We start from the raw sequence: 143,335 nt of genomic DNA, 5'->3' as shown, positions 1-143,335 counted from the left end.
TACATTTTGTGGGTCAAGAATTTGGAAAGGGCACAGTGGGGACGGCATGTATTTGCTCCACCATGAACCCTCAACAGGGAAGACCAAAGACTGGGGCTGACTTGTTTGCTGGGGGAGAACTGTCCGGAGGTAACTTGACTTGAACATCTGGCCTTTGATGCTGGCTGTTAGCTGGGACTTCAGCTGGGACCGGACTGTCCATGTGGCCTGGGCTTCCTCATAGCATGGCTGCCTCAGATGTCTCATGTGGAAGCTCAGGGCTCCAAGGCTTGCATCCCAAAAGAACGACACCAGAACTTCATGGTCTGTTATGATCCAGCATTGGAAGTCATATAACCTCACTTGCGCCACACTCCTGGGCATCCAGTCACTAAGGTCACTCCAGATTCAATGGGAGAGGACACAGACCCATCTTTTGATGACAAAGGTATCAAAGAATGTATGGACATATTTAATTAATTTATTTTTATGGCCACACCTGGAGCATATGGAAGTTCCCAGGCTAGGGGTCGAATTGGAGGTGCAGCTGAGGCGTGCACCACAGCAACACCAGATTCAAGCCTCGTCTGCCACCTATACCGCATCTTGAGGCAATGCCAGATCCTTAACCCACTGAGCAAGGCCAGGGATCAAACCCGCATGGAGACTACATTGAGTCCTTAACACACCAAGCCACAATGGGAACTTCTATTGACATATTTTAAAACTACCACAATAGTCATGTAAAAAAGGAGACAAAAAGCAACAATGCAACCCTGCCCACTCAGAGAAAATCACAGTCAACAGCCTGGTGTCTCCCTTAACAGATACTTCTTGGGTATTGCTTTTATAACACTTAAGTCGAGACTCTTTTTCTTAAAAATGAGAGAAATCCAATTCAAACTAATGTAAGCAATAAAAGAAATGTATTGGCTCATAGAGTTGAGAATCCCATAGAGCTGACTTCAGGAGTAGGTGGATCCAGAGGCTTGATGAGTGTCACCAGGATCTGTCTTGGTTCTCCTTTCTCTTAGTTGGTTTCATCTCAGGCAAGCTTTCCCACATGGCGGCAAAAGGGACACCACAGCTCTTGGCGTGGGCATGGTCCTCAGTCTTTATGTCTGTAGAAAGAGAATTGCTTCTTTTCTGAGAGGTTTATCATCATCCCGTGGGTGACCTTCATTGCCCCAGCTTGAGTCAGGAGCCCAGGGCTTTCTCTAATAATGGCCTGCCCAAGAGCATCCTGGGGAGATGAAAAGCTCACATCCAGCACAGGGATTATACCACACATGCAGTTTTGTTCCCTGCTTTTTTCTGATTAACTTTATCTCCATGCCTATGAATATGCTTCCAATCACATCATCTAGAATGACTGCTTTGTAGTCCTATGAGTGGATGCACCATTATTGAATTAAGCTCTCTGTTGCTGAACATTTAGATAGCTCCAATTTTTCACTGCAACAATCAGCACTGTGTGCTTTTAACTAAATCTTTGCAAATATCCACTAGATATTATTTCTAGATGTGGAATTGCTAAGGCAAAGGACATGCATGCTTTTAATGCTCTTGAAGCTTTTTCATCAAATCGTCTCCGCAAAATGTTGTAACAACTTATACTCCCACCTGCATGATTTAAGATTGCTGACTGCATTTCCTGGTAGAGAAGCAAAATGCCTCTAGGAGTGGATTGGCTGGGAGCCCACAGCCCCCCGTCACTGAGAGGCAGTGGAGAGTAACAAGAGCAGTGATTGTAATGACAATTGAAATAATAATAGCCACTGTCACAGAGTTTATACAGAGCCTTGTGCCCAACACTCCCCACTCAGAGTTGAGCCTCTTCAGATATCATCTATAACCCCATCAACTAGGGTCTTGTAGACCAGGAGCTTGGCTCAGTATCATGGCTATAAAATCTCCCTCGAGATTTCTGCAAAGGGGTTTCTAGTGCGCCCTCTGCAGGAAAGTCTCGGTTTCACGCCCTACCTACTCAGCCGTCTCTCTTATTTGCCTGAGCGCTCTACTTACACAGAGTGTTTTGTACATCTTGTCAACTCAAATAAAGACTTGGGAGCTAAAGGGAGCAGGCAAGAGGCTTACTGCACGCTGTCTGGATAACCTCACCATTCCTTGTTTTCTTTCTTCCTCTCAGGAGCAAAATACATTCCTCTCCCTGTCTGTACAGCAGCTTAAGAACGGCCTTTGGTAGTTTACACATGCCCTGGAGAGGGTGACTATGTGTCATCCTCCACAGACTTATCAAAGGGTGTATTTCCATTCAAAGAGCAGGCAAAAAAATTGGAAAATAAAATATTCTCCCAGGCTTTTAACATCTAGAAGGTAAGCGACTAAGGCTGCCCCATTTTATAGGTGAGAAAACTGAGGCTAAAAGGAATACCACCATCTAAGAAATTCTAAAAGATGCTGCTCTGGCAACAGGAACTATGGACCCTGAACTTGCAGCGCCTCTTCCTGCCCCCATGCCTTGCCTCCTGCTGCCATTTCCTGTGCTTCTCACAGACTCTACCACATTTGCCCATTATGCCGGTGCCCGCTGCCCAAATCAACCCTAGGCCATCCTTCAGTCTGCAGAGCAGTGCTCAGCCCGCAAAAGCTGGAGAGTTCGACACAAACACACTCGTGTGGGCATGAAAGGTAAGAAAATGTGACCTCGAGACCTATTCTTGCCGCCCTCTCAGCGCCCAGCCTTGAACACAAGGAGATGGGAGCCACTCTGCAGTGCGGCACAGCTCCCCGGGACCCAGGCAGAGTTCAGCCTGTACCAAGGCTGACAACTGACTCATTCACCCAGATCCTTCCCGTTTTCTCAGTGCAGGCAGTTCCTGATGCAGAGCTGAAATTTCTCCTCTGCCTCATTGTGTGCCTGTTCTTGGGGGCGGGGGTTTTGGGTAGATTTCTGAAAAGCAATTATGCTTATTACTGGTTAGGATTTCAGAAACCTTCTCTGTTTGCTGAATGCATTAATTTGCAGCCCTTTCCATCACTCATGCTTCCTGACAGCCCCATTTTGCAGGTGGAAAAAATGTGCAGATGGAGCCCACTGGAGAAAGGTGGTAATGAGAAACCAAAGACAAAAGAGAGATTTAGAGATGAAAAGAGAGCTTCATGATGGCATTACGAGCGCCTGTGGGGGTCCCAGGCCATCATCTTGGACATTTCAGTTACGTAAGCCAAGAAACCCCCTCTTTTACTTAGACCAGTTCTGGCTGAAGTTCTCTCACTTGCAATCACAAGTCTTCTGACTATTATGCCTCATGTATGGGGTGTCATTAAAAAAAAGTGTATGGGAGTTCCCTGGTGGCCCAGTGGGTTAAGGATCTGGTATTGCCACAGGGGCTCAGGTTACTCCTGTGGTAAGAGTTCGATTTCTGGCCCAGGAACTTCTGCATGCCATGGGCCCGGCTAAAAATAAAAATTAGAAATTAAAATTTAAAAGTATATGTATAGATAGAAACATATATGCATACATCTAGAAACTAAATGTTAATATGATATCTATAGCATTTTAGGTTTGCAAACTCATTTCAAAAATTGAAACCACACAGAACTATAGAAGGTACAGACTTGAGGTTAAGCATAACCAATGAAGCACAGGGGCTTTGTCTGCACCTTCCAAATTCTCACTGCAATTAAAGTAGAGATAAAAGAAGTGGCCTGCAGGGTGGGGAGAATAAGGAGAAGACAGCAGCAACACACCACTGAAGCTAAACAGCCAATGGGCAAAGGGCAGCTGACTCAGCCAACCCGAGAGAGCTGGACCCGTGCAAGACAGTGGAGAAGCAGGAAAGCCCATCACATTTATGCTTTGGATTCCCCCACAGGCTCAGGAATTGGAGGTGTCATGTGCCTCTTAAAACAGGGCACAGATAGGGCAGGAAATGCTACGTTTGTTAAAAGTCTATAAAAGAAGTGATTGAGCCTCTGGCTGAGGACCCCTCGCCAGGCCCATTAGAGGGTGTCTTTCTGGCTTGAAGCCAGAGTCTCTGGCCTTGCGGGGGGTGTGCGGGGGGGGGGGTGCTGTTCCATCCAGAAATCAGAAAGAGGCTGAGTTAAGAGAGAGGTAGAACCTGAAAGCAGAAGCCTCATTCTCCTCTCTACTCTGAGAGTCAGGCTTTAACTCCACTGGGCAGGCAACTGGAAGGTTCTACTCAGGGGCAAATGAGCAATCGAAGAAAAAAGGCCCACAGGTGCTCGCAGCTGGGGCTTCCCCCACGTAAAGAGCCGACCCAGCCAATCGGTCCCTTCCCAGTCAACCCCTTTCTCCTATGCATTTATTTACATGTAGAATTGCTTACAAAGGAGAGAAGTTTGTAATTCCCCACACTGCTCTGCCGCTTGCTTCTTAATTTAATAATGCACCACGGACACGGCCCATGTCTGTACATATAGCTCTACATGTGCAATAGGCTTATATGTGCAAAGAACAGGATAGTCACACGGCCTCCAAGTGTCTCGGCACAGGTTACTTATTTGCAGAGGGAGAGGGGTTCCTTTCCACTGAGAAGTCTGATGAACACTGCTTTAACCAAAGGATCAAATTTGGCATCATCAATGCGGGCAACACTGGTACCACATGTCTTTTTATGTGATGCACTAACAGGGACACAGCAATACTTCCAGGATCCAACCAGGAGGAAACAGACAAATCCAGAATGTGAAATGGTCTCACAAACTCTTCCAAAAGGTCAATATTATGGAAGGAGGAAAAAAAGCTGGGAAGTGTTCTAGACTGAGGACAACTAAAGAGATTTGACAACTAAATGTAGGAGGATTCTAGAGTGGAAAGAAAGTAGCTAAAAAGGAACTTTGGGGGACAGCTGCAGAAATTTGAATATAGAATGTAAATTTGAATAAGAATGTATAGAATGTATTCACGAATGTATTTGTATCAGATTTCCTAAGGGGAGCACAAGTAAGGCAAAAGGTTAGCAGTTGGCGAAAGAAATTAGGTCAGGAGTTCCCGTCATGGCTCAGGGATTAATGAATCTGACAGGGAACCATGAGGTTGCAGGTTCAATCCCTAGCCTCACTCGGTAGGTTAAGGATCCAGCATTGCCATGAGCTGTGGTGTAGGTTGCAGACGCGGCTCGGATCCCGTGTTGTGGTGGCTCTGGTGTAGGCCGGTGGCTACAGCTCTGATTCGACCTCTAGTCTGGGAACCTCCATATGCCCCGGGAGCAGCCCTAGAAAAGGCAAAAAGACAAAAAAGAAAAAAGAAAAGAAAAAAAAGAGACTCGGTCAAGGATATAAGGGCGTTGTTTGTACTTTTCTTGCACATCTTCAATAGGCTTGACATTTTTCAAAATAAAAAGCTGGGAGATAAGGGAGTCGGCTCTGGAGTCTGATCTAAAGGATCCATTTGGAAGATGACTCACCTTTTCCAAGTGCCTTCTCCGTCAAAGGGTAATAATAATAGAACCTACCTCGTGAGCCTCTTGGGTTAAATGAGATGATGCCTGCAAAGTGCGTATCAGAGTTCCTGACATAGTAAATGTTAACTGTCATTATCATCTGCCTCGTTCTTTTTAATGGATACATAATGCCGTTGTCGTGAGGTTCTCTCCATTTGGCAGGAAAGTCATCACCCAGCTGAGTGCTGCGATTTTCTTGTCAGCATGAGATGAGGTGGTCTCAGTTTGAGGTGTCTGCTACAAGCTGGGGCAGAAAGGGGTCTTGCCCCAAAACTGTTGAATTTGGGTGCCTGCCTGGTGGGGGGGATGCTTGTGGCTTTAGAGCCCCTTTCCTCATCTCCTTTGATGAACAGAAATCCCTTTGCAGCTGGGAACACATCCAATGTGGGTTTTTGGGTTTTGGTTTCATGTTTGGTCGCCCCACAGCATACAGAGCTCCTGGGCCAGGGATCAGATCCAAACCACAGTCTCGACCTAAGGCACAGCTGCGGTAATGCCCAATCCTTAACCCACTGTGCCAGGCTGGAGATGAAACCCACTTCCCAGTGCTCCCAAGATGCTACCGATCCCATGGTGCCATATCAGGAGCTCTCCAATATGGTTTGAGTTGGGTTACCTCTGCTTCCTCTAAGCCAGCCACCCAGGTTCTGATAAAGCTCTTTCCTCTAGGCCTCGGTGGTCACTTTAAGGATAAGCATCAGTTTACCTAGCGTTCTTCCTGAGAAAGCTTTGCCACCAGGATCTGGGTGGACTACTACAATGAACCAGAAACACTGAGCCAGATAAAGCCCGACCTCGGACCCAGGTGATCCTTGGGTCTAGAAAGGGAGAATGACAAGAGGCAGAGCCAGCTCTCTAGAATCTTCAACCCCCCAAAGATCAATACTTTTCACTTCTCTGTCATTTCCTGAAATGAGGCACCAAAATTGAACTTCTCAGATGCTGACTTTATCTGCAAGGCAGAGATTTAAGCTTCTCTCCAAAAGACATTGAAGGCGCAATTTCCTCCCAATTACCACCAGTTTCTCATCACCACCACTCCCTTGGGAGGCATGAATAGAGGGGAGATGGGACCAGATGATAATGTCAGAGAACCTGACTATTAAATAACTTCTGGAAATCCCCGAGGTTTAATGACAATGCTTTTCCTTTGAACTCCTAACTTTTTTTTAAAAGCACTCTCCAGCTATTTCATTTTACTGTGTTCAGACCATCCTTTGACGTAAGTGGGACAAATATATCCATTCGTCTGATGGCAGAGGGGGTGGTGCATTGCCACAGAGAAAAGATGGGCTCCGGCGTCCAGCTACCTGCGTTCACTCTTGGCTCTGCCAGCTTGTAATCTTGAATCAGGGACTCTGTTTCTTTGAGCCTTGGTTCCCTAATCGATGGGGTTAAAAAAAGTACCTACTTCATAGCATGATGGGAAAGGTCAAATGAAATACTGAGTGCCACAGCAAAACCTGGCATCTAGGAAGGGCTCCATAAATATTAGCTATCATTATTGTTGTTATTATAGGCAGTCCAGGGGTGACAGAGGTAGACAAGCAATCACGGAGAGCTGCAGGCAGAAGCCCCGTGTTAGACAAGGACGTAGAGTCAAAGGGCCAAGAAAATTACCCCTGCTCCCAAGGACCTCGCCCCTCCACTGGGGAAAGGTGGGGGGGGAAATGCAGTGGGAAGCAAAACAATAATGCCAACAATTACAAAGGAGGCCCCAGCAAAAGATGTTCCGAGGTAGTGCTGACACACATATCCCCAGTCCAGGCATTGGAGGAAAAGCCACAGGGTAAGAGTGGAAACGGATTCCTTTCTGGCTGGGAATCAGCATGGAATCAAGGCCAAGCAGATGCTCAGGTGAACATAAGGACATTTGCTACAGACAAGTGTGTTTGGAGAGGCCTCTTGCTAAACTCTCACGGGAAACTCATGTGAGGGGTGGTGGAATTGTCCTGGTCTAGGATTCAGGTCTACCTGATGCCAAAGCTCCTTGCTTTCAATGACATCTCACTGTCTTCATCGAATTCTCTCTCCATTGTCCCAGGTTCTGAAACATAATAGGTGCTCATTCTATATTGGTGGAGAGGAAGACAGGGGTGGGTAGATAGTGTATGGTGGGCGCTTGTGGGGAGATGGGTGGGTGGTGCATGAATGGAAAGTAGAGGAGGGATGGCAGGGAGATGAATGGTTGGATGGTGGCCAGACAGACGTCCAGTGGATGGATGGGTGGATGGGGCGGGGAGAAAGGTCGGTGGAGGAAGAGTTGTGATAGTTGACAGATGAATGGATGGTCAGGAGATGGATGGATGGGAGATAAATGGACAGAGGCACAGGCTTGCTTTGTCCTTAAAAGCTCCTGAGATTAACCTATAGGTTAGGCAATAACCCAGGGTGACTTGTGCAACCAAGTACAGTTAGGTCCTGAGCAGCTCAGTTACTCCTTGTTAAAAACAAACAAAAAAGGAAAAAAAAAAATGGCTACTTAATGGTAGCTGATAAGTACTGTAACTACTGCAGTTCAGTGTTTACTAAGTGGCAGAGCCTGTGCTAAGTCCTTTACAGAGATCACCTTGCAAAAGTCCCAAGGTCATTATTATCATTCCCCTGAGGAACTGGAGCTCAGAGGGGCCTGTGCCAAGGTGTACAGCGAGTAATTGGTAGAATTAGAACTCGGGCTGCTGAAAGCGCCAAACTCTTGTTCTTAACTGCTGTGGTCAGTTTTCTTTCATCACAGAAGGAGCGCATAACATCTAGAAGTCAGGAAATATTTCCCAGGGAAGGAGACACCTGAGCTGAGGCTGAAAGGCCAGGAGAAGAAAGGGTTTTCAAGGCGGAAAGAACAGAGAGCCTTGGGCTCAGATGAAACAGGCCCTTCCCACGTGTGAGTGGGAAGCAGAAAAAAAAGACAAGACAAGCAAGGGAGGCTAGAACCAAATCGTGGAGGGTCTTCAATGCCTTAGATAGAATAATTAATAGTAAGATTAGTAGCAATGAATACTGTGAGTCAAGCTCTCTGCTAAGTACTTTTATTTGTGTTATCTCCTGTCACCCTCGCAAACGTGTGACACAAGTTGCTGCGCTGAGAAAAGCCGAGCATGTGACTGAGTCACTTACTGAAGGTTATACAGCTATTAAGTGGCAACGTCAAGATTTGAATCCAGGTCTCCCTGCCTCTCAAGTCCATGCCCTTAACCACCTTGCGGTACCGCCCTTGTGAACTTGAATTGCATCCATTCCATGCGGGTTTGCCCTTCATCCTGTCCAGAGAGAAGCCACTGAAAGCTTCTAAACAGGGAAATAACCTGAAAAACATTATGTATTAGAAATATCCCTTCTGATGACTATGCAAGTTGGACAGAGTAAGACAAACTGGTCTATTCTCTGCATTTTCTGCATGCCTGCCTTCGCCTGGACCTGCATCGGACCTCCCAGGTCCCCGAGCCCATTTACTGGATGGGAGGCCAAGACGGCTGCTTTGCTGTATGACCTTGAGCAGGACTTGACCTCAGTGGGCCTCAGATTCCTTACCAGATAGGAAGAGGCTGGCGCAGAGATTCTTTGCAAGCTCTCCAGCTCTAATATTAGACTTCCCTCTGATGTTCTCTGGGCCTAGGTGGCTAAATGTGCCACTTTGAGCCACTCATAACAGCCTCAGGAAAGGTGACATCTGCATTTTTTCCCCGCATGATCATGAAGTTCCAATAGCTCTTGTTCCCAATTTAAAAGAGTTATTTTTGGCCACTGTTGAATATAAAGCTTTGTTCTCCTGGCCTTATGGTGTCATCACCAGCTTGTCTTTACAGAATCCTCTTCAAGACACCTTTGCCTTCCAGAGCCACTAACTCCAAGGGGGAAGCTATTTATAAGCCTCTGACAGTGGATAATTGCTGATTGCGTCTGGCTGAGGAGTTGTCAACAAGTAGCACTATACCTATACCGGAGATTGGCTCCCCAGATGCCCGCAGAGGTGTCATCTGTCACTTGCTTGAGAACTGGGGAAAGCTTGCATTCCATTTAAATCCAGTCCAGGAGTTACGCTGGTGGGGTGGGAGGGTGGGGGAGGGTACACCAAATGGTGAACATGGCCTCTGGCTTGTGCCCTGAAGAGTATTTGGGTAGGACCAGCCCCCTCAGTCCTGGTGGAAGGGCAGGTACTAATGAGCATGGGGCTAGGGTGTGGGCTTTGGAGCTAGACTGCGTGGGTTCAAAGCCCCACTCCGGTTCTTACAGTGATTCACCTTTGAGCCTCCGTTTCTCCATGTGGAAAATGTGGATTTAAGTGAGTCATTGTGTGTGAGGTCATAAGAAGAGTATCAGGCACAAAGTCATTGCTCAACAAAATGTTGGATATTATCATCACTAGGATTCCAGGGGGCTGCGAGAGGCCCCTCTAGCCTGAGGAAGCAATCATACCGTAAGGCTGTGGTCCTCAAAGTTTGCTCCCAGCCAAACGTTTCCAGGCAACTTGTTAGAAACACAGATTCTAGGACCCCACCCAGTCCCTCTAAATCAGTCTTTCCAGCGGTGGGGACCATAAATCTGGGCTTTAACAAACCCTCTGGGTGATGGTGATGCACGATGAAGTCTGAGAACCACAGCATCCCTCCTTCCTCCTAAAACATCCCTAATGATGGCTCCTCTAAGAGGGATAACGTGGCAGCGCTGGCTGAGACTTGGGGCAGATCTTTCCCTTTGCCTGAGCCTCACTTTTCCCCATTGTAAAATGGATGGAATGGGTGAAAATGCAGGCTTGTTGTAAGGAGCCAATGGAATTAGGGTCAAGACAAGCCCGTGTGGCCCACCCTTCCTGTTTCATCTTCCCGGAAGACTTAGGAAAACAACCCGGGATGTAAGGCAGACCCCTACTGATTGAACGGTTTGGTTCACTGGCATTGAAATAGAGATCTTGGTGCAACCACTGTGGAAAACAGCATGGAGATTCCTCAGAAAACCAAAAAGAGAACTACCATTTGATCCAGCAATCCCACTCCTGGGTATCTATCCCGAGAAAAGCATGACTCGCAAAGACACATGTACTCCGATGTTCATTGCAGCACTATTTACAATAGCCAAGACATGGAAACAGCCTAAATGTACACTGACAGAGGAGTGGATCAAGAAGATGTCGTACATATACACAATGGAATATTACTCAGCCATTAAAAGGAATGAAATAACGGCAATTGTAGCAACATGGATGGACCTAGAAATTGTCATGCTAAGTGAAGTCAGTTACACAATGAGACACCAACATCAAAAGATATCACTTACACGTGGAATCTAAAAAAAGGACACAATGAACTTCTTTGCTGAGCAGATACTGACTCACAGGCTTTGCAAAACTTATGGTTTCCAAATGAGACAGGTTGGGGGTGGGGGGATGCACTGAGGGTTTGGGATGGAAATGCCTTAAAATTTGTTTGTGATGATTGTTGTATACCTATAAATGTAATAAAATTCATTAAGTAATAAAAAAGAAAAGAAAAGAAAACATATAGATCTTTTCAGTAAAGAGAAATTCAAAAGACAGGTGAGGCTCTGGGTGACTCTCAGCCAGTGGCTCCCTCCTCTCCAGGCTCCAGTGCCTCCCAGCCATTTGTAAACATGGCAGCAGTTAGGCCCTCAGCTCAGATGACTGTGGGAAAGGAGAGCTTTTTTTTTTTTTTTTTTTTTTTCTTTTAGCCTTTTCTAGGGCCGCTCCTGCCACATATGGAGGTTCCCAGCCTAGGGGTCTAATCAGAGCTGACCACAGGCCTGCGCCAGAGCCACAGCAACTCGGGATCCAAGCTTCGTCTGCGACCTACACCACAGCTCACGGCAACGCTGGATCCTTAACCCACCAAGCAAGGCCAGGGATCGAACCCGAAACCTCAAGGTTCCTAGTCAGATTCATTAACCACTGTGCCATGACAGGAACTCCGGGAGAGGAGTGCTTTCAACATGACTAGGACTCAAACCTTAGTTCCAGCTGAGTGACATGGGCAATTTACCATACTTCTCTGAGACTTTATAAAAAATGAAAATCATCATCTTCTTCATTCAAGGTTATTGAGACAACTAAATAAGAGTCTCTTGCTCGAGAGACACTTAGTAAGCACCTACTAGGTGCAGGCTCTGTTCTGGCCCTGCAGATAACAGTAGTGACCAAGACAGTAGTGCCCTCGTGGAGTCAGTATTTTAAAGAGGGAGATAGATATCCCATTAGCTACAAAGTTAATTATCTTTTAACAATTGTGATAGATTCATGATGACCTAAGAGGTGCCCAGGCTGGTGTGTGGGATTAAGGGCAGGTGAGGAAGTAATGTTTGGTCTGAGAGCAGATCTGAACTCAGTGGGCCAATCTGCAGCAAAAGCAGAATCTCAAAAGTCATCTTGAGAAGTTTGAGCAATAAGAAGCAACCAAGGGGGGTTCCCGTCGTGGCGCAGTAGAAATGAATCCAACTAGGAACCACAAGGTTGCGGGATCGATCCCTGGCCTCACTCAGTAGGTTTAGGATCCGGCGTTGCCGTGAGCCCTGGTGTAGGTCACAGACGCAGCTCAGATCTGGCGTTGCTGTGGCTGTGGTGTAGGCTGGCAGCTACAGCTTCAATTCAACCCCTAGCCTGGGAACCTCTGTATGCCGCGGGTGTGGCCCTCAAAAAGCAAAGAAAGAAAAAGGAAAAGAGAGAGAGAGAGGAAGGAAGAAAGAAAGGACGGAAGAGCAGTTTGGCGGTTTTCGTATGAAGTTAAAAATACTCGGTAAGAAATTACTCAGGTGAAATTAAACACATGTTCACACGTACGAAAAAGATAAGGGAGTAAATATTTGCCATGGCTTTATATATAATCACCCCAAACTGGAAATAATCCAGATGCCCACTGACAGGTTAAGGGATAAACAGACTTCTTACCTCCCCTCAATGGCACGCTCTTCAGTATCAAAAAGAAACATCACTGGGGTTCCCGTTGTGGCTCAGTGGTTAACGAATCCAACTAGGAACCATGAGGTTGCGGGTTCCATCCCTGGCCTTGCTCGGTGGGTTAAGGATCCAGCGTTGCCGTGAGCTATGGTGTAGGTCGCAGACGAGGTTCTGATCTGGCGTTGCTGTGGCTGTGGCGTAGGCTAGTGGCTATAGCTCCGATTCAACCCCTAGCCTAGGAACCTGCATATGCCACAGGAGCAGCCCTAGAAAAGGCAAAAAGACAAAAAAAAAAAAAGTAAAGAAAAGAAACATCACTGACACATGCAATGATATGGGTGAATCTCATAAGAATTATTCTGAGTGAAGGCAGATAGACTTAAAAGAGCATCTACGATATTACCCTATTTACATGATATTCTAGAAAAGCCATAACTACATGGATAGAAAATAGATCAGTGGCTGCCAGGGAGTAGGGGGAGTGGGTGAGGCTGACTGCAAACGGTCACTCGGGAACATTTTAGGGTGACAGAACTGTCTCATATCTTGATTATAGTGGTGGTTCCCTGACTGTGAGCGTTTGTCAAAATTCACAGAACTGTATACTATTTAGTCTTTGGTGAATTTTCTTGTTCATGAAAAATACCATTTAAAAACAACAATTTGCTGCAGAGAGGGAATAGACTGGGTCAGAGGACAATTAAAAGGCCTTTGTAAGTAAGAGATGAGAGACAACTGTGCCTGTGCTGGCATGTGCTGGTGAGGATAGAGAAGTAGGGAGATTCGAGAACTAGTTGGGAGGGGAGCATACACACAAAATGCCACCCAGCAGAAGGCTGGCATCATGCAGGCTCCTTCTCGTTGCTCTCTCATATCATTTATATGAGCCATAAGCATACACAGACAACTTTCAAGTGTATACCCGCAGTTCCTACCAGTTAGGGCATGCTCTGGCCCTTGTAGGTTCATAAGGCTAAAGAGACAAAGACAGGTGAATGGGCAGAGGTATCACTGGGGACCCAGGGGAACAGAACTTCACATCGGGATCTCTCTTACATGTGGTACCCAAATGGTGATAACTTTGCAAATGCAATAGTGAATGATTGTGTTGTACACCCGATGTACAATATAAGGTATGTCAATTATACCTCAATAAAAATAATTAACGACAAGCCAGAGTGTGACCAGGGTCCTGAGTGATGGCTGCAGAGGGAAAACCAGCCCCTATCTGTGAACACTACACTATAACACCATGGTGAATAAATTGATGGACAGGACACAGATGAACTTCATAGATTCTCCAGATCTAATGTGTTATCTCATGCCCCCGGAGAGGTCTCTAACTGTTGACTTGGTGATTAACTAAAACTTGGACCCAACAGTGAGGTTCGTTTAATGAGACCAGGATGCCAGAGATTGGATTTATATGCCTGAATTTTGTGGAGGAAGATATTCAATGGCATAGGGACATCAGAAGGTGTGACTGGATTTATTATGTGCAACCGGCACACCCACTCACCATGTTCCATGAAAAAACCCAGAAGACACTGCCTGGTCTAAGGCACTGAGAGGAGAGCACCTGCATCCGTGAGGGCTCTGTGGTTGCTCTTTTTGAGTGATAGGTTCAACGATAGGGAATGTCACCACTGATATGGGCTCCCCAATTTCAGTGAAAATGATGGGATCCTGACGTAGCAGAAGACAAATGGCAGCACTTTAAAGACCAGGTGGGCACATGTATCTTAAAGGGCAGGAGGGATGTCCCAGTAATTAGAATCTCTGCTGAGGTCTCTGGTCATGACTAATTGATCATGGGATCCTAGGAATGAAAGAGGTGGAGACCCTCCTGGAGAAGTGCTTGATTTCTGCAACAGAAAATATTCTAGATTTTGTAGCCCCAGTGAAGAGTCATGGCTCGCACTCAGTTTCAAGGCCTAAGTCAATTCACACCCCAAGTGCCATTCGATTGTAGGGGAGGTGCGGTATTATTAAAAAATGACCCTGCACCATTGTCTCAAGTACACACAGTAAATCTTCCTCGGAGAATCCCCCAGAAGGACCTGCTGCCATTTGCTAGAGGGACCATGTTAGGAGGAAAAATAAATTTTTAGAGATTACTATACACTGGCTCTGAATTGATGCTAATTCCTGGGGACACACAGTGCTACTGTGGCTCCCAAAGGAGGGTTGTAGTGTCAGGTGACAGAGTCTCAGCTCGAAAGACTTGTAGTAGACCCAGTTTTATCCACAAAGCCACCTTGTGTGAGTTATGTTCTCAGTCTCTGGATCTGTGATTTAAATAGACATACTTGACAACTTTGCAGAATCCCTATATCGGCTCTCCGACCAATGGGATGGGATCATTTTGGTAGGAAAGACTAAGCAGAAACCCTTGGAACCTCCCCTCTTATTGCAGTGGTAAACCTGAAGCAATACCACATCCCTGGGAAACTGCAAAGATGAATGCCTTTGAAGTCTTAAAGAAAGCAGGAATACTGTTACTTCTGCCTTCCCTTTAGCTCCAGTTTCCCCCATGCGGAAGTCAAATGGATCTTTAAAAAATGAGCATGAACTATTAAAATCTTAATCAGGTGGTGAGTTCTATTGAAGCTGCTGTTTCAGATGTGGTATTTTTACTGGAACAAATCCAAATGGCCCTTGACCATTCGTAAACAGCTACCGAATTGCCTAATGTCTCCCCAACACTCAATGAATAAGGACACCGGAAGCAGCTTGCTTTTACCTAGCAGGCACAGCAGTCTACCTTCCCGGTCATGCCTCAAGAATACCTGGATTCTCCTATTCTCTGCCACAGTATAACCCACCGAGATCTTGATTGTCTTACATTCTGCAAAACATCATACTGGGCCATTACATTGATGGCACTTGGCTCTCTGAATCTGAGGAGCAGAAAATAGCAAGTACTTTAGATGCCTGAGGAAGACATATATGAGCAAAAACATATGTGAGTAAAGATGTTGGGGATTCAATGGTCTGAAGTCTGTCAATATATGAAAACAGGGTGCTCCACCTTGTACCACTTAACAATGAAAATAGATACAACACTTAGTAGGTCTTTTTTGGATTTTGAAGGCAATATATATCACATTTAAGTGTGAAATTGGACTTGTCTAAAATGCTCGAAGTAAGGCAAGTTTGGATGGCAGTACAAGCCACTCTACCACTTTGGCCTTATGCTCTAACATATCCAATGATAATTCAAGTGTCTATGGCAAATACAGATGTTCTGAGGAACGTTTGAGAAGTACCAACACAAGAATCCCAGCACAGACCCCTAGGGTTTGGGAGCGAATCTATGACCCCTTCCGCAGATAACTCTTCTCCTCTTTAGAAACAGCTTCTGACTGGCCACTGGGCCTTCGTAGAAACTGAACACTTCACATGGACCATGTGGCCTGAGCGTCTCATCATGAACTGGGTGTTGAAGCAATGAGATCCTGCTGTATAGCACTGGGAACTATATCTAGTCACTTGTCATGGAGCATGATGGAGGGTAATGTGAGAAAAAGAATGTATACATGTATGTGTGACTGGGTCACTTTGCTGTACAGTAGAAAATTGACGGAACACTGTAAACTAACTATAATGGGAAAAATAAAAATCATTTAAAAAAAATGAACTGGGTGGTGTTGCCTGACCCATCTAAACATAAGATTGCATGTGTGCAATAGAAATCTATCATAAAATGGAAATGGTGTAAAAGAGGTCAACCCCGGAGTTCCCGCCGTGGTTCAGTGGAAATGAATCCAACTGGGAACCATGAGGTTGCGGGTTCGATCCCTGGCCTCTCTCAGTGGGTTAAGGATCTGGCATTGCCGCGAGCTGTGGTGTAGGTCATAGACACGGCTTGGATCTGGCGTTGCTGTGGCTCTGGCATACGCTGGCAGATTAGACCCCTAACCTGGGAACCGCCACATGCTGCAGGTGCGGCCCAAGAATAATGAATAAATAAAAAAGGTCAGCCTTGTATAAGAGGACAGGTCCAGAAGGTACAAGCAGGTGTATGAACAGATGGCTCCGACTCCTTTGACATCACCTTCTGCTTCATCACCTCCCCTCTCTTAATCAATGCTTTTGGCTTCCTGGGCTGTTCCTTATGACCAGTTGACTAAAGAGAAAAGAATTCAAATCTGTTTTACAGATGAGTTATGCACAAAATTTTGGCACCACCCCAATATGGGCACCTGCAGCACTACAGCCCTACTCATGGGTGACCCTAAAGGGCAATAGTAAAGGAACGTCTTCCCAGGGGGCAAAAGTTCAAGGCATACATCTGGTTGTCCACTATGTCTAGAGTGAGAGAAGGCCAGAAGGATCCATGGTAACCCATGGGTGGTTGTTAATGGTTTGGCCATATGGTCATGAACTTGGAAAGAACATAGTTGGAAGACTGGTGACAAAGTCTGAGGAAGGTACCTATGAATGAAACCTCTCAGAACAGGCACACACCCGAGGGTATTTATGCTCATACAAATGCCTCCACAAAGGGTATCCACTGCAGAGGAGGTTCGGTTTTTTTTGTTTGTTTTTTGGTTTTTTTGTCTTTTGTCTTTTGTCTTTTTAGAGCTACCCTCTCAGCATATGGAGGTTCCCAGGCTAGGGGTCTAATCGGAGCTACAGCTGCCAGCCTACACCAGAGCCACAGCAACACCAGAGCTGAATCACATCTGCGACCTACACCACAGCTCACAGCTATGCCAGATCCTTAACCCACTGAGCAAGGCCTGGGATCGAACCTGCAACCCTCATGGCTCCTATTCGGATTTGTTTCTGCTGTGCCACGATGGGAACTCCAGGTTCTTAATAACCAGGTAGACCAAAGGATGCACTCAGTGAATGTCAGTCATTCACTTTCCCTAGCCATCCAAGCGCATGCTTAATGAGTCCTTGAACAAAGTTGCCATGGTGACAGAAATGAAGGCTATGCCTGGGATCAACAACATGAATTTCCCTGCAAGGTCACGTGGCTAAAGCTACCACAGTGTGCCTCATCTGTCAAAAGAAGAGCTCAACACTGAGCTCCCAATAGACACCATTCCCTGGTGAGACGAGCCAAACACCTGTAGCAGGTTAATCACATTGTATCTCTCCCATGATGGAAGGGGCAGAGATCCATCTTCCCTGGAAAAGATGCAAATTCTGAATGCAGATTTGCCTTCTCTGCCCATAACATGTTTGCCAGAACCATCATCTGCAGACTCCCTGGATGCCTTATCTTCTTAGTATTCCCTGTAGTATTGATTCTGATCAAAGAGCTCATTTCACAGCAAAGAAAGTGCCAAAATGGAATCACATCCATGGAATTAATTGTTCTTGCCACACACCCTATGTTCTGGAAGTGGCCGGACTAATTGGAAGATGGAACAGCTTGCTGAAGACTCAGTTACTGCATCAGTTATGAGACAACCTCCCAAAGGGACAGATTCTGTCTTACAGGATGTTGTATGTGCTTTGAATCAGAGACCACTGATTCCGGTTATGAAGAACCATACCCCAACAAATCCATGGGTCCAGGAATAAAGGGATAGAAGTATAAATGCTTCCTCTCACTCTTATACCCAATAGCCTACTTTCCGTCTCATGAAACTTGAACTGCTGGTTTGGAGGTCTTAGTCTCCAAGATGGGACTTCTTCAACCAGAGGACCCAAGAGTGGCTCCACTGAATTGGAAGGCAAGCGTTGGTGGTATAGTGGTGAGCATGGCCGCCTTCCCATTGAATTGGAAGATGAGCCTGTCAGCCTGCCCATTTGGGGCTCCTTACACCATCGAAGCAATTGGCCGAAAGGGGGTTATTGACAGGATGGAATAATTGATCTTGGTTACCAAGAGGAAATTAGATTGCCGGCTTAAAAAAAAAAAAATGAGAACTGAACTACGTTTGGAGTGTAGTGGGTTTTCTGGGTCATCTCTTAGTGTGTCTAGGCCCAACAGTCAATGTTAAGGTAAAACTATAGCAGAGGAATCAACCAAAAAGTATAATAACTGGGGACTCAGACCCTTCAAGAAGGATGGCTTGGGTCACTCTATCAAAGAATCCTAATTAGCGGAGGTTCCATCTGAGAGTGAGAAAAATACAGAAAGGGTAGCGAAGAAGGCAGCCATAGACATCAACTGTGAGCTCATGACCAAGGACATAGCTGCTCTGCATATGTTCTGTTTGCTTGTTATGTGTATGCACTTATTTTTATATGCTACTTTATTCTTCTCATTTTTGTTTCATACAGTTTTTTGTTTGTTTGTTTGTTTTTGGTCTTTTTGCTTTTTCTAGGGCCGCTCCTACGGCATATGCAGGTTCCCAGGCTAGGGGTCAAATCAGAGCTATTGCCACGGGCCTAGGCCAGAGCCCCAGCAATGCGGGATCCAAGCCGCACCTGTGACCTACACCACAGCTCACAGCAACGCCAGATCCTTAACCCACTGAGAGAGGCCAGGGATCGAACCCGCAACCTCATGGTTCCCAGTCGAATTCGTTAACCACTGCACCACAACGGGAACTCCCATACACAGATTTTTAACCTTAATTTTACAATTTGTTTTTGTTTGTTTGTTTGTTTGTTTTTTGCTTTTTAGAAACATATCTGCGGCCTACGGAAGTTCCCAGGCTAAGGGGTCAAATCAGAGCTGTGGCTGCCAGCCTACACCACAGCCACCGCAACACCAGATCTGAGCCATGTCTGTGACATGCACCGCAGCTTGTGGCAACACTGGATCTTTTAACCCCCTGAGCGAGGCCAGGGATCGAACCTGCGTCCTCATGGATACGATTGGATTCTTTTTTTTTTTTTTTTTTTTAATTATAGTCGGATTCTTAACACACTGAGCTCTTACAGGAATTCCCCCAATTTGGTCTTTAGGTGACAGACTATTCAGTGGGACTGGGGCAGAACTGAAAACCAACTGATACAACTGGCAATGGATAGGACCGGGGGATGGTGTTTCTCTTAATCTGGGGGAAAGAGTGAGAACTTCTGCACTTGGAATAAGGAAATCTATATCTTATTAGATGGAAACTGTAATCCATTGGGGATTTCTAGGAGACAGTGCAGAACGTACGCCTCAGGGTTATCCCCTGAGGGTCAAGGGAGACAGGGTATTTCTGCACAAAGGCCCATCAGTCAGAGGCTGAAAGCTGCCGGGGAGGCGGTTGTTTTTGCTCCAGCACTCCCAGTCTGCCAGTCTTACAGCAGCAGGAAATCCCGGGGCAAAGCAATGCAGGTGTTGGCCATCGGAAGTCACTGAGGTGGTGAGGGCAAAAGGACTCGGGGGAGGCCCCCAAGTGTCTGCCACATCAAAGTTTCCTTCGCTACAAAAGGGGGAGATTTCTCTACAAAAGGGGGAGATTAACACCTCAAGAGTTGTCACTGTGCTGCTGAATCGCAAACTCCAGGGGTTACCATTCCTAACTCGGAGGTCCTGAGTTGCTCTGAAGATGAAAGGAGACAATGTAGAGAAAGCACCTGACCCATAGTAGGCCCTCAGTCTGAGTCCATTCCCTTCCCTGTTTGACTGCAAGAACTGCTTCATCCGATCGAGGATTTGCTCTGTGCCAGGCACTGTGTTCAGTGCTCCCCACAACTATCAACCCCCTGATACAGAAGAGGAAACAAAGACTCAGAGGGCCTCTGTCACTTTGCCCACGTCCCTGAGCATGTTAGCCCCATGTCTGTCTGACTCCGGAGCCCTCACTCTTAACCTCTCCGTCGCCCACACTGCCAAGGGCTGATTCTGACACGCTGCCCAGTGGGCTTATTTCAGGGCTCAGGTGGCAGATGCCTCCATCAGCATCCTCCCTTGTCAGACATGACCCAGATTAGCTTTGGGAGAAGCTGCTGCCAGGAACTGGCCTGTCTTTCGCTGCTGTGCTTCCTCCCTAATTGGTGCCCCCCCCACCACAAGATAGCTCAGGTGGGTGGGAGGAAGTCTTCTCTCTACCTGCCTTGGGCTTTGGCCTCTCCTGCCCACACATGTTCCAGAGGCATGACGAAGCATCCCCTTTTGAGCACCTCCTCGGGGAATCAATTTTGAGTCCAGGCCTTGAGGCTGGCAGAGACAAGTGACATGGCAAGGCTCTCTGTTCTGTCAAACTAGTTCATCTGCGCACAGAAGAAATGGATATTCTGCCCACTTTCTGTCTCTCTGCCTTGGAGGACCCAAACTGCTGCTGCTCGCCGTTTCCTCAGCTCGTGGGGCAGACACAGCATGTGCTTAGGGTACCGGCAGAGCACCAAAAGTGGCAGTGGATAAGTGCAAAGCAAGGCAGTAAGCAGGAAAAGAGACTCTTGTATTTGGGGTGCGTTTCTTTTTCTTTTTTCTTTTCTTTTTAGGGCCACACCCACAGCATTACAGAGGTTCCCAGGCTAGGGGTCAAAATCAGAGCTGTAGCTCCCAGCCTAACCCACAGCCGAAGCAACGTGGGATCCGAGCAGCATCTGCGACCTACACCACAGCTCACGGCAACGCCGGATCCTTGACCCACTGAGCGATGCCAGGGATCAAAGCTGCATCCTCATGGATACTAGTTGGGTTCTTAACCCACTGAGCCACAAAGGGAACTCCTGAGGCGCGTTTCTGACATCACGGGTGGGCTCACTCAGCTCCGTTTGCGCATGCTTTACTGCAGACCGGAAGCTGGCAAACCCAAGTCTACACATTGGCTCTTCGAGACACCTATTTTCCAAAAATGTATGTACTATTTGGAAGCCAGAAGTAAGGTAGAGAATGTATTTGCACCCTCTGCACTGCCAAAGCACATTCAGGGAGGATTTTTTTTTTTTTTTTTTCCAGCAGAGCTCTGGTGACTGGTACCTTGCTCTGTATTACTGGGAGGAAGGTCATGGATAACTCTTCTCTTGCCATCAATCAAGGCAGAGGCAAGGTGGCCTGGAACCAGCAGTGGTAGCAGTCTCCTGATCTGTGCATCTCAGCTGAGGCTGTGTGATCCTGGAGCCAGCAACCAGGACAAGAACTTCCTGAAGCTCCATCCTCGTGAAGCTCCATCCTCCTGATCATAGAGGATTTAGAAGCTCCCTTGGTGTTCCAATCTCTTGTTATATTCTGGGAGGCATTCCTGGAAGTTCTATCCAGAACCTGCTCCTCCAGCACATCCAACAATCCTGCAAGCACCTAACCCCTGTATTAAGCCTCTTTCGGCTTAACCTGGTCTGAGTGTTTCTGTTATTTGCAGCAGAACCTGACCAACCCAGGGCGCCTATAATGTACCAGGACCTGTGTGTGCCATATTCTTTACACTGAATTTTCACAACAGCCTTCTGAGTTCACTCTAGTGAGGTACTTGGTGGCAAGCAACTTGGTAGCCAGGAACCTTGACTAATTTTTTTTTCCATACCTGCTGCATGTGGAAGTTCCCGGGCCAGGGATCAAATCAGCTGCTACTATGCCAAGGCAATAGATCCTTAATCCACTACTCTGGTCCAGGGGTTGAACCTGCACCTCAGCAGCGACCTGAGCTGCTGCAGAAACAACACCAGATCCTTAACCTGCTGCACCACAGCAGGAACTCCCTAACCTTGACTAATTTAAGCAGACAATGAACTTACTGAAAAGATATTAGTTAACCCAGTGAATCATTGGGAAGGGGAAGCCTAGAGAAGCAGGCTTGGCAACTCCGCAACCAAGAGTTACAGTTCAAGCCTGAACTGTAACACAGAACTAGTTTAATAAGAACACTGCTTCGGGAGTTCCCATTGTAGTTCAGCAGAAACCAATCTGACTAGCATCCATGAGGACACAGGTTTGAGCCCTGGCCTCACTCAGTGGGTTAAGATCTGACATTGCTGTGGCTGTGGCGTAGGCCAGTGGCTACAGCTCTGATTCGACGCCTAGCCCGGGAATCTTCATCTGCCATGGGTATGGCTCTAAAAAAAAAAAAAAAAAAAGAAGAACACTGCTTCTGTGTGGCACCAGGTCCTACACATAATGTCCCCAACAGAATGGCTCCAGGACACACTGCAGACTTGGAACACATCACTGTGCCCCGTAAAGAAGGTACTGGAACTATTGCTGCCTCTGCCACCAAAGGTTGGCCACCCCGCCCTCATCTCTGTGTTTCTAGCCTCTGATTTGAAGCACAGGACACATCGTATTGGCTGAGCCAGGTCACAAGTTCAAATCCAGTTTCAAAGCACCTGAGACCCAGACACTAGCCTTTTCAGGTCCATCAAGAGAGGCAGCCTCTGCTTCCACAAGGTAAGCCCAGCTCCCCTTCACTCCCTCCGCTCAACAATACCTCTTGTACCTTCATCCGATGAAGCCTGTTGGTCCCGCTCTGAATTAAGCATTGCCCTTGCCCGGTGGTTCTTTGGAAATGAAAATAGACAAGATTTCCTGTTGGCAACTCAGCACCATTCCCACCCTTCTTCTCTCTCCCCCATAATGGGGACTGGAAGCTCAGAAGGGACATTTCCGGGAATCCCTTGCCAACAGGTTTCTAGGTTGGATCTGCCAGTGGAAGTCTCTCACATCAGATTTGGGAAGTGGCAGAGAAGCAGAAGGCACACTGTTCCCTCTGCACAAGTGAGCAGACACCTGGGCTCCACTAATGGCCACATAGGATCCTGCAGCAGCCTCTAGACATCTGCCCCCAGTGTGAGAGGTGCCAGCATCTGTGGAGCTACAGGCACCAAAGCCTAGACTGAAAGGAGTGCTGGTAAACACACGCACTACTTCATTCATTCTCACAACAACCCCGTTATTCAAAGTCCCATTTTACAGGTAAGTAAGTAGAGGGCAGAGAGGTTAAAGAGTTGCCCTAGGTCACACTTCTGGGGACATAAGAATTTATGCTCACTTTCTCCTAACCCTGACATACTGCTTGGTTCACCCCCTCCTTCATCTGCAAAGCAGACAGGGAAGGAGGAGCAGGAGAGGGCAGAGACCAGCAGGAGGGCGAGTGGTCTGGAGCCAGGCAGTGCTCAAAGCATGAACTATCCTTGGAATGTTGGAAAGTTCTGTTGGAAAGTCCTCCTGTGCCCGAAGCACATTCTTCTAAAGAACTTTCTTGATTAGAAAAATCCTGTGCTTTGAGGATGGAATTGAATGCGTGGGAACAGCCAAAGGTCACTGGGTACCACAGCTGCAGAGTAAAGAAGCATCTTAAGCTAAAGGACACCATTGGAGATGGAGAGCAAGCGAAGGCTCACACAGAGGGAAGCCCCAAAGGGCAGTCGATGCCATCAGGGCCATGGCAGCTTCATGGAGGAACCCAAAGGATGAGTGGTCCAAAGTCACCTGTTTGCTGTACTTCTTGGGGAAGTCACCTCACCTCTCTGAGACTCAGTCTTCTCATCAACCCTCTGCTGAGAGGCAGAAAACTAGAGTGGTTAGGATTGCTGGCTTTCAAATCAGACAAGTACCTCTGTGGCTCTGCCACCTCCTGCATGATTTGGGGCAAGTTCTCCCATTTCTCTGTGCCTATTTCCACATCCATAAAATGAGGATAAGGGTACCTATGAAACAGGATTATTGGAGCAATTAAATGAATTGGCATGGGAAAGGGGTTTTGAACTGCAGTAGGCACATAGCAAGTATGCAGTAAATGGTAGCTATTGTTTTTCTTACCTTAGAGGGAAGTATGAGGAATAATGGAGATAGCATATGTGAAAGATTTCACATATAATTCAGCTTAATAGATCAGCTCAGAAAACAGTGCCATTCTGATTCTCTAACACTGACTGCATAATAAACCATTCCACAATGCAGTGACTTAGTCAGTTACTCTATTCACAACTCTTCAGTCTGGGCAGGGATGAGCAGAGTTGGCTCATCTCTGTTCCATGAAACACAAGCTGCAGAGGTTAAAGAAGGGCTGAAGGATTCATTTGCAAGATGGTTTGCTCCCATGGGCAGCAGATTGGTGTTAGCTGATGGCTAGGAGTTCAACTGGGGCCAGAGACCAGTGGCCTGCCTTGCCTCCACACAGGCCTCACCACAGGGCTGCTTGGGCTTCCTCACAGTATGGCAGCTGGATCCTAAGAGCAGGTGCAAAAGACAGAATGTGGAACTTCCATTCTCTTCAGGTCTTGGCCTGAAAATAGGCACAATTTCACTTCTACTGTGTTCTACTAGTCAAGTGATCACTGAACCTCCCCAGACTCAAGGGGAAGCACAAAGATCTCTCCTCTTGAATGAAAAGAAGGTCAAAATACAAATTAATTAATTAATTAATTAATTAATTAAAAGGTGAGACAATAAGCTCCTTGAAGGTCAGGGTCAAGTCTACAAAGTCCCTCTAGTGCCTGGGACACTAGCAGGCACATGAATACTGAGGGAATTAGAGAAAGAATTAAAGAAATATGTTGGAGCTACTGTAAAAAAAGAGAGGAAATGTCAAAGAATTAAAAGAATTTGCAGCCGTCTCTAATCTACTACAGGTACCAGAGACAGTTTGTATTTTCACTCCAAGTACTGGCCCCAGATACACATCCACAGACATAAATGGGTAAGCGCTTCTTCTCTAAGCCATGCCCCAACTGAGAAGTAAATGATCAAAATGGGAAAGAGAGAGCACCCCCTCCAAACCGGATAAATCCTACTTGCTGTTTAAGATTTCGCAGAAGAGAGTCGGTGAGTCTCCCATCTCCCAGGATCCTCAGGCGAAATGCCTGCTCTGCAGCCCCCGTATCCCTGCCTCCCCCTCCTGGGAGCTGGTCCGGGAGCTGATCATTGTATTTGGGGCTGTGAGTCAGAGAGGTGAAGGGCACAGTCCATGGAACCTCTGAGTGGCTTCCTGCACTCCCTCAGCCTTGGGTATCTCATCTGGAAAATGGACAGATAAGCTCTACATGATAAACTCATCCTGTGGATTGATTGAAGTCACCAGTAGGTAGGGTGGCGTCAATTAACAAGCCACCAATTAGGCTCATTTTTTAAAATGTGGCATATTGATCATTTCACAAACAGATCTCTTACTCTCCAGGTTCTCACCTTACTAGGTCGTGGAGAGTGATCAGGGGTCAGGAGATCTTTTTTTTTTTTTTTTTTTTTTTTGGTTGTTGTTGTTGTTGTTGTTGCTATTTCTTGGGCCGCTCCCGCGGCATATGGAGGTTCCCAGGCTAGGGGTTGAATCGGAGCTATAGCCACCAGCCTACGCCAGAGCCACAGCAACGCAGGATCCAACCTACACCACAGCTCACGGCAACGCCGGATCGTTAACCCACTGAGCAAGGGCAGGGACCGAACCCGCAACCTCATGGTTCCTAGTCGGATTCGTTAACCACTGCGCCACGACGGGAACTCCAGGAGATCTTAAATAACCAGTTCAGAGTATGGCTTTCTAAGACAAACGCCATATGATCTCACTTATATGTGGAATCTAAAATATGACATAATGAACCTATGTACGAAACAGAAACACACGCACAGACATAGAGAACAGACTTGTGGTTGCCAAGGGGAGGGGATCAGGGGAGGGGAGGGCTGGGAGTTTAGGGGTAACAGATGTAAGCTATTCTATATAGAATGGATACACAACGAGGTCCTACTGTATAGCACAGGGAACTGCATTCATATGCTACGATAAACCATAGGGGAAAAGAATATTTTTTTAAAAAAGAATTTATTTCCATGTGTAACTGAATCGCTTTGCTGTACCACGGAAATTAACACAACATTCTACATCAACTATACTTCACTAAAATAAGAATAAAAAATAAATCACAGGAAAAAACCCACAAAGCATGGCTTTTTTAGACAGAAACCGAATATGTATGCACATAATATGATCTCCACTCAATGCAAGGATAGGGACCAGAAGGCAATAAGGCAAAGTGGTCACACCACCCACACTGGGTGGGTGGAATTATAGGTGATTTTTTTTTCCTGCTGTTTCTTTATAACTCTTTTGTTTTTCTTTATCTTATCAGTTTACGTGTGACTTTTACAATGAAGACATACGTGTTAAATGAATAAATATAGGATAACACCTTTTCCACCTGCCCTCCGCCCCACCCCCACTCCCACACAAGGGTGTCTTTCTATGGAGCAGGCTTATCACAAGACGACGCTGTCAGAGCTTTAGGCCAGACAATTCGAACCGGAGCTGAAGTGACCCTCGTGCTGCCCCTCACCCACGTAACTGCCAGGAGCAGCCCCCCCCCACCAAGTGTCCTCCAAGAACACCCCCCACATTGTGTAGAAAAAAAATGTTCTTATTTTTCAGAGATGGAGTTGGGGTGAAATGTCAGACTGTTTGTAATTTACTTTAAACTACTCCAGAAAAAAATAGGTAAAATGACTACGGCAAAAAAATGTATATATAACAATTGAGAGATCTAAGTGATGGATGGATGTGTATTTGTTGTTATTCTTTTTACTTTTCTGTTTGAAAATGTTTATGATAAAAGAGTCAGGAAAATGTCCCACCAATTTTCAAACATCCCCTATTGCTGTGCTACCATCCCTGGTTGAAAACCTCTATCTTCATTTTGTATCAGCTTTGTTTTCATAAATATTGTGTCTGATTTTCAATTAAAACCCCCACAGGGCTGCCATTTTTTTCCTTCAAATGTTTCCTTCTGGGCTTCTTTCTCCTGAAGATGATATTTGGATGTAGGGAAATGTCTTCATGGCAATAGGAAGAGGTGGCCCTCCTCTTGTTTTTTGGGTCTTTGCTGGTTTCATGAGGTACCCCTTGCTCTGCCTGGTCAGCAGGGGACCAGTGACATCAATTATTAAAGTCCACAGCCACTGAAACTCATGATCCATCCTCACTGGCCCTGACTCAATGCCACTGCCTCTCTCCTGGGCACTGCGCCTCTCTGAGTCTCAGCGGCATCTTCCTTCCAGCCACTCCTCAACTCACTGTTTTTCCGGCCTCTCAGCAGTCTCCCCCATTCCTTGCCATGAGCAAAGAAGGACTTCCAGACATTCTCATGCTGTGTGCATTCTGAGATGACTCCTAACACAAGTGACAAAATTTGGGATGCAGTATGGGGGAGTCCAACATCCATCCTCACCTTACACTTTATATGGCCTTTTACAGATTTCAGGTACACTCTCTTTCCAATAACCAACCCTTTCTGAGTGCCGACTCTGTGCCAAACTCTGTTTTAAGGGTCTGAGTCCCCCCACGCCACTACATGTACACACCAAGTGTCTGTTGATACATGAAAGGGCAAACAAATCATGACGAAGCAATGCAAATGAATAGCAAGTTGATGTTAAAAAGAATAGAATTAATTGATTCAAAAAGATACACGCGCCCCATATGTTCATAGCAGCACTAGTCGCAATAGCCAAGACACGGAAACAACCTAAATGTCCATCCACGGATGAATGGATTAAGAAGATGTAGCACATATATGCAATGGGATACTATTTGGCCATTAAAAAAGAATGAAATAGAGTTCCCATCGTGGTGCAGCAGAAACGAATCCGACTAGAAACCGTGAGGTTGCGGGTTCAATCCCTGTCAGTGGGTTAAGGACCTGGAGTTGCCGTGAGCTGTGGTGTAGGTTGCAGATGCAGCTCAGATCCAGTGTTGCCGTGACTGTGGCGTAGGCTGGCAGCTATAGCTCCAATTAGACCCCCAGCCTGAGAACCTCCATATGCCGTGGGTGCAGCCCTAAAAAAGACAAAAGACAAAAAAAAAAAAAAAAAAAAGAATGAAATAATGCCATTTGGAGCAACATGGATGCAACCAGAGATTACCGTACTAAGTGAGGTAAGTCAGAAAGAGAAAGACAAATACCATATGATATCTCTTATATGTGGAATCTAAAATATGGCACAAATGCAGAAACAGAACTATAGGATTCCAAAACAGAAACAGACTCAAAGACATAGAGAACAGACTTGTGGTTGCCAAGAGGGAGGTGGGAGGGAGTGGAATGGACTGAAAATTTGAGGTTAGTGGATGCAAACTATTACACTTATAATGGATAAGCCATGAGGTCCTACTGTACAGCATAGGGAACTATATCCGGTTTCTTGGGATAGACCGTGACAGAAGATAGTGTAAGAAGGGGAATGAATATATATATATATGTATGCCTGGGTCACTCTGCTGTACAGCAGAATTGATACAACAGTGTAAATCAATTATACTTTAACCTAAAACATGTAACGGGAAAAAAAAGAATGGAATTAACTGATATGTTCTGAGAAGGAAAGATACCCAAGATATATTGTTCAATGAAAAGGCAAGTTTCAGTATAATAGGTAGGCAGGCTATGAGCCCCTTTCCATGAAAAATAAATTATAGTAATGAAAACTGAAAACAACACACTTTTCCATCCCTGTCTTTAAGGCTAGGGCTGAGTAGTGGTTCAGCGGCTTGCTCCAGGAATTATCATTCTTTGAAAAGGCAGATAAAAACTACACACCTTGCTTATCAAAAGAGAAAACTTGGAGTACCCATCATGGTGCAGCAGAAACGAATCTGACTAGGAACCATGAGATTGTGGGTTCAATTCCTGGCTTCACTCAGTGGGTTAAGGATCCAATGTTGCTGTGAGCTGTGGTGTAGGTCATAGACACAGCTCGGATCTGGCATTGCTGTGGCTGGCAGCTGTAGCTCCAATTAGGTCCGGGAACCTCCATATGCCACCAGTGTGGTCCTAAAAAGCAAAAAAAAAAAAAAAACCAAAACCAAAAACAAAAAAACCAAAATCAAAATAGAAAACTTGCTCATTTAGACTCATTTCAAGGCCCTTGCCCCTCTGCATTCACCAGTCCAAAGCTCTTACATCACAGGGAGTTCCTGTCATGGCTCAGTGGTTAACGAATCCAACTAGGAACGATGAGGTTGTGGGTTTGATCCCTGGCCTCACTCAGTGGGTTAAGGATCCGGTGTTGCCGTGAGCTGTGGTGTAGTTCGCAGACACGGCTCGGATCCTGAGTTGCTGTGGCTGTGGCATAGGCTGGCAGCTACAGCTCTGATTAGATCCCTAGCCTGGGAACCTCCATATGCCGTGGGTGTGGCCCTAGAAAAGACAAAAACAAAGGTCTTACATCATAAATTCTGCCCAATCCCAACCAGTTGCCTGCCTTATATGACCCATTTTAAAACGATCCCGTGCAGCCTTTATTTTTTATTTTTTTGCTTTTTGTTTTTAGGGCTGCATCTGCAGCATACGGAGGATCCCAGACAAGGGGTTGAATTGGAGCTGCAGCTGCCAGCCTACACCACAGCCACAGCAACACCAGATCCAAGCCGAATCTGTGACATCACAGCTCATGGCAACGCTGGATCCTTAATCCACTGAGAGAGGCCAGGGATCACACCTGCATCCTCATGAGTACTGGTTGGGCTCATTACTGCTGAGCCACAGCGGGAACTCCCCGGTGCAGCCTGTAAAACCCTGTAAGCATCCTTCCTTTATGTCTCCCCTTGGAGATACTACCAAGACATTTTCCAAGGGGTTGTAGTCTCCCTTTCCACAGAACATTTGACATAGCGTTGCTTGATCGTCAAGTTTTCTGGCAGTCTTCGAGGGAATCCGTTATTATAGTTATTACTATAATAATTTAACCAGCACTAAGAACCATGCTGATTGTTTTATACACCAGTCCTGCTCTGAGAGATTTTTAAAATCACTATTTCCAATTTCCAGATGAAGAAATTGAGGATTTGAACTTGAGCAACTTGCCAAATAAAGTCACAGGGAAGACATGATAGATAATCACCTCGAGAAACCAAGAAATCTGGTTCCGGAGCCTGAGAGCATAACCCCCTAATGACTGCCTCTATTCTAGTTATAACTATAGAAAAATTACTCAGACAAACACAATATTTGATGTGCTCACAAACCTTCCACCTGGGCGGGGCTCGGCGGGGCCCTGTGCCTTGGCTCCGTCCCCTGTGTCCGCTGAGGTGGCTCTGAGCCTGGAAGCTGGGATCAGCTGGAGGCTCATTCTTTCACTTTCCCGGTGATTCATGCGGATGGTCAGCTGGGACCTCAAGCTGGCAATCAGCCAGAACACACGCACGTGGCCTCTTCATGTGCCCTGGGCTTCCGCACACTGGGGTGGCGGGGTTCCCATGGTGAGCAGGGAAAGAGATTCCTGGGTGAATCCATCTTGCCTTTTATGACCTGGCCTTGGAGGCCCGGCAGCACCGCTTCTGCCGCATCCCCTCCGTCAAGGCAATCACAAGGCCCTCCCGGGTTCAAAGGGAGGGCATGTAGATTAACCTTGTGATGAGGAGTGTCAATATCAGAAAACTATCATGCAAGACCAGAAATACCGCGGGTGGTCATTTTTGGAAATACAATCGTTCACAGACCCACATATTCAGCGCACCTGTGTATAAAATCTGCAGTAGTATATAACAAAAAAGCTATCACTATTCCTGGGGATCACAGGGAGTCTTTAATATTCTGTGGGGTTTGGATTTTTGTAATACGTGTGTAAAAAAAGTTATGGCAACAGGAGTTCCCACTGTGACTCAGCGGTAATGAACCCGACTAGTATCCATGAGGACGCAGGTTCGATCCCTGGCCTCGCTCAGCGGGTTAAGGATCTGACGTTGCCCCAAGCTGCAGTGTAGATCACAGATGAGGTATGGATCTGGTGTTGCTGTGGCTGTGGTGTAGGCTGGCAGCCGTATCTCCAATTTGACCCCTAGCCTGGGAAACTCCATAGGCCACAGGTGCGGCTCTAAAAGGACACACACACCAAAAAACTATGGCAACATTATTTTTCGGAGCCTTAATCTCCATTCTCAGGAGACTTATGCTGAAAGTGAGTATACAGAGCGTTATCTATTTCTTCTTCTATATCCATTTTCTGCCTCTTACTGCTCTGTGTCGTGCTCAGGAGGCAGACCTCCACAGACTGCATCACCTGGACTCCTTTGCCTTCCATCTTCTGGTTGAGCTGATCCAATGGGAGCTGAAGATCCTCAGAGGGTGGGGGATTTATTCTCCCCTCCCCACTTGCTCATGGTTCTCCTGATGGCCATGTTCCCCTATAGCCATAGCATCTGTTGGACAGCCCCCTCCTCCACAGCCACAAGTCCAGTGTTCCAGTAAGTGTTCCTTCACCTTGACCCTTCAGACCTAAGACTGGCAAAGCCTGTCTCTGAGGCTAGTCCCTGGGGTGCCTCATCATCCCTTATGGATTTCCTTAATCCTGTCCATCCTTTGTAATTGCCTCTTCATTAAAATCTCTTCAACTAAGCCCTTGAGTGCACCCTCTGTTCCCTGATTAGTAAGGCACCCCATGGAGACAAACATGCAAACAGAGACACTACAGTGTAATAATTGCTTTGAAAGGCATGCGTAGGAAAAAAAAAAATGTCTAGGTTTGACTGGAAGAATCTGAGAAGACTTCCCAAAGAAAGTGATACTTAAATTCAGTCCAAAACGATGAGTCGGTATTCATTTGTTTGTGAAAAAGAGAAGAACCACCCAACCCTTTCCAAGGATAAAGAAATAAGCCTAGAGAGGTTAGGTGACTTAGTGGCCACAGGGAGTGGCATAGATTCAGGCCTTCCTGCTTAATCCATCACACTGCAGGGCAAGTTTGCTCTATCAGTTGAGATGATTTTAGCTGCAAGTAACGGAAAATCAATGCCTGAAGCAATAAGGGAAGGTACAATCTTGTTACATAATAAGATCAGGGTAAGATAATTCCAGGGTGGATTAAATAAAATCAGATATTCAACAATCCATCAGAAGACCCAAATAAATGGATTAGAAGACTCAATATTGTTAAGTCAATCTTCCTTACATTGATTAATCCTTATGGATTTAATAAAAATCACAATCAAATTCCTATGAAGTTTTTTCCTTTTTTATCTTTTAAAAAATTTTATTATAGTTGATTTACAAAGTTCTGTCAATTTCTGCTGTACACCAAAGTGACCCAGTTTTATATATATATATATATATATATATATATATATATACACACACACACATGCTTTTTTTCACATTATCCTCCACCATGTTCCATCACAAGTGATCCAGTACAGTTCCTTGGGCTATACAGCAGAATCTCATTGCTTATCCATCCCAAATGCAATAGTTTGCATCTACTAACCTCAGACTGCCAGTTCCTCCCTCTCCCTCCCCTCCTTCAAATTCCTATGAAGTTTATGTGTAGAAATTATCAAGTCAATTCTAAAGTTTATATGGAAATACAAAGGACCTAGAGCAACCTAGACAATCTGGAGGAAGAATATACGATCTCAATACTTAATATCAAGCTACAGTAATTAAGGTAAGGTGGTATTGATACCAGGATAGATAAATGGAACAAAATTGGGAGGAATGGACTGAAACATATGTGTTCATTTGATTTACAAGGGTGCTGCTGTGCTTCCATGGTGCTGGAGAAATTGGATGTCCATACGGAAAATGAATCTTACCTCACACCATACCTAAAAAAGTAATGTGGCATGAATCACAGACCTAAATGTATGGGAAAAATGAATCTTACCTCACACCATACCTAAAAAAGTAATGTGGCATGAATCACAGACCTAAATGTAAATGGTGAAAGAGAATCGGGTTTATAAAGGAAAAGATAGCTCCATGATCTTGAGGGTAAGCAAATATCTCTGAAACTGAACACACACACAAAAAAACACCATACTGAAAACACTGATAAACTGGACTTCATTAAATATAAGCTCTTATGCTCATCAGAGACATTATTATGCTAGTGAAGATGAAATCTACAAACTGGGAGAAGATATTTGCATTTCATGTATCTGGTCAAGGACTTAAATCCAGAACATAAATAAACTCCTACAAATCAATAAGCAAGACAAAACAGCCCACTTTAAAGAAGGAAAAAAGAATTGAACAAGCACTTCTTAGAAGAGGTAATGGCCCAAAAGCACACGAAAAGGTCTTCAGAGAAATGCAAACTAAAACAACAGTAAGATACCACACCTCACCCACCAGAATGGACAAAATATAAAATATAAAGACTGATAATACCAAGTGCTGGTGAGAAGGTGGAACAACTGAAAATCTCACACTTCTGATAGGAGTGTAAATTGGTTAAACCACTTTGGAGAACAATTTCGCAGTATCTACTAAAGCTAAAGAAATAGCTATTCGCCCTAGGACCTAGCAATTTCAGTCCTAGGTACATGCACAGAGAAAGGAAGACACATATCCTCCCAAAGACAGGTGTATAGAATGTTCATATCACCTTTAAGGAAAAAATGGCCCCAAACTGGAAATAACTCAAATGTTTATCAACAGGAAATGGATAAATAAATTGTGGTATCAATGAAACACTACACAGTGGTTTGATAAACTATTGATATTCATAAAAACACGAATGAATCTCAAAGAAAACATGCTGAGCAAAAAAGCCCAATTCAGAACAGTATGTACTGTATGAATACATTCATATGAAGTTCAAGATCAGTTAAATAATTTATGGAGATAGGAATCAGAACAGTGGATATGGGCTCTTGACAGGGAAGGGCCGTGAGAGTGCCCTCTGGAGGGCTGGAAATGCTCTGTACCCTGATCCAGTCGTGGTTACTTGAGTGGGTACATACATTAAAAATTTGCCAAGTGGAGTTCCCGTTGTGGCACAGCTGAAACAAATCCAACTATGAACCATGAGGTTGCAGGTTCGATCCCTGGCCTCGCTCAGTGGGTTAAGGATCCAGCGTTGCCATGAGCTGTGGTATAGGTCACAGACATGGCTCAGATCCTGCATTGTGGCTGTGGTGTAGGCTGACAGCTACAGCTCTGATTTGACCCCGAGCCTAGAAACCTCCATATGTCATGGGTGCAGCTCTAAAAAGAAAAAGAAAAAAAAGAAAAGAAAAAGAAAAAAATTGCCAAGCTATAAACTTAAGATTTTTGTACTTTATTGTATGGAAATTATACTTCAGATTGGAAAACATGTTACCCAAGGATTTTCACTCTGCCACCCTCAGCGTGCAGACTCTTTTCCCATATCATCATTAGATGACAGCTATAATATTCAGGTAGCGTGTATAGTCAAGACTATATCTGAGGGAAGAGGAGACTGTTTCCTGAGTCTCCTTGGAAAGTAAAAACAAACAAATAAAAAGAGAAAAGTAAAGAAGCATTTCCCAGAAACACACACTATACTCCCAGCAGATGCCTCTTGACAGTTTATTGGCCACAATTAGATCACATGTCCTGGCTTAACCCAATCACTGGCAAGGGAAATGGGACTGTCTGGGTCCGAGTTTCCCTTTTCCTGGTCAGATGGGAAATCGAGGAACACTTGCTGAGTCAATAATAAATTCTAAGCTCATAGCAACAAATTCCTGAACAAGGAACTGGGCTTGCCCCACAGGGGTTGTCCGCCAGGGGTAAAGCAGTTTTTTTATCCCTTACGACTTCTTTTTTAAAAATCTTTTTTCCCCAAAATGCATCTATCTCCATTGCTTTTCGGATTATGTGATTAATATTCATTAATATTCATTGTAAACATTCAACTAATAAGTGAAAATCAGCTGTAATGAATTCTTCCCCTCCCTACACCGTGATAGCCACTATTAAAAGTTTGATGCATGGCCTTGCAGAATTTTTTTCTTGGTATATACGTTAGTTAATTTCTATATTTATATAACTGTTAGCCTAATGAAATAGGAGTGCACCGTATACATCAAAACACTATCATTTGCCTGCACAACAAACACTTTCCATCATTTTCTCTGCTAACAAACTCCATATTCTTCAGGTGTCTGGCATCCAAGTGCTTCAGGGAGAATAGCCCCTTCTTAGCTCCAGGAGATTAATCACGATTGGTATTAAAGAGTGGTTCTGACCCCCTGCTGCCCATCAAAAATACCTATGGAATCAAAAATATATACAAAGCCCACCCCCAGAGATGTTGCTCACAACTGGTCTGCTCTGAGCTCCAGCATCAAGACTGAAGGTATTGGGAGTTCCCTGGTGGTCTAGTGGTTAGGATTTGGTGCTCTCACTGCAGCCGCCAGGATTTAATCCTTGGTATCGGAACTGAGACTCAACACCAGGCCACTGCACTCAGTGGCAAAAAAAAAAAAAAAAAAAAAAAAGACTGCAGATTTTGTTAATAGGCAGAAGGGGTTGAGAACTACTGGTCTGAACTCCTTTTTTTTTTTTTTTTTTTTTTTTTTGGCTTTTTGCCTTTTTGCCTTTTTGCCTTTTCTAGGGCTGCTCCTGCAGCATATGGAGGTTCCCAGGCTAGGGGTCAAATCAGAGCTGTAGCCACAGCAACACAAGATCCGAGCCACGCCTGCAACCTACACCACAGCTCATGGCAACGCCGGATCCTTAACCCACCGAGCAAGGCCAGGGATCGAACCCACAACCTCATGGTTCCTAGTCGGATTCGTTAACCACTGCACCACAATGGGAACTCCATGGTCTGAACTCTTGATGATGCTCCCACTCCTCTCGCCACTTACTGGCTTAAGAATGGGGAACACAGAGGAGTTCCCATTGTGGCTCAGCAGTAACAAACCTGACTAATACCCATGAGGACTCAGGTTTGATCCCTGACCTCCCTCAGAGGGTTAAGGATCCGGCATTGCTGTGAGCTGTGGTGTAGGCCAGCAGCTGCAGCTCTGATTCAGTCCCTAGGCTGGGAGCTTCCAGGAGTATCTCTGAAAAGTGGAAAAAAAAAAAAAAAAAAGAATGGGGCACTTGGGGGTTCCCATTGTAGCTCAGTGGGTTAAAGACCTGATGTTGTCTCTGTGAGGATGCAGGTTCAATCTCTGGACTCACTCAGTGAGTTAAGGATCTGGCGTTGCCACAAACTGTAGTGTAGGTGAAAGACGCCACTTGGAAACGGTGTTGCCATGGCCGTGGCATAGGTTGCAGCTGCACCTCTGATTCGACCCCTATCCTGGGAACTTCCGTATACCACAGGTGCAGCTATACAAAAAAAAAAAAAAGAATGGGGCACACAACCCAGCTCTTGCCAGGAGCAATGAGGGGAAATCTGACAGAGGTTCTGGGAAAGTTTTCCTCGGTCACACACATGGACATGCTTCCTGTCTTTTCTGCCTCCACACAGTGACAGCAGCGTGTCATCCCTGGAACTGACATCCACGGTCATCTTGGGACCCTGAGGGGGATGAGACTGAGGGGATGAGCCGAAGAACTAGAGATGGCAGAGCAGGAATATGGAAAGGAATTGAGTTCCTTCCAAGTCAGGAAATCGAAGTAGCCAACTCGGAAAATCCTCTACTTCTCAACTTCTTGAGTGAAATAATAAGATTTCATTAATGTTTTCAGCACTTTGAGTTATGTTCAGCCATAAGTTTCCTAACAGTATAAAAATTGTTTATACTCTGCTTTTTAATTAACCTCTTTTTTGAAACTTTTATTGCAGGTTTGCATTTCTTGCTCATTTGCTTCCAGCCCCCCATTCTGGGGATTCCCTGTTATTTATTTATTTATTTTGTCTTTTCTAGGGCTGCACCCACGGCATATGGAGGTTCCCAGGCTAAAGTCTAAGTGGAGCTGTAGCTGCCAGCCTACACCACAGCCACAACAACGCTGGATCCGAGCCACGTCTGTGACCTACACCACCGCACCTGGCAACACTGGATCCTTAACCCATTGGCAAGGCCAGGGGTCGAACCCACAACCTCATGGATGCTAGTTGAGTTTGTTAAGCGCTGAGCCACGATAGGAACTCCGGGATCCTCTGTTAGAAAGGAGGATTCAGAACTGGTCAGGCAGTTGCAGGGCTCCAGCTAGGATTCTGGAGAGCAGCTAATCTCCCCAGATTGGGAGTGTTGGGGCGCAGAAGGGAAGAGTCTAGAAGAGGGAAGGCCCAGCTCAGCTGTAGGAACAAGGGGGTCCAGGGGTTGGGCCAGATGTGGTCAGGGTCTAGAGCCCCTGCAAAGGTCAGCAGGTAGTCAGGTCCTGGGCCTTGGGGGAGGGAAAGTGTCAAATGGAAGTGGGGACCAGAGAGCCCATGGAGATAGGAACTGGCTTTTGGGCAGCAGGGTCCTCTTGCAGTCCTGGCATATCTCACTTAGTATCAGTAACGGGTGTTCTTAATGAAAATGCCAAAAGGAAACCTACTCCCATTATATTAAATGGGGAAAATCATGCACACATTAGGGCAAAACCTTCAACCAATTCCCCGAAATTTTACTAATGTTCAGGAAAATGTGTACATACACAAACCACATATGTGTTCATATATGTGTGTGTGTATTTTTTAAAAATTCTATTTGTCAGGATGTAAGATGCTTAGCCTCACTTCCAGAGCATCATCAATTGAATGAACTGCTAAACATCCGCTTAGGGTAAAGTGACATGACCTCCCTCTCTCTGCTGACAAGAGCCGAGGTGCAGGAAGCTCTTGTTATCACTCAGTTGATTTTTTAAACTATATATTCTTTTATTTGATTCATCCAGGTGTATTTATTGGTGTGTAATTTTTATCACTTGCTTTTAGAAAAAGGAAAATGAAAACACTGTATCAGGATTGTATTTGGAAGCTTAGAGCAGAAGACATGAGAAAAGAGGCACGAACAACTAAAAGGCTCTTACGTCTCATGTAACAAGGAGCCCTGGGTATGCCTCCTCTCCCCTTCCTTTCTCTCTGTCAGAGTGCAAAGACTTTCATCTTCAGCTTTGCAAGCCTCAGAACTGTCTGATGTTTGCTGTACCTCTAGGCAACACATCGATGTTTCAGGCAGAAAACATGGACTAGGGGTAAAAAGGCCAGAGAGGCCAAGTGAGTGAGGTCTGTTCATCTATGAAAGCCTTCCTGGGAGCCTCACCCAGTGACCTCGTCAGCCAGCATCCCTTGGTCCTAGAGGGTCTGGGTCACTTGGTTGCTTTTTCAATATTTCTACATGTAACTCCGATTTATCTATTTCATGTGAGTTAAAATGTGAAACTTTTTTTAGTCCCAAGTAATTTGGTTTAAAATAGTCTATTGAGGGAGTTCCCACTTGGCTCAGGGGGTTAAGGATTCAATGTTGTCTCTGCGAAGATGCAAGTTCCATCCCTGGCCTCGCTCAGTGGGTTGAGGATCCAGCATTGCCGCAAGCTGTGGTGTAGGTGGCAGATGTGGCTCGGATCTGGTGTTGTTGTGGCTGTGGCATGGGCTAGCAGCTGCAGCTCTGTTTTGACCCCGAGCCCAAGAATGTACATATGGTGCAGGTGCAGGGGTTAGAAAAAAGAAAAACTCTCTCTATATAGATAGATAGATACATAGATACATAGAGAGGTACTTAGATATAGATATTTTCTATTGAGGTTTAGGGGTGTATTTTTATATGCTTTCCTATATAAACATTTGCGCAAAAAAAAAAAAAACATTGCTATTAAGAGACATATGTATATACCATTAAGTTTTCACATTGTAAATGAACAGTCATTTTAACTGGGGCAACATTAACTAGAGAAACATCCTGCAGGATGTGCCTTAATACTGGGGAGGTTTTCCTACATACAGTTCTACTTCATCTTTGGCAAGAGCTACCTAATAAAGAAGCTGTTGTGTGTGCCATATTTGATGTAAACTGCCCTCTATTTTTGGACATTTAGAGTATCTCCAATTTTTCACAGTTATAAACAAAGCTGTATTGAACATCTTTGTACAAACATCCTTACCCATTTGTCCAATTGCTTTTGAGATAAATCAAATCCTTGAAATGAAATGGCTGGGCTGAAGTTTCTACAAATTAGAAATTTTGGTACCTATGGCCAAATTGCCCTCCAGAAAGGTTGTACCAATTCCACTACGTCGCCATTACTGGAGCAATGAACATGCATCACGGTGGTACGCTGGCCCACCTAGAGGGAGAGAAGGATGGATGCCTCGCTTAACACAGCCTTTGGAAGCAGAGAGCTTCATAATTCAGGCACTAATTACATTTGGAAATGAGGTTAGCACATGGAACCGACCCACTCATCTCTCTGGAGTTTCAAGGTTCCATTCCTGGGCAGATGAGACAATAAAACAAAACTGGTGAAACGAAGTTAATGTGGATCCAGGACACTTACACTGATGAATGATTCCATTTAGGACAGACTTTCAGGGCAGTTGCTCAGCTCTGACTTGACGGAGCATCAGCATCACGCTCAGTCCCAATGTTCCCAGGCCCCAAAGTCTCCTTCCTGAAACACACACACTGATCCCATCAGCTCCCTTCTTAAAAGTATGTTATGATGCCCGACCCCAAACATGGTCTTGAGAATAATGTCTACCATCCTAATAGAACAACTGCAGTTATTCAGTACCTAATAATAACAGCATCAATAATAATAATATAAAAGTTAGCCCTTTTTTATATTAGTTAGTAAAAAGTTAGGAATGGAGAGTTTAATGAAAACAGTTTCAGTTTGAGATGATGAGAAAGTTCTGAAGGTTAGTGGGGATGGTTGCACAACCATGTGACTGTACTTAAGGCCTCTGAATTGGGGAGAGTTAAAATGATCATTTTATTTATGCATATTTTACTACAGTGAAAAAAATGTAAAAAAAACCAAAAAAACAGAAAAAACCACACACTGACTTCCAGTTTCCAGGCCAGCATGTAGGAACTTAGAAATTGTCAGTCAAACAAATAAAAAGCTGAGAAAAATCAACTAAAAACAACTCTTCTTAGATCTATAAGAGAACTGAGGTCACAGAGCAAACTTCAGTCCCCTGAACAGGAGAGACGGGCAGATACAGAGAATCAGACTTACTGGAGCAGAAACCTCCACAGAACCAGGGCCAGGGTACGAAAACCTGAACCGTAATCAGGGGATTCCAGGTAAGAGAGATAAAAATTCTAGGGGAACCTAGTCATTAGGAGCATCCATGCTTTTGTGAGTCTCACCCCTGGGAGGTCGACCAGGTTCTCGCAGTGCATATTGGAATTTCAATGAATATAAGAGAGCAATCCCTTCATGCTTTGGACAGGAAGAGAGGAAATATACTGTATTTTATTTATGTATTTATTTATTTATTTTTGTCTTTTTGCCATTTCTTGGGCCACTCCCACGGCATATGGAGGTTCCCAGGCTGGGGGTCGAATCGGAGCCATAGCCGCTGGACTATGCCAGAGCCACAGCAACGCCAGATCTGAGCCACATCTGCGACCTACACCGTAGCACACAGCAACGCTGGATCCTTAACCCACTGAGCGAGGCCAGGGATCAAACCCGCAACCTCATGGTTCCTAGTCAGATTCGTTAACCACTGCGCCACGATGGGAACTCCTATACCATATTTTAAAATATGCCAGGAGTTCCTATCATAGCTCAGCAGAAATCTGACTAGTATCTATGAGGACGCAGGTTTGATCCCTGGCCTCACTCAGTGGGTTAAGGATCTCGTGCTGCTGTGAGCGGTGGTGTAGGTCTCAGAGGCGGCTCAGATCTGACATTGCTATGGCTGTGGCTAGGCTGACAGTTGTAACTCCGATTCGAACCCTAGCCTGGGAACCTCCATATGCCATGGGTGAGCCCCTAAAAAGACAAAAATAAGATAAGAAAATAAAATAAAATAAAATAAATAAACAAGACCCCCCCCCCCTTCAGGAAAAACTATTTTACCAGAGCCCAACCTATTAGGGTTTTCTCAGAGCCTACTTGCCCTGGGGTAAGTGAAATACAGAACTCAAGCCTTCTCAACCCATTCCACCCCATCTAGGGGAGGGAAAAACCTGAAGTGTCCTTGTGAAGGTCACAGCCCAGAGAAACAGGCTCACTAAAGACTGAAACCTAATCATGGGGCTGTATTGCTTTCCCTCCCCTCCCCTCCACCATCACATCATTAAAAATCTGTCTACCAGAGTTCCTTTCATCCAGCCTGGCTTTCAACAAAAAGTTACAAGGCATACTAAAAGGCAAAAACACGGTTTGATGAGACAGACAAAACATCTGAACCAGACCCAGAAGGAGCAGGGATGTTGGAATGACCAGATTGAGAATATAAAAAACCTTGATTAATGAGCTAAGGGCTCTAGTAGAAACAGTAGACAACAAGGAAGAACAGATGGGCAATGTAAGCCAAAAGATAGAAATCCTAAGAAAGAATGAAAAAGAAATGTTAGGGATTAAAAACTGTCACAGACGTGGAGAACGTGGTTGCCAAGGGGGAGGAAGGAGGGAGTGGGATGGACGGGGAGTTTGGGGTCAGTAGATGCAAACTCTTGTATTTAGAATGGAGAAGCATGAGGTCCTGCTGTATAGCACTGGGAACTACATATAATCTCCTGCAATAGGGCATGATGGAAAATAATATTTTTTTACAAAAAGAGGCACTCCCCATGTGGGTCAGCAGGTTAAGAACCCAACTTAGTATCTGTGAGGATGTGGGTTCAATCCCTGGCCTTGCACAGTGGGTTAAAGATCCAGTGTTCTGACACGCCGGGGTGTAGGATGAACGGTTAAAGATCCAGTGTTCTGGAGTTCCCGTCGTGGTGCAGTGGTTAAGGAATCTGACTAGGAACCATGAGGTTGCGGGTTTGATCCCTGGCCTCTCTCAGTGGGTTAAGGATCTGGCGTTGCCGTGAGCTGTGGTGTAGGTTGCAGACACGGCTTGGATCCTGTGTTGCTGTGGCTCTGGCATAGGCCTGCAGCTACAGCTCCGATTCGACCCCTAGCCTGGGAACCTCCATATGCCACGGGAGTGGCCCAAGAAATGGCAAAAAAGACAAAAAAAAAAAAAAAAAGATCCAGTGTTCCGACAAGCCGGGGCATAGGTTGAACACGTGGTTCGGATACAGTGTTGCCATAGCTGCAGTGTAGGCCTCAGCTGCAGCTCCAGTTTGGTCCCTAGCCCAGAACTTCCATAAGTCATGCAGGTGCACCCATTAAAAAAATAATAAATAAATAAATAAATAAATAAAACATATATGTATGTATAACTGAGTCACTTGGCTGTACAGCAGAAGTTGGCATAACATGGCAAATGAACTATACTTCAATAAAAAAAATTTTTAGGCAGTTCCTGTTGTGGCTCAGTGGTAATGAACCCAACTAGGATCCATGAGGATGCAGGCTCGATCCCTGGCCTGGCTCAGTGGGTTGGGGACCTTGAGCTGTGGTGTCGGTCACAGACATGACTTGGATCCTGCATTGCTGTGGTATAGGACAGAATTGGTAGCTCTGATTCTACCCCTAGCTGGGAACTTCCATATGCTGCAGGTGCAGCCCTAAAAAGAAAAAAAAAAAATTTTTTTTTAAAACTCAGGCAGCTCTTCAGAAATGAAGTGCTCCCAGACTTCCATGAAGACTCATAATGTGAACAATTCTCCAAATACAGCAAAAATGTTCAGATGTAGGGAGGCCTCCAAGTAAAATGTCTCTTCCACATTTCACGTGGGTTGGGGCTGGACCGACTCAGACACTTGATACCATTCTCCTGACAGATGCTATCATCTGGTGCTGAATCAGAGGATTGGAGGTGTTGCCTTGACCTCAACTTCCCTTTTCCAACTTTAAGTTCATGTTCACAGTATTCCCAAGAGCCTCAGTAAGCCCAGCCCTAGGAAGGTAACCTAAGGACAGAGGCGAAAAGAGTTTTAATAATTGCCCTGTCTTATCCTGTTTCTTTCTCCAGTCAGCTCACTCTGCTGTCTGCTGAGCTTTGAAGTGTAACTCAAAGGCCTGAGCTGATTGACTCCTGAGCACCGATCCAGTCCAGCTCTCAGCCCAATTAGCAAGTGCTTTATCCTGAGACGGGGCAAGCGGGTTGCTGCCAGGATATTATCACTCAGCTCTCCAGCCAAGCTGTTGGGAGAGGAGGGGCTTTTGCACCCAGAGGCAGCAGGCATATCCTTCCGCAGGAGGCTGAGTGAAGTGTACAGAGGGCTGAGGAAGCACCGAGCAGTCACCCAACCCGAAGAGAGGCTGGGGGTCAGGGAAAACTTCCTAGAAAATCCGATAGTTCGGATCAGTCTGGAAGGAAGTGTAGGAATTAACTCTACTACACAGGAGAAGGTGCTGCAGTCAAAATATCTGCGCAGGCAGAGTTCCCAAGGTGTGAGAGTTCAAAAGACACTCAGGGAACAAGCCCAGGAAGAGAGCTTAGAAATTAGTCAATAAGTGGCTCATCATTGCTCAGGGCATCAGACCCCCGGGGGATCTGATAGGTTCTACTGCAGACTCCAGCCCATAAGCACACAAGCAGAAACGGACACCTGCTGTCCAGGGACCCCTGGATAAGGGTCCTTCACAGAAGTCAATTCTTCATTCACAGGTGCCCAAACAGGCCAAGAGAATGTCAAAGGGGCATTGGCAGCAAAGCATGGCCTCTGGAGCAATATTTGCTTTGGTCTCTCTTGTGCAGACTGGAAATTTACCTCCAGTGACTAATGGTCTTTATTTCAAAGTGAAGCAAGTGAACGCTGACTGAAAGCTTTGCAAGTGTGGAGAAGGCTTGACAACTGATGTGTTTCACTGTAGGGCAACTGAGTGCCCAGCCAGATTTTTCTGAGAAGTCCCAAATGTCACAACAGCCCATCTTTTCTTTTCCCTGGGGCAGCTGGGTTTCTTCATAAAGGGAGCTTCAATCTGCTGCTCGCAGCGGGGAAGGGGTGGCAGAGGATGGGTGGAGGGTGGGCAGGGGCTGTTGCTTAAAGAGCCTCGGTGTAAATATTCTGGAGCTCTGCTGGGAACAGACTGGGGTGTCATCCTTCAGGGGGCAGCTTTTTAGTCAACCTCTATGTCTAGTCCAGCGCCCCCCTAATACACACACACCCTTTTCCCTATGCTGGACTGTGACCACTAAACCTGGAACCACTCAAGTTCGAAGTCTCCAGAGATCTGATCCCAGGTATTCTCCGAGGGGTGAATGCCTGACTGCAAGGAGTCAACATGCCCCACGACAGAGACTTTGACTCAGTCCTTCTGCTTCACCTCCACTTGCTGTGCTACCTGGTTCTCCCAGCTCCTGAACCTTCTGGGATTCCGGGGTGAATGGGCTGCTCCTTCATACACGTCCCTCCTTAGACGGGAGGATTGACTCCCCTCCATTTTGCAAAATCATTTGCCACACCTTAATCTAGATCCCATCTTCACTTCCGATGTTTCAGGGTTGGAGATGTCTCCTGGTTTCATAAAGGCAGAGCAGGTGTTTGCATGTTCTCCTTGCTGTCTGGACTGGCTTTTTTGAGAAGAGAACAGGAGAGAAACAAGGCTCAGCGACTTCTGAATAAGCTTAACAATATCGAACTGCAGGAGTTCCCGTGGTGGCTCAGCAGGTTAAGAACCCGAGGATGCGGGTTTGATCCCTGGCCTTGCTCAGTGGGTTACGGATCCAGGATTACCACAAGCTGAGGCGTAGGTCTCAGAGATGCAGTTTGGATCTGTTGTTGCTATGGCTGCTGCGTAGGCATTAGGCTACAGCTCCAATTTGACCCCTAGCCTGGGAACTTCCATATGCCAAGGGTGCAGCCCTAAAATAACAAACAAGCAAAAATATCGAATTGCACACTTCAGAATGGGGAAGATGCTAAATTTAATGTTATTTTTGTCTAAATTAAAACACAAAACAAAACTCAGCCATCTTGAAACCAGAAATACCCCGATTGAGTTTTCTGTGAATTTTGCACAGCAAATACAAGCCATTTCCTTGAAAATCTGTTTACTGGTAGAATGTGGATATTTGATTCCTCCTATACAATTTATTGAGACAATTATTGGGAATATCTGAAACAGTGGTTCTGGGAGTTCCCTGGTGGCCTAGTGGTTAAGGAGTTGGCATTTTTATTGCTGTGGCTCAAGTTGCCCCTGTGGCCTAGAACTTCTGCATGCTGCAGGCTTGGCCAAAAACATACAAAACAGCGATTCTCAAAATGCGGTCTTCACACCAACAGCATCAACATCACCTGGAAACTTGTTAGAAAAGCAAACTCCTGGGTCCTACCTTAGACCTACTAAATCAGAAGTTTTGCAATCTAAGTTTTAAAAGGCTCTCCACAACTAAATGTTGAGTATCAGCTTTGTGATGGTTGATTCGTAGCTAAAATTTAAGAATCACTCATCTGGAGCAATAAGGGGGTGTGCAGAGAATGAAATCAAGCATAGGCTGAACATCAAAGGGAGGCTCCAACTCCATCCCAAGGAGAAAAGGTAAAGGGAACCAGGAAGGGGGAGGGGAGGTAATTCATCGACTGACCACCATGTGGCAGGTGCCGTGCTTGCCTGTCTACACACTTATGTCATTTAAATCCTCAGTCTCATCGAAAAATAAAGACTTTTTCCCCCATTTTACAGATAAGAAAACTGAGACTTAGGGAAGGTGACTTATCTGGTTAAGGATTTCAGTCAAGGAATTCGTAGGTCCTTCTCTTTATTTTCCACACCTCCCTCTTTTAAAATTAACCCCAGAGTTCCCATCGTGGCTCAGTGGTTAACGAATCCGACTAGGAACCATGAGGTTGCGGGTTCGATCCCTGGCCTTGCTCAGTGGGTTCAGGATCCAGTGTTGCCGTGAGCTGTGGTGTAGGTCACAGACACGGCTCAGATCCCGCATTGCTGTGGCTCTGGCGTAGGCCGGTAGCTACAGCTCCGATTGGACCCCCAGCCTGGGAACCTCCATATGCCGCAGGAGCGGCTCAAGAAATGGCAAAAAGACAAAAAATAAATAAATAAATTAAATTAAATTAACCCCATCACTGAGAATATCTCTGGCTATGGGGGACAGAGAAAAGCAACAAGACTTCTCCACTGCTTGGTAAAATCCTAGCCATCCTCCAAAGCAGAACACAAATGTCACCCCTTCTGGGAAGTCTTCCAGAACTTCCCTGCTCAGAGTTAATCTTCCCATAGCACTTTGCACAAGCCAGTCTTGGAGTACCTCATGCACCTTATTGCAAAGGTTCTCAAACCTTTGGTCCTAAGATCTTTTAGCAATCATTGATATTCGCAAGCAAATGAACCTTGACCTAAACCTTACAACTTATGCAACAATTAACTCAAAATGGATTAAAGATTGGAGGTAGGGAGTTCCTGTTGTGGATCTGCAGCAGTGAATCCCATCTAGCAGCCACAAGGACATGGGTTGGATCCCTGGCCTCGCTCAGTGGGTTAAGGATCCAGCACTGCCATGAGCTGTGGTGTATGTCACAGATGCTGCTCAGATCCGGCATTGCTGTGGCTGTGGCGTAGGCCGGCGGCTACAGTTCTGATTCGACCTCTAGCCTGGGAACTTCCATATATGTCACGGCTGCGGCCCTAAAAAGACAAAAAGCAAAAAATAAAAAAAAAATTGGATGTAAAATGTTACAATACAAAATTTTAGAGAAAAATAGGAGAGTTCTTAGACATAAGAACAAAAGCATGATGCATAAAGCGGAAAAAAAAGATAAACTGGATCCCTCAAAATGAAAATCTTTGGCTCTGAGAAAGAGCCTGTGCAAAAGACAAAAACACTAAGAGAAAATATTTGTGAACCACGTACATGACAAGGGTCTGTTATCCAGAATACATAAAGAACCCTCAAAACTCAAGAGGGAAAAAAAATCTCATCAATTGGAAAAGGGCAAAAGACATCAACAGACATTGCACTGAAAAGGATACTGTCAGCAAACAAGCATGTGAAAATATTTTCAACATCATTATCCCGAGACATCACTACACAACTATTAGAAGGACTAAAATAGAATATACTAACACCAAATGCTGGTGAGGATGCAGAGAAACCAGAGATCATCCATAAATTTCTGGTAGAAATGTAAATGGTAGAGCCACTCGGGAAAAGGTATGCTGACTTTAAGCACGTGCTCACTATACTAACCAGCAATTGCTTTGGGGCATTTATCCCAGAGACGTGAAAACTTAGATTCACACAAAAACATGTATGAATGTTCATAGCAACTTTATTCATGATAGCCAGGAATCAGAAACAATCCTAATGTCCTTTCCCAGGAGAACATTAAACAAATGCTGGGGCATCCATTCCAGGAATATCCCTCAGCCCCAGCACGAAACACACACGCAACAACGTGGATGGATCTCAAGGGAATTATGCTGAGAAAGCCAACCTCATAAGTTTACATCTATTCCATTTATATAATAATATGTAATGACAAAATTACAGAGCAGGAGAACAGAGGTTAGGGAAAGGAAGTGAAAGGAGGTGGCTGTGGCTTCAAAAGTTGTTGCACGAGGGATCCCTGGGGTGGATCTTGATGCTGAGGGTGGTCACACAAGTCGACACGTGTGATGGAGTTGCACAGAATTAAACACACATGCATGCATGCAAATACATGTAAAATTGCTGAAATCCAGTTAAGACGGGCAGGTTGTATCACTGCCACTTTCCTGTTTGTGATATTGTACTGAAGTTATGCAAGATGTTACCACTGGGTAAAACCACGGGAAGGGCACTCAGATTGCTCCATATTATTTCTTATAACTTCATGTGAATCAACAATGATCTCAAAGTGAAATATTTAAAAAAGAATTGAGGACCACAAAGAGATTTTTTGTTAATGTGGGCTGTATCAACTGGTATTTACCATATTCAAAACCAAAGTGGAAATTTTTTTTCATTTTTGAAAGATTTATTGAAGTAGAAGTGATTTACAAGGTTGTGATAATTTCTTCTGTACAACAAAGTAATTCAGTTATACATGTACACACATCTAAAATGGAGACTTTTTAAAGTATTTATTTATTGACTTATCTTTAAGACAATAATAAACAAATGTGTTAATATAAACAAAACTCTTTTATGACAAATAAGCATGTTTTCAAAAAACAGTGAGAAGTAGGACAATGTTTTACAAATGTACAAATTTCTTGAATGGCTGGCTTCACAATGGGATTCTCATGCCTGCTTCTGTGCTAACATATTGTGATATCACGCGTTGTGCAGCTTCTGGAAAATTCCACTGTACGCCTGTGTAAAATTGAGAGTAAAAGATGCAAATAATGTCCATATTCTTATGAAAAGACCATTATAAAATGGTCTCAGGGACCTGGCCCCAGAAGTCCCGGGACCACCCTTCGGAAACTCCCGCACCGAGATCATTTGTCCGCGCATGTGCTCCCGCACTGAGTCAGGACAGGGACACCTGCGTATCCAAGTGCCCTGTACAGTGCCGGGCAGGAAGCTGACACTGAAGAAATATTTGATGAACCAATGGAATATTAAAAATGTGTTAGCCCTGCGGGGGAGGGGGTAGTGAAACAGAGAGAGAAGGAGGAGGGAGGGAAGGGCAAGGAGAATGGGGAGGGAGGGAGGGAGGGAGGGAGGGAGAGATCGCCAGCCTGGCCGACAGTCCATTACTGTAGACTTTCAGTTGAGTCACGAAAGGTCAGTGTGTTCTGGCGTAGCTTGGCCTGTGGAACAAACATTGCTCTGAGAAGCCAGGCGGCTCCCGGAGCATGAAACATGGGTCGCTCAATGACCAAGTGGCCTTTTGAGAAAGGTCTCGCTGTGTCCATCTCTTGCAAGCTTGACCTTGAGGTCTTTCCACCCCATTCAGTCCAAACGCAGGAAGGAGGGGCTTAGTGGGCTGGGCAGACACCTCATCAGCTTTCTCTCCTGACCTCTTATCCTCATGCCCCTAACTCCCTAGGTCACCCCCAGCACCCTCCGTGGCCCGTGTCGGTAGCTGCTCTGGGAAGAGGCAACAGCTTCTAGCGATCAGTCCAGACTACGAATTTCTTCTCAGCTTTCACCCAAGGTATTCAGCAAAGCACAGTTTAGTAGGGAGCACAGAAAAATGCAGAGGCTGGCTTAAAATTGCCACTGAAAAATGTTGGTCTCCACTTCGCATTAGACACTGAATCAGATGGGAGAAGATTCCGGGACAATGACACTTGGCCCCGAATCTCAAGGAGCCCCAGGTCCCCTGGGAAAATGACTGGACCCCACGGTGGCTGGCAACGGGGATGCTGGAGTGAAACGCGTGCCCAGTGAGGAGAAATCACCTTTCCCTGGATCAGGGACAGAGGTGCATTTGATTGTGTCCTTGAGAGGAAGAAGGCTGTTGCCAGGCAAGCGGAAGAACAGCACACCTGAAGGCACCCCGGATTAGGGAAGTGATCATGCAGACCCCAGGTAACAGTGGAAGTTTATTTCTATTAGCACAGTCTAGGCTGAAGTGGTCTTCTGGCTCCTATGGTGACCCCACACCTGTCCTTCCTGATGCTCCCCCACACCTGAGGCCCTGCTGTCATCTGTCTTCATGGTTCAGAACCATCCCACCTGCCTTCCAGCCAGGGGGAGCCAGCAAGCAGAAGACTAGACATGCTCCTTCCTCGTGAGGGCACAGTCCGGAAGTTGCACACTTTGCTTCCGCTCACATCCCATTTGCCAGAACAGAGTTGCCAAGGAGGCTGGGAAATGCAATGTTGTTTAATATTTTTACAGTATTATCATTTTTATAAAAATCAAAAACAGAAAATAATAATTTTAGGAATATAGATATGTAGTAAAACTAATGTCTTTTCCTCTCAACTCATTTTTTTATTGAAGTATTACAGTTTTATGAGAAATGCAATTTTAAAGGGTGAGCGTCTACTGCTTTATAAGAAACTGGGGAACAACTAGAGGTTTCTGACCCCGCAGAGAGATGAGAAAGTGAAGGCAGCTTCGAGAAGCTGGAAGCTAGGTATGTTTAGAAGTTATGGGATGGAGAAGGAAATATAATAGGAAAGGTGGGTTGGAGCCACATGGTGAAAAGGGGCCACTTCATTTCGTAAGTCAGTGGTGTCAAACTTGAGCACACAGTACCTTCCCACGAGGATCTGTGAAAGCCCCATTGCCGAGCTCCCACCCCCGTGTCTGATTCAGTAGGTCTGAAAATGTACATTTCCAACCAGTTTGAGGGGATGCCGGTGCTCCTGGCCCAGGAACTTTGAGAAATGTGGAGCCATAGAACGTTTTAGAGAGAGCAAGATGACAAGGTCTGTATGTATCTCAGAAAGCCGATTCTATTACAGCAAAGGGGAACGAGCTGTCCTCCAGCTGCCCAGCGCACTAGAGCTTCTCACCCTCTTGAACCTTAATGTTCCTAAGAAATTTCACTCAAGAAAAACAGGGATGATAAAGAGCTTACGAAGCAGAGTTCATGGAAGCCCACTGCCTGAGGGCCACTCTCACACCTGAGTTTTTCCATCAGTAGTAATAATGAGGACTATTTACCCACCGAGGGAGCCAAGGATGATCAGATGAAAAAGTCGGACACAAGGCGGTGGGGACTCATGCACTCACCTACACCACGGCTTGGAGAGAAAATCAGTGCAACCCCTAGAAGGCAATGTGACCGGCAAACCAGAATTTTAAATGTCCATACCCTTTGACCCAGTGGTTCCATTTCTAGGAATTGAAACTACAGATACACTCATGTTTATGTGCAGAAGACAGGTTATTCAATGCTCATTGTACTGGCAAGAGATGGGAAACAACTTAAATATCACCCGCAGTGAGCTGGTTAAATAATCATGCTGCATCTGAAAATGGAATAATGAGCAGCTCTTAAAAACAACAAGTTAGATATGAGCCAGTTTAGAATAATCATAGATAGATATATAGATGTCTCTCTCTCTTTCTCTCGAGTGTGTGTGTGTGTGTGTGTGTGTGTGTCAAGAGGCAGAACTCTGTTGTTGCTGCCATTTAAAAAATATACATTTTTGGAGTTCCCGTTGTGGCTCAGTGGAAACGAATCTGACCAGCATCCCTGAGGACGCAGGTTGGATCCCTGGCCTCACTCAGTGGGTCAAGGATCCAGTGTTTCCATGAGCTGTGGTGTAGGTCACAGATGTGGCTCAGATCTGGCATTACTATGGCTATGGCGTAGGCCCAAAACTACTGTTCCGATTAGACCCCTAGCCTGGGAACTTCCAGATGCTGTGGGTGCGGCCCTAGAAAGACAAAAGACAAATATATATATATATATATATATATATATATGTTTATAAATGCAGAGCATATCTCTGAAAGGATTCAGAAAAACAATCTGCCTTTTGGAATAGGAGTTAGAATGGAGGTCCAGGTTGAGGAGGAAACTTACTTTTCACTGTAACCCTTTTGGTTTGCTTTTTTCCAACCCTGCAGATGCATTACTTATCTAAATAAGTAAACATAGAAGCAGTGCCGTGTGCTTTACATGCTTTATCTTACTAAATCTTCAGAATAACCTACAGGGAAGTACTCTTACTATTCACAAGGCACAGGGACATCAAGTCATTTGGGGCAGGGGCAGAAGGGGGTGGAAGGAGCCTCGATCCCTAGGGTTTGCCAATTTCCATGGTGTAAATATTCCCTTCCTGGCTGATTTCAAGCTGCCACTGCGATGTCGTTGAGCGGAGGTGGGGAGAGGTGGGCACAAAAAGCTCTCATGAGCCCAGGGGAAGTAACTCCAGCACAGCCACGGAGAGAACCTTGCACCCCCAGCCAAGGTACCATTGATTCCTCCCACCTTGGACTGAAAGGGTTGTTTATCAAGAACAAAACAAATGTAAGCAAATATACCACTTCAGGACTCAAGAACAGCTTCTGGGGATCTTTATAGATGCTGGGGCATTTATTTATGGTATAAACAACCTGCCTGGCTTTATAATAAATTTGAAACAGAAACCCAGAAATTAAAATTAAGCATCTGGGTTTTACATTTGCAAATTACTTTGCCATTCTCTTTATGAAATACTGCACACAGCTATATAACCATAAGGCAGTAAAAGAACAATAAATTAATCAAAGTTAGCATTCTGTCAGCACAGCCCCACGTTCTTACCCCGGGCCGGCTATCTAAATAGGAAAGCGGTTTAGAAATTTTCCCAGTGCTTTACTGGGAGAGGTGGGGTGAGAGGATCAAAAGACTTGGATCGGGGTTGTGGTCTAGTTCTGCCATTTGTGAGGTAGTCAAGAGTTCCCGCTGTGGCTCTGAGGGTTAATGACCTGACATCTCTGTGAGGATGCGGGTTCAATCCCTGGCCAGGCTCAGTGGGTTAAGGATCTGGCATTGCCGTGGCATAGGCTGCAGCTGCAGCTCTGATTCAACCCCTGGCCTGGGAACTTCATGTTGCAGGTGTCGCCATGAAAAGAAAAAAAATAAATAAATAAAGAGGGAGAGAGAGACAGGATAGTGCCCTCTACATAGATTTGTACAGGCAGGTTTGCCAAGTTTAACAGATGAGGTAAACATGTGGTCTACACCTGGATATAAAGCTGGATGGTTTTCCTCCAAAACTATCCCTCAGAAAGAAGTAAGCAGGAGTTGCCATATATTCAAGTTCTTACAAAGCCTCAGAGTCATTCTTATTCCCCAGACTCTCTCAGTTAAAAACTATTGTTTGCAGTTTATAGATGTCACCTGAAGGAAGGGATTTCAAAAAAAAAGTTTTGGACACAGATGTAGTCATTACACTGGGAGTTGACCTCATATCCCTTGCAAAGATGTAATCCAGGGAGTTCCCGTTGTGGCTCAGCGGAAACCAATCTGACCAAGAACCATGAGGCTGTGGGTTTTATCTCTGGCCTTGCTCAGTGGGTTAAGGATCTGGCGTTGCCCTGAGCTGTGGTGTAGGTCACAGATGTGGCTCCAACCCTGTGTTGCTGTGGCTGTGGTATAGACCGGCAGCTGTAGCTCCAATTCAGCCCCTAGTCTGGGAACCTCCATATGTTGCGGGTGAGGGCCTTAAAAGCAAAAAAAAAAAAAAAAAAAATTTAATTTTTTAAAATGTAATCCATTAAATGTTAAGATGTGATCATAAATATAAACCATCAGGACCAACAGAAAAATGATAACTGATTAAGACTGAGTGAACTGGGACTTTAAGGATCAAATATTTTAGCAACAGCATCAGGTAAAGGCTCAAAAAGTACTGGATCACAAGCTAATTAGATAGGAGTGAAATGCATGTGATCTAGAAAGTGAGCTGGGTGGTTCAGAAACCATCCCCAGCAGGAGTTTCTGGGGTGGCTCAGTGGTTAAGGAAACCGACTAGGAACCATGAGGCTGCGAGTTCGATCCCTGGCCTTGCTCAGTGGGTTAACGATCCGGCGTTGCCGAGAGCTGTGGTATAGGTCACAGACTCGGCTTGGATCCCCTGTTGCTGTGGCTCTGGCGAAGGCTGATGGCTACAGCTCCGATTCGATCCCTAGCCTGGGAACCTCCATATGCCGCAGAAGCGGCCCAAGAAATGGCATAAAAGAAAAAAAAAAAGAAACCATCCCAGCAATAATAAATATATGAGATAAAAGATGCACAGGAAGAGAAGGAACAAAACTGTTTTGTAAAATGTCAAAGTGGGGGAAAAACCTAATGTTTCCAAATTAATAAATGATTATTAATATCTATTTAAATAATGTCAATAACCACGAGTATGTGCATACCTAAAATCATAAATTAAATATTATAGATGTTTGATGATTTCACCTAGAACCTTAAGAATTTATATATTCAAGATGGCCCGCCAAACATCTTCTCTTTTGCAACCTTCCCATTGTGAAAAATGGGAGAGTCATTATATGTTTGAGGTCAACTAACACTGGGACATGTTAAGTATAAGCACTTACAACTCACTAAGGTCTGAGTGGTTCGGGACAAGTACTGTCAGGGTCATTCGTACTATTTTTATCATGACTGTCCTCACAGACTGGGCCCTTTGGTTGTGCTCCTGTAATCACTTAACTGGGATTGGATTTCCTGATCTGCCATTTTCTAGCTGTGTGATCTTGGGCAAATTACTAAGCTCTCTGTGCCTCCGTTTCCTCATCTGATCTGCCATTTTCTAGCTGTGTGATCTTGGGCAAATTACTAAGCTCTCTGTGCCTCCGTTTCCTCATCTGTAAAAGAGAGATAGTATCTCAAAAGGTTAAGAAGTCAATAATTTAGTATATGCAAGAAGTGTATGAATCAGTACTTAGTAAATGCTTCTTTTTTGTCTGTGTGTATCTTTTCCTTTTTTTTTTTTTAGGGCTGCTCCTGCACCATATGGATGTTCCCAAACTAGGGGGTCCAATCTGAGCTGTAGCTGCTGGCCTACACCACAGCCACAGCAACCCCTGATCCAAGCTGCATCTGCAACCTACACTGCCAGCTCATGGCAACACCGGATCTTTAACCCACTGAGCGAAGCCAGGGATCGAACCTGCGTCCTCATGGATACCAGTCAGATTCGTTTCCTCTGAGCCATGATGGGAATGCCTAGTAAATACTTCTTAAATATTAGTTGTTATGATTTTCATCAACAGAGAACTGTAACTGTTTAGAAACAGCAGTTTTCCTCACAATAGTGGATTTTGCTGGCAGAAAACTTGTTTCCACCTTAGGATCTCCAGCTCACGCACAGGGCCCAAGGCCCAGCAAATGCTAGTTGAACCAATAAATAAATTCTACAGAGAAATAAAGACAGTGGAGTTCAGGGCCCTGCACAGCACCTGGTTCCCATTCGCTGCAAGAGGCAACATTCTGAGCGTTGATACCTATGGCGCCGCAGCCTCATTTCCCTCTGGCCACAGTGCGGTAGAGCCGGCAAAGACTGTGGACAGACTGCTCCCTTTTGCATCCTCACAAGACCATATGTTCCTTCGGACAGCAACTGGGTCTTATTCATCTCAGTCCCTAATCCAGCAAACGCTAGGAGCTTAATCAGTACTCACAGAGCAAACGAGAGATGCAGGGTGGTCTGCGTTACTGCATGTTCTTTTTAAACTGAATTGTATTTTTCTTTTTACATCTACAAAAAGGAAAAAATTAATACCAAAAGCACATCCATAAAAAGTTCAAATCGTACAGAAGGGTTGAAAGGATCACTTAGGGAGAATTCTTGGCATCGAGAAGATTATTTATCCAAATATTTCCTTTATATATTCAGAAACTAACATGTAAGCACATGTAACACGCAAGTTCCATAAGTTTTTTTTTTTCTTTTGTCTTTGTAAGGCCGCACCCACGCCATATGGAGGTTCCCAGTTAGGGGTTGAATCCAAACTGTGCTGACCTACACCACAGCCACAGCAACAGTGGATCCGAGCCACGTCTGTGACCGACACCACAGCTCACAGCAGCACCAGATCCTTAACCCACTGAGCGAGGCCAGGGATCAAACCCACAACCTCAGGGTTCCTAGTCGGATTTGTTTTTTTTTTGTTTGTTTTTTGTTTTTGTCTTTTTGTCTTTTTGTTGTTGTTGTTGCTATTTCTTTGGCCGCTCCTGCAGCATATGGAGGTTCCCAGGCTAGGGGTTGAATCAGAGCTGTAGCCACCAGCCTACGCCAGAGCCACAGCAACAGGGGATCCGAGCCGCGTCTGCAACCTACACCACAGCTCACGGCAACGCCGGATCGTTAACCCACTGAGCAAGGCCAGGGACCAAACCCGCAACCTCATGTTTCCTAGTCGGATTCGTTAACCACTGCGCCACGACGGGAACTCCCCCTAGTCGGATTTGTTAACCACTGAGCCACGACAGGAACTCCCTATTTATTTTTTTTTTTTGCACAGAAATAACCATTATTTAATTTTGGATTATCTGCTTCTATTGTTTTTTCTTTATACATAAATACACATATATTTTAAATTAAATTGGGATCATACTGTTTTTTCCAGTTAACAGTAGAATTAAATCATTTTATCATATCATTAAATATTTTTCTGCAACAGAATTTTCTTCTCATTACTCAATGAATTTATCGCACCTGTAGTTGTACAATGATATATGTATGTATCTAAATAAAATTTGAGGTCATACCCTAGATCCTAGTTTACATCCGATTTTCCTTTAACAATGTGGTCCACACATATCCTGTGGTAGCACAGACAGAGCAAATCCCTTTTATATTCAAGTTGGTGGTACGTGAGTGTCTCTAATATTTTACTATTAAAAATGACCACCATAAAAATCCTTCTAGCACATGGATCGTGCCACAGTTGGGTAAGTACTTCTATAGGATAAATTGTAAAAACTAAATCACTGATTCACAGTGTATGAATTTTAAAATATATTAATAAACAATGAATTAGCAAATTGCTTTCCTAAAAGGCTGTGTGTTTCCTACTTTGATCTCCAAGTGTGCTTTGGTGCCGTATGGTTGTGTACATGTCAACCAGATTCCCCAACAGTTTATTTTCAATGTCTCAGTAGTTACGGAATCGAGGACTTGGCCCTGCTCGCTCACTGTATTCCTTTATCCTTCTGAAAATCAGAAGCAACTCCTGAGAACTTAGCAACCAATTTTCTGCAGCAAATGCTCGGAGAAGACCTAACAAAGAATCTCTATGCCATTCCCAGAAGGGAGAGGAGGAAAGGTTGGAATTTCTGAGCCCCGAAGTGGCTGATGGGAAGAACATCTGAAATTAGAACAATCCCTCAAGTTTGGGAAACAGAGTGGCTGTCTCCGCTTCCATCTTTGCGTTCTGTGACTCAGACACTAATTAAATAGACAAAAGGCCATCTCTGTTGGAGTCTCACTGGGTGCACTGTCTCTAGTGTAGTGTCCCCGGGGTCTGATTTGGATACTTACTACTTGTAGCCCTCCAGAAGCTTCTAGGTAATAGAAAGAACCACAAACAGATGTCCTGGCCAGAAGCTGAACAGCGCCACCCAGCTGTCAGCCTCATCCATGATGGCCCGGGCCCACTTTTAATTTCAATTTTAATCCAAGTAATAAATATACATGATTTTTTTAAGTTGTATTGAAGTATGGGTGATTTTCAAGGCTAGGATAATTTCTGCTGTAGAACAAAGTGATGTGGTGGTTCCGGGACCAGCAATATTATCACCAGCATCACATGGGACCTATTCACACATCCATTCTCTCTGATTCTTTTCTCACATAGATTATCACAGAATATTGGGTAGAGGTTTTTTGTTTTTTTGGGTTTTTTTAATCTTTTGCCTTTTTAGGGCTGCACCCTTGGCATATGGAGGTTCCCAGGTTAGGGGTCCAGTTGGAGCTGTAGCCACTGGCCTACACCACAGCCACAGCTACACAGGATCCTAGCCGCATCTTCAACCTACACCACAGCTCACGGCAACGCTGGATCCTTAACCCACTGAGCAAGGCCAGGGATCGAACCCAAGTCCTCATGGATGCCAGTCAGGTTTGTTTCTGCTCAGCCACGATGGGAACTCCTAGAGTTCTCGTACTATACAGCAGGTACCCATTGGCCAATCATTCCATATATCTCAGTATGCATATGCCAATCCCAAACCCCCAGGCCATCCCTCCCCACCTGGATAATGTTTAAGAGTTAGTTACTACCAAGAGTTAGATTCTACTAAGAGGCTTATAGCAAAAACCCCCTTCTCACCACCAAGTCCCATCCCATGAAGGAATAACTCATTCTATGGTTACTTCTCTGTACCTGATTTATGGTGTCACGCCAAGATTTTTAAATGTTAGCTCCCCCTGACCCTGACCTTTTTGTTTGTTTGTTTAGGGCCACACCCATGGCATATCAAGGCCAGGGGTCGAATCAGAGCTGTAGCTGCCAGCCTACACCATAGCCACGGCAAGGCGGGATCCAAGCTACATCTGCAACACATACCACAGCTGGCGACAACACCGGATTCTTCAGCCCCTGAGCAAGGCCAGGGATCGAACCCACATCCACATGAATACTAGTTGGGTTCATTACCGCTGAGCCACGATGGGAACTCCTCCCCCACCACCTTTTTTATGGCCATACATGCAGCATATGGAAGTTCCCAGGCCAGGAATCAAATACAAGCCACAGCTATGACCTAGGCAGAGCTGCAAAGACTCTGGATCCTTTAACCCACTGCACCTGGGATCAAACCTGTGCCTCTACAGCGACCTGAGCCTCTGCAGTTGGATCCTTAACCCACTGTGACACAGTGGGAATTTCCATTTTAGCCCTTTTCAATTAACTTACAGCTATGGAAAATAAAGATTCAGTTTTCTCTCTCTCTGTCTCTGCACGCACGCGCACACACACACATACACCCTCTCCAATTTTCCCCAAATAATTATATCATAATTTCTGGTTAAATCAATGTACTGTTGTTACATTACAATGACAATGTAATATTATTTCCAGCTGAGCATTGTAGTTTATGATGATTACAATGTTTTTCTTATAAATTGTTTTTGTTTTCTTGGCTTTGATAATCACCTCGTGTCTTATTTGCTTAGTTTTCTATTTAACAGCTCCAATCCATCCCCAAAAATCTTTGCCAGAACTCCCATCCTTTACAGTCACCTCAGCTTTGTGCTCAGTCTAGAGGCAGTACAGCCTAATGTGGTGGTGCCTGGACCAGCGATATTATCACCAGCATCACCTGGGACCTAAGGAGCAATGCGAATGCTCAAGCCCGACCCAGGACTTGCTGGTCAGCCTCTCTGGGGGGGAGCCCAGCAAGCTGAGTGATGCTGAGATGCCCTCAAGCTGGAGAACACGGTTTGCATAACTGTTAAGAGCCTGCACATCAAAACCCTAAGGCTCCTGGGGGGTCAGATTTTGGCTATTCCAATTGTTTGTAATTACATCTGTGATATAACAGCCTCTGAGGCTCCATCTTCCTATTAATAAGGTGGGGACAAGCGTCTCTCCCTGTAAGTGATGTGAGCCCAGCGTGTTGTGTGAGGAAGCATAGCAGGCTCTAGTTTTTCTTGGCGGCAGCCCTCCTGCAGCCTAGATGCAACAAGCAAGGGGAGTTCAAGCAAAGCCTTTCCCCGGCCCTTCCCAGTGTCCCCCGTGCAGAGGACAGCCTCCATCCAGGCACCCACCCCAAGCTTCCGTCCTTCCGCACCGCCACAGCCCTTCGGAAGACCTCCTCCCATACCCGGCATCAGCTTCTCTTCCCCTAACCCCTTCCCATCCTCGGCTCCCCCGCTACAAATATTTCAAACCCCCTGATTCTCTGCCAGTCCCCTGCCACCTGCAGCCCGCAGCCCTCAACCCCCCTCCCCACTCCCACTACCCTCTAGCAGCGCCCTCTCCCACTGTCCATGCCTTCCACACTCCCTGCTATTTTCCCACAGAACCCCAACCCCGCCTCTGCCTCCAGGCTGGCTGCCCCTTGAGTGTCCTCAGCCCCTGCAGCTCCGGGGATGGGACCGGAGCATCACCACTCTGCTTCCCACTGCCCTTCCTTGATCCCGGCACCCCAGGCACACCACCTCCTCGAATGATCCCACCTCAGGGCCTTTGCACCTGCTTCTCCCTCGACATGAAATGTCCTGGGCGGTATGCATCCAGCTGATTCTTTTACTTCCATCAGGTCTCTGCTCAACAAGTCACCTCCTTAGGGAGGTTCTCCCAAACCCTCCATCCCCAAATAGCACCTGCTTTATTATCACCTGCTTTAGTGTCCTTTGCAGGGCTAATGTTATTTGAATCACATGATTCCACGATATCTTTTTTTTTTTTTTTTGCCTTTTCTAGGGCCGCTCCCGCGGCATGTGGAGGTTCCCAGGCTAGGGGTCCAATCAGAGCTGTAGCCATCGGCCTTCGCCAGAGCCACAGCAACGTGGGATCCAGGCCGAGTCTGCAACCTACACCACAGCTCACGGCAACGCTGGATCCTTAACCCACTGAGCAAGGCCAGGGATCGAACCCGCAACCTCATGATTCCTAGTCGGATTCGTTAACCACTGAGCCACGACGGGAACTCCCCCACAATGTCTTATTTTCTATGTCAGCCCCTCAAAGGCCGGGGCCTACGGGAAGGGCCTAAAGCCTCCCTGCTGCTCCTGCCCTTTTCTTCCATGTCTCCTGCAACTATTGTGTTCCAGTCATGTCCAGCGCATGTGAGGCTCCAGGGAACTAGGCATAGGCATGTTTGCTGACAGGGAAGCCGAGGAAGAAGGTCCTACATGTTCACATAAATGCCCGCCATTAGGGGGGGCTGAGGGGGGTAAGACAGTGTGAAGAGCCTGGGGTCTCAGTTCAAATCCCAGCTAATCAAGCTCCTCCCTTTAGCCTCTTCATCTGTAAAATGGGGCTAAGAACAGTACCTCACAGGCATGAGAATTCTTTGTTACCTTCTATGCCTGACAGAAAACTTTAATGAATGTTGGCTATTGGTCATAAGAATAAGAACAGATTACCACTGTAACTTAAACCAGGAGTTCCCATCGTGGCTCAGTGTTTAACGAATCAGACTAGTATCCATGAGGACCTGGGTTTGATCCCTGGCCTCACTCAGGGGGTTAAGGATCCGGTGTTGCTGTGAACTGTGGTGTAGGTGGAAGACTCGGCTCAGATCCCGATTGGACCCCTAGCCTGGGAACTTCCATATGCCGTGGGTGCAGCCCTAAAAAGACCAAAAAAAAAAAACCCTACAAAATACACACACAAAAAAATTGTCCAGGAGTTCCTGTTGTGGCTGGTAGAAACCAACCCGACTAGTATACCTGAGTTAATTAACGGCCTTTCTAGATTAAAGGAAACTAAAGCGACATGACAACTAAATGCAACATGTGTTCCTCATTGGCTCCTAGAGGACAGCTATATTACTGGGACAATAGCAAAATTTAACTATGGAAGTTGTATTAAATCATATTATTGTTAAAGTTCTTGATGTTGATCATTGTACTGAAATTTTGCAACAGAATATCCCTGTTTTTAGGTAATACACACAGAAGTAGTTAGGAATTAAAGAGCATGATGTCTGAAACAAAGTGTTTTTTTGGGGAAAAAGTACATATATATATTGCATATAATATATGCACAAACATATACACAAGAGAGAATGTGATAATGCAAGTAGTAAAATATAAAAAATTATTATGACAATTTTAAAAGTATATGAGGGCGTTCCCGTGGCTCAGCGGTATTGAACCCAACTAGTATTCATGAGGACGCAGGTTGGATCCCTGGCCTCACTCAGTGGGTTAAGGATCCGGTGTTGCCGTGAGCTGTAGTGTTGGTCACAGATGTGACTTGGTTCCCGAGTTGCTGGGGTTGTGGCATAGGCCAGCAGCTGCAGCTCTGATTCAACCCCTAGCCTGGGAACCTCCATATGCTGCGAGTGCAGCCCTAAACAGCAAAAAAAAGTTTTTCAGTGACCACACTAACAGAAGTGGCTTGACCGCAACCCTCAGGCACTGTTTAGCTTATTCTTCTCCTTCGTTACACACTAATATTGTCAAAAAAAGACCCTGGGTATTAGCTTATTTAATAGTATCTGATAGTTAATGTGTGCAAAGCCTGACCTAAGTGCTTTAACCATCTACCCTCAGTGGATTCTCCAACTACTATTCTTCTCATATTACAGATGAGGACTAGAGACACCATAACGTTAATTAATGGTGTTCCCTGGTGGTCTAGCAGTTAAGGGCTCAGAGTTGTCACTGCTGTAGCTGGGGTTATTCCTGTGGCCAAAAAAGTTTACTTGTGCAAGGTCACCCATATGATTCCATGAGGCACAGAACCTCAACTAAGGTAGAGACTGTCTTGTTCACAGCTCTTTCCCTGGCAATTTAGAACAAAAACGGTGCCTAACATATTATAAGCACTCAATAAATATCTAGATTCAGTTAACAGATATAAGGCATCTAGGAGGCATTGGAGTACAAAGCAGTGAAAAAATATTTAAAAATTCATGCCTAAATGGAGCTTACATTGAACGCTCTCAGGCCTGCACCCAATTAGCCACCCTAGATATAAATATGTACGTGTATGTACATTTCATTTGGTGCTATCAACCCTGAAAATTAGGGCCTACCCACTTTGCAGAAGAGTAAACTGAGGGTCCAAGTGGGGCAATGTTTTGCCCAGGATCCAGGGGCTTAACAGGAGGCAGGGCTCTAGATTCCAACCCAGACCGGGCGGTTCCCAGGCAATCCTTATGCATTAATCAAACCGACCAATCCAATCACCCAATCAGTGTTTATTTGGGCCTACTGCGTGCAGCTCCTCTTCCAGCGCAGGCCAGGAAGGGAGGAGGTTGTGCTGCGCAGGCGGCTTCGGAGACCGGGGAGTTACAGCCAGATCGCGGGAATTTGGCGCCCATTTTCTGCTGGTTAGGTGTTCTAGCCTGTGATTGGGCCTCGGCGCGGCGTGAGTACGCCCGGCTGCGGCTGGTCGGCCGACCTTGGCAGGACCCAGGCGGCGCGGTACTCTTCCGGCCTCCCGGGGGATGGGCCACCAGGAGCCCCCGCTGGCCCGAGTGCGGGCCGGACGTGAGGCTTATATAAAAGGGTTACGTAAAGGGCTCAGCTGGCGCGAACACGTGGAGAGCCGCGGGAGCCCCTACGCTCAGTTCTCCCCCGAGAGCGCCGCTGCCATCACCCGTGCGGCCGCAAGCTCCATTGCACGCTCGGCCCGGGCCAACGCCTCTCGCGCCGCTCCGTACCGGAGGCAGCCCTGGCCCGGAGCGGACCATCCCCAACCCGGGGCCTTAGAGGGGAAACGGGCTGCCCGGAAGTGGAAAGGAGCCGGCCAGGTAAGGGTGCGGTCCGCGGAGTAAAAGCCAGCAGCCAGCCGGGGCGACCCCGGAGCCTCCTGGGCAGAGCAGGAGGGCCCCCAGATTAGCGCGCTCAGGAACGCCGAACTTTTAAGGCGACTCTTTCCACCCGCAGCCTTTCGGGACTTGGGTCGGTCCGCGGGGATCCGTTCGAGCTTAATTCAATGGACTGTTTACACCCGGGAGAACACAGGGAGGGACGCGGGGAGGGGCATCCCAGAGGGAGCCGAGCGGGGGAACCAGATCTCCACAGGCCGATTTGGCGCTTAAGGCGATTTTCTTAAGTCACGACCGCTGCAGGTCCTTGTTTTTCGTATTGTTATAGGATAAATCAACTGAACAGACGAGGAGGTTTTGCTTTTCTTTCCGGCTCCCCCTCTGAGCCATTGCCCCGTGGTTTCGTCTTTCCCGCTTTCCCCTCCCTTCCCCCGTTCAGTCAGCCGCCGTGGCTTCCGTCTTAAAGGGGCCGTGGCGGCCGGAGGAGGAGGAGGTGGGACGCCTTGCGGCCTACGCTCCTTGCCTCCCCGCCTCGGCCTGCGCGTTTAACCGGTTCTTTCGCCCACAGGTCACAATCCAAGGTCCCGATCCTCCGCGTCCCGGGGCCGGACGGAGGGATGAGGCAGGGGGGGCCCGGGCAGCGCCGTTGCTGCTCCCCCCGCCGCTCGCAGCCATGGAAACGGGGGAAGAGGACGGCGCCCGCAGAGGTACACAAAGCCCCGAGCGGAAAAGGCGAAGCCCAGTGCCGCGGGCGCTCAGCGCGAAGCTGAGGCCGGCGGCGGCGGCCCAGGCCATGGATCCGGTGGCGGTCGAGGCCCCGGGCGAGGCCTACCTGGCGAGGCGGCGGCCCGAGGGCGGCGGCGGGTCAGCGCGGCCGCGCTACAGCCTGCTGGCGGAGATCGGGCGCGGCAGTTACGGCGTGGTGTACGAGGCAGTGGCCGGGCGCAGCGGGGCCCGGGTGGCGGTCAAGAAGATCCGCTGCGACGCCCCCGAGAACGTGGAGCTGGCGCTGGCCGAATTCTGGGCCCTGACCAGCCTCAAGCGGCGCCACCAGAACGTCGTGCAGTTTGAGGAGTGCGTCCTGCAGCGCAACGGGCTAGCTCAGCGCATGAGCCACGGCAACAAGAACTCGCAGCTTTACCTGCGCCTGGTGGAGACTTCGCTCAAAGGTAGGGGCGTCTCGGGCCGCCTTGGCTACTCAGGGCCTGGACCCACGAATCCGGTGGGCTCTGCTCAAAGTGACCCCAGGACCTCTTACCTAGACCCTGGTCTTGGCCCTGTCACTCTGAACCAGACACACCCTCCTTTCCAAGCCAAGCATTTGGGCTGTCCTCTCAGCTCAGGATCCAGGATCCGGGATCCGTTCTCAGCACTGTCGTTAGCTGGTATTTTCATAACAAATGTTCATTAAGCGCTAACCATTGTCTCGGTAAGTGCTCAATAAGTGTGAGCCATTATTATGAAACGTGTAGCACTTTTAAAGTCGGATTTGAGAGTGGAGGGGGTTGGATTCAGACTTGGTGGAAGGACTAACAGAGCCCCCCTCACACTCCTGGGCCTCTTCTCTTTTCCCTCCTAAAACAAACAAAAGTTTGCTGGACCCACCCATACCCCTTTCTTCTCTGGCTCCCAAAAGCCTGACACCCTCCAGCCCCGCCCTGCAGATTCTTGCTTCCTGGTCTTCCTTTTCCTCAGAGACCCCCAGCTCTTCATCCCAGGGCAGTCAAGCGAACTGGCGGTTTTCGGGCTAAGTCCTCTTGGGACTTGAAAAATAATAACCCCACAGGTGGGCCTAGAGCGGTCACGCAACAACTTCTAACATCTTTTTCCTCTGCTTATTCTCAGCCCTCTGAGGCTGGCTTGCAAGTGGCTTTATACATAGGGAAGGTGGAGCTCGGTTTGACAAGGGGGTTTTGCAGTCCCGGGAGGCTTAGTCCTAGTTTCAGGGTTTTAGCTGCAGTTAGGCAGTGGGTACATCCTGAGTGCTTGGTACTCACGTGTCTTGTTCAGACTACAAGTAGCCAAGGGTCTGTTCAGAGAGGAAGGAGCCAGTGGGCTAGGAACGCTTGCTAATCTGAGCCGCTATGCTATGCCCTAGATAGCTTATCGAGTGACTTTAAGTAATAACTTGAAAAGTAAATCCTCTCCTCTTTCTATAAATGGAGAAACAAAGGATTAAAGGGGAAGAAGTTGATGAAGGTTAATCAGCTTGTAAGGAAAGTCGGGTTGTGCTCTTGGTTTCTTTTACAGTTTTTCGTAGCTTAAGCGATGCGAACCCAGACCTGCCATGATTCAAGGTCTTGATCCTTCTAAAAGGGGTGATGGTGTCCATCCTACCCCGAGGATGAACTGGACCTGACCTTACTAAGAAGGGGTAGGATTTGGGGTAGGGTTGGTTAAGGCATTGTGTTTGGAGCTTTGGCCTGACTTTAAGATCCTACAAGCCCATCCCTGTTTCAAGTCAGTCGTTTGACAAAGATGGAGGGACATGCTCTCTGTTGTTATTCCCTGGGGTCCCTTTTCAAACTAGGCTTCTACTTTTTATGCCAATCCCTGCCTCATCCATCCTGAAAGCCCACCCTTTCTCCAGGGTGAGTATATTCGTTTTGAAAAGAATTTCCAGGAGGTTCTTTGGGCTCACCTGTATTCTGCAAGCTCTTCATTCTCAGACTGTCTTCTCTGTGGTTAATGAGTGGTCTGGACTTTGATATTACACAGCTGTCTTGGGATGTAGGAATTTGCTTTGCCACAGGATCCCCTTCTACTCGACGTTCATTGATGCCAGTCTTGAAATGTCAAGCTGAGTTGGAAGTCTTTGCTTCATCTCTCTACGCAAAAATACTGCGCACACTTTCCTCACCTGTGGAATTTGTCAAGACTCCACAGTCAACAGTGGCAGCGTAGCATAGTGACTAATACCATGGGCTCTGGGGTTAGCCTCGCTTTTAGCCATGGCTTCTCTGAACTGACTGCATGGGACATGGGGCAACTTGTTAAAAACCTGTGGGGAGCATTCCTTTAACCGTGGAGTGCAGTACCTTTGTTGTAGGGTTGCTGTGAAGCCTGGGAGTATCAACAAGTGCTCCAGATGAAAAGTTCACTGCTTCAGTTAATTTCAGGCTGCATTTTGAATCTTCTCCCACTGACAGTTCCCTTTAAGATTCAGTGTTCCTGGGAGATCCCTTCGTGGCTCAGCAAGTAACAACTCAGCTAGGATCCATGAGGATGGATGCAGGTTCGATCCCTGGCCTCGATCATCACAGCTCTTGGACCTGGCGTTGCCATGAGCTGTGGTGTAGGACACAGATGCAGCTCAGATCCCGCGTTGCTGTGGCTGTGGTGTAGCCCAGCAGCTGTAGCTCTGATTCCACCCCTCGCCTGGGAACCTCCCCATGGCTTGGATGCGTCCCTAAAAAGACCCAAAAAAAAGATTCGGTGTTCCCTGTTCAAGTTTCCCAAATTCGTTTGACCGTGGAACACATTCCGTTTCCTGTGTTGTCGGCAGCGCCAAGTTGACAGAAACCCTGGGATTTTTCTTCCTCCCTTTGTGAACTAAAACTGAGGCCTAAAAATAATTTGCTTTAGGCCGCATACTTAATATGTCCCTTTTAGTTATTTGGAGTCTTACATGAATGAGCCTCTACTCTAGGTCAGTTCATGTCATGGGCTCCGGAATGGAGCAGTAAAGACAGTGCACGTGGCCTCTGCTTATAAACTCAGGTTCAGATTTACTTGTCAAGTGTTAATTTAACAAGCTGTAAATAGAGCTTTTTGCTCTCAATATTCAAGTGGAGAACAAAGACCCAAGTTATTCCAGGTGGTTTTCCTGACTTCAGCTTCCACAATGTAGCAGTCCTGGTCTGCCTCCCCCCCTTCCCGCCCGGGAAGATTCCTTTTGGCTTGCAGATAATTTAGTTCAGCTCTGTCTTCAAACAGAATGTCCTTTGCAGTCACCTCTTCCCCAGTCTCCTGCAATCCAGGATAATTTTGTTTATTTATTTTTTGTCTTTTTGCCATTTCTAGGGCCGGTCGCTCGGTATATGGAGGTTCCCAGGCTAGGGGTCGAATCGGAGCTGTAGCCGCCGGCCTACACCAGAGCCACAGCAACACGGGATCCGAGCCACGGGTTTGCGACCTACACCACAGCTCACAGCAACACCACATCTTTAACCCACTGAGCAAGGCCAGGGATCGAACCTGCAACTTCATGGTTCCTAGTCGGATTCATTAACCACTGAGCCGCCACGGGAACTCCAGGATAATTTTGAATAGACTGTAAAAGTGTTAAACTGCTTTAAAGTCTCAGTGAACCAAATCCACAAACTTTTACTGAGTCCCTATAGTGGTATTTGCAGGAGAAAAAAAAAAGGAAAAAAAAAAAACCTCTTTGCCCCAAAGGAACTTAATTTGAGAAGTCTGAGGAGCTGTGGAAGACTCAGATGCTCATCAGGGTCACAGGAGGAAAAGGCAAGTTGGCTCATTAACATGTGCTTTGTACTGCTTTGTGCAAATTAACACGAGTGAGAATCTAGAGTCAGCCAGAAGTTAGCAGAGAGGGTGGGCTTTTGATGAAGGGGGCCTAGGAAGTACTTGAATAGGTAAAGAAGAAAGTCAGTTTATTTCACAGTTGGGCCAAAGAGAGAATGTTTGTTTTTCCTCCTGTTAAGTATCAACTCTGCCAGAAGGCGTTTCTGTAGTTTTTTGTTTTTTGGTTTTGGGGTTTTTTTTTGTCTTTTTGCCTTTTCTAGGGCCGCTCCCATGGCATATGAAGGTTCCCGGGCTAGGGGTCTAATTAGAGCTGTAGCCGCCAGCCTACGCCAGAGCCACAGCAATGCGGGATCCAAGCCTCGTCTGCAACCTACACCACAGCTCACGGCAATGCCAGATCTTTAACCCACTGAGCAAGGCCAGGGGTCGAACCTACAGTGTCATGGTTCCTAGTTGGATTCGTTAACCACTGAGCCACGATGGGAACTCCTGCCGTTTTGTTTTTGTTTTTTTTAAATCCTGTCTGGACATTCTCTTGTGGCACAGTAGGTTAAGGATGCACCATTGTTACTGCAACCGCTCAGGTTGCTGGCCAGGAACTTCTCTATGCTGTGGGCACAGCAAAAAAAAAAAAAAAAATCTGTATAAATAGACCAATGTCAAAGAAAAAAAGGGTAAGGAACCTCTTAATGCAATTCTTAGTCGTCTTCAACTTTGATAGACTTCTGTGTCTTACGTCCTTCATTTCTCTCTGAGCATAGATGGACCAAGCAGGTCTGCCCAGAGAACAGAAGTTTGAGGCAGAGTGCCCCTTTGTGATTCAGCAGTAACGAACCCAACTAGTATCCATGAGGACTCGGATTCAACCCCTGGCCTTGCTCAGTGTGTGAAGGATTCGGCGTTGTCGTGAGCTGTGGTGTAGGTCACAGATGGGGCTTGGACCCCCCTTTGCTATGGCTGTGGTGTAGGTCGGTGGCTGCAGCCCTATTCAACCCTAGCCTAGGAACTTCCATATGCCTCGGGTTTGGCCCTAAAAAGAAAAAAGGGGGGAAAAAAGTTTGAAACAGTCAGTACTGAGCTGTCTTAGATGTCTTATCTGACCTGCTTCACAGGGAAGGAAATTGAAGCCCAGGAAAGGGACAGGCCTTGCCCCAGTTGAGTTAGTGGTAGCTTTCAAACCAGCCTCCCAGGCTTTTTTAAACCAAATTAATAGTCCTGTAAATTTGGTTGATGGGTTGGTGGCTTTGTTTAACTTTTCAGTACTTTTCATTAAAAAAGGGTTAAGATGTCAGCGGTTTGCTTTTATACTCTCGTTTTTCATCGCCAAAGGACCCTGTCCTGATTGCACCTAAAACGGGGTTACTGCCAACTTAAGACAGCTGGCAAGCCTGAGCTCATTGTCAAACTCAGAAATTCTGGAGCTCTGCGGTGCACACCACCGATCCTTCTGATAAGTAGCAACAAATTAAGGGCCCCCCAAAATTGAGGACAAACGCTCAAGGCTCATAAAACAGAATGATTAGAAGTTTGGGAGAGCTAGGAGCCTAGCATATCCCACCTTGGTAAAGCTTGTATGTTTTGCCAATTATTTGATGTTTGCTGCTCTCAAGGTACCTTAAGGTGACTTGACATGGGTGGGCATCTCGGCCCTTGGAGGTGGTCTTGTCTGCACCCCGGTGCCCGGGGTGACTGTGAGCCACATACTGTATAAGAGGCCACAGCTTCCTTCATGAGGCATGTACGAGATGTACCCAGTGTCCACAGTGCAAGGTCGGGGGGGTGGGGGGTGCCCTGGAAAATGGGAGCGTAGAGGCCTGGGGAAGCAGGGAAGGAAGCAGACCTCGGAAAGCTGAGGGGAGTCGGTGTGAGGAGGAACCAGAGTCTTGCTTGGTGGCTGGGGCGTCGGCCTGCAGACTCCTCTCTGCCCACTGAGAGCCCCGGGAGACCTTGGGCTCAGGGCCAGGCCGCCCCCTCCCAGACCCCTAGAAAGCAACTCTGAATGCTCTCCTGCCGCACCTTGGGGCCTCATTAAGGATGAGGGTGAGGTAGAGGCAGCGAGGTGAATGGTAATTTTTGGCCACCCTGACATATATAATATATATCAAGGAGGCGTTCAGAGCCCTGGAAATGAATGGGATAGAGTAGAATGTTGGTATTGACTGGGGGTAAAAGATCTTTGTCTCACTTTCACTCTAAATAAAAGCTCCTACTCACTGATTGTTCTGGGCCAGGAGCTGTTCTAAAGGCTCCTCACCTGTTAAGTGATCGAGTCCTCACAACCCCGTCTTGAAGTCACTGCTGTCATCATCCCCGTTTTCCAGGTGAGGCAGCTGAGGCACTGATGATAGTGAAATTGCCTGGTGTGAAACAGCTAAGCAGATGCCCAAGCCAGGCTCGCAGCCCCGCGTCCTGGACGGGCCCCACATTCCTTGACAGCTGTGCTGCTCTCTTGGTGGCTTAAGTTCTGGACGCTCCTGTCTTGCTTGGGGCTTGGGCATGATCGTATTGCACTCGGAAGCTAATGGCTACTATTTAGTTTTCATTATGTGTTAAGCGGTACTTGCGGCCCTGCTAATTTCTGCCGGTGCCACCCACCCCTGTGTCTCAGCTGCCAGGGACCCTTCTGCCTCCTCTCTGGTCTACTCCTGATTGTCTTGGGACAAACCACACAGACTTCTCTCTTGCTGCTGACAGGCTGCCTTCCTTCTATGTGCACTGGGGGTTTTAGATACCAGCCCCAGGAGATGGAAGCAACCCTTACTTAATTGAGAGCTTTGATTAATTGAGGTTGCTTTGGGTAGGGCTTTTTTTTATAATGTAAATAAACTCTCCAGGAGAGCTTAGCTTCCCAATAGAATGTCCATTTATTTTCAGCTTGCATTTGATTTTTGGTGGTGTTTAGCCAGGGGCCCTCCTTGGATTCTGGATGCTCACCTAGTTGTCTTAATTTACACATATTCTACATGCTCTATACTCACATGTTCCCCGTTATTTCTCCATTTTAAGCCTCTCCAGCTAGCAGATCTCATCTGGATTCATTTCACCCAGCTATCAATCGCCTGCTCAGTATGTGTGTGGGGCGTTACAGGAGCCCAGAGACGTGGTCTCATCCCACTGTGGTACCCAGACCTGCTGTGATGCCCAGTCTAAGGGAGGAGAGTGTAGCCGAGGCTGCTTCGCTGCAGCCTGGGAGAGGTGCTCTAGGGAGAGCAGCGGGCAGGAATGTAGCTAAGTGGAGGGGACGGAAGGATGAGTTGTTAAAGGTAGGTTAGAAGCGAGCCTGGCGAGGAGTTTTCATCGTGGAGCAGTGGTTAACGAATCCAACTAGGAACCATGAGGTTGCGGGTTCGATCCCTGGCCTCGCTCAGTGGGTTAAGGATCCGGCGTTGCCATGAGCTGTGGTGTAGGTCGCAGATGTGGCTCAGATCCCGCGTTGCTGTGGCTGTGGCGTAGGCCTGTGGCTACAGCTCTGATTAGACCCCTAACCTGGGAGTCTCCATATGCCACGGGAGCGGCCCTAGAAAAAGCAAAAAGACAAAAGAAGTGAGCCTGGCGAGTGGCAGGCCCGTTGCACAGGAGAAAGAAGCGAGCCAGGGCTGCCTGGCCAATGGCATCTGCATTTTCTTTAACAAGATCTCTGCAACATTTCCAAGTGCTATTAGTTAAGCTTTCATAGATTTTCGTGGTTCATCCTCTCGTCTTAATCCTCTCCACTTGAGGTTGGAGTTTTTGTAATCTGGTCATACAAGAAAATCGGGATCCATCAGGTTGAGTAACTGGTTCAGTACCACAGGGGTGAAGGGTCAGGGTCTAGGTTTATATCTGACGTTCTTTCCAATTTCCATGTTCTTTACATGCTGCTTTATGACCGTCCAGACTCATTAACACCATACATACCCAGTAGGTGTCTGCCCTGGGGTCCAGGCACCTTGCAAAGATGCTTCGTATATTACAGCTAAGCCCGTGGAGGTGGATGTCTCTTCCCAGTTTATGGGAAATGAAATATTCGTGGGGACTTAAGAAGTTTGCCCAGGGTCACATAGCCATGTAAGCATGGGAGTAGGTGATCTTGACCCCACACCTGGCTGGCTCCTTTCCACTGGGGCCGAGTTCCTAGTTGGCCTCCTGGCCTCTGTAGGACATATTTTGCCCTGGCAGCCACCCTTAGCCACCCTTAGGGGTCTGTTCTCTGGTGTGCAGTGACATTTGATTAATGAAGTGCTTTGAAGTGAACACACCCTGTGGTGTTGACACTGGGCCCAGCCTCTTTATAGTGACGCGGCTCAAGGTCGTTGAAACTGGGGCCAGGGCTTGGTCTGTGTCCTCATCTTGGAAGAAGCTGCCGAATGGGCCTCATCTTCAGCATCTTCTTAGGATCGTCTCCCAAACCACTTCTTTAGTTAAACGTTGTTAATATTAAAATTTTTAACTATTCCAAAGCAGGGATGGCTATGGTCATATCAAATTCAAACCTCATTTCTGAGTTCCTTTATAATATTTGCTTAAACGTAACTTTGAAATTTTATGTTTTTTTCCACTTCACATTAAGCATGCTTATGGCATGTCATGTAATCTCTTGCAGCTTTTTTTTTTTTCCTCGGCGGCACCCGCAGCATGTAGAAGTTCTCAGACCAGGGATCAAATCCCAGCCACAGTTGTGACCGAGCTGCTAGAGACAACGCTAGATCTTTAACCTGCTGTGCTGCAGGGGGAACTCCTGTTTTGGCTTTTAAAGTAAATTGTGTTCAAGTAAAACGTGGCCCTTTAAAGCAGTCAACTAAGTGGCAATGCCCTTGTTAACAGATAAGTACTTGTAGACAGTTAAGTTGCTTCTATTCCTCACTTTTACTGTGCTGTATGAAATAGGAGTTCTGCGTTTGTTTTTTTTTTTTAGTGCTTGGTGTGCCTTTCTGTTGCTGACGGTGGTAGGTTTTGTTTTTTAGTTTTTGTTTTTGTCCTTTTGGTACTCTTAGAATAAATTCCTAGAGTGGGATTTTTATGTCAAATTGACTGAGCATTTTGAAGACTTGTGATAAATATTGAATTGTTTATCTCAACACACTTGTCAAAAAATCATGATTCCTCCTCTTGTGAAAAATGAATCTGTATTTTGTGTGGCTGGTCTGTCAATTCTAGGGACTTGGTGAAGGTTAAGCTCCTGGGGGTGGGGGCGTACAGGCCAGTACTTCCAGGGACTTGTGTCCCAGTGCGAGGGGATGAAAGGTCTACACATTAACCTCTGCTGCTGTGCTGGTGCCAAGAGGCAGTGGTAAAGCAGCACGGCTAGGAATCCAGACTGGAAACCGGGGCCTGCCTCTAACCGTCAGACCATCAGCAAGTTAGTTAGTCCTTCAAGCCTCAGTTTCGAAAGTTCAAGTGTACTTTCCTACACTTGTGAAAGTAGATGCACATTTGGAGTGGGAAGAAAGGGTTGGCTGCCTCTTTCCATCACAGTGTGACAAGTTACTAAGTTCTGTTGATGCTTAACCTCCAAGGCCTTTCTCCCCCTCCCCTTCTTGCGGCGCCACCTCCTTTGCCAGCCCTCAGACCCTCCTGGGGGCCCCTGCTGGCTGCTAGTCTGTTTCGGCTGCTGGTCTGTCCTGCCCTTTCTAGCTCCTCCTGCCTCCGGAGGGAACCTGTTTCGTGGACTCTCAGACATGCTCTTTGACATGTTAACATCTCTGAAATCAGTACTTAGTGGCAAACCAGAGTGTTGTCAGCAGCCTGGATGTCTTAACCTAAATAGTATGTCTCACTGAGCGGTGGTGACTTCTCAGTTCCAATAAGCAGCTTCTCTCCAGAATACTTAGAATTTCTAGTCACTTCCCATTTCTTAGAGTTCAAATGCTTTTAGTCCACCAGACACTGTTCCTCATGTGACCTTGACTCCAGCTTCATCTTCATCCCCTCCTACCACAACTCTTGTGTGACTGCCCCAGATGACTTGCGTCCCTTGCTCTAAGCTTGCACCCCGCCAGGCAGCGTGCTCACTCTTCACCCTGGGAGACAAGCTTCATGGCCACTGGCTCTCAACCTGCCTTTCTCATCCCGACCCCCTTTCCCTGCTCCTCAGACAGAACTGTGCCCTGGTCCTTGTGCTCACAGCTGTAGCCATTCTTGTACTGACCAGAAACATTCATGAGGGCAGGGACTGCTGCTTATCTCTGGTGTCTGGCAGGCAGTGTGTGCGCTCAGGAAGTGTTTAGATGGAGTTGACGAGAGCATCGAAGTCTAATTTCTGGAAGATGCTTAGAAGTAGACTTACAAAATCCTGGGTATTTTGTATCCCTTTCTAGGAAGTGTCTGCCTCTCCACAGCTCCTACTGACTTTATCCTCAGGCTGAGCCCACCAGTCCCCAGTTTCTGAGGAAAGCCCATTTTGTTGGGAGACTTCAACACTGCTTATGCCCAAGAGTGATGAGATGCAAGCACCTGCTTTGATTTTTTTTTTTGTTTGTTTGTTTGTTTGTTTTTTAGGGCCACACCCAAGGCATATAGAAGTTTCCAGGCTAGGGGTCTGATCGGAGCTGTAGCTGCCAGCCTACACCACAGCCACAGCAATGCCAGATCTGAGCTGCGTCTGCAACCTACACCACAACTCACGGCAACACCGAATCCTTAACCCACTGAGAGGGGCCAGGGATCAAATCTGCATCCTCATGGTTGGTTGAATTTGTTTCCGCTGAGCCAAGATGGGAACTCTTTTTAATTTTCTTTCCTTGTGAACTGTGGCCTAGGATATGTTTTGAAACAGAGTTTATTTTGTGGTCTTCTGACTACCTGGACTTGGGAAAGATAATAAAACACCCCTGAAGGAGGGCCTGCCTCTAATCAAAGTGCATTTCTTCACCACCACCCCCCGGGACCCAGGAGTTGGCACATTCTGGTGGGGGCACTTGGCTGTGCGGGCTCACACCCTCCCAACCACTTGTGGGTACTGATGGCACCAATCTTGGGCAAATAACTACTTCACCTTTCTCAGCTTTAGTTCCCCCACCTATAAAAGAGTGTCCAGTGAGACGAGACAGCCTAGCTCACGTAACAAGCCTGTAAGTAGTTCCTGGGATCCCATAGGCTCTCAAAGGTTAATTTACCACAAAACCTTATCACCTCCAAATAACACCCTCCCTCTTTTCTCCAGCGCTGGGCAGCTCAATGTTTAACCTCTTTTCTTTTCAACTCAAAGAACTGTCAGATTTATACCAAACAAGGGAATTATAAAACTTAAGTAAAGTTTGTTTCTTTCAGCTTGAAAAGCCTTATTTCCTGTGGGGATTCTGCTAGTTGCTGGATGTGTTTGGTCCAATTTTACATCCTGAAACGGGAGAAGCCGCCACAGGGTGACTTCGGGGACCCACTGAGCTCATTGTGAGAGGAACCTGAGCTAAAACGCCACTGGTCACCCGACCTCCATCAGCGCCACCCGGTTGGGGGGACCCCCATGACATTTTGAGTCTCAGGATAAGTGTCAGCTCCGAACCAGGGCTCGCTCATCCCTGAGAGGTTGACCGCCTTCTCTTCCCGGTGCACAGACTCCGGCCTTGGCTGGTTGGAAGAGGAAGTCACCTGAGAAATCAGGCGCAGGTCAAGTAGGTTGGCATTCAGGCTGGGCCCAAAGGTACACACTCTCAGATGCACCTGCAGAGATTTGGGGAGAAGGGTCATTTTTTCCACGGAGAGGTCACCTCAGATAAAAGCAGCCCGCTCTGGCTAGAACACGGGTTTTAGCCATCACAGCCTGAGAAATGTAATCGACTCGTCCACGTTCATGTTCTGATCTCGGTTTCATCTTTGGCCTACCACGCGAGCTGTCTTCTCTGGCCCACGGCACTGGGAGCATTGAGATCCGGGACTTGCTAGGACCTGGCTGAGGTCCGGTGGGCATGATGCCTTTGGTGATGTGAGTCCCCTCAGAGTACTGTGACTTAACTCACAGTACCACATGGTGTGAGTGTGTCTGATGGGTGAGAAGACAGAGGCTGAGAGGTCTGAGGACCTGCCTGCCCCAGGTTCTAGCTGTCTTGCCATCATCCTCACAGCCAGTAAACCTGTGGGCAGAACTGGAGTCTAAACCTAGACCCCTTGTCTTGCAGTCTGTGCTCTCCTGTTGCCTCTCACAGAACTGTACCCAGAGCATCACGGGCCACATCCCGGTGTGGGGTCACTGAGAGGCCCAGGTAGGCAGTCTGCCTGCAGGAAAGGCCTGGAATTCTTACCCGCCTCTCGTGTATGTTGCAGCCAGCTGGGGCTCCTGTATGCAAACACATGCTGTGGCTTCTCCTGAAACAAGCCCCAGGCCCTTGCCTGTGCGAAGAAGTGCTGTTTGTCTCTGCGACAAGTAGCCGCAAAGTCGCCCGGTTTCCATCCTGTCCCGCTCGCGGAGCCGGGTCTGCCTCTGAGGCTGCCTCCTGTGCAGCGCCATCATCCCCACACAGCCCCTCCTTCAGCATCTCCTGAGCCTCGCTGGTTCCGCAGAGCTAGCTCCCCAGGCCTGGGTCTCGTACCCCCCCACTCGCTGAGTGAGGGAAGTTTTTTACCTTTTTTCTTCCCTGGCTTCTCATAACCTGGACTTAATGTTGTATGCAGTCTGTTTTGCAGAGTTGTTTTTCTTTTGGCTGAGGTTGCCATAGTTACCAACTTTGTATCTAAAATAGTCCTCATTCCCCACCCTTTCTTTCCCCACCAGAAGTTTCACTGTTTTCTGATGTGGCCTTTGCAGAAGGAATTTGATGGCTTTTTAATAGTTTCCTTTCTGGCTCTACCACCAGCAAGCATTTCTTGCTCCCCTTTCTGTGGGTCTTTACTCCAGAGTCTGGATTGATCAGGTCTCAGATCACCGCTTCATTTTGCAGCCTTTTTAAATAGCCTCAGCCCAGTAGAGCCGATGACCTAGAAAGAGGATTATGAGATGAGAAACAACTCAAAATAAATATTAAAAAAATAAACAAACCCATCTGCCCTAAACTGGCTTTGCCTTTATTACTTTTGATTGTGAGCGATGTAAACAAATAATATAATTACCAGGAAAACGTGGTCTGTCAGATGGTGGTCAGAAACCTAAAGCTTTGCCTTGTTCATCTAAGTCGTCGTCTTGTATCAACCTACAACTCCCAGACCACTGGCTTTGGTAGACTGGCTGCCTTGGTAATTTCAGGGCCTTTTGGCTTAGCAGGATCTCCTCCAGATCGCTGGTTCTGCTAATGACTGGTAAAAGAAACCGTCTGGCTAAAGCTCTCTGAGGAGGTGTAGCCTTTACTCTCGGCACAAGGGAGACACTATGCAGGAGATCAGAGGCTTCGTCTTGGGGGTCTGGCTCAATCACGAATGGCCCGTGCCTGCACCCTGGGCAGGGCCAGCCTCCTCATCAGCACCATGAGACACCTGCTTACATAGGCTCAAGCTTTTCTGGACACTTGCAGCCATCAAATGACTTCATTCTGGGGGTTCAGTGTACCACTAATTGCTTGCTTTCTTTTTTTTTTTTAAGTCTTTTCTAGGGCCGCACCTGCGGTATATGGAGGTTCCCAGGCTAGGGGTCTAATCGGAGCTATAGCCACTGGCCTACGCCACAGCCACAGCAATACAGGATCTGAGCCTCGTCTGTGACCTATACCACAGCTCACAGCAACCCGGATCCTTAACCCACTGAGCGAGACCAGGGCTCGAACCCTCAACCTCATGGTTCCTAATCAGATTCGTTAACCACTGAGCCATGCACGACAGGAACTCCTTAATTGCTTTATAAAATATTATGGGGTTTGTTTGGAGGTGCCGGATCATGGGGTTTCCATGGGTCGCTTGTGGAAGGGCAGACCTGGAGTTTCAGGCTCATACACCTTGATTCCATCTTAGATCTGTGCTTCATGCTTCCTCTTTCCACCTCTATGAGCCATTTGTTCCCGTGCTTCTGTTGTCCAGCCCGTCTCAGCCCAGAGCTGCCTCTGGCTTCTCCCTGCTGATCTACAGCATGTCTCTTAGGGGTCACTCAAGTCCTGCCCTTCACACTGCTTTAGATTTGGTGACTCCTACCCACCCTTCACTGCTCATAAAACTTGACCTTGATACAGATGCATAACTTAGGATGCGTGCTGTTTTACGTACTTGTTATCACCTTGAAACTAAACTTCAAGGAGACGGGCCTTTCCTGTACATAACTTGTGCTCAGCCTAGGGCAGGCTACCAGGAAACAGGGATGAGTTGGAGTGTGTCTGAAATAAAACCTCGGTGCCATTCTAGATGTAGTGACAGGAATCACTGTCCAAGGCAGAGAGGAAGCAGGGCTAGGTCTTTGGCCTGCATAGAATAAACAGAAATTTGTGGTCTTTTTCATACGTTTCCCTGTGTCTCAGCAGCAGCCCTGGGAGGTGCAGGTGCCATCATAGGATGTCCTGCCTGTGGGGGGCCAGTATAATGAGCACAGGGTTTTTGTGTTTCTTAAGCCTCTGTGAGCCTCGGGTTCTTCACTTTATGAGGCGGGACTATTTCTTCCTACTTCCTAGGGTGGTAATAAGTATGAAATTGAACATCAGGTGCCAGTGTTGCTGTTCTGTAAGTTACACGTGGCCATTTACAGGTGAAGAAGCCAAAGTGGCGACTGGCAAAGCTGAACTACGTCACCTCCTGGCCATTCAGCAATAACACAGAGTTCCCCAATCTCGTTATCCCTTGGCTCACCCTGTGTGAGTAGAGATGGGCCTTCTGGTGCAGAGTTGGCTCCTTGCCACTTGTGCTGGTCCTCTTGGCTTGGAGCACCTGTTACCACTGTCGCTCCTGCTCTAAGATGCTGCCCAAAAAAAGTGGTGCGAGCGTGTCCTCACCCAGGCTCTTTCTGGTCTTCCTCTGATTTAGGAGAAAGGATCCTGGGCTACGCGGAGGAGCCCTGCTATCTCTGGTTCGTCATGGAGTTCTGCGAAGGTGGAGACCTGAATCATTACGTCCTGTCCCGGAGGCCGGACCCCGCCACCAACAAGAGCTTCATGCTGCAGCTCACGAGCGCCATTGCCTTCCTGCACAAAAACCACATCGTGCACAGGGACCTCAAGCCAGACAACATCCTCATCACGGAGCGGTCTGGCACCCCCATCCTCAAGGTGGCAGACTTTGGACTCAGCAAGGTGTGTGCCGGGCTGGCGCCCCGAGGGAAAGAGGGCAATCAAGACAACAAAAATGTGAATGTGAATAAATACTGGCTGTCCTCAGCCTGCGGCTCAGACTTCTACATGGCCCCTGAAGTCTGGGAGGGACACTACACCGCCAAGGCCGACATCTTTGCCCTGGGCATTATCATCTGGGCAATGATCGAGAGAATCACTTTCATTGACTCTGAGACCAAGAAGGAGCTCCTGGGGACCTATATCAAACAGGGGACTGAGATCGTCCCTGTTGGTGAGGCGCTGCTAGAAAACCCAAAGATGGAGTTGCACATCCCCCAGAAACGCAGGACTTCCATGTCTGAGGGGATCAAGCAGCTCTTGAAAGATATGTTAGCTGCTAACCCACAGGACCGGCCCGATGCCTTTGAACTTGAAACCAGAATGGACCAGGTCACATGTGCTGCTTAAAATTCAGGGCAAAGCATCTTGGGTGTTTTTAAACTAGGTGAGTGTCCCCTTCGTGTTCCGCATGCACGCTTCCTGGACTGCTGGCTTCTTTAGCCTGGGCCCCGGGGAGGGCCCTGTGGAGTTGGGGGGAAATGCAGGTTGAGGAGAACTAAAGGCCTGTGGTCAGAGATTCCCCCCCACCCGGGGTCTCTAAGAGGAGACGTGGGATGATGTGAGTACAGATTGGAAGGTCTAGAGAGGTTTGCTGAGTGGATGCTGCATTTGAGCTGAGTCTCTTAAGTTTTTTAGAACGTTTTTCCGCATTAGTAAATGCTTGCTGTGGAAGAGGTACGGACAATTTCTTTCAGATTAAACACTATCCTGAAATTGTATCCTTCTCCTCACGCATCCAGTTCTGCATAGTTTAGCTCCTGCTGTAGTTAGGTTTGGTTTTGTTTCCTGCTCTTCTTTCAACAAGGATCTGAGCATTTCTCCATGTTACACTTAAAAAGCATGGCTTTCAGTAATTGACATTTCCAGCATAGGTACCATGATGTCGCCATTCTCCCACTTTAGAGGTCAGATGGTTTCTCCATTTTAGTTACTATAAACTGTGTGAGTGAATATTCTTTGGGGAGGGGGAGGGAAAGGGGCTCACCCATAGCACATGGAAGGAAGTTCCTGGGCCAGAGATCAAACCTGTGCCACAGCCACAGCCTGAGCTGCTGCAGTGACATCAGAGATCTTTAACCTGCTATGCCACAAGGGAACTCCATGAATATTCTTGTAGAGAAAATCTTTCCTTATTGTTTTGAATTTTTTATTATACTTGATTTATAATGTTCTGTCAATTTCTGCTGTACAGCAAAGTGACCCAGTTATACACACATATATGCATTCTTTTTCTCACATTATCCTCCATCAAGTTCCATCGCAAGTGACTGGATATAGTTCCCTGTGCTGTACAGCAGGATCTCATGAAGTCTTTGCTTGTTTAACAGGTTTATTTGGGGCTTTTCATTTGTCAGGTACCACGCTAGGCTCTGGGGTAACGACGGTAAGCAAAATCAGAAACTTGGTCCCACCCTCCTGAATTCTGCAGCATGGTCAGGGAGAGAAACATTAAATCAGAATTTATCAGAGTTGCTTTACAATGTAAGGAAAATGGAGCTTTTGGGGAATCGTGCCCAGAGACAAGAGTAGGAAATTGGGAGTAGTCCACATAGAAGGATGACCTCTGCCAAGCACCCAAAGCCAGGGGGAGCCCAGCACCTTTGAGAGCCTCTAGCAGTTTGAGTAGACAGGTGGTGGTTGGGAAGGACAGTGGCCTGCCAGGAGCATGGACAGAGCTGAGCAATGATCGTTCCCTTGGACCAGGGTCTGAGATGTAAGCAAGGGAAATGAGATTAGAGATAAGATGAAACATGGGACCCTGGCCTGTGACCTTGAGTTAGGCATTTGGGAGCCATCTGCGAGCCAGAGCACAACAGCGTAGCATGACGAACCTCAGTATGTGTGAGCTGATTTGAACTGGAGATTGGGGGACCAGTTGGACCAATTACTTCATTACTCACACTAGTAAGAGATGCTATTGAACTTGAAATGGGGTTGCCCTGAGGGAAGAGGAGTGCCTGGGTCTTTGAGGCAGAGGACAGGCAAGACAGCTGGCCCGTGTGGAAGTGGCAGGAAGTAAGAGATATTGGGAGATTAGTGTCAGCACACTCACATGCTGGCTAGTGTGTTGGTCAGATTTGATTTCTTTTCCTTAAACCCGCAGCCTTGTTGTGTGGGAATGGAGAACATTGACCACCATAAATGCTAGGTATTTTCACATGTACCATTTTATTTCACCTTTGCAGGCCTGCAAGGGGTCCGGGCATTTACCAGCTAATATAAGGGCAGGCATATCTTCCTGTGTCCCTGCTCCCCAGGCCACCTCCGCCTACACCTTTTGTTCTTAATACAGCAAGCTGAAAATAAGCTACTCACAGATTTTGCCGAAGCCTTGAGAGGAGGTGATGAGGATGGAAGCTGATCCCAGTGGTCACCAAAAAGGAGCCTCAACACCCCGGGCTCAGAGCCCTCCATTACCTGGGTCGGTTTTTTAGTCCCTTCGTCACCCTCAGATTTCTGGTCAAAGTTGGTTACTACTGAGTTGAGCCTGTTCTCAATGAACCTCTCAAATGAGTCACCCCAGGTTTAATTCTTCCATTCCGCAAATGTTTATTATCTAACACGTGCCAGGCCAGTTTGTCCTGCTGCCCAGTGAGTAAGAGAACAGCATCCCATAAAACTCACTTTTTGGGTAGTACCGTGTTTGAACCTAAGTAGGGTTGGCTAGACAGTGTTTTAATTGTATTTCATGCTGTCACTTCCCATTTCCGTCTCATCTTTTCCACTTTAAAAAAAAAAACTCTTAAAATTCAAGGTTGCCGGGGTAAGAAGAAGGTTTGTCATTGGAAGAGGGACCTGAATTATGGGGTTGTCACAGCTCATTGAGATGACGGCTCCCGTGCGGACGTCCACACTTGGGATTTGTGCTGTGTCTCAGGACAGAGTTAAAGCTAATTAGGAGTGATTGTTTCAGGAACAAGAAATAGGTGACCTCGAGATGAGAAAAGATCAGGAACATAGTTAGGGCCAAGTGGCTCAGATTCTGTCACCAGTGAGGAGAGAGGGCTTGGTCTGTTGGTGCCTGTCCTGCCCTGTCCTAGCTAGCACTTAGAATGGTGGGCTGGGTCTGTGTGACAAGGAGCTGAGCCCTATGGTACCAAAGGTTCAGATCAGTTGTGATGTAAATGAGGAGAATCTGGCTTGTTAGAGAATCGGAGGCTTGAGCTGGGAAGAACTATATTCAGTCCAGACTCCCCTCTGTCCCAATCAAGCTTTATAGATGCAGAAGCTAATTCCATATAGTCATTTTTATTTATCGAGAAACTGTTTGCCAGGGACTCTGTCAGGCACAGAAGATGCATTGGTGAACAAAACCAACAAAAATTCTTGCAGTTGTGGAGCTTACATCCTACTGGGGAGACAGAGAAGCACAACTATTAGCTATGAGTTGGGGTTGGGGGGACTTTAGACCAGGATAAGGGAGAGTGGGATGCAGGGAGGTGGGGGATGGGTGGAGGTCTGCTTCCAAGTGGAAGGGATCAGGGTGGGTCTCCTTAAGACCCTTTGAGCAAAGGTTAGAAGGAGTTGAGGATTTCTGGAGGAAGAACAGCATCCAGTTAGAGTCAGCAACCGGTATAACAGCCTGAAGGCTGGATCATGTGAGCAGGGAGGAGAATATAGGAAAAGAGGCTAGAGGGGCAGCTAGGCGTCAACTAGAATAGCCCTTGTCAGGAATTTTGGCAAGATGGAGCGTCATTGGTGTGTGCTCCAGCTATGTGATATCTGATCTTTTGAAAGGATCACTGCAACTGCTGAGCAAGTGAGAGGATGATACAGGATAAGATAACCCAGGTGACAAAGAATTGTGGCTTCTGGTGGCTTTGAACAGTGGAGCAGGGGAGGTGATGATTGGATTTGGGGTGAATTTTGAAGTCAGTCAACAGGATTTCGTGCTAGATTGACGTGAGATGTGAGAGAAAGGAGTTTCAGATGACTCTTGGCCTCCAAGCCATTGGAGAGGCTCCAGTGAGACTGAGGAGAGACATTAGGAAGAACAGGTTTGGCTGGAGAAAGTTGGGTGTTAGTCATCTGAAAGTCTGGAATGCCTGTTCAGAAGCCAAGTATAGAGGTAGAGTGGGGGGAGTTGAGTTCAGGGGAGAGGTCTGGTCTGGAGGTACGCATTTGGAGATGGCCAACGTACTAGAGTGGGCATAGACAAGGGGGCCAGAGATAAAGGAGACCTGGGCATGGCGTCCTTGGAAGCCAGGTGGAGAAAAGATGTCGGGAGGAGGAGGGACTCGGCCACGGCACATGGGCAGGTCGGGTGAGATGAGACTGGCCGTTGGGCCTTGACCATTGGGTTTAGCCACTGGAAAGTCAGCGCTCATGAGCAGTTTCGGTGGCACATAATGAGGGGAACCCCTAATTAGAATGGGCTTGAGAGAGAAGGCAGGAGAGGAATGGGAGACCATTGAGAGAATAGACCACGGATTCTTTCAAGGCTTTGGTCTGAAGGCCCTGTTGTACTCCTGAAATTGAGGACTCCACAGTTTTAGGTTATATCTATGGATATTTGCTGCATTAGAAGTTAAAACTGAGAAATGTTTTAAATGTTCCTTTCAATGAATAATAATAATTGTTACGTATTAACTTGGATATCATCATCTATGAAAAATAACTTTTCAGAAACTTTAGTGAGTAGAGTGGCACTGTTTTGTATCTTTTTAGCAGTCTTAATATCTGTCTTGATAGTCAGCTGGATTCTCATTTGCTGTTGCTTTCAACCTGGTGCCATGTCACTCATCATGTAACTTCTGGAAAACTTCACCCAACACTTAGCAGAGAATGAAAGTGAAAAAGGCAAAGAACCATGAAAAGGCTTGTCTCCAGGGACTCCCAAGGTACAAACCACATTTTTTGATGACTCGCAAAGGGCTGCTGAGAAGGAGCAGGAGACCTAGGAAGCGAAGGATTATCCAAGGTCTGAACTGGAGGGACGAAAGTATGTGTGCTAATTCCTTGCCAGCCTTCCTCCTAAACCTGTGGTCATGGGGCAGACTCAGTGAGCTAGGATTGCAGGTTTCAGAGTAGTGCCTAGATTGGGACGAAATGGTTTTCGTGTTTTTGCAACCAGGAGTGGAAATACAGTTCGGATTGGAAACATGGAATTCCTCCCGAAGGGGTGTTGCCTAGTGGACTGGCCAGGCCTGAGTCCCATTTCTGTGACCGCAGGCAGGTTATTTACCTCTCTGGGTTTTGTCATGCGTAAAATGGAGTCAATCCTACCTGTTTATCTGAGGTTGGAAGGGCCCTGTATAAACCGTCTAAATGCAATGCTAAATGGTAGTTTTCAATACACACTTGGGCTTGAGGTGGAAGCATTGCCTTGTCTTCCGTTCCGATGCAGACAGTGGTCTTTGGTTGCCTTGCTTCTGAGGGTTATCAAATAGCTTTCTTTTTGGAAACAAAGCTATACTCAGGGCAACTCTATCCCTTTGCTTGTTCCAGAAAAATGTATCTTTTTAAAGATTCCTCAGTGATTCTCCCTTATGTGTCAACTTTTGGAATACATTTAATAATTCCTAATGGTTCCTACCAGCCAGCCACAAACCTTACCCAAAGCAGGAAGCCAGCCAAACTGATGTTCCAGGTGCCACCGCCCACATGGTACCAGGGAGGGTGTTGTGGGATGAGGGACTCTGCATTCACGGCCAAGTTTACTGTCTAATATACAAACCTTAGTTACTAGGGCCTTGTGAAACCAGAGCCTTGAATGACGTCTCCTTGCAGTAGGCAGCTCGGCCCTGCCGAAGGAAATCCAATTTCGGCGTGACCTGAGGGGTCATAGAAAATAGTTTTTGCACCATATGCGGTCTTGGTAGCAGCCCAGCATGAGAAAGAAATCAGGGCTAAAGAAATCAGGTTTTCCCTGGCCTGGGGTCCAAAGACGTGGCTCTGGGCTAACATGCTGGATGTACTGGGTTGGCCCCCTGACCTGGGCTTCCGATTTTGCTTCTGTTTTATGAGGAGAAATTTTTTAAGGTGGAGATTCCTAAACCTCTACTTGAACCACTCGGCTGGACTTTTTTCGTTTCACGTCACAGGCAGCAGGACACATGCTCACGCTGAAGCCGTAGAAGGCAATTCAGATCATTTGCTTCCTTGTGGCTGCAATTATACCCAAATTGTATCATAGTATAAGTATCAAGTTAATCAAAAGTAAGATGAGGAGTTCCCAGTGAGGCTTAGCAGGTTAAGAACCTGACGTAGTGTCTGTGAGGATGCCGATTTGATCTCTGGCCTTGCTAAGACTACAATCTTAAAAGTGGGAAAATGCTTACTGTGGTCTGTTGTAAATAGCAAAGTCTTCGAAACAGAGTCCCGGGGTGGCAGTGGGGAGGGTAAATTTTAAAAAGGTTTAAGTGAGAAATTGGGAACCCAGGGCTAGATAGGTCTCCGGGCCCCTTGTCTGGTGAGTGATTTCCAGCCCGGCCATCAGGACGGCCCAGGAGCACATAAGACAGCCTTTCTCTTAGGACCACCTCTGTGTGGGACAGGCGGGAGGAGACCATGGATGAGACTTAGCTTCAGGGGGTGTAAGACCCCCCCCAACCCCGAGCCTTGCCCCCGGAGTCTAGAAGGCTTTGATGGAGGGCGGCAGCAGCACCAAAGATGAGGCTGACTGATGGACCTCTCTGGCCTGGGTGCTTTATGCCCATTAGTTCTCTTCTTTTCAAGTACCTTCCTAAAGCTCACGGAGCTAGTAGGGTCAAAGCCTAGATTTGAACCCAGGCCTAAGTGCATGGCTTTAACCAATATCATGTATCGCCTCATTGAATTGCCTATAACACTCCGGTGTTTTCAAAATTCAGCAAACAATTGAGCATCCTGTAGATTGCATTTCCTGTCCTCTTAGCACTGCACATTCTGAGATTGAGTAACCGGCCCACCCCAGGTGCCTGGCCCTTGGTCAATTTCTAGTTGGGAAGGTGTTTCTTCTACTCTGAGAAAGTTCAGAGGGTGCTGGTGAACAACCTTGAGCCCCGAGGACAGTGAGCTGGGACAGTGAGGCTGTAACTGCTGAAGGGACCCGGTCAGAGGTGTGATTCTCACAGCCCAGAGGCCCCTCCCTCAGTGCTTGGTGGGGCCTTGAACAGCCCAAAGGGAGGATGGGGGAGCAGAAGAGGGAAGTGGCTGATTAGGTCCTTGGAAAGAATGCAAGGGTGCATTAGTAGAGAGATCCTTTGGAGGGGGGTGGGTATTTAGCCAGTGACTGTTCATTCTTAGATCCAAGCAGATTGGGGGGGGCAGTCCCTGGGCACCCACCGGCCTTGGCCCTCCCTCACCCCCACCCCTCTACTGCTCCTACTGTGTCAACTAAGGGAGGAAGCTGAGCTGTCTGTTTTGTAACAGGGTGGTTCCCCCCAAGGATAATCTGCAGGATATCGAGAGGGGACAGGCCTGCCCTGGGGCTGTTGTTGCTCACATTCCCCCTCCTCCCTGGCATCCTGGGCTCCTCCTGGCCTGGGCAGCATCCCTTTGGGCAAATCAGAATAGCTCTTATAATCCTCCAGCTGTGAGCAGAGCTGGGGTCCTTCCAACTCCCATTTCCTCTTACCCCAGGGGCACGGACAGCCCCACCAGCAAGAACAGCTCTCTTGCAAAAGCCTGTCGTCAGGGGCCCTCTGACTTGGAGGAGAGCAGAGGCCCCGCCCTGTTACCTCCAGCCTTATCACACTTCATCTGTATAACTGTTTGTTATCTGCCATCCTTCTGCCAATGAGGAAGTGGAGACTCACTTGGCTGCAGTTTTGAGAGTCAGGATTTGAAACCTAGTGTCTCACTGGGAATTCCACCCTGCCTTCTACCCCTCTAAAAGCAGCTTTTGGTGGGTTTGTGTCTTGAGGTGGATGGTAGGTCCCCCAACTTGAGCTCCACACGAGAGGCCGCTGGCATTAGTGTCAGTGCCACCTGTGTCTTTGAGAGCCTGACCAGGATCTCTGCACCGCCCCCGCGGCAGGGCCACCTTCTGCTCTGTCAGGTGAGAGCATGGGTGCCATGACTCCTCTGTATCACTGATACAGCCCCACAGGGCAGGCAAGACATCTCCACAACCAGGGGCCGGGCAGCAATAGGCAGATGACACACAAGTAGGCACAGGTTAAAGTTTCCAGAAGGTTGGAAAGCAGGAGACCCAAAGCATGCCCCACGCGGCGGTGGCAGGAAAGCACTGGCATGGAAGGGGTGCTGACAGGACAGTCTACGCACCAGGCCGAGGAAGGGCTCTGATGTGACAGGAGCCTGTTCTAAGTGAGCTTGGCCTGGACGCTGGAGGTGGAGGCGGATCCTAAGCAAAATGGCAGGGTGTGCCCAGTGTCCCCTGACCCCTCTCCAGCTCCTTACTGAACCTTGACTGGTGATTTGCCCCTGTCAGTGGGGCTGCCTGCAGCCCTGTACTGAACGATTCGGAGGCCAGGTAGGATTTGGTGAGCCAGACAGCTCGCCTCTTAGGGCAGCCCTTCCCGGCGGAGGTCTTGGTGGTGTGGACCAATGCTGCCCTCTAGGAGGTCACGGCTGAGCCAGGGCCCGGAGACGGGGAGGCTTAGTTATAGTTGGTGTGGCTCGGCAGAGGTACAGGAAGCCTGGAGAGTGGAGGGAAAACGTCCTGGAAGAAGGGGTACCTTGGGCTGGTTCTTAAAGGTGGGTTTAGGGGCACCTTGTAAGGTAGTAAGTGAGGAGGCCATGTCTCAGGCTTGCCCTAGACTCATCGTGGCATACTGAGGCTTTGTTGGGGACAGAACGCCGCTGGCAAGGGGAGAGGGGACTGCTGTGGCAGTAACATGCCCACCCGGAGGAGCATTCAGGGCCAGGACCCAGAGAGAACGCCCGCGGTTCGGCCGCTGTAAGCCAGGGCGGCCACGTATAAGCTCCCAGCCCCTCTTTTCAATTTCCACTAGAGAGTCTTCTGTGATTTTACAAAATCAAAGGAAATGGAGACCTCCTCCAGCATTTCTAGGATTCAGAGACACGGCGGGCCTTAAAACAGCCAGCCAAGTTTAAAATAAATCAATACCGTAAAATACTGCAATGAATTCCCCAACTTTAAAGGAATTTCGCTTTCAGTTAGAGGTGCCAGGGGGAAGCTATAACTCGGCCTGCGTCGTACACAGGTCAGAATTCTGTAGTTTGTTTCTTTGTAAAAGAAAAGTGATGTCTGGGGACTCGGGAGGAATGGATTAGGGCCACCCAGGCATGCCGTGGGGCGTAATGAGGAAGATGAAAGTGCTTCTGTTCTCCTGGGCTGCAGAAAGGATCGAGGCGTGGGCAGGTCATCTTATGAATGGTGGGTAACCTTGGCTTTGCGTAACCCCGAGGCATGGTGCTGGTGCTGGCGCCGCGGTGGAAAGCAGGTGGAAGGCAGGATTTAGGTTTATCACGTCGGACTTAGGTTTTGACTCTGTGTTCCAGTGGGAAAGTCACAGGTGATGAGCCCGGTGACTCATTCTGCATTTACTTCCATCCTTTTGAAAAAGGAAAACCCTTGCATGTCACATATGGCTCCCTTTTGTTTTTTTTCCTTTTCTGTTTTTTTCGGACATGTCTAAGACATGTCCTCCCAGAAAGTTCCAGTCTAGGACAAATCTAAGGCATGGGCTGGAAGGGTAGTGCTGTCAGATCTTGGCAGAGTGCAATGGGCCTTTCCAGCACAGCCCGGCCTTGTCCCAGACATAAGGAGAGCTGGAGTCACAAGTAAAGACTCATTTGTTGTTAGTAACCAGATTGCAGGCTTGGATGTGACGAATGTTTGGAAGGAGCCCTGGGTGTGCTTGGGACAGCAGAAATATACCACACCCGAGACCAAACAACAGGGCAATTTGTACCTTCAAAAAAAAAAATTTTTTTTTTTTTTTTTTGCTTGGGCATTCAGGCCAGTTGCCTAAACTGAAATCCAGATGTCACCACTGACGCCATCCAGAGATCCTCCTCCCTGCCCCCACCCTGAGCATCTCAGGGCTGGGGACCCAACCAGGTGTAGCCTGGAGAGCCTGTCCCTCCAGCGCAGTGTTTAGGAAGTCCTGCAGCAGGGGGACAGCTGTCCCTGGAACTCTGATTCCCCACCACCTCTTGTATGTCCATCTCAGTGGAAGTCTGCTGGTGATGCTGTAGGCAGGCCCGGAAAAGCTTCTTCAGACTCTGCAGCCTAATAGTAGGGGGCTGGGTAAGGTTTAGAAAGATTGTTCCCACTTGATCAGTGGAAGGAACTGAAGATACGAGGAGTAAGACGTGTTCTACCTAATAGATCCAGAGTCTGTCCTTGTGAACTTGACTCAAAATCAACAAGCTCTTGCCACATTCCTCCCTGGCTCCTCCTCACCAGCTCCCACTCCCCACCACACACGCAGTGTCCACGACAAACCTTAGTACCAGTGGTTTTCAGAGTGTGGTCCCCAGGCTGGCAGCATCTCCTAGAAACTTCTTAGAATGCATGCTTTTTTTTTTTTTTTCCTATTTTGGCTGCACCTGCAGCATGTGGAAGGTCCCCACCAGGGCCAGGGGTCAAACCCATGCCACAGCAGCTATCCAGGCTGCTGCAGTAACAATGCCAGATATTTAACCTGCTGCACCACAAGGGAATTCCCAGAAATGTCTGGTTTTGGCACCACCTCAGACCTGCAGAGCTGGACGCTGGGGAACAGGTGTTTGAATAAGAACCCCCAGGTGATGCTTGATACACGCTCAGGTCGGAGAACTAGCCTGGCAGAAGAGGGTAAAGGCACCATGTGCTCAGCATCTTACCATGCTGTTTTCAGAAAGCTTGGATCTAGGCCTGAGAACAAGGAGGGCCTGCCGGGTTCTAAGCCAGACCTCTCTTCTTCTCTCCTTCTGTACCTAGCACGGGGCTGTGGACTGGTCGCTGTTGGCAGTGCTTTCCTCACCTGGAAAGCCAGATTACAAAAGGACCCCTCTGGCCCACTTCCCCCTGCTCCCTCAGGCCTGAGTTTCACAGTAGGTGTGGTTCTAGGAGGTGACTCCTAATTGTTGCTTGCTTTCCCCCAGGCATTTGACTTGAGGAAGAGGTGAGGTCTTGCGGGCCTCCTGCTCCATGGGGGAAGAGGAGGAGGAAAACAATTGAACCTCTCTGGGGCTTGCCTAGCCCTGGGGAAGTGGGCTTTGGAGCAGGCAAAGTCTAGATGCTCGGGGGAAGTCCCAGCAGGGGAATAACAGGCCCCTGGGAGTCCACTGTGGTAGGGTGGGAGGTCCCTCTTAGCAGAAGGTGGCAGTGGGGTATAGGAAAGGGGGAAGCAGCAGAATGGGAGGTCGGGCTGACGTCTGTCTCCAAGTGGAGCCTTAGACATGGCTTTGAACTGGACAGAGAAACTTCACTTATTCGTCCCACAGGCGATGTATTGAGCACCTGCTGGTGTGCCTGGCTAGGGCCGTGGAGGTGGCCTTAGTCCCTCTAAACCTTAGGCCTTTCCGAGCCTAGGAGTCTTCGTGTACAAAGTGGGGGTGCTAACACCCATAGGCTTGTCATGAGTGAATGGAAAATTCATGTCGAAGTAGCCCAGGGGTGCTGGGCGCGCAGTAGTTGCTCCACAGGTGTTGAATCCTGCCGTGCTGGTAACAGCTAGACAGACGTAGTACCTCAGAAGGTGTGCAGGTTCTCGTTCTTCCACCCCGTCTTGGATAGAAAGGAAACCACGCACCTCAGAAAGGCCTGTTCATTTTTTATTGATTGCCCGTGTGTGTGCCAGGCACCGTGGAAGGTGCTTGTGAGGCATCAGTGCAAAACCAGACCTGGTCCCTACTCTTGGCGCCCTTACACATACTCAGCTTGAAAGGAAAGTCCTCACAGGAAAGACTGTCTTACAGGTAGAATTTCAGGCATGTCTGCAGGGAGGGAAGAGCAGAAAATAGGGCACCTGCCCAAGAGGTCAGGAAAAGCCTCTTTTGTGAGGAGGCGACATTGCCATTGAGATCCAAAGGATGAGGCCTCTGCCGAGCAGAGGGGCCAGGAGCTGGGAGGAGTGAGGTGGGCAAGGCCGAGACTCGTGCCTGATCTGTAGGTCCTCGGAAACGGCCACACGGTAACTTTCACCATCCAATTCACGTGTTTCCAGAGCTGGCTCTGGCCAGTGGAACCGAGAGAGGAGCGTGGAAGCAGGCAGCCCAGTTAGGAAGCTGGTTCTCCCGGTCGAGTGGATGGTACAGCAGGCAGAGAAGACTGAATCCAGGGTGTGTTTTGGAAATTTCTGAAGGGCTCACGGGTGGATGGACTGAAGGAGGTTGAAGGAAGGGGTGGCTCAAGGGTGACTGTTGGCGGTAGCTTGAGTCACTGGGCAGGGGAGCAGAGCCCCACGCGAGAGAGTGAGCACCTAGAGCAGAGGGGTTTTTTTGCGGAGGAGGAACACACAAATGCATCTTGCCTGTTTCGGCAACCCACCCTCTCTCCTCTAGCCGGGTATCTGTGGCAAGTTGTGAGTCATTGTCTGGGTCCTCTCAAGGCTGTTGACTCTCACATTTGGGGCCGAACATATAAAGCACCTTCCTGGGCATGGAGTGACCTCCGGAGACCCCGATCTGCCCTCACTGCCTTTATTGGGAGCTGAGTCTCGATGTGTTTTGTTCTTGCCCTTTGTGATCAGTTTCTCATTAGTTGACTGATGTGTCTGGCTCTTCTGAGTCTTTATTTGCATGTTTACTCTGCTATAATCATATCTTAAGAACATCACCTTTTATTTTTTACATGACTTTTGCTTTGATAGAGCTGAAAACCTTTGTAGTGTCCTGTCACCTGGGCAGGCTGGCAGTTCTGCCAAAGAGCAGCTTTCTAGCCATGGCATTTCACGGAGGGGGGGGGGGGGGCGTGCACGTGCGTGCGTGTGTGTGTGTGTGTGTGTGTTTAATAGTTATGTAACATCAGAACCATGATTACTGGCTGTGAAATTGATTTTAAGAGCCACTTTCATTTGTACATTAGGAAGTACTTTCTATATGGGGTTAAGGAGAGTGTTACAGGGGAAGGGGGCGGGGGAAGTCTCTGGTCTCAGTTGCCTTCGGGTTTCTAAGTGCAAATACCAGGAGCAGAGGGGTTTAACCTGACGTCAGGCCAGTGGGGTGGGGGCTTCAAGGCAGTCCTTCAGCTCTCCTGTTATATTCTTGCCTTAGTTTGAATTCTCTATGGGCCTTGGGGTGTCTGCTGGCCACCCCCTACCTCCTGACAGCCCTCCTTCCCGGGAACCTGGGAGAGCTTTTTTTGCACTAGTTTATTAGCAAATTCTTACAGAGATGCGCCTTGCTAGGAGATGCACCTTGCTAGCCCATGCTAGCGGTCCTGTATGTGCCATATTTATTTCTGTTTAAGAATGAGTGTGGTGCAGCCTGGAGCCGTTACCATCTGTAAGGCACGGAGGTGGAGAGGGGCTGGGGAGGCACCTTCTCCCACCTAAACGTACCGAGCATGTGCACTTTGCCCCATTCATACTCTGTTTACGATCCTATTAAATCATCACGTGCATCCTATATAATGGTGTCTGCCTCGCTCCCACTCCAGAGAGTAAGTGATTTGCTCCACTGGCCACACGGTTGGCACGTGCCAGCTCCATAGCCAGAGCTTCCAGAGATGTGGCAGCAGTCCTGTCTCAGGGCTCCCAGGAGCTCAGAGCATCAGCTGCTGGCTCCTTGTTAGGAGGTAAATAATGGCAACACCTAGAATCTGTGACTTCAGATGGCCCTTGAAGAAAGGAAGACAGACATGGGTCTTCTAAGCAGGGGACACCATGTGAGCAAAGGCAAAACACTGGGAATTGGTGGAAAGAGCAGATCTTTGGGCTGGTTCATGCAAGAGGCTCAAGTTGGACAGTGAAGGTAGCACCAAGATGCCAAGTGTCTCAAGTGTCAGCCTAAGGAGGGTGAACTTGGTCTTGCAGCAAAGGTGCTGGGTGGTGTACAAGGCTGGCTTTTTGGCAGATGAGTCAGTCACAGTGAGGGGAGAGCTTGAGATGCCATACCTGACAGCGCAGGTCTACCAAAGGTGCGAGACTTCGGAAGGTTCAAGACTGGCACCTCCCCAAGCAAAGGAGGGGAGACGGGGCCACTGCTGACGAGGTGACTAGAGACCCTCTGTGTCCCTTTTTGCTTCTCAACCTGATAATGCTGGTAAACCTTGGTTTGAATCGCAGCTCTGCGTCTTACTGGCGGGGTGCTTTGGGCAAAGTCACCTAACTTCTCGGGACCCCCATTTCCTTATCTATTAAATGAGGCTCATTTAACACAAAACTCACTGGATGCTGTTGTGAGGACTGAATGCGCGGAAAACAAAGTATCCAGCACAGTTCCTAGCACACTGGAGTCCAGTAAATGGTGGCTTTGAGTCGTCCCTCTCCTATTTTTGCCAAAGCTCATAGGCTCATCATTTGTTTTTATTTCACTTCTCACAAACAATTTGCAGTGCCCTTTTTTTCCCTTAAGAGAGCACTAAGCCCCTTAGCAAGCGCCCCCCAGTGAGTTTCCCCCAGCACACCAGGCCTTGAACTGCTTGCTGTCATCAAAGTCCATATGGTCTTCTTTGGCCCAGACCACTCTGGACATGACCTTATCTGATCCGTGCCGTTCCTAACCACAAATTAATTGTCCCATCCCCGTGTGTATGTGGCGGAGGGGGGTCTCCCCTTGAGCTCTGACAGCTAGCTCCTTGGCCATCTTCCTCCTGGCTGGGGGCCCTGAGGAGACCTCTTCTAGGACCCAGCCTCTCCCCTGAGCCCTTTCTCTGCTAATCACAGCAGCTGCAGCTGAACCCCAGTCTCTTGGGGGGCCCATTGAGGCCGTTGGCAGCTTTCATTTCATCCCTGCACTTAATAAGTTAGGGGGGGATTAGTTAGGGTATCCCCACAGCTGACTGCCAATTACCCAGTCTGTTTTTGGTGACAAAAATCCCCCCTTAGTTTGTCTTGAGTGAGCTCCACCCAGTGAGTACCCACTGAGTTGGTTAAGGGAAATCACCAACCGCCAGGCCCAGCCCGCCTGGTGACTTCCCAAGGCCAAAAAGAGTGGGTTTAACTGGGTCTGTGTGCAGATCCCCAGAGACCTCCAGACAAACCTCAGAATCTAGGTCTTGTCTGGTGATTCTTCTTTTGTGCACTTGGCAAACTCTACTAAAAATTAAATTAAAAATACTGAAGTTACCATCGTGGCTTAGCGGTTAGAGAACCCAACTAGCATCCATAAGGACATGGGTTCGATCCCTGGCCTCGCTCAGTGGGTTAAGGATCTGGTGTTGCCATGAGCTGTGGTGTAGGTCGCAGACATGGCTCAGATCCCATGTCGCTGTGGCTGCAGTGTAGGCCGGCACCTGCAGCTCCGATTGGACCTCTAGCCTGGGAACCACCATATGCTATAGGTGCAGCCCTAAAAGACAAAAAGACCCCCCCCCCAAAAAAAAAAACCCTAGCATTTGGGGCTGTACACTTCAAGGAATCAGAAGGTTTAAGACACTATCAGGCAAGTCAGCAGTGGTGACACCATCACTTCTGTTTCTAGGAGCTTCACGATAACTGATTGCTGCAGTTTGCATAGGAGCGAGCCCTTCCCTGCTTGAAATCAGACTTTTTTGGGGGGGGCACACCCACAGCATGCGGAAGTTCCTGGGCCAGGGATCAAACCCACACCACAGCAGTGATAACACTGAATCCTTTAACTGCTAGGCAACTAGACAACTCCAGACATTCTTGATATAAAGCTGCCTTGTGTTCGCACTGTCCTAGCTTTAAGCTCTGCTCCTCCCTGTCTCAGCTGCACCCTGCTGTACACCAGGCCTCCAGTTGCTGCTCTGAGATGTGTCCTCCGGCTGAGTGGGCCACAGGTTTGTCTCTTCTTGGTGATATTCGTCCGCGCCACGGGCGTCACAGGTTCTGCTTGAAAACCTGTAGGAGAGAGGCCTCACTTTCCCTCTTGTTCGGAAGGGCTTTGGCACGAGAGCTAGAACGGCCCTGCAGCACTGCCCTCCCAGCCTGCTCCTCTTCTGTAGCACTCCTGCCCTGCCTTCTGATGAGAAGTTCTCAATCCAGAGAAAGCCTACAAAGGTTCTCTGGGTTCTCAGTACTCCCTGGGACTCTTCTCAGAATCTGAATACTGAGGCTTTCCCCCCCAGAAAAATCCACACGGTTTACACACACTGTGATGCTTCCTGCGCCTTCAGGCGGGATGTTGCCCATCCTTGGAGTTAGAAGGACCCCTGGGTTAAGGACCTCTGGTCCCAAGCCCCTGGGCAGAGGATTCAGCATCGAGGTCCCCAGGGAAGAATGGGGAGAGGCAGGTGAGTCCGGAAGCCAGGTTCCCCCCAGACGAGATCCTTCTTCCCTTTCCTGCATTTTGCTTCAGCCTCTCCATGGGCGGCCACGTGGGGGTACTTAGCTCAGTTTGTGTTTGTGCTGTCAGGGCCTGGGCGCCAGTCTGTGTCTCGGAGCACTCACAGGGCGCTTGCTCTGGGCACGCGTGAGTAAGTGAGAAGGATGTGAAAGATGGGTGGGGTGGCTTCTCAGGCCAGGAGTAGACCCCTGGCTGCCCCAGGGCGGGTGCTTACTTCCTCGTGGAGCTGCCCTGAGCCACCGCCTGTGTCCACAGTTCGTGCGCTTTGAGTGTGGAGACAGGGAGCCATCGTACCTGGCCACAACCCCATCACCCCTTGAGCCGCTTGTCAGCTAAGGAGAGCGGCTGGGCATGGTTGCTGTTTTGCAGGTGGCTGGGCCTGGAAGGAGGCCACAGTGGGCCTTTAGGACCTGGGACTAGCACAGAGTTGAGGCCAAACCCAAGGCTTTGGGTCCTTACCCTGCCCTTCTCATCAGCCTCTTACCGTGACTGACTCAGGCAGGGGGTGCCCTCTGGGCCAGGCCAGCCCCCACTAGCCACACCTGGATTTCAAGCCCCCTCCGGATGCAGCAGGCTGTGTTTGCAGGCAGCTCCGTTTCCTCTCCCCGTGAGGGCCAGCCTGCCCCCCTGCAGCAGGTCATGAAGGCGAGTCATCGTGGAGGAGCCTCGTGGTTCTGTACCTGACAGGCTGCGTCGTGTCAGGAAACCCTTGCTCCCTTGCCCGTTTCTCCGACAGCCCTGGGCAGTGGGGGGAATCGAGGGAGGAAAACAGTGCCAGCAAAGCCCCAGCTCCTCCCGGCACCTGGCTAGTTGGGGTGCTTGGCAGGAACTCAACCTAGGGCAGGGGTTCTATAGCCGTATTTTTATATGGAACTCCTGTTGTGCTGAGTGAATGAGTCCGCGAAGTTGGTAAATTAACTTTTTGCCGCGGTGCACTAGCTCCCGGTTCCTATCAGTCACCTGGTATTCTAGTTCCTTCTGGGCCTGGCAACCTGAGCAGCTTCAGAGAAGCCCTGTCCCCAAGGAAGCCTGTAGTTCGGGCATGGGAGGAGGACACGGGCATGGTCGGTGGCAGGTGTGGTCCTTCTGAGCCTGCTCACCAGAGTCCCTGCAGAGGCTGGGCCCCTGGGAACGCGTCCTGAAGGAGGCTTGCACAAGGGCCAGGTGGGGCGGGCAGCCAGACCCGCAGTTCCTGAGACCCGGAGCAGAAAGGAAGCATCACCTCAGGGAGGACGGACACAGGGCCGTTTTGTCTTGTCTGGAGCTTTTGCCTGAGCCAGTGACTGCTGTGGGGTTTTTATTTGGGGATGTGACTTTAAGGCTGCCATCATGGCTGGCTAACTGAGTACCTCCTGTGTGTCTCACTGTGCCCATGACAAATACCATTACTGGGCATCACACCCTGCAAGATAGAATTTGCACATTTTAAGTTGAGAATGCTGAGACTTGGTAAAGATGAGCACTAGTAATTGGCTGGGCTGGGGTGTACATTTTAGGTCTTCCTGCTCCAAAGCCCGCTTGCTCGCCAGAGCACCAGCTGTTTGCTGTCCTGTCAACTGTGCTCTTTGAATGGCACTCCCGCCACATTGGGGACCTGCGCGCGGACTTGTGCTGTGTTTTGGTCCTCTGGTCAGGGCTCAGACTGTAAAGCAGGGCAGGTGGTCATGTTTGCCATGAAGCAGCTGTTGGATGAGCTTTGATGACCTGACCTCTGTTCCCTCTCCCTGACACTGTGGCCCTTCTGTAGACCTGGAGACTGGAAACACCAGTCTTCCGTTTGTAGTGTCCCCTCTGTTTCCTTTTACCCTGATGGCAGGACCTCGTCCGCTGTGCTGTGAGCTGCCCACAGCACGGCTGTCCCTGGTTTTGCCCTACTCTGAGCACCGCTGTGGCTTAGCTAAGCCTTAGAGGAATGACGCACCAGAAAGCTCGGCTCCCTGGGCTCGGCCCCTCTGACGGATCAGAAGAGACAGTGGTGCCAGGGCTGCTGACCCTCCCACCCCCACCCCCGGGACTAGCATGTTGGTATCTGAGTGTGAAGAGCCAGCTGTCTTGGTTACGAAACAAATGAAAATGACTCATTTTGAAGCTAATCCTGCTTTGAAGGAGAGGCCTGCCCTCTGTGACCCTGAGATTACCCTGCCTCTGGGCCTCCCCAGCATGAGATGCTAAAAATGAGTACCTTGAGCCTCGGTTCGCTCATCTGTAAAATGGGGATGATTCCTGCGTGGCTCTTAGCTTGGACAAAGCCGGCTTTGCCTATCAGGCCTTGCGCCATGTCTCGTTTGTCACAGGTGTCATTAGCTTCGGTGGTGAGACCGGCAGGCAGGACATTAGGGGGCTCTAGGGAGGGGTGAGTTCTTGGCTTCCACCCGGTAACACCGTAACTTGTGTGCCAGTCAGATGACTTTCTTTCCTGTTAAGTAGATGAGAGGCAGAGAGGAATAGAGAACACTAGACCGTAGATTTGAAACCCCGTTAACTATTTACTAGCCGTTTGACCTTGCCAATGGAGACGGCTTTCCCGTGGACAGGTGATGAGACTGTGTAAAGTAGTGAGACTCTGAGGACTTTGGCTTCACGTCCCTGCTTCCCTGGCAGCGTGGAGCGCCGGTTCAGGTGCCACCCCTGAAGCCCGCAGGCTGGTCGGGAGCCCTCCTGACAAGTGCCAGTGCTCCCTGGGGCACTGACCACCCTTTGAATGAGTAGCTGGGACCGTTTTGTGTGAAGCCGCGGAAAGTTGGTCTGCCCAAACAGCCAGGTGGCGTTTTAGATCTCTAGGTCCCAGGACTTCAGAAATCCACCTGCAGGCCTGAGGAGATGGAAAGATGCCACCATCTGGCCGCCCTTGGGGCCTCATGGGGAAGGTGTGGCGGAGACTCAAATCCTTCCCCATGGGGATCAGAGAGCTGCCCTCCCGCCGCCTCCACCACCACCTCCACTGCCCTCCTCCTGAAAACCATTTTGAAAACACAGGAGCAAAATGTCCTGAATTAAGCTTTGACTTTAGATCAGTCATAGATAGTTGAGTGTGTGACACCCTAAGAACCAAAAAGGCCATCAGCGTCACTGACCAGCAAGGTAGATATCCCTGCCCCCTCCACCACCACCCCCCACCCCCTGCCCCCTCCACCCCCCCCCCCCCAGCCGCAGCCGCTGCTGGCAGTCTTCCCGGCCCACCCCAGAGGGGAAGTAGCTGCCTCCGCCTTTGCCAGAGGGAAAAGGAGGTGGGATAATGTAAACAGCAGAGCCGCCAGCGTCCCTGATAGGGGGCTAGAGTGCTGAGGTAAAACATAGCTGTGGCTCCCTGAGCTTTTCAAATCCCGTGGTTGCCAAACTTACACATTTCAAAGGACATTATAGTTTAAAGGCCAGCCGGTAAGGGGTGGGGTAGGAGATGGAAGAGTTTTTATTTTTTTGGTCTTTTTAGGGCCCCACCCGTGGCATATGGAAGTTTCCCAGGCTAGGGTCTAATTGGAGCTGCAGCCGCAGGCATACACCACAGCCACAGCCACGCCAAATCTGAGCCACGTCTGCCACCTACACCATAGCTCACGGCAATGATGGATCCTTAACCCACTGAGCAAGGCTAGGGATCAAACCCACAACCTCATGGTTCCTAGTTGGATTCGTTTCTGCTGCGCCATGACAGGAACTCCTACATGGAAGAGTTTTTGAACCACTCCCATTTACTTTCATCATCATCTCACCAAAGAAAGGGCATTTTGACACCAGCAAAGTAGGAAGGCCACACTTTTAGGATAAAGGGTAGCCTTTTATTCGCCCTGCCATTCCCAGTCTCCAAGTTCAGGACTAGGGGAGGGGGGTAACCTGTGAGCCCAGTCAGTCCCCACCCCCGTCACTGCCAGCCCCTCCTCCGCTTCCACCAGCTTCTGTTGGTCTTCATGGGAGCAGGTTGGTTCCCCAGTCTCCTTGGACAGACCAGCCAAGTGCCTGGCTGGCGGAGGAACTTGCCAGAAGGCTGCTCACAGCCTGGTTGGCAGCGCATCCCCCTTTGGTGCTCTGGACCCCAGACCTGTGCGGAGGTACCTCAGCCAAGCCTTCCACAAGCCTGTTCTGAGTGAATCTGTTTACAGATGAAGGGATTAAATGGGTTTTAAACCCTTCTTAGGCTCTTCTTGTTGCTCTAGGAAGGGCTCTTATATTACAAAGTTACCCATTAAAAGCAGAAGCCTTGGAGTAAGACAGCCCTAGTTCAGCTCTTTCTCTACCACTTATTAGCCATGCAGATCCTGTCTGTGGACTTCAGTTTCCCGTCTCTGAAGCTGGGGCGACAGCAGCTCCTACCTCGTAGGGTGGCTGGGTGAAGCGAGCCAGGAGATGGTACAGCCCCGACCGTGACCCCAGTCAGTGGAAAGCAGTGGAGGAGGGTAGACAGCCTGCGGTTATTACACGTAAACGAGTCCGACCTTTAAACGTAAGAGAACATGCCTGGCACATAACTAAGCGCGGAGTCAGTGCTTGCTATTACAATTGTGGAGAAATAAGTCAGATGTACTGAGGGAATGTAGTCCTAAGAGCCGGAGTAAGAAAGAGAAACGTTAGCCAGCACCTTCCCGGATCGCCGACACCTTTCCCGGAGGAGACCAAGTGAGTGCAGGCTGTCAGAGGCCCTGGCAGAGCTGGCTCTGGAAGCACTACCGGAAGGGCTTTGGCCAGTGCCCGAGCACACTTCTGCTGCTCCACAGCCCTGACCTGGGGCGGGCAGCTCCATCTCTGAGCCTCTTGCCTCCTTAAGTCCTCACTCTGAGCTAATTTGGGCAGGTGCCGGCCAGGCGTGCCCTATCGACATCACCTACAGGCTAATCACATCACCCTTTTTCATGGTGCTCAGAGGGGTGCCTTTGCCTTCCGAGAGGGCTCTGTGGTCTGAAGTCAGCGTTCCAACTGAGAGGGACCAGGCAAGGCTGGCTGAAGCCAGTAATCGGGCAGTCGAGCCGCAGCCCGGGGCCTGGGAGTGGAGGTGTGGCACCTGCTAGGATGAAGGGTGAGGGCCCACCGGGCTGGGACCTGGGCCATTTGTTGTTCCAACAGGTGCCTGGGAGGCCTGCTCCTTGACCCCAGGGCCATGTGGTCTGAGCCCTTCCTGCTCATGGCTGAGGAAGGTCCCCCACTGTCTTGCAGGGAGGTGGCTGCCACTGGCTCCTGGGGAAGAGGCACCTTCTCTAATGGGAGACGGGAGAGGAAGCCACAGTTAGGTCTCCTGTGGAAGAAACAGCTCTGTTTCTCTTTCCCCTGCCGACCAGGGAGAAGCAGGCAGGCCTGTGGACTGAGACATCCTGCCGGGAGGGCCGGAGCCAGCGCCAAAGCTGGAGGGAGGGAGGGTGGAGGAGCCTGGGGGAAATGTCAGTCGTGCGTCCTGGCAGGGGACCCCGGTGATCACAGCGTCATGACGCTGGTGTGTCGGGCAGTCTCTCAGAGTGCTGGGCGCTTGGTTTGACCTTCTACAGGCACACTCTGTCCCACTAGTTTATTATGTAAGAGATTGCTGGCTTCTGAATCTCTGCCTCCCTGATTGAGCTGCAGCAGCCATGGGCCCCCTTCCTGCTGTGATGGTCGTCTGTCTGAGGTTGTCATCAGCTCAGGTCCTACCAAGGGAGGGAGGAAAAGCAGTGTTGAAAGATCATAGCTGGTTCCAAAAATTACCTTAGCACCTCACACATGAGCATACAACTACCAGGCTTTTCTGGTCGTATCTCGCACAGACTTCGTGTCTCAGATGGTAGGTCCCCCCCCCCACCCCTCCCTGCCCCCATCTGATGGCTCTGCTTCGCCTACTGAAAGCAGCAGGAAGAAGGCACTAGGTCTGCCGAATAAAGCTAGAGTTTGAGAGGAGCTCCTGCTGTGGCCCAACGGGATAGGCAGCATCTTGGGAGTGCTGGGACGTGGGTTCGATCCCTGGCCTGGCACAGTGGGTTAAAGATCTGGCGTTGCCACAGCCGTGGCTTAGGTTGTGACCGCGGCTCAGATTTGATCCCTCACCCAAAGCTCCATATGCTACAGGGCAGCCAGGAAAAGGGAGGGAAAAAAAAAAGCCTAGCGTTTGGGACTGCTCACCACAGGATGTGCTCATGATGATTAAATTTTTCCAAGTCAAAAACTGGCATACAAGACCCACCAGTTGGACGTTTGCTGAGGGGAGTAAGAAGGCAGAGAAACAGGAGCAGCACCTCTTGTCCGCCAGGTGTGGAAAAATCTCTGCTGTCCTCTGCATGAAGGAGCCTGGGTTCTGGGACCTTTTCTTGGTGCCGCCAACTCTCTTATTCATTAAAGCACACTGCCTTTCCCATCAAAAAAGTAAAGGGTGACGATGCAACATGTACTCAATACTGAACATACAGAGGGAACGCGGGGGAAGAAGAAAGGCCACCCATGACAAGTCCTACGACATTTTGGTGTGTTTCTTGCCAAATTTCCTATGCGCAGTGGGTTTTGTTTTCTACATAGCTATGGTCATACTATGTCACACAACTTCATAGCCGCCTTGTTTCCCCACTTAATCCATGGAAGTGCTTCTGCCATAACGTTTAAAATGCCACCCAGCCTTCTCATTTCCTCTGTCATATATCATTGAGTAGATGGATCATTTGCTTCAGTCTATCTTATTTTTGGCTTTGTGGGTTATTGCCTCAATTTAAGTACTACTTCAGTGGACATCTTTATTCATGAAGTCATTTTCATATTTAGGATAAGCGTTTAAACTAAATTTCTAGAATTACAGGGTCTAAATACATCCAAAGCTCTGAAAATGCTGCTAGGTTGCTTCCAGAAGGCTTTGTTGGGGTCTTCCAGCGGCGAGCGTTCTGCATGGCACCTTCCCGTGGCCAGAAACAGTTTGGACGGTTCAGTGGCTGGGGACCATGGTCTCTTTAAACTTGACACACTCATCATCTCTGGTTGGGGACAAATGTCTAGAAGAAGATGGCCTCATCAAGGGGTGGGTTCCTCCCGTGGGCCGGGTCTTTGACAGTTATTCGGAAAAGAGCCCCTGTTTCTCAGAGGAGGGGATGAGGCTGACAGGTAGAAAGTAAATTGTCTAAAATCACCGTGTCCTGCTGCCTCTCGCACAGACTAGCCAAGCGCCTCCCCAGGCCCCAAGGGTGACAGGCCAGTGTTGCCAGACTGTACAGGTGGCAGGTAATGGTGAGGCGGACACAGGGCTGGGTGGGCACACCTGTCGGGCTGCAGAGAGCTTATCGAGCCTTGAAGCCATTGGGGGGGTGGGTTCAGGCACACGGGGAAAGGTTGGTCTTCTTCAGTCATTCAGGGCGAGGGTGGGCACTTAGAAACTCGTAGCTGACGCTCTCCGGGACAGGCAGCTCCCAGCTCAGGGCAGCTCAGACTGGGCAGGATGGGGGCTGGCCCAGGGCTAATCTCTGTGGGCTCTTACATTCTAGGCCGTCCTCGAGACCAGGTCCCTGAGACATGGGCCCCTGGTCTTGTTGAGACCTGGCACCAAGGCCATTGCCAAAAAATAGCTGATGATAATCCAGCCAAACCCTGCTGTAAGTTTTCTACGTGTTAGTCCATCGGGCCCTCATAATAACCTGTGATGTGGTACAGGGGCCGAGACCAAGGAACCAGAGGACTGGGCCACGGTTCCTGCTCCAGAACCTTGTTCCTGCCCACGGCAGTATCAGTGAGAGTCAGCAGGCAGCTCTGGGCACAGCCCTGCCCCCGCCTGCAGGCGTGGTCCCTCCTATGACCAGTGCAGATTCTCAGGCCACAGCCTCACTTTTCTTGTCACTGAAATGGGATAAGTAAACTCGAGAGGGTTGCTGTGAACTTTGAGTGCAACGCGATTAGTCCGAGAGGGTCCCGTGACCTCTTGTTCCTACCAGTGCAGGGAAGCCAGAGGGAGGGATGGGGTTCGTGCTGGGCTTTGTGTGGCCGGCTTTCCAGCCAGAGTCTTCTGCCCCTCAGTCAACATGACCTCAGGCGCAGCACTGAGAAAGGAGAATAGTGTGTATCTGGCACGGTGGTTGTAGTGAGGCCGGATTCACCCCATGTGGGGTGTTTAGGAGCCTCCTCCCCAGCCCCCAGCACAGGTCCCTGAGTCCTTCTGGGTTGCGTGCTGGCACCTGGTGGGGCTTCTGAAACTTGGAGGTGCCCCACACCCACTGACCCCCCTGTCCACTCTCCCCGCCTTCTCTTTCAGGTTGATCCTCGGACCCACAGTCTCATCACGTCTCGCACAGAGGACAGCAGAGGGTACAGGTGGTGGCTTGGCCGGTTGGCGATCTCCCAACAGCTGGATCTCCAGCAATGTGAAGCTTTTGTTTGGGTTTCCCCCTCCTTTTAGTTTTGCTTTTTTTTTGTCATCTTGGTCTTTTCCTTTTTTTTTTTTTTTTTTTTTTTTTTTCTTAATTTAAATGATTAAGACTTCAGAAGAGCAGAAAGCCATGCTGTGGACAGGCACCAGTTTCTTTAAAGAATTCAATATGGACAAAGCATATGTATAAATTTCATTTTTAATTTGTATAAGGGGTTAGGGAGCTCTTTTGGTTTTGTCCTTTGTTTTCCCCGCCTTTCTCTTATGCGAGCTCTTAGTGTAACACCCCACTTCCCCAGAGAAGGCCTGCCCCTCCAAGGAGAACGTGGGGATTTCTCCTGGAATCGGGGGTATAAAGCCAGGAGGCCTCCGTGCATCTCCCCACCAGAGGCAGGAACTGCTGGACCCCTGGTGGGCTGCTCCTGGCTGGCCCTTGGGCCTTGGTGATGCTCAGAGCCAAGAACCACTTGGAAGGGAAAGACCAGGGCTGGGCCCCGAGAACACAAGGAAGAAGATCCACATTTCGGGTTTGTTCTTTCAGCCATTGGAAGCCCCAGGCCACACCAGGACTTACAGTGGTGGGAATCCGTTCTTGCCACTGCCCTTGTAATAACCGGGAGTTCCGGGAGGGGGGCAGACGGTGACTGTCTCGTCCTTCCTGGAGGCCGAGCGGCCCGCCCACCCCAGCTCTACAAGCCTACCTTTCTGTTAGTGATCTTCCTCCCAGAGGAGGGTCCCCAGGAAAAACGGTCGTGCCAAACCCTCTGCCCGGGACACAGCTGGGTCTTCGGCCAGCATCTGTCACTCCTGTGAGGTTAGCACCCATCACCTACTGCCTCCTGGATCGTCGTCTTCCCAGATGTGCCCACCTGATGTCCGGGTTGCCGGAGACCACCTGAGCCCGAGATGCAGTTGTCATGTTGGCATAAGAACAGGGTGTCCTGAACTGGCTGCCACTGTCTCTCCTCCCAGGAGGGTGTGCCCCGTGTGCCAGGCCCAAGGGTGTCACAGGTAGATGGTGACAGTGTTGGGTATCATCTCCCAGCCTCAGTGGAAACGTGTCTGATGGGAAAGGGCAGACCTGCCGCGTGCAGGAAGCTGACGGTAGACGCGGCCACTGGGCACCTGTGGGCTCGCCAGACGTGACCCCTCAGCCCCACCACCACCGTCTTTGTTCCGCTTTCCATCTGCACCCTTGCTGCCTCCCTACTCCTGGGCTTCTGAAGCGGGGTGTCCTCTTGCGAGGAGAAGGGGAGCTGTGCCTGCGTCCCCCCTCACCTGGAAGCCCCTTTGGGTGCTCCAGAGGCATCTCATCCATTACGGCCAAGCAGGGAAGGAAAAGGAATTCTTGTTTTGTGTTTGTGTTTTTCGTTTTCTCTAAACCAGCCTAGGATGCTTAGGGAAGGTGTTGGAAGGCATTTAAGTTGGTGTGTGTCCAAGGGGGCTTCCCTGCAAAGCCGCAGCCCTTGGGCGCTAGAGGCTGGGGAGGGACCAGCCCAGCATCAGCCCAGACCTGCAGGCTCAGCAGTATGTGCTTTCCGCCTTTTCTCGAGCCCCTCAGATGCCAAGGCTGCTTCCTCCTGGGCAGACAGACTGCAGGCCGTGGTTAGCAGGACCTGAGTGTGCTCCGCGCCGCAGCTGGGAGGGCAGCATCCCCTGGCTGCGGGCGCTCCTTCTCTGCAGGGCAGCCCTCTCTGTACATGAGCGCCCGAACCCAGTCCCCACTCGGCACCCCCACCTCCCCCTGGCCGAAGCCCTCGCGCTGAGGTCCTAGTGAGGGTTCAAGTCTAACAGCTTATTTACCTTTTGCTTCTCGTTCCCTCCCACCCTCGCCGGGTCTCTTAGCTCTGACTGAGCGAGGTCTCAGAGCTGTGGGTCACAGGGAAGGCGGGTGGCCTTGGTCGGCGTGGCCAGCCTCCACGCACCCTTGTCTCGCAGGACCCCCAGCCCTTCCTTGCTTGGTGGCAAGACCTTCCCGAGCTCCTGAGGCCCGGCTTGTAACCCCAAGTGCCTGTCTCGTCTCCCTCCCCTGCTCTCTGTTTCATCCAGCCGGGGCGGCCAGGTGAAAGTCAGCCCAACCGTCCAGGCCGGCTCTGCCCAGTCGGCGGACTAGCCTGGGTTGGGCCAGGCAGCTGTCCCCTCCCCCGGCCACCCTTCACCTCTTCCCTCTGGGGCTCAGCCTCCTCACCTCTTCCTGCCTCTTCCCCGTCTCCACCCGGGGCTCGGGCCTGGCAGCCGTTCCTGGGCGCGTCATCTCAGCGCCACCAAGTTGGCTCGTCCTGTTCAAGTCCTAGGAGTTCCCACCCTTTAAACTAGAAGTCAGTTGGTCTCTTCCCTTGGACCTGTGAAAAGGATAGGCTGTTGGAGGGAGGAGCTGGGCCTCAGCCCTGTGGACCTGAGCTTCGCGTCCCCCTCAGGGAGGTATCAGCAAGACGGATCGTACTAGTGCCTTATGCCACGGCCCTCCCCGGCCAGCCGCCCGGCTCCTTTGGAAGCGCGTGGCTTCTCTCTCCCTGTCTGCGTCCATCGGTCCCTTAAACTCTCACTCCCACTCACAGCCCCGCGGGAGGATGTCCCCCCACCCCTTGCAGAGAGTTGTAGCCAGGCAGGTGACTCCCCACCACAGGGCACTGGGGGCAGCTCCCACTGGGGACAGGTGTGCTTCAGACAGGTAGGCCCTGCCTCCTCCCACCCAGCGGGTCCCCACCTCTTACCTCCAGCCAGGAGGATGCACAGCCTCTCCCCGCGAGACCGGATCCATCTGACCCCCTCCTGGGCACCGCGACTAAGGTCACAGGCCTTGGCCTCTTCTCATCGCAGAGTCCCCGGGGAAAGGTGGGGAACCCTTTCCCCTCACCAAGAGGTGGTCCACAGCCCCTGGCTGCCTTCCTGAGGGAGCACGTTCAATGTTTACTTAAGAAATACCCTGTTTACAGCTGGAGGAGAAGCGTGCCCAGCACTGGGTAGAGATTTGACCCTGGCCTCCTTTGTGGCACTGCCGGTGGTGACCCCAGAGCGAATGAAGGCGGGGGGGCACGGGCCCTGCACCCCCTCTGCCCCCGACCCCGCGGTGCTAAGACCACTCGCCACCTTCCTTCCTCGCAGCCTTCTTGGCCCTGGACATTCCCCGCCTCCCTCCCTCCCTCCAAGATTCTCCTTAACATATCGGTTATGCCTAGAAAACCAGTGTTGGAGCAATAAGATAATTTTTTTGGCTTGAATCTTTTTCTAAGAAAAGGAAAAAAGCAGGCATCGTGGACCTCTTCTTTCTTGTTCTGCTGTTGGCTGTCGACCTTTGTAGAAGACAGATCTTTCTTGGATGGCTACCTGGGTTCAGCCTGGGGTGTCTAGGAAGCTTGGGGAGGTGGGAGCAGGGCCTCCACCCCTTAGCTCTCCACCCTGCCTTGCTCCGCACCTGGGCTCCCCGCCCTGCCCCCCGAGGGTGCTGCTCACCTCTGCCCCTCACCTGCCGCTCCCTCCATGCCCACCTTGAGGGCTCGGCCTCTAAGTGGGGCTCTTGGGTTCTTACTCCTTTCCCCAACCTGGGCCTGTCTGGCAGCCCAGTTGCTGGAGTCTCCTTGGACCTGGTGACCTGGGAGCTGCCAAGCTTGCCCTGCTCCGCTCCCCGGGCCCCCGGCTCGGGGCTGAGGCACAGCTTTTGGGACAGTGCAGGCCATCTCTGATCCTGCCCTGCCAGGCGTGGATGGCAGGGGCTCCTGTCTGCAGAGGGGGAGCCAGGAGTGTGCCGTGAGGTTGGCTGATGTCATGATCCACAGCCAAGGGATGATTCCACTGCCATCAGAGCCCCCGAAGACTGCAGGGGTCATGGTCTTCCCTGAGAGGCCTCAGGAGGAAGGGAGTTTACTTGGGGACATGTAAAAAATCGTGCTGTGCTCCAGGCGCTTCTTTCAGTCAGCGCAGGGGAGTGTGTTGCAATGATTGACATTCGCGTGGGGCCAACTTGGGTGTGAGGGAGGTTTTAACCCAGACACAAGGTTAGTTTCAAAGACTAGTTAATAAATCTATTTTTCTTTATTTTCTTTTTTTGCACAGAAGCTGGTAATCTAGGACCTACGTGTGAACAACTTTATATATGAATATTTTTTGTACTTGGTTTACTTGGGTTGGTATGATAACATTATATTTAAGTTCCTTGAACACTGTGGATCCCCCTAATGTGTATGAATGACTGAGGCTTTGTAAATTAAGGGACGTTTGTGTGAATAAAGTTATTTGATGGGGTCAAAGAAGCCATATGTGATTTGAAAAAGCGTACTTTGTGCTTTTGTCGCCTCCCATGTTCGGGTCCTGGTGGAGGAGCAGCAGGAGACGAGGACGCCGGGCCTTGGATGAGAAGATGCCCTGTGGCCTTGAGTGGTCCTCGCACTCCACACCTGGGGCCGGAAGCCCCCCCAGGCCTGGTCTGTGCACCCCAGAGTCTGGGGCCCAGCCAGCTCTGCCAGCCCCTCCTTTCGGCCCCAGCTCTGTGTTTCCGCAAGTTCCGCCCTCAAGGATTTTTAATGTAGAGATGAGAGGACTTTCCAAACCACAGCAGCAGGGGGAAGGGGATGTTTTTGAAAAAAGCTCGGCAGTGAGGTGGGCTCTCAGAGGAGCAGGGTGGGGCTGGGCTGAAGAGGTAGCACCTGCTTCCAGAGAGCAGTGGTCGGCCTGGGGGAGGGAGAAAGGGCATATATATATATATATATAGCCCATCTTTTTTTTTTTTTTGCTTTTTTTTTCTTTTGTCCTTTTTTCAGGGCCGCACCCGCGGCATATGGAGGTTCCCAGGCTAGGGGTCTAATTGAAGCTGTAGCTGCTGGCCTACACCACAGCCACAGCAACACCGGATCCTTAACCCACTGAGCGAGGCCAGGGATTGAACCCGCAACCTCATGGTTCCTAGTCAGATTCATCTCCGCTGCACCACAACAGGAACTCCTATATATAGCTCATCTTGATCTGCCTGATTCCATGAGGAGAGAGGACCGGCATTTCTTAAAAGCCATGTGCTTCTGTTACCTCCAGTGGTTTGTGTGGTATGTGCCCCTCTGCTGATGACAAAACCAAAGCTCAGAGGAATCCAAACTGCTGGGTGCATGCTTGGTGCACCAGGGGAAGCCACGTGTCACGTGGCGGCTGGGAGGGGAGATTCAGCCTCACTGCACGTCCCTGTCCTCGTGTACAGTGCAGGCAGTGGTAGCTACCTTCAGAGCACCTGAGGTTTCAGTAAGAACCTAGTATTGGGCCCAGCACCTAGTGGGCTCTCAACGAATGGTTCTGTAGTTTTCTTTTCCCAAAGAGACAGGTTTGGCATTCACCAGGCACCTGCTGCACGCCAAGCCCTGACTCCTGGCGCTGCACAGCCTCTGCCAAGCCTAAAACTGGACAGTTGGTGTTTGACATGGAACCCACCAACCTGGGCTCCTGAGGAGACGTGGGGAGCCCAGGAGGAACAGAGCTGCAGCAGGACAGAGTCAGGACTTTGGAATGTAGATTCAGAGGAAAAGATAAGACAGGCTTCCTGCCTAATCTGAGAGCCAGCGAGCTGCATTCCAGGCCAGACTTTGGTATCCAGTGGCCGCTGAGGATGAAGCTTCTGGCAAAGGGTACTTGCGTGCTTAGCCCAGGCACTAGCCTCAAGCTTGGAGAACAACCCACAAGTATGTTTCTTCTTAATAACTGCTGAGATAATTTCACTCCTTTGAAGTGTACACATGAGTGGTTTTTAGTATATTCAGAGTTGGGCAACCATCACCACTATCTAATTCCAGAATATTTTTATCACCTCGAAAAAAAAAAAACACAGGCTCATTTGCAGTCATCCCCTCCCAAATACACCTCCCCAGCCCCACCCGTGCTAGGTGACCATTGATCTGCCTTTGTCTCTATGGATTTGCCAGTTCTGGACATTCCAGATAAATGGAATCATGCAGTATGTGACACAAAAGTTTCTGTCTGGCTTCTTTTATCTCTAATGTTTCCAAAGCTCATCCATGTTGTTAGCATCTATGAGTGCTCTGTTCCTTTTTATTGCTGAATAGTATTCCATCATGTGGTAGTGCCCCATTGTATCTCCACTCACCAGTTGATGGACTTGTGGACTCTCCATTTGGGGGCTGTTGCTACTGTGAATATTGACATACAAGCTTTTATGTGGCCTCTGTTTTTAATGCCCTTGGGCACATACATATCTGGAAGTAGGATGGCTGGGTCATATGGTAACAGCATAATTATTGAGGACCTACCAAATTGTTTTCCAAAGAGGGCACACCAGCCGTGAGCAAGGGTTTCACTTTTTCCGCATCCTTGTCCACACTCGTCACTGTCTTTCTTGTCATCCTAGTGGGTGTCACAGATGTCTACACCACAGTACTGCTAAGGTGGTTTCAGATCCAGTCACTGCTCCAGCAGGCGTGGGGCGTAGGCTTCAGAGGACACAAGACAGGCTCTGCTGTCTGTTGGTTCCTTGACTTTGAGGCAGATTGCCTTTCTGACTTCATTTTTCCCATCTGCAAAGTGATAAATACCCACTTCGCGTGGTGGTTGGCAGGACTGAAGGATTTCGTGCCACATCCATGGCGGCCACTCCAGGGCTTTTCCTCTTCCCTGTATCCTGGGCCCTGGGGGTTAGCTAGGGCAGGGATCAGAAATGAAGCGACTTTGAGGGGCTCAGGTGTCGAGTCTGGGCATGGGTGACAAGGAACAGTGGGAGGACCTTGCCCAGGAGCCTACAGGGTAGAGGGCAGTCCCAGGACATGAACCAGGGCTCCCGAGCTGGCCCACTCTGCCTGCCGCCCCCTCCATCCCTGCGGTTAATTCACAGTCCATTTCATTCCCGCCAACCTCTGAGAAGGAGTGAAACCCACTACTTGAGAAGGAATCACCCCATGTGGATGATGATACTATTGGGTTCCAATTTCTTTTATCAGGAAGAAGGATGAGCCAACTTTTTCAGTCAAGGACCAGAAAGCCAGCACTTGACTCTGGGTGGGCCGTGGCCCCTGCCGCTGCCCCTCAGCTCTGCCGTTTTCCCACACGAGCAGCCCCATACAGCGTGTGAGCGGCTGAGTGTGGCCGTGAGCCAGCTAGATTTTAGTTATGGACACTGAAATTTGGATTTCATAGAATTTGCACTAGAGTGTCAAGAAATAGAATTTTCCTTCAGCCGTTTGAAAATGTTAGAACCACACACCCAGAACATTCGAGAGCTGGGCCCATGGCGCACAGCCAGGATGGGGCTATGTCCCCAGGCCTGTGTTGTTGGGTCCATAGCAGAGAATGAGATCATGCAGCACGTCGGTGATGGAGCAGGAAGCAGGCCCAGAGGCGCTGCTGCATCTCTTGCTGGCCTATTGGCCACAGCCCTGGGTGTCCGGGAGGGAAGGGCAGTGGAAAGAGACACCCGTCACCCACCATCTGACATATTTCCGTGAATCTAGAAGCAGCAGAGTATGAAAAACAGTTGGAACGGGAGTCAAGAAACCTGAATCCAGATCCTGCATGGCCTCCTACCAGCTGTGGGATGTGGCAAATTCTCTCTCAGCTCTGGGCCAAATAGTATGGTGGAGTCTAGAGTTAGAGAGGCTGGGCTCACTCCTTTGCCACTTAACGGTCTTGCCACCATGGCCTGGTACTCTCGGAGCCTCCGTTTCCTCTGTGAAATGGCAATAACACCATTACCCACTTCATAGATTTTTCTGAGAATTGATGATAGTGCATATATATTCCATTATTTAGTGCCTGACATGCAATGCAGCAAATTAGCCGTAAATGGTATCTTTATAATACTGTTTTAAGTGGAAAATCATCCTTTAAGGTGCTCAAAAAAGGCAAGGGGTGCTCAAAGTTCAAGTACTGGGAGTTCCCCTCGTGGCTCAGTGGTTAACGAATCCAACTAGGAACCATGAGGTTGCGGGTTTGATCCCTGGCCTCGCTCAGTGGGTTAAGGATCCGGCATTGCCGTGAGCTGTGGTGTAGATCATAGATGCAGCTCGGATCCCGCATCGCTGTGGCTGTGGCGTAGGCCGACGGCTACAGCTCCAACTAGACCGCTAGCCTGGGAACCTCCATGTGCTGCCAGTGAGGCCCCAAAGAGACCAGAAATAAACAAACAAAAACAAAACAAAAAACAAAGTTCAGGTACTATTCGAGAAAGGCTGCATGTTTCATTCTCTCCAGGTCCCAATGCGTAATTAAAGCTCTGAGAAGTCCTGTAATGAGTCCTATTTCTCAAACGTCATGAATCATCAGTCACCAGTGCTTCTACACTGAACACCTATTAACACCTCCTGACACTAGTGCTCCGGGGAAATGCTATGAAGCCCACTTTGGGAGATGCTAAACAAGACCATTCATTCTCGCAGTTCTCAGATCCTTCCCCAGTCAGGGGACTTGAGCCGCCCCATCCTGTTCCGCATGGGGCTAGAATCACGACCCTCTTACAAAAGCCTCCAGTAATTGCCTCTGCTTGGTCTGCTGTTCCTTGAGGGCAGATCGGAATAGAAGGAATTTAATAACCGGGGTCTGGGTCCCCTGCCAAAATTCTGCAGGGCCCCAATTCAGACAACTCGAATGCGGTGAGAACAGAGAGCAGGGCCCCAGCCAGCAGGCCAAGGCCACGGCCAAAACCCTCTCACTCCTGGTTCCCACGTTGGCAGAGCCCAGCCGCCCTCCAGCTACTGTTTACCCAGCGCGATGAGCAATTAGCCTTCTGCTGGGAGGCACCTGTCCTTAGCGAGACCGCACACAAGCCTGCCGCGACACGGCCTGGGTCCCAACCAACCTGCTCTACTTCTTTAAGGACTCAGTTTCCTCAGAGGTAAAATGGGGTCATAACTGCACCTGTGTCTGTGAGGATCGGTGCAGCTGCCTGAAAAGAGACCCCCAAATAGGAGCAGCTGAAACGAGGGAAGCTGGTTTCTCTCTCACACAAAAGTGCAAGGCGTCAATCCAGGGCTAGGATGCACATTACACGACATCATCGGGGGGTCCATCTCCTTCTGGCTTCCTGTGGCAACATCTTCAGCATGTGGCTTCCATCTTTAAGTTCACCTCCCCGTCTAGGAAGCCTGCTGGAATTCCAGGCGTTTTCTCATCTCAGGCAATAGCAAAGGGGGAGGGGGGAAGAGAGCGTGCCCCCCACCCCCGTTTTGACGGAGCCTTCCCTGAAGTCCCCCATCAGCCTTCCACTTACATCTCACTGGCTAGAACTTAGCACGGGGCCACATATGGTGCCGAAGGGGACACCAAAGGGGCAGTGGCCTCTACCTAAGATTGAGGGGAGACTGGATGTTGGGGAGACAAGGAGTGACTGTGCCTCCAGCTCATTCTAATAAAGGTTAGGGATTCCCATTATTAATAGTAGTTGCAGGGAGTTCCCACTGTGGCTCAGCGGTAACAAACCCAACTAGTATCCATGAGGATGCTGGTTCGATCCCTGGCCTCACTCAGTGGATTAAGGATCCAGTGTTGCTGTGAGCTGTGGGTGTAAGTTGGCTGACACAGCTTGGATCCTGTGTACCTGTGGTGTAGACCAGCAGCTGCAGCTCCAATTCAACCCCTAGCCTGGGAACTTCCATGTGCCATGGGTATAGCCCCACCTAAAATGCAAAAAAAAAAAAAAAAAAAAAAAATTGTACTTGCAGACATGAGTTCAAAAAGAAAAGAAATAACCAGATTAGCCAGAGGGGATCCAGGGCACCTAATTCAGAATGGGGACAGTGACCATCTGTGGGGCGATAGCAGGGAAGCTCCCTGATGCTCAATACATATGTATCGAGTGCCGTCTAGGTGTCAGCCCTCTTCTGGGGCTGGGGACAGACAAAAGGTGGATGAAAAGGCAGTATTCTTTGGGGACTAAGAGAGTGGGGTCTGAAATACAGTGCCAGGGTTAGAGTCCCAGGCCTGCCACTTCCTGTGTGATCCCAGGCAGTTTGCTTAACCTCTCTGGGCTTCATTATGAAGTTTCCAGCTAGGGGTCAAATCAGAGCTGCAGCTGCAGCTGCAGTCTACACCACAGCCATAGCAACATCGGATCCCAGCTGCATCTGCAACCTACACCCAGCTTGCAGCAACACCAGACCCTTCACCCACTGAGCGAGGCCAGGGATCGAACCCACTTCCTCACGGACACTGAGGCACAAGAAGACCTCCCGGGCTTTGTTGTCTTCACTTCTAAGATGGAGAAGATGATAAATACCATCACACAATTATTCTGAGAACTGAATGAATTAATGCAAGTAAAGTGCTTTGAACCCTGCAAAAACCTCTGCTCTCTCTAGAAGACTCGCATTGCTCCTGACACCTATTCTGCTTTCCTCCGCTGCCTTGCGTGTTCACTGAGCACCCACTCTGCTGGGCACTGCAGAGCCAAAGACGAACTACATCTGGACCCGATTCCCTCACCCCAGGGATGTTCCTGCACTCCCACCTGTGCACCAGCTGACAGTCCGGAAGGAGACCAGGCAGAGGTGTGGAGTCAGGAGGGGACAGCCAGAGAACGTACCCTGAGGACACCGGTCCAGGCAGGATGGATCTAAGGGGCTCAGAGACTTGGGGTTGGTCCCAGGCTCTTGGCAGGAGGCAGCCTGTCCACATCTGTGTCCCATAGTTCTGGACAGGCAGCCAGGCCTGTGGACGGATGGACGGGACCCCGGGGGAGGAGGCCACCCAATTCCAGCACAGAAAATAGTCCTTTGTTGTCCTGGGTCATCAGATGAGCAGTAATCTGGGAACAAAAGGTGATTAGCCGTGGATGCCTGCAGAGCTGGGTCAGTCGCCCTCGCCCCACTGCCCAGCCCATTCTCTCTGCTCTCAGGACAGTTTCTCTGACCCCTTCCCCTCCTCCACGCATAGACACAGACACGGCCTCTTCCTGAGACCCTCGCACGCCCTCCCCAGCCACCTCTGGAACGTGGTTACAGCAGTGAGTCCTGCCCGCCTGTGTCGGTTATTCATCTATCACCTCTCAGTTCTAAATATTCCTTCAATATGTGCTCTGTGATAAGCAACAGAATTCCTCTAAGCATTTCTCCTTTAAAAAAAGCATGATTTTAACCTCTGAGGAGGAGATTCCAGAGGGCCATGGTGGGAGGAAACAGCTCCCTGCAAATTCCAGCTTGGGGCTGGAGACCTGCGGTGGATCCCTATCCAAGCCAAGGGCACAGAACTTGCCATCTGCCTGAGACTTTGCAGCTTCCACCCAGTGATAACCTTTCCATGGCACTCTTTTTTTTTTTTTTTTTTTTTTTTGTCTTTTTATCTTTTTAGGGCCACACCTGTGGCATATGGAGGTTCCCAGGCTAGGGGTCCAATCAGAACTGTAGCTGCCGGCCTGCACCACAGGGACAGCAACGCCAGACCCGAGCTGTCTGCAACCTACACCACAGCTCACGGCAACACCGGATGCTTAACCCACTGAGCAGGGCTAGGGATCAAACCCGTGTCCTCATGGATGCTAGTCAGTTTCGTTAACTGCTCAGCCACAGCGGGAACTCCTCCACAGTATTCTTTTTATTTTTTTAATAGTTAATGAATATTATTACATTTATAGGTGTACAACAATCATCTCAACCAAATTTTACAGCATGTCCATGCCTCAGTGCACCGCACCACCCCCCCAACCTGCCTCCTTTGGAAACCATAAGTTTTGCAAAGTCTGTGAGTCAGTATCTGTTCTGCAAAAAGTTCATTGTGTCCTTTTTTTAGATTCCACATGTCGGTGATAGCATTTGATGTTGGAACATATACACAGTGGACCTTTATTCAGCCACTGAAAGGACAGAAATAACAGCATTTGTAACAATATGGATGGACCTAGGAATTATCATACTAGGTGAAGTCAGTCAGATAATGAGACACACCAACTCCACAACATTCTTGAAGCCGCAGCCTCTCCATGGCCTGCACACAGCTGCCTGTGGCCTGGAGAGTCTCACATACCCAGTAGGGCCCCTTCTGCAAGCCTGTGTGTGGCCCAGATGGTCTGAAGATCACCTGTCCCAATTGCACCCAGGCTCCCACTGCCCAGGACACTGTTTGCTAAAGGCTTGCTGCCCCTACACTTATATACCCTGGAGGGTTGCCTATTGCTTTCCCAGAAATTCCAGACCAGCTGCAGCCTGGCTAAATCCTCCGACTGCTCTGCTCTCTGGGGGCTGCACCATACCTTTTCCAACAAGGTCTAAACCGTTGCCAAGTTTGTCCTTCCTCGGGCATTTATGAAACAACTACCACTGACGTCAAACTTAACGGTGAAAGACTGAATGCTTTCCCCCTAAGATCAGGAACAAGAAGGGCTGTCCACTCTTACCCTTCAGCATTGTGCTGGAGTTTCTAGCCAGTGCAAAGAGGCAAGAAATAGAACGAAAGAAAGAAAAAGAATGAGATTAGGAGGTCCCGCTGTGGCTCAGTGGGTCAAGAACCCAACGTTGTCTCTGTGAGGATGCAGATTTGATCCCTGGCCTCACTAGGTGGGTTAAGGATCTGGTGTTGCCATGGCTGCAGCTCCAGTTCCACCCTTAACCTGGGAACTTCCATATGCCACAGGTGTGGGCTTAAAAAAATAAAAATAAAAACGTATGGGAGTTCCCATCATGACTCACTGGTAACAAACCCAACTAGTATCCATGAGGACACGGGTTTGATCCCTGGCCTTGCTCAGTGAGTTAGAGATCCAGCATTGCCATGAGCTGTGGTGTAGGTCGCAGATGCGGCTCGGATGCAGCGCTGCTGTGGCTGTGGTGTAGGCTGGCGGCCACAGCTACAATTCAACCCATAGACTAGGAACTTCTACATGCTGTTGGTGCGGCCCTAAAGAAAATAAAGTATGTAATTATGGGAGTTCCCATTGTGGCTCTTAACCCAATTATCATCCATGAGAATGAGGGATCAAGCCCTGGCCTTGCTCAGTGGGTTAAAGGACCCCTCGTTGCCATGAGCCATGGTGTAGGGTATAGACGGGGCTCAGGTCTGGTGTTGCTGTGGCTGTGGTGTAGGCCAGCAGCTGCAGCTGCAATTCAACCCCTAGCCCAGGAACTTCCCTATGCCATAAACTAAAAAAAAATAAAAAATAAAAAGTATGAGATTAGAAAGAAGTAAAGCTGTCTTGATTAGCACATGTAATTTATGTAGAAAAATCCAGTGGCATCTAAAAAAAAATGCTACTAGAATTTGTTGAGTTTCGCAAGGTTCAGGCTACAAGATCAATATACAACAGTCAATTGTATTTCTCTATGCTAGCAACGAATAATCAGGAATCGAAATACAAAAAAAAAAAAAACCATTTACAATGTCATAAAAAAAACATGAATTACTTAGCGATGCCAGATACGAAAGACTTGTACACTGAAAACTATAAAACTGAGAGAAATTACAGAAAACATACAAAATCGTGAGATAGTAGTTGATTTTCACTATTTGTAGATTCCTCATTTGTGAATTCACATACTCTCTAATGTTCATTCATGACCCCAAGATTCACAGGCTGCCCAGGGCAGCACAATGGCACTGTTCCCAGCACAGGTCAGCAAGGTGATGCTCTTCCTTCTCCTTTCAGACTCTCAGGAAGCGTCCTTTTCCAAGTCTGCTTAATGCGATGCTCTTCACATTTGTACTGTTTGTTGGTGATTTTTTTTTTTTTTTTTTTTTTTTTTTTTGGTCTTTTTGCCTTTTCTAGGGCTGCTCCTGCGGCATATGGAGGGAGGGTCCCAGGCTAGGGGTCTAATCGGAGCTGTAGCCTCCGGCCTACACCACAGCCACAGCAACATGGGATCCAAGCCGCATCTGCGACCCACACCACAGCTCACAGCAACGCCGGATCCTTAACCCACGGAGCAAGGCCAGGGACCGAACCCGCAACCTCATGGTTCCTAATCAGATTCGTTAACCACTGAGCCACGACGGGAACTCCATGTTGGTGATTTTTAAGTGACCCCCAAGCATAGTGCTGCCGTGCTCCTTCATGCAAGAAGTCTGGGACATGCCTTATTTCCAACACTTGAGGGTTAAGAAAACTTCATTCACACCTGAGTTATAATGCTGTTGGCTGTGAATTCAATGCTAATCAACAGTAAATGTAACAAAAAGTGCCTTTAAACAGAAACACACAAAAAACAAGTTTATTTATTGATCACTTAACTTAAAAGAACCTAACCCTATATTTCCCCTAGGAGTGATGGCTCAGTGTTCACTAATTCAGTGTTCATGAAGATTGTATAGACTATAAGAACTGGGAATAATGAGACGACTATATTTGTTTATAGGTCAGAAAATTCAATATTAAGATGGCAATTCTTCCCACATTGATTTATAGATTCAATGTAATTCCAGTCAAAAATCCCAGCAGGATTTTCTGTAGAAATTGATAAGCTGATTTTAAAATTCACATGGAGGGAGTTCCCTTTGTGGCTCAGTGGTTAACGAACCTGTCTAGCATCCATGAGGATGCAGGTTCGATCCCTGGTCTCACTCAGTGGGTTAAGGATCCGGTGTTGCCATGAGCTGTGGTGTAGGTTGGGAGCTGTAGCTCTGATTAGACCCCTAGCCTGAGAAGCTCCATATGCCACAGGCGCAGCCCTAAAAAGAAAAAAAAAAAAAAAGGCAAAATAAAGTAAAATTCACATGGAAACATAAAAGACCTAAAATGGTCAAAACAGATTTGAAAAAGAACAAAGGCTGACACTATCTGGTTTCAAGAATTATTATGAAGCTACAGTACAATCAGAACAGTATGGTATTGTCATAAAAATAGACATGTAGTTGAATATAACAGAATAGAGTCCAAAATTATACCCACACATATTTGGACAACTGATTTTTGACAAAATTATGTTGACAGTGCAGTGAAGAAAGGATAGCCTTTATAACAAACGGTGCTGGATAAACATATAAAAGAAAAACACTTTTAAATTATGCCCCACACTGTATACAAAATGTAACTCAAAATAGATCATAGACTTAAATATAAAACCTAAAACAACAAAATTTCCAGAAGAAAATGGAGGAGGAAAATCTTTGTGATCTGCGATTAGCTAGGCAAATAGCTCTTAGATATCTGCTCAATCCATTAAAAAAAAACCAAATGGATTGAACTATATCAAAATATAAAACTTCTTCATTTCAAGAGACACTTAAGAGAATGAAAAGACAAAACACAGGCTGGGAGAAAATCTTTACAAACACATATTTAATAAATGACTTCTATCTGGAATATTAAAAAAACTCTCAAAACTGAACAATAAGGAAAAAAACAATCCTTGCAGTTCCCCAGTGACTCAGTGGGTTAAGGATCCATCATTGTCACAGCTGTGGCACTGGTTTGATCCCTGGCCCAGGAACATGCTGCAGGCACAGATCCCCCCTAAAAGATAACAAACAATCTGATTAAAAAATTGGCAAAATACATGTAACAAGAGAAAATAAACAAAGGCAAACAGCGCATGAAAAGATGGTCAACATCATTAGTCATTAATTTAAAAATTAAATGGAAACCCCAATGAGGTAATCCCTACATATCTAACATAAGGGCTAAAATTAAAAAGACTGACCACAGTAATCTTGGTCGATGTGCAGAGGAACTAGAACACTTAGGCACTGCTGGAAGGTATGGGAAATTGGTACAACCACCTAGGAAACACTTGGATAATTTCTTAAAAATTAACGTACATCTCCTATATGATCAAGCTATCCCACTCCTAGGTATTTATCCAAAAGAAAAAGAAATGTATGTCCATACAAAGACTTACATGATTGTTCATAGAAGCTTTGTTTGTAATAGCAACAAACTGGAAACCACCCAAACAACCATCAGGGTATCAATATACAGATAAGCAAATTGAGACATATCCATGCAATGGAATGATCCTCAGTCATCAGAAGGAATGAACTCCAGACACACAAGAACAGGGAAGACTCTCAAAGCAGCTATGCTGCGGGAAAGGCACCAGACATAAAAAAGAGAATCGTATGAACGTATGATTCTATTTATATAAAACGCTGGAAACTCAGCCCAATCAATAGCAACTGAAAGCAGAGCAGTGGTTGCCTGGGGATGGTGAAGGGCTGGAGGGGAGGATTATGAAATGAGAAGGGGAAGGAGGAGGAGGCTTTGGAAGTGACGGATGTGTTCCGTATCTTGAGTACAGACACAGGGTCGCAGGTGTATGCATACATTAGCCATTACTAAATCACACGCTTTAAACAAATAATGCCATTCGCAGCAACATGGATGTAACTAGGGAGCATCATCCTAAGTGAAATAAGTCAGAAAGAGAAATACCATATGATACTACTTATATGTGGAATCTAAACTGTAACACAAATGAACCTATCTCCCAAACAAGCAGCTTCACGGACACAGAGAACAGACTTGCGGTTGCCAAGGGGGTGGGCTTGGGGAGGGATGGGGTGGGAGGTTGGGGTTACAGATTTCAGCTATTATACATGGAGGGATAAATGACAAGAGCCTACTGTATAGCACAGAGAACAATAGTCAAAGTCCTATGACAAACCGTAATGAAAAAGAATATACATAAAAAGTTAGTATATTTACATACCTGAATCACTTTGCTGTACAGCAGGAAATAACACAACATTGTAAATCAACTATACTTCAGTACAAATTTTAAAATAGAATATAAAGGGACGTTCCCATTGTGGCGCACGAGAAACAAATCTGGCTAGTATCCATGAGGATTCCGGAACGATCCCTGGCCTCGCACAGTGGGTTGGGGATCTGGTGTTGCCCTGACCTGTGGTGTAGGTTGCAGATATGGCTCAGATCCAGTGTGGCTGTGGCTGTGGCCCTGGCTGGCAGCTGTGGTTCCAATTTGACCCCTAATGGGCGAACTCCCAAATGCCTCGGGCAAGGTCCTAAAAAGAAAAAAAAAAATGAATATAAACATAACATAAGAAATAAAGTATTTGAGAGTTCACATTGTGGTGCAGAGGAAAAAAGAAAGAAAAGAAAATATTTACAACAAAAAATCGAACACTTATTTACTTATTTATCTTTTTAGGGCTGCACCTGTGGCATATGGAGGTTTCCAGGCTAGGGGTCTAATTGGAGCTACAGCTGCCAGCCTACACCACAGCCACAGCAACCCCAGATCTGAATCGTGTCTGCGACCTATACCACAGCTCACGGCAATGCTGGATCCTTAACCCACTGAGCGAGGCCAGGGGTCGAACCCACAACCCCATGGTTCCTAGTCGGTTCCATTTCCACTGCACCACGATGGGAACCCCTGAATACTTTAAATATGTACAATTTACCCTATGTCAACTATGCCTCAATAAAATTGTTATTAAAAAAATGTTGGGGGACATAAGAGTCAGCTTGAAGGAACTTCCAGAGGTCAAACTTGGAACAACTTGACCATCAAAAAGAACAATGATGACAGAGTTCCCACTGTGGCTCAGTGGGTTAAAAACCAGACGAGTATCCATGAGGATGTGGGTTCCATCCCGGGCCTTGCTCAGTGGGCTAAGCCTCCAGCATTGCCACAAGCTCTGGTGTGGGTTGCAGACATGGCTCAGATCTGGCATTGCTGTGGCTATGGCATAGGCCTGAAGCTGCAGCTGCAATTCGACTCCTGGCCTGGGAACTCCCATGGGCCACAGGCTCGGCCCTTAAAAAAAAAAAAAAAAAAAACGGACGATAAAGATGGAATTTTTAACACATTGCACAGTAATAATAATAAAAGAATCCATAAGTGTGAGGTAATACTACCAAAAGGGGGAGGGGAGGGAGAGGAAAACTTTTCTTTGTAGAAGGGTGTAGAAAGAAAAAGAGAATTAGGAAAAGCCCCACATTGCAGCCACCAATGCAATAACTGATTCAGGCAAGCTACCAACTGCTGCTCAAATCACTGAGTGAAAATCTGGGGAGAATTCACACAGGATGTTCACACAGTCTTATATACCCTCCTTCATTGCACAGCTGAATTATTTACAAAGGGAAAGACTAACTTCCCGGTGGAGAGATCTGCTTGAGCCACTTTAATCCAGTGATCACACTGAGCGTCACTGGTGACAGGACAAACTGGCAGGACGCCCTCCTTATATAACGCGCTGGCGAGAGGGCGACCTCACCTCCGCAGGGCTGTTGCCCAAAATGTTCCACCCGAATCTAATCACGAGGAAACAATCAGTTACGCGCAGATGGAGGGACATTCAACTTGACAACTGGGCTGTCTCTTTGTAACATTTGCCGATGCCATGCAAGAAGAACTAGGCGGCGTGGGTGGTACTGTGGGCACGATTCATTCCAGGTCGGTCACTAAAGGAACAAGACAACCAAGTACATCTCTAATCTTGATGGAATCCTGGGCTGAGAAAAAGTCCAAACAAAACAGCTCTAGAGCTCATGGGGGGAATGCAGAATATGGGCTACAGGATGATCGATCCTAAGCTGATCTTATTGTCACAATATATGATGACAGTGTATTGCAACCTGGTGAAAACTTTTGGTTATTTTGGTGCGTGGCGTTTTTGTATAGAACGACGCAGTTGTTTCTGAGTGATACGTGAGAGGTATGTGCTGAAGCATTTAGGGGTAAAAGTTATGAGGGCTCTACCCATCTAGCTCTGGACTTTTCGTTCCCTCTCTCTCTCTCTCCAGGGAGAGGGGGAAGAAAGAAGGAAATGAAGAGAGGGAAGAGGAGGGGAGAGAGAGAGGGAGGGGTGGGAAGGGCCTGTGTGACACTAGGTGAAGGGTAGAGTGAGTTCATTTCATGTTTTGTAACTTTCCTGCAGGTATGAGATTGGAGTTGAAGTTAAAAGTTGGAGGAGAGGAGTTCCCTTCATGGCACAGCAGAGGCGAATCCGCCTAGGAACCCTGAGGTTGCTGGTTCGATCCCTGGCCTGGCTCAGTGGATTAAGGATCTAGCGTTGCTGTGAGCTGTGGTGTAGGTCACAGATGCAGCTCGGATCCCGCCTTGCTGTGGCTCTGGCGTAGGCTGGTGGCTACAGCTCCGATTGGACAGACCAAAAAAAAAAAAGTTGGAGGAGGGTGGGGAGAGGTAGCTGGCCCAGAGGGGGTCTCTCCTGCTTGGGAGCTGGCTTAGGGCTCCGACCTTTGAACACCAGGCTGCAGCTGGGTCTCTCCTACCATCACCTCACACTTCCTTCTCCTCTGAGCAGCTGCAACCCTGCCTGGTCCTTCGTCCCTGAGCCACTGAGGTGGGGTGCTTGTCCCCTCCTGCCCCAGGCTCCTTTTGCAGCACGTCCCCCTCCTGGACCCCCTGCGGTGGAGCTCAGAATAGGCACTCTTCGGGGAGGGGCAGAGATGGAGAAGGAGCCCGGTGGCTGGGGGCATCTCTCCAGCTCCTGCCACAGCCTCAAGAGGTGCGAGGCTACCAGCTCTGCTTGTAGATGGCAAATTGCACGTGCCTACAGCCCCGCTCGCCCTCAGAAACCCTGCCTGGCTTCCCTCAAGTCCCACTGTGGCACACAGGCCCTGGGTCTGCCACTGTCCCCTCCCTTCCTCCTGGCCTCACTCGCTGCTCCAGCCCCAGCCATCTCTGTGCTGTTTTGAGGATACACATCAGGGACACTGACCTCAGAGCTTTTGCACATGTTGCTCCCCAGAAATGCCGCCCCACCACCAACCCCAGCTCCCTCCCTCCCCTCCTGTTGTCCTTGGTGGCTTTTCTTCTGAGCACACCTCGCCACCTCACCTGCCATCTAGCTGTCCTGTCTCCCACTAAAATGCCACTGCCCCGTCACTGCTGTGTCCCCAGCTCCTAGAAGTGTGCCTGCAACATAGTAAGTTTAATACGACTTCTTGAGTGACTGATGCCAAAGCCAGTCCCTGCCCCCCTTGGCACAGTGGCTTGGGTGTGCGTGTGCATGTGTGTGCGAACGTGTGTGTGCGTGTTGGGCTGGCTGAGACCCCCCGCCTGGGTGTAGGCAGAGTTCTCCGAGGGCTGGGTGGGTGCCACGCGCAGCATCAACACGTTACATAATCTGGCAGCGGGCAGGCTGAGAGGGGCAGGCAGGGCCTTTATTAGGTGCTTGCTTCCCCAGCCACATCCCGAGCTGCCAACCCTTCAGCTTTGTGCTCCCTAATCGCCCCGACAGGCCCCACCGCCCATTCACTGTGCCCACTGGCTCTGAAAGGAGGCTGCACGGATGCCCAGGGCCTGGGAGGAGCTGGTATGTCCGGATGCTGCTGCCCGGGCCTCACCCCATCCAAGCACCGGTGACCATGGAAGGCCAAGCCTGCCCATCTCCCTGCCTGTACATGCCTGGGCAGCAGGTGCTCACCCGAGACGCTACCTGTCTGCCCACTGACCTTTCCTGCACTGGGACTCATGTCCTGAGCTGCCAGGGGAGGCCCAGCCCAGGCCTCAGGCCTCTGCTGCCCACAGAGTGACCCTGGGCAGGTCACAGGCCCTGCCAGCCTCAGCATCTCTTCCAGGGAGTGGTCCTGCTGACTGACCCCACAGTGCTATGGACGCACATCAGGGAATGAGCTCCCTCTCAGAGTCGGTGAGCAAGGGTCACAGTCACGGAGGGGCTGCTCTGAGCCAGGCCCAGGCCAGCTGCTGGGGACCCAGCATCACCCTTATGTTCCACCCACTATGGCCTTCTTGGCACTTAGAGCCCAGCGCAGGGAGACAGACGTAAATAAAGAAATGGAGGAGTGCCCGTAGTGGCGCATCGGAAACAAATCCAACTAGGAACCATGAGGTTGTGGGTTTGATCCCTGGCCTCGCTCTGTGAGTTAAGGATCCGGCGTTGCTGTGAGCTGTGGTGTAGGTAGCAGACACAGCTTGGATCCTGTGTTGTTGTGGCTCTGGCGTAGGCCAGCAGCTGTAGCTCCGATTAGACCCTCTAGCCTGGGAACCTCCATATGCCATGGGAGTGGCCCTAAAAACCAAAAATAAAATAAAATAAATATTAAAAAATAATAAAAAGGAAATGTATGCAGCTGTGCTTGGAAGGAGGGAAATCAGGGCAATGGAAAGGAGGGGTCAATGTGGCAGGGCAGGTGCCCTGCAGAGGTGACATCTGAGCAAAGCCCTGGCTGAAGGGAGAGCAAGCCAGGCGGGTGGCAGGAAGGGGGGCAGCAAGACCAAAGACCCCGAGTCGGGAAGGGATCTGGCTACACGGGAGGCCACCAGCCTCTTCTCCCATCCCAGGTGAGGAGCCAGCGTCTCCTTCAGCCCTCGCTCCCCCCAGAGCATCTGCTCTACAAGGCAGGCACCAGGAGTAACCCCACTGTACAGATGAGAAAACCAAGGCACAAAGAACGAAGGGACTTGCCTGAAGTCCGCTGGCTGGGGAGTAGCAAAGGATTTGAACCCAGGCAGTCCTGCTCCAGAGCCTAAGCCTCCAGTCAGGATGGAGGGAGGCTGAGGCCCAAGGAACACAGAATATGCCTGACAAACGCCGGCTCCCTCGCCCTTGTCTTTGCACAGGGTACTGCCACCCGGATCGGCTTGTTAGGACACTGTTGTACCTGATTCAGTGATTGCTCTTATTGTGCCCATTTTACAGACGAGGAAACCAAGGTCAAGAGCTGTTGAGTCCTTAGCCAATTTCACACAATTAGATAGAGGCAGAACAGGGATTGAACCTGGGCCTGTCTACTGCCAGCGTTCATGCAGACCTAGAGGACCAGTCAGTACGGAGGGGGGCGCAGGAAACCCCCACCCCCACCCCGGTGGGCGGCCCGGCCAGGCAGTGGGAGGGGAAACCAAATCCAAGCATTGTTTTACACAGGGTTTTCTTCTGGTGGGAAAAAAAGCAGTTCACTGTTGAGATGACCACTGCCTTCTGCCTGCTGAAACGTGGAGAGCCGGGGTAGGTGGGGGGCTCTGTCTGGCTCCTTGTCCAGGGAAAGAATTTTCAGGTAGATTTTAGCCAGAAGCTGGATTCTACTTAGAATGTAAAATGCATGTGTGAAGTATTTGCTCTGAAGTGGGACTAGGTAATTGATTTTTTAAAGAAGGTGACCTTTCCGGGCCCTGGGAAGCGCTTTCAGGTCCCTTTCTTATTCTTCTGTGCGTAAAGGCAATTATCCGGGGTCAACTCTCCACACAGGAAATGGGTCTCGCTAATTTTGCACAACAAATGTTTCACTGTAGCTTCTCCTTACTGCAAAGAGGATTATTGTATCAGCTTGTTTCACATCAGAGAGGAAAATCAGGCCCTGCCTTCACAGTGGATGGAGGTGAGAGACGGCAGGGAGCTGGACGATCCCCAGGCTGCCCCTCGGCAGAGCTGCCGGGAGTCCCTTTCTGTGTGGCAGTTTCCTTGTTTGGACAACCGCCATCATCACAGCACCTGCTGCTAACAGTCCCCTCTAATGCCACACAGCACCCCTTCCTCCGTCCTGCTCTTTGGTATTTCCCCTTCACCTTGACTCCAGGAAGGGCCATGGGACTTGCTTTGGCCAACAGGACAACTGCAAGCGCAACACAAGCAGAGGCTTGCAAGGCACATGCTGCTCTTTGGGAAACTGAGACCACCCTCTAAAGAGCTGAGGTAGCCCCCTGGAGGATGGGGCCACGAGAGAGGTCCCAGCCGAGGCGCTGGACCCACCAACCTGTCAATGGCAGGACAGGTAAGGGAGGCCACTCTAGATCATCTTAGCCCTGGCAAGCTGGTTCAGATCAGAACTCCCCAGAAGTCCCACTGGATTGTGAGAAATAATTGCCTGTTTTAATCCACTAGATTTAGGGGGCTGTTTTGTTCCACAGCACCGGTAACTGATACATCACTCTTGGTCTTCTATCTGTTAGGTTCTTTGGTAGTTGGGTAAAAGGAGAATTTATTGGAAGCTCATCAGGGATCACAGAATTGAAGTGAAGTTTGGAGAGCCAGGTTTGGAATCAGGCAGCAACCAGACTCTCAGGGACCAGCCCGCAGAAGAGGCCATTCCACCAACGCTTCCATCCTTGTGCCATCGGCTCTGCAGTCAAGGGCCCATTGGCTGCATGTGGTCACAAGTCCAGCCTTGGCTCTACCACATGGTAAGAAGCAGGGCCTGAGGAAAAGACACCCACCGGGGCAGTGAGAAAGTGTGAAGCCTCCAGAGCTAGACCATCTCAGTTCAAATCCCAGTCCGTGTGCCCGAGCAAGTCCATCTCTGAGTTCACCCTGGCCCTGTGTAGATGCGCTGAGAGCCGCCTCTGTGTTCTGGGTTTGCTGTGAAGTTATGTAGAAACCACTTAGAAGAACACCCACCGTTCAGAAAGCGCTCAATACATGTTAGTTGGTCTGGATTTTACCTGTAGTGGTTATTGCCCCACTTGTCCTCATGGGATTTCCTTGCAGAGTCTAAATCAATACAGCAAATATAAAATCTCCTTTATGGATAGCAAATGCTTTTCGCAAGTTACTCTTGAGAGTAACTCTTGCTACTAAAATTTGTTATTCATGATTTATGATACATTTAACATTTCTTTTCTACCAGTTGGATGCTGGGTTAACTGGCTTTGTTTTCAAAGAGCTCATAATGCACAAAGTCATACCTAAAATTATGTTGTATGTATAATTGAAAAAAGGTTTTTTTTTAATTTTTACAGTTAGTCCTGCAGCAAACGGACATTTCCAGGCTAGGGACTGAATGGGAACTGCAGCTTGCCGACCTTCACCACCGCCGCAGCAATACCAGGTCCAAGCCGTATCCGCAACCTATGCTGCAGCTTGCAGCAATACCGGATCCTTAACCCACAGACTGAGGCCAGGAATTGAACCTGTATCTTCACAGACACTATGTTGGGTTCTTAACCTGCTGAGCCACAACGGGAACTCCCAGAAAATATTTTGATAAGGTAAATTAAAGTACAGTGAAGTGGGAAAAATGTGAGTTGGTACAATAATGAATATGGTAATAACTATTATTCTTATATTCTGTAGTGGGAGAGGAGAACTATAGAAATGATCCTGTGACTTGTCAAATCACTAGGACTCCATACAATGTGGGGGAGAGAATTCCCGAAAAGGAAATCAGGGCTCAGTTAGGAAGCAGAGGATGGATACAAATGTCGTCACTGGAGACGTGGCGGCATCATTTCTGGTACTGAGCAGAGCGTTGCTCAGGGGGACAGACCTCGTCCCAGCCCCCTCAGCCCACCTTCTGGCTGTGGGGAGGCTGGCGCTGGATGAGCGTCGATAATAACAGGATGATTCCTGAGGACACTAAATGCCAGGACGAATGGGAAACAAACAGACAGGGTGCTGCACAGACGATGTGATGAGATGAAAGAGAATGTCCCCGTGCAGGTGAAAAGAGTGCATTTAGCATCTGCTCTGATTTTGCAGTTCGGTGTATGCAAAGTCCTCACGTGCTCTATCTGTGTCATTTCCCGCCCCCAAACCCTGGAAGTCCTGGGTGGGGGATAGGGAGCCCTGGCCCCCCGTCCTTGCTGGGCTCCTTGGGCAAGCCCCTTCTCCTCTGCGAGCCTTGGTTTTTACACGGATGTGATTAAGATGCTCAATCAGTCAGCAATTCTACAGGAACATTTGAGCCTCCCTGTGTTCCTGGGGAGACCCGAATAAAGGGGATGAAAGTGGGGGAAGAGTCCCCCTTGTGAGTCAGCTTCTCTGTCACCTCCCCTCCAAGGCCAAGAGACACTTCTGTAGGTAGACACCTGAGGCACCAAGGAGTCCCACCTGCAAACCACCATTGCACATCAAGGATGTCTTGAGACAGACAGGTGTGGCTGGAATCCTCGCTTTGCTCCCTACTTGCTGTGCAAGCTTGGGTTGGCCACGTGACCTCTCTGGACGGTCTGCATCATCTCTCCAGTGGGGAGAGAAATGAGGAGATAGATCTGGGCTCTAGAGCCCACACTCCACCATTGACTCGCTCTGCGTCTCGGCTTCTTCCCTTCACTGGGCCCCAAACATGCTGGCAGCTTGGGATTCCTCACCCCCAGCTCCCCCACTCAGGTCTGCCTCTCAAGGGACACAGCCACTGAAGGAGCCCCCAGAATACAGTCTGCCCCCTCCTTCCTCCCAGGCTCGATGGAGGAGAGACATCCAGGAGGCAGCGAGCACAGCCCAGAAATAGAACACCAGCTGGTGGGCAGCTGACCCCAAGGCATGGGGCCTGAGCTGAGTCCTGTTGCCTGGCAACAGGCACCATCCCATGCCGTGGGTGGCCAAGGGTTCTTGGTGGCGGCCCATGTCACCCACCCAGACCAGACCTTGCCTGGGCACTGGAGAGGGCAGGTGGAGTGTCCCCTACAGGGACTTTGCATTAAGTGTGGCTCATAGAAGTACACAGGCGCTACCGCGTACTCCAGTTGTCTCTGATCCTGACCAGAACTCAGCAGCTAGGGACCATTCTCCTCTCTGGACAGGTGAGGGGGATGGAGGGGTCAGAGGTCGGGGAGAGGTTCAGAATGGGTTTGGTGGGAGAGGAGGAGATGGAGAGAGATGTGAACGTCCCTAGAGGGGATGTGGTCAAGGCCCAGAGCGACTTGGGGTGGGAGGGGCTCCCCTGGTCCCTGCGCTCCGGGGGCTCCGGGAGGCCAACCTTTCCGCAGATACACTCAGGTCATGGACCTAGACGCACTGAGCCTCTGGATACGGACCCCTTTCTTCAGACAGCCCCTCAGCCCTTCCAGCCTAGCTTGGGTCTCTGGGGACTCCTTCGAGGCCTGGGACAGGGACCCAGCACTACGCATGGCACAGGCCTCGGGCCAGGCTTCCACGTCTCCGCTCCCTATCTGTGCGACCCTCCACAGATGAGGCCACCCTTCTGGGTGTCACGAGTTTCTCCTGGGGAATATCTCATAATGGGTGTCCTTATCCTCAGCTGAAAACACTGAGACTCAGAGGAGGAGTTTCTTCGTGGCACATTGGGTTAAGGATCCAGCGTTGCCACTGCTGTGATTCCGGATAGAGCCATGGTGCAGGTTTGATCCCTGGCCCAGGAACTTGCACAGGCTGCAAGTGCAGCCAAAACCAGCCAACCAACCAACCAACACCCCCCCCCAAAAAAAAAACCCCACGGAGACTTGGAGAGGTTAAGCTACTTGCCCAAGCACACATAGCTGGTAAGGGCAGGGCTTGGATTCAAGGTGTTCTATCCCAGCTATCTCTTGCTGTGTGACAAACTACCCCCCAACTAACAACTTAAAATAACAACTCTTCTTGTGTGCTTGAATGTGCAGTTTGGCAGGGCCTGGAAGAGACCGCTTGTCTCTGCTCCTGTTGGTCTGAGCCGGGTGGCTCAGGGGCTGGGGCTGGGGCTGGGGTCTCTCAAAGTCTTCCACTCCCGGATTGGGTGGTCACGGCTGGCTGTGGACTGAGACTCTGGCTAAGCAGCTCTCACCACATGGTGCCTGGCTTCCAAGCGCCTGGGAGGGTCTGTCTCTCTGTCTCCAAAGCCCCCCCACCCCCCAAGGACTGGCAGTGTGGGTAATAAAGCTTAGGGGGACGCAGCTGCCCGGGGCTGACAGGTCCCTGCCTAGGATCCCATTGGAATACTATCCCTGAAGCCTGGGTCAGCCTGGAGGGCAGGGCTGGAGCAGCTGGTCCCCAGCCTCCCCTAAAGGCCGAGGAGGTAGGAGGGGCTGGCCTGAGGAGGTCTGAGCTGGTCAGACAAGCTGGCCGGCCAGGGAGAAGCCTCAGGCAGAAACAGACCTTTAAAATGCAAAGCAGGGAGTTCCCATTGTGGCACAGTGGTTAATGAATCTGACTAGGAACCATGAGGTCGAGGGTTCGATCCTTGGCCTTGCTCAGTGGGTTAAGGATCCAGCGTTGCTGTGAGCTGTGGTGTAGGTTGCAGACACAGCTTGGATCCCGTGTTTCTGTGGCTCTGGCGTAGGCCGGTGGCTATAGCTCCAATTAGACCCCTAGCCTGGGAACCTCCATATGCCACAGGATCGGCCCTAGAAAAGGCAAAAAGACAATAAATAAATAAATTTTAAAAAAGAATACAGTTACTAACACTGTGGTAATAGAATGATCTTAGAAGAGTTGAGATAATCAATGATACAATTGAAGAAAAAATAAATAAAATGCAAAGCAGCCCCTGACACAGCTGCTCCCACTTCGAAGCCAGCCCAGTCCAGCCAGAAGCCCAGGAGTGCCCTTTGTCCCTGCTCTCGCTCACCTGCCTGCTGCCTCCAAAAGTGTGGGGTCCGTGTCTTTCTCCTTGCCCCACGTTCACGCCAGAGCCTGACCACCAACCCCTCTTGCCTGGACCCTTGTAAGAGGGTCCTCGCTGTTTGCCCTGCCCAGTTCCCAATCATATTCCACTCAGCAGCCAGAGAGTTTTAAAAACATCACTTTCTGGGGTCCCCATTGTGACTCAGTGGGTTAAGAACCCAACATAATATCCGTGAGGATGCAGGTTTGATCCCTGGCCTCGCTCAGTGGGTTAAGGAGCCGACATCACCGTGAGCTGTGGTGCAGGTTGCAGAAGAGGCTCGGATCCTGGCCGCTGCAGCTACAATTCAGCCCCTAGCCTGGGATCTTCCATACGCTGCAGGGGTGGCTGTGAAGAGTTAAAAAAAAAAAAAATCACTCCCTGTTTCAAAGGTCTGAGAAAGAGTGGCTCAGCAGGTTAAGGATCCAGAATTGTCACTGCTTTGGCTTGGGTCACTACTGTGGCTCAGGCTCGACCCCTGGCCCAGAACTCCTGCAAGCCATGGGTGTGGCCAAAGAGATTTAAAAAACAAAAGGCCTAAGGACTTCCTTTACTTAGAATAAAACTTAAGCTGTTCAAACTCAGACCTCCTGAGGCAGGGCCGTCAGCCCTTTACCCTCCTCCTTTTGCCAAGAATGATCTCCGCATCTTTGCCTGGCTGATCCCTTCTTGTCCTTCTGGTCTCAGCTCCAGTGTCATCTCTGTGGGGAGGTGCTCTCTGCCCACCTGGTCTAAATGAGCCCTGACCCCCACCCGAGGTCATATTTACACCCTGTGACATCACTGATTTGTTGGTTGGCTTTTTGCTTTTTCTCCCTTCTACCCACCCTTGGCTGCATGAGATCAGGGACCACTTTTGTGGTGCTCGAACATGTGTCCTAGGTAGCTGAGCAGGGCTTGGTGGAGGATTAAGAAACACTTGCGGGTGTGCGGCAGAGTTGAATGAATAAATGCATGCCCGGCACACACATTCTTAGGCAGGCACTCTGTCACACACTCACAGCCTCTCCTACACTTGCGCGCGTGCGCACACACACACACACTCATCCACGCTTGGCTCACACATTCAGAAGCTCCCAGGCACATCCTGTCAAGAAGCTCTGCGATACTCGGGTGCCTGTAACCAGGGATGCTGCCGCCCCCTCCTGGTTCAATCTGGGAAGTGCATCCAGATTGGGGATGCGGAGCAGAGGCTCACCCTAACTGCTTCCTTGCAGATAAGGGGGACTCCTGCCCGCCCCCTTCCAAGCGGGGTCTTCCTATCATTTCTTGGCCTTCCCCCGCTACCCTGGTGTATGGCCCCAGGCCTGAACCTCAGGACGTTCTAACCAGGTGTGCAGAAGGAAGACGGGAAATGAGGAGCAGTGGGAAACTGTGACTCAGGAAGTCACCTCTCCAAGCCAAGCTTCAGGGTCATTGTCACAGGCCTGGCATGGTAGGAGGGAGTCAGCGTTTGTGCTTCATGGGTTTGGAATCCGATGTGAAAGGCTTTGAATGCCAGGATGAAGCCCTGGGTTTTAACCTGTGTTCATAGGGAGCCGCCGGGAGTTTCTGAGCAAGGAAGGGACAGGATCTAGGAAAACTGACCAGACCACGTGCTTCCATTTGTTCATTCAGTTTATCCAGCCGTCCATGGGAATCCAGCAGCAGCCGGACAGACATGATATTGGCCTTCACGGAACATGGTCTGGGGTGACACATGTCGGAGGAGGGATCTGGACACCGAGGGATCTGGCACCACCCCTGTCCTAAGCATGGTGAGTCCCGGGGTGAGAAGAGACTCACATTAAGAGCCCAGCTCCTGCCCAGGTAGCCCGGGGGGCAGAGCAGATGTGAGGGTGTGCTCAGCGTCTGATCAGTGCAGCCCTGGGCTCAAGGCCAAGCTGGGTGCTCCTCAGCCCCTTTCCAGCCTGCCTGACTCAAGAGCTGCAACCACTGGTTTTTTTTCCCCCCAGTCCAATCAAATAGATGCAAATAGCATGCAAATTTATGCAAGAGGTCCTAATTCAAGGTATGTTAAGTAAATGTACTATGGTCTGCCTGCTGCAATTATAGTCAAACTCAGCATTAAGGATGTGACCGACATGAGATGCTGAGCTGATTTTAGTATCAGGCCGCACAACCACATGGGAGACAAGACGAGGCCCAGAGTCCCAGACACGCCACGTGGGAGATGCACACACAGGCAGGTGTTTGTAGAAGATTCGCTGCTCTCAGGAGGTAAGAAAAGAGGAAGGGACATATTTCATTCTTGCCCAGGGCTGAAGCTCCAGTCCTTCCTTCAAAGGAACATGGACAAGGAGTTAGAAGTCTGGGATACTCACCCCTGCCCGGGCGCTAGGTAGTTCTGTAACTTCCAACCAACCACTCCTCCAACCTGTTTTCTCATCCGTATAATGGGTACAGTGACAAGGAAGCATGAACAGGACTATGGCAGGTGTCTTAGGTTAGGGTCCCCAGAAGTTAACCCTAGGACAAGGATTCCAATGAAAACAAAGATTCCATATAGTAGAACAAGATATGCAGTTCCCTGGTGGCCCAGCAGGTTAAGCATCAAGCGTTGTCACTGCTGCAGCTTGGGTTGCTGCTGTGGTGTGGGTTCCAGCCTTGGCCCTGGAACTTCCACATGCTGTGGGAGCAGCCAAAAAAAAAAGAGAGAGAGAGACAACATGCTATTCTATGATATGATATGATATGATAGAGTATAATTACTGTGAAGCATTCCCATGAAAGCTGGTAGAGGATGGAAAATCAAGAGAGAACGGTCACTAGCCAAGCAAGGTGTGTCATCTTAAAGACCCACTTTGGACTGATCCTGCAACAGTGCTCAGAGATACACAGAGGTCATAGCTCAGAGTTGTCCCATTTGGAGGGTAAGGGAGCAGAGGTATTTATACTCCTGTGATTGGAGGAAGTGAATTCCTCCCAGGAAGGCATACATTTCCAGGCACCTCCCTCTCTGTAAATGCAGGCCAGGAGCAGTCCTCTGAGAGCCACAGATGCTGGCTGCTGGCAGGGAAATCACACTGGGAGCTGGCACCCAAGGGGTTGTCTGCTGTAGGAGGGACATGCTCTGCAAACTGTGAAGGGCTGTGCCAGGACCTCATTTTGACTCTCATCTGAACTCACCGGTTAGCCCCCTGGGCAGTCATCTTACTTCTTCCGGGCAAATGAGAACAACGGCGCATGTGGGTTGTCATCAAGGTAGGAGAAGTTGAGGGAGAGTATCACTGTTGGGGAGACCATGTGGAAGGAGCCCCCCCCCCCAAACGCTGCTGGGGGGAGGGCAAATTGGAGCAACAGCTGTGGAGGGCTATGTCGCCGGATCCATGTAAATGACAAATACACGGAGCCTTCATCCCGGCAGTTTGAGCTTCAGGATGTTGGCCAGCCTGTATCCTCACACACACGGGAAATGGCGTGTCCACAAGTTTATCCATTGCAGCTCTCTTTGTCATAGCAGAGAAATGAAAATAACAGAATTATGTGCACTCATATAATGGAATATCCGGCAAAAAAAAACCAAGAAGAGAATGAAGTTCTCCCTGTGCTGTTATTGCATAATCCCCAAGCCCTATAGTTAAGTTATAAAAAACCAAGATGGATGAAAATCAGAATAAAGAACAAGGTGTAGGAGTCTCCATGTGGCTCAGCAGGTGAAGGATCCGACCTTGTCACTGCTGTGGCTTGGGTTCAATCCACGGGCGTGGCCAAAAAAAAAAAAAAAAAAAGAAGAACAATGTGTATATATATTTAACAAACTCTGGTATAGCCTGACATTGTCTTATGCGCTTTTAATTTTTTAATTTATTTTTATTTATTTATTTTTGGTCTTTTTAGGGCCGCACCCGTGGCATATGGAGGTTCCCAGGCTTCGGGTCCAATTGGAGCTGTAACTGCCAGCCTACACCACAGCCACAGCAATGTCATATCTGAGCTGCATCTGTGACCTACACCACAGCTCACGGCAACGGCGGATCCCTCACCCGCTGAGCGAAGCCTGGGATCAAACCCACGTCCTCATGGATACTAGCCACAACGGGAACTCCTGCCTTTTAAATATGAATTCACTTAGTCTTCTAACAATCCAATGAGATGGGTATTATTATTATGCCCATTTTGCAGATGAGGAAACTGAGAAGCAGAGAGGTTGAGTAACTTGACCAAGGTCATGAAATAAGTGAAAGGCAGAGTCAGGATTTGAAGGGTGGAAGGGCTGGAGAATCTGTGCTTTTTATCACTAGGTTATATTTCCTCTCCGTAGCTGGAGATTACTCATAACCATGCATAAGAACTCTGTTTTCCTGCCAGTGATTAATTTGAGACACGTACATGCCCCACTTCTGGCCAATGAGATGTGAGAGGAAGCCTGGGGAGACTCCTAGGAAAGGTGTTAAAAGAGATGTCCAGAAAAGAGTCTCCTCTCTTCCTGACGTTTTCATTGTGAAGCTGTCAGTGGAGGCAGCCACCTAGTGACCAGGAGGGGCCCAGCCTGAAGACAGGCCCAAGCGCAAAGGATGAAGGATTGGGTCCTTATAAAGCCATTAAGCCTTCAAGCCACTGAAATAACCAGGCCTGGGCCTCCTGCTTTGTGAGCTAACAAACATCCCTACTGCTTCAGGCAGTGGTTCTCAAATTTGAGCTGCACTATATCACTGGTCAAAACACAGACGGCTGGACCCTTTGCAGTTTTTCTGATTTAATCTGCAAAGCCCAGAATTTGCATTTCTAACAAGTGCCCAGGAGTGCTGCCCCTGGCTGGTCTGAGGACCACTCTTTGAGAACCACCGTTTAAAGCATTTTGAGGTAAGTTTTCTGCTCTACAAATCCAAAGCATCTTGAGGCAGTCTGTGACCTGGAGCTGTGCACTTATCAAATCTGCAGGGGTCACGGGTCAGGGAGGCAGCAGGGGATGATGGAATGAGCACCAGAGTGGAGCCAGGAGTCTGGGACACTCCATCCCTCCCTTGCAACCTCGGGCTATTGCAAGGTCGGCTTCCCCATCTATAAAGTGGGAAGGAAGCTGGATGGATGGGGTTATCCTAAGCTTCCTTCTGGCTTTGACCAGGATTCATGGGAACAACCAGTCAGATCTTGGGGACTCAGGTGGTATCAAGCCAGACCCCCTTGTGGTGTCAACAGCTCCTCTGTCTCCCCTCTTCCCTGAGGGCTCTGCCTGCTTCTGCAGCATCAAGTCCTGGGAGGCAGGGGCGGCTCCACAGTCATCCTTCACATAGTAAAGTTCCAGGCAGTGGAGTTCCTGTTCCAGTAACGAACTGGACTAGGAAACATGAGGATGTAGGTCCAATCCCTGGCCTCACTCAGTGGGTTAAGGATCTAGGGTTGCTGTGAGCTGCAATGTAGGTTGCAGACAGGGCTTGGATCTTGCATTGCTGTGGCTGTGCTGTGGCTGGCAGCTGTAGCTTGATTTGACCCCTAGCCTGGACACTTCCATATGCCACACTCTTGACCCTAAAAAGCATAAAAAAAAAAAAAAAAAAAGGCTCATTTGCAGCCTGGGTTTGAACTGAGAGGAGAGGCCACCAGAGCCAAGTCTCTCCCCTCGGGGATCCGTCTCCCCCACTTAAGCTGGGATGCATCACAAGCCAGCATCCGAGGGGCATGACGCCTGGGCCTGTGGGAGCCACTCCCCGGGGAATCTCACTGTGGAGGTGTTGGGTAAACACAGACTTTGGCACAATTTCTCCCTCCCTATCCAATCGGTTACTGAAAACTGGCTTCCACCTCCTAAATGTCATTCGAATCTGCCAGGTTCTCCCGGTCTCTCTGGCCTGGATCCTAGGACGCAGCTCTGACTGGGCTCTCTGCCTCTGGTCCCGCCCCTGAGCGCTCCTGGCCCACAGGGAACACCTCTGGGTGAAGTCCACACTCCAGAGCCTGGAACACCTGCAAGGTCCTTCCTATCTGGCCCCTACCCCTTCTCAGGCATCCCTGTGCCCTGTACACTCCAGCTGGACCAAAATGCTATAGTTTCTGGAATGTTCCAGGCTCTCTCTCACCTCTGAGCCTGGAACATAGGCTTCGCATCTCCCCCTCCCTCCGTGCAGCCTCTTATGTCTCAGGGTGGATCCTACACCAGCAAGGGCCAGATACAGGATTTCCTGGGCCTGGTGCAAAATGAAAACATAGGGCCCTGTTCAAAATGTATTAAGAATTTTTGGGAGTTCTCATTGTGGCTCAGGGGAAAAAAATCCCACTAGGAACCATAAGGTTGCGAGTTTGATCCCTGGCCTTGATCAGTGGGTTAAGGATCCGACATTGCTGTGAGTTGTGGTACAGGTCACAGACACGGCTCAGATCCTGTATTGCTATCGGGTAGGCCGGTGGCTACAGCTCCGATTGGACCCCTAGCCTGGGAATCTCCACATGCTGTGGGTGTGGCCATAAAAAGTAAAAATAAATAAATAAATTTAAAACAATGTATTAAGAATTTTGGAGTTCCCGCTGTGGCTCAGCGGGTTAAGAACCCCAATAGTATCCATGAAGATGTGGGTTCGATCCCTGGCCTCACTCAGTGGGTTAAAGATCCATCATTGCCACAAAGCTGCGGCACAGATGGCAGATGCAGCTTGCATCCCGCGTTGCTGTGGCTGTGGCATAGGCCGGCAGCGGCAGCTCCAATTGGACCCCTAGCCTGGGAACTTTCATACGTCATACCTGTGGGCCTAAAATATATACATAGTTTCAAGACACAAAGCAAAGCCTTAAACCAAGTTTGCAGCCCTGCTAAGCTAGGGCCCCTCGTGACTGTACACATTTTAGGCCCTTGAAGCCCACCCTGTTCCAGGCTGTCACCCTGGTGTCGCTACCCAGGGCCTCCTCTGTGCCCCAGGGCCCTCTGTGTGTCCCTGCCTCGGTAATGACCATCCACAGCAATTGTCTGTTTCTCTCCTCCCACCAGACTGTGAGCAGCAGCGGGCAGGACTTGCGTCTTATCTCGTTCCCGGAATGTCCCAGATGCCTGGCACGGAGCTTGGCAGAGTAGGGACGCAAAGATCTGTGGAGTTGTCATTCAGTGCATAAACAATCTGTTCAACAAATATTTTTGCAGAGCCTCTGATGTGCCAGGCACGATTCTGTGGGTGGGGGCTGAATCCCTGAATCTGAGACCCTGGCTCTTGTCAAGTTTATGTTCTATCGACGGGGATGCACCCTGAGTGTCTTAGGTTGGTCCTGGCAGGAGCTAGAGACCCTGCGGCCAGGGATCGAGCCCTAACCCGGTGTTTAGGAGGGACAGGAGCCCTGGCAGGGGCCTGGGGAAGCGAAACAGGAAAGAGGAGAGAAGCCACATGAGAAAGTGAGGGGCGGGTGACTGTGGACATGGGGTCCCCTCCAAGGGGACTCTGGGAAGTGGTCTCTCACCCAAGGGGGGAGGATGATGGGCGCTGATCTACTACCTCTCATTCTTCAGCATCATCCAGATGCCCTGGCCTGGCCCGGCCCGCATGTGGGCTGGGTCTGGAGTCCTTGAGTCCCACCTCCTGCTGGTCAGAGTCCTGGGTGCCGCAGCCGCAGGAGGGAGCAGGCTGGGAGAGCGGTGAGGACATTCAAGAAATGACAGCTGCAACACGTAAGTAAAGGAGTCATTAGGAGACGTTGAGAAGGATGAAAGGCACAGAGCCAGAGGGGGGCTGCTTGGGGGGGGGGGGACTGCAGAACCCATGGATTTGGAAAGGACCTCTCCACGCCATCAGCCCACCTGCGGCCTCAGCAGCAGCAGGTGCCCGCCCTCCCCAGAGTCATAATGTTTCTTTTAGCTCTTAATCTGGACCATATATCACAATTTCATAGGCACCAGTGCCATGAGAGATGAAGACCTAAACTGCTAGAGACTTTTAATTCAGCTTCAGACAACCCCCGCCCTGCCCCCGCCACTGGCCTGCTGGCCTGGAGAGCCCGAGACATCTCCTCTGCCGCCCACCGGTCCTGACATCCTGGAGCAAAGGTTCCCCGGCTCCCACCTTCTAGAAGCAGCTGTCATGAAGGGGGCAGGGGCTGGCCCACTTTCTGGTAGGAGGTGGGGAGCAAAGTCCTGCATCACCCACTGCAGCTGGAGGGAGAATGAGGCCAGTGCATGAGCCAGCCGGGTGCAGCAGTCAGCATCCACAGAGCACGCCCCCTACTGGCTGCCCCTGTGAAATCACATTTGTTTGATTTTTGTCTTGATTTGCCACCCCGGGGGCCCAAAACAGGACTTTGAAGGCCAGGGCCAGACCCAGGTCTAATTTGCTTCTGGGAGGGGCTGGATCACCCATTCCTTTGTGAACCAGCGCCACGGCCCCTCCCACTCGGCTTGCCCAGAGTAATTCACAAAAGCAGAATTGCAAGCCCTGGCATGGGACGCACAGAACTCACAGACCCAATCATCTTCAAATTCGCTCACATCCATGATCATACGGATTTGGCAGAAGTACGATTTCCTCTTTCAGAAAGAAGGCGGTGGACACTGAGGCTATGAGCTGGTCTAGAACCTAAGTTCCTGCCCCTCAGTTCAGCGTCTCGTCCATCACTCAGGCTGTGTCCCCCCTTCGTGAAGATCTTAGGGAAGCATATTTTTTTTAACTTTTTTGTTTTGTTTTGTTTTGTTTTTTTTTAGAATTGAAATACAGCATAGTTGAAAAACAAACACAAATGAGGGCACAATTCAGTGAATTTCACAAAAATTTCTCTCTAGCTTCAAGATCCAGGTCAAGAAATAATATTTCCCCAGAAGTTCCAAAGTTTGGTGTCACTGCTCAGCCACCATCCCTGGAAAACACTTTTTACTTTCTGTTTGGCTTGTGGTGGCGTTGTAACTGTTCTGGCAAGAATTTCCATTCTTGGGGAAAAAAACCCCAGAGTTTCCAGGGAGACAGTGTTTAAAGATATAAGAGCACCAGGCTGGGGGCTGGAGATTTGGGGTCTATGACTTTGGCTGTGTCACTTCCTGTTCCCTGGACCTCAGTTTCCCCATCTAAAAAACTTGGTGATTTCCTCAAGAACAGGAGCTGAAACCCTCTCTGGGAGCCCAAGGTTGTCAGCATCCTTGATTTCAGGTTCTCTCTGGGACATTGGGGCTCTGCAGCAGCTGGCAGCAGAGAGCTACACTGACCCCTAATAACTGTCCTGTGGGGCCCGGGCTCAGCATATGTGTGTCCCCTTTGGTGGCTGCTAATAAAAGCCCATAATAGGTGTGTCTTGCATTTAGGATGTAAACTGATAACAACTTTTTTTCTTTCTTTTTTAGGGCTGCACCAGCGGCACATGGAAATTCCCAGGCTAGGGGTTGAATCAGAACTACAGCTGCTAGCCCACACCACAGCCACGGCAACACCAGATCTGAGCCGCATCTGCTACCTTCGCCAGATCCTTAACACACAGAGTGAGGCCAGGGCTCAGACCACTTCCTTACGGACACTATGTTGGGTTCTTAATCTGCTGAGTCACAATCAGAATGCCTCCTGATAATGCCTTATAATTGTCCATACTTGCTAACTTTTACTATGTGCTTATAGCACCAGGATGGGTGATAGTTCCTGCCCTCAGGGAGGGCACCATCTCAGCGAACCTACACTGCCAGGCAGCTAGCAAATGCCAGATGAAAAGCCCAGATGAACAAGGCTGCAGGAGCTCAGAGGAGAGGGGACTGTAACAGTAATCCAAGAGTTCTTCCTGGAGGAGGCAGCTCCAGGATCTGGACCTAAAAGATTATGAACTGGTCACAATGACTCTTGTTAATTTGTATAGAACAGAGTTTACACAGAGTAGTAGGTGGCTTACAGAATTGTTGGAAAGAGTGAAGAAACGACCCCAGGTTCACCTTCCAGAAGTGACTCCCAAAGCCACACTGCAGAACTGGGCCTCCAAGTGAGTTCTCTCCCCTACCACAATGAGGAAGCTGCCTGCAGAAGTGAGAAATAGCTGCTCTGCTTGCTGGCTCCAGAACCACACTGCATCTGCTGTGACCCACGTGGGCAAAGCCTGTGTCCTGCCTCCCTCCCCACCTCACTCAGTTCTACACTTAAGTCTTACCCACATGCATCTTATTGGTCAGATGATAGTACATTCAAATCCCTAGCTGCCCAGGAGTCTGCGAAATGTGTGCCTAGCTTTTCATTCACTGCAGCAGAGAAAGTTACCCTGGAAGTAGGTTCAACTAGATATTGTTAGAATTCACCAGTGCAACTATTTGGGGTGTAGTGTTCTTTGTCAAAGGGTTTGTAGTAATGAACTCAATCTCTTTAACCGCTATAGAGCTGCTCATATCTTCTGTTTCATCTTGTGTCAGTTTTGCTGTTTTTGTTCATTTTGGAATGTGTTCCATCTAAATTGTGGAATTTGTTAACTAGTTTAGATTATCATCAAGCCAATCCACTCTGTCCTCTACACGTGAATAAGCTTTGTTCTCCTCAGAAATGGGAGATGCTGGGATGGTTTTCACATGTTTGTGCAAGAGCTAGGTCAGCTGCTTAGAAGTTGACAAAGTATGGAGGGGTATGGGGACATAGGGCTCTTTATGGCCAGGCCAGTTCCTTAGGTGGGGATGAAACATCCCATGTCCATCCATCCACAACTACAGAAGCTAAATTATCTGATGTATTGGGATGGAGAAGGGGAGGGGTTTAGTGTTTCTTGAGTACAGAGGACACCTTAGGGAATGCCTTGCCTAACTTTCTCTGGAAACTGTTCAACCACCCAAACCATAGGGTAGGACCCAGCCCACCTCCCGTAGCTGATTGGACCAAGGGTAGACTCTTTATCTTGGCTGCACCAATCTCTTTCCTGGAAATAGAGATGTGGGACCAAGAATGTAGTTTGGGCTGATCTCTTGAATGGAAGAGGTCGAAAAACATGGTTCTTGGTGCCCAGCAGAGAAGTACAGCAGAGATGCAGTGAGTGACGGGGGAGAGATTTTCATGAAGAACTGGTTTCCAAATCTGCACTATGCCTTTGTCCTTCAAGCTCCAGAAGAAAGATCTATATCCCTGTAATTCTTTTCCCTTAAGCTACCTCGGAGGTATTTACAACCAAGAATCCCAACTATTGTAATTGGATTCTCCAAGAAAACCTCCCTTGTCATCTCCCTTAATTCAGCTGATTAAAACAAAGTGGTATGAGAATGGCAGAGAGAGGAGAACTGTTTGTTGAACATATATATGTGTGTATATATGTATGTATATATATCTGTGCCTGTGTTCATATATAGATATATACATATATATGCAAATGAATGTGCTTATTTATGCATGCTCATTGCATAATAATATTATGCATAATAATATTATGCATGCTCATTGCGTATAAGCCAACAGAAGTTGAAAATCTCAGGGTGAGATGATATATATATATAAAGATGATACAATATAAAGAATGTCATGACACAAAGACAAACATCATATGATATCACTTATAAATGGAATCTAAAAGAAAAACAATGCAAATGAACTTATTTGCCGAACAGACACCAACTCACAAACGTTGAAAACCAACCCCTGGTTATCAAAGGGGACAGGTTTTGGGGAGGGATGGACTGGGGGTTTGGGACTGGCATATGCACACTGTGGTATATGGGAGGGTAGCCAACAGGACCTGCTGTAGAGCACAGGGCACTCTACCCGATGCTCTGTGACAATCTACGTGGGAAGAGAATCTAAGCGAGAAGGTGTGTGTGCGAACCACTTGGTTGTACAGCAGAAATGATCGCAACATCATACATCAATTATACTTCAATAAAACTTTAAAAAATGGGAAGTTCCTGTTGTGGTTCTGTGGCAACGAGCCTGACTAGTATTCATGAGGATGCAGGTTCGATCCCTAGCCTTGCTCAGTGGGTTAAAAGATCTGGCACTTCTGTGAGCTGTCATGGAAGCCACAGATGTGGCTTGGATCTGGCGTTGCTGTGGCTGTGGTGTAGGCCAGCAGCTGCAGCTCTGATTCAGCCCCCAGCCTGGGAACTGCCATATGCCGAGGGTGTGGCCCTAGAAAGCAAATAAGTAAGTAGGTAAATAAATAAATAAATAAAACAAACTTTAAAAAATGAAAAAGAACATCGTGACAAAGGGAAGCATGATAAACCTTTATGGTTAGCTGAGCTTTGCCCCAAATATCCACTAAGAGAACCTAGTGAGTGATGTGGATCCAGGGAAGCCACTCCTTTCTCAAGGGAGTCAGAACAAAAAGCTTCAAACCAGTGCATGATGATCTAGTCTCACCCCATCTCCATCAACTCTTCAATGTCAGTAATTAACTGAGCCTTCACCACCTCACAACTAAAGTTGTATGTGTAACAAAGGAAAATTGCATTCATATTTGGCATCGGTATTTCTCTGGTGGGGAGTAAGAGTGGGGAAAAAACACCTTGAGGGAGTTCCCGTTGTGGCTCAGTGGTTAATGAATCCGACTAGGAACCATGGGATTGCATGTTCAATCCCTGGCCTTGCTCAGTGGGTTAAGGATCTGGCATTGCCGTGAGCTGTGGTGTAGGTTGCAGATGCAGCTCGGATCCTGCGTTGCTGTGGCTCTGGCGTAGGCTGGTAGCTACAGCTCCAATTTGACCCCTAACCTGGGAATCTCCATATGCTGCGGGAGCAGCCCAAGAAATGGCAAAAAGACAAAACAAAACAAAACAAAAAAACCTTGAGAAATCACTAAGGTGAGGACCTAAGAGTTAGTTGGCAGGATCAGGGCACCAATGAGGAAAAGTCAAACATCCATGCCTGAGATGCATGCTTTTCTCCAGGGACGGGGCAAAAAGGAGAGAAGAAAGCAGAAGCAGGAAAGGGATTCTCTTGCAGAGATGGGTGGGCCTGGACTGTGGAGGGCAAAGGACCTGGAAGAAACCCAGGGTGTTGGGAGACCAGGTGGATTTTGAGAAGAAGGCTGGGCACGGCAGTGTGATTTTGCTTACAGAATGGTGGTGTATGATACAAATCCTTCCTGTAACTCCCACAGTTTATTAAAGTCTGTTGTTTTCACAGATGCTTTGTGTGGGTTGGTTTTCTTTTCTTTGGCAGGGGATGGTGGAGGCAGTGGAGAGGATGGAGCAGCAAGGGGACATTTGAAGGATGGAACCCAGAGTGGAACAGGAGCAACACTTGGGGAAATAGGAGTCCAAAGCTGAAATTGACATTGAGGAACCTCAGCCATACTCCTACTCCACCCTGGAAAATCACGGATACCTAAAAGGAACCTTTAACAGGGCTTCCTGGCCAAGGGTTCTGGCCAATCTTATTAGGATCGCAAGAGGAAGGGAGGCCCAGGATTTGGATAAAAGTGTAAAAGATTGCAACTCCAAGCACAAGAAGCATGCTCCAAACACAACAGCAGTAGCATCTGAAGGTTGAGG

General features: G+C 48.7%; 1 protein-coding gene and 1 long non-coding RNA gene across 5 annotated transcripts; both read left to right on the top strand.

Moving 5' to 3' along the window:
* Nucleotides 1-60,531: 60,531 nt before the first annotated feature.
* Nucleotides 60,532-123,515, top strand: STK35 (serine/threonine kinase 35). 3 transcript variants are annotated; one of them, XM_085003466.1, is made up of 4 exons: nucleotides 60,532-62,558; nucleotides 63,145-63,745; nucleotides 77,913-78,662; nucleotides 121,632-123,515. In XM_085003466.1, the coding sequence occupies exons 1-3, from the start codon at nucleotides 62,253-62,255 to the stop codon at nucleotides 78,623-78,625; spliced, it is 1,620 nt and encodes a 539-aa protein (XP_084859592.1). In that variant the 5' UTR covers nucleotides 60,532-62,252; the 3' UTR covers nucleotides 78,626-78,662; nucleotides 121,632-123,515. The 3 variants fall into 3 exon arrangements, with proteins under 3 accessions (XP_084859592.1, XP_005672850.1, XP_084859593.1); XM_005672793.4 differs by lacking the exon at nucleotides 121,632-123,515 and adding an exon at nucleotides 102,765-107,148; XM_085003467.1 differs by lacking the exons at nucleotides 60,532-62,558; nucleotides 121,632-123,515 and adding exons at nucleotides 62,755-62,879; nucleotides 102,765-107,148.
* A 2,111-nt stretch (nucleotides 123,516-125,626) lies between these two features.
* Nucleotides 125,627-142,969, top strand: LOC146395241 (uncharacterized). Of its 2 annotated transcripts, none has more exons than XR_014832122.1 (4): nucleotides 125,627-125,857; nucleotides 131,608-131,747; nucleotides 137,423-137,581; nucleotides 137,803-142,969. It is a non-coding gene; the product is annotated as an uncharacterized LOC146395241 (long non-coding RNA). The 2 variants fall into 2 exon arrangements; XR_014832121.1 differs by lacking the exon at nucleotides 125,627-125,857 and adding an exon at nucleotides 127,959-128,194.
* Nucleotides 142,970-143,335: the final 366 nt, after the last annotated feature.

Source organism: Sus scrofa, chromosome 17, assembly GCF_054392235.1.
Source record: "Sus scrofa isolate SSC_HxYL_T2T_F1_AM1 chromosome 17, Sscrofa_HxYL_maternal_Yorkshire_Landrace_v2.0, whole genome shotgun sequence".
NCBI lineage: Eukaryota > Metazoa > Chordata > Mammalia > Artiodactyla > Suidae > Sus > Sus scrofa.
Note: the sequence above shows the minus strand (reverse complement) of the source record. Positions and strands in the feature narration are given on the sequence as shown.

Coding starts and splice junctions, on each gene's coding strand:
- STK35 (XM_085003466.1), top strand. CDS start 62,253: ATGGGCCACCAGGAGCCCCCGCTGGCCCGAGTGCGGGCCGGACGTGAG. Junction 62,559..63,144: donor AGTGGAAAGGAGCCGGCCAG/GTAAGGGTGCGG, acceptor TTTCGCCCACAG/GTCACAATCCAAGGTCCCGA. Junction 63,746..77,912: donor GGTGGAGACTTCGCTCAAAG/GTAGGGGCGTCT, acceptor CCTCTGATTTAG/GAGAAAGGATCCTGGGCTAC.